The sequence below is a fragment of the Phocoena phocoena genome, chromosome 4 (genome assembly GCF_963924675.1).
Source record: "Phocoena phocoena chromosome 4, mPhoPho1.1, whole genome shotgun sequence".
Classification (NCBI taxonomy): Eukaryota; Metazoa; Chordata; class Mammalia; order Artiodactyla; family Phocoenidae; genus Phocoena; species Phocoena phocoena.
In genome coordinates this window covers 110,348,123-110,492,301 of record NC_089222.1, presented here as the reverse complement: position 1 = coordinate 110,492,301, position 144,179 = coordinate 110,348,123, and positions in this window count along the sequence as shown.

Below are 144,179 nucleotides of genomic sequence, written 5' to 3'. Positions count from 1 at the left end.
TAATTTTGCAGAAATGCTCTGAAGTAATTATAACAATATTGAATTTTATATATGATCTTTTATAAATATGCTATATTAACTAGTTTAAATTCTGTTTAATAAAGAATGTAACAGGGGTGGTTTACATGCTGAAAGTTTTGCTTGCTAATGAAAGGTCAGCTCCAAACTGCAGTAATTTAATTTGATTCTACTCCTTTCTGTACTTAAAATTCAGATTATCAATTATAACACTGATGCATTATATGTAACAGGATACATTTTTGATGGATGGATGGATAGATGATGGATGGATAGATAGATAGATAACATGTTTCCAAAAACACTCCCAAGCTATGACATTTGTAGTGGATGGCCACAAGTTTATTAGAGATATGAAATCAAAATTACAGTTGAACCTAGTAGTTGTGAAAGTTAAGATAAAATATATTTATATAATACAAATATTTTACAGAACAAAATCTGTATTTCTAGCCAAAAACTGAGTCAATGCTATGCTCAGAATATCATTTTAACAAAGAATACTGTTATCTTGAATACCACAAAGCAATTTGTTCATATTGTTGTGCATACCTGAGTATTTATTAATACATGCTTACAATAGCTTCTGCAACTATAATGATATCAGTTAACAATCACATGCCACGTTTACAATTTTATTAAAGTCAAACAATTATGAGGATCAAAGTGTATTATTAGATTCTAGTCACCTTATAATATGGTTATATCATAAAAATACAAAGCTTGTCATATGATATTGATTTTTACAAGGATGTGTTTAATCATTTTAGATGTATTTTTTCATCTATTTTTTTGTAAGACTCATAGAAGACTATACATAGGTTAATTTACATCAAGTTTCCTTTTGTTAGTATATTCCACAAGTTTTCAATTCTTCTAAAGGAATTGTTTAGTCTTAATTGAATAAGTGTTTATGCAACTTGTTTTGAAATGCATCATATTTATAAATAAAATGCTCACTTCCATGGTGTGGGGATCAAAGAAAACAAACAAAACATAAAATGACAGACACAGTGGAAATTATCAATAACCTTGCTTCCAGAAAAAGAATTTCGAAATGCTACAAAATAAGCTTTAGGACTGCAAGCAAAAGCATGCCAATATTTAGGGAAGCATAGATTTGAAATACGACACACTTTAAACTTTAAAAATAGTTTTAGGTTTGCCCCTGTCTCGGGATTAAATTATACTCATCTTCAGAAGTAGAGGCTTAACTTTACAGAAGACAGGATATAATGAAATGTCTTGGCAGGTGAAAGGTTGCACTACCACCTCAAAACAACCAATCTCCCTGCTGCCAAAAGCGGTATATCAAAGCTTGATAAAGAAGGGGTTGGATCATATAAGATGTTATAAAAATTTATTTTGTGGCTAGCTCTCAAGTGTTATCCCAGGGCATACATATATGGAGACTAATACATCATCTGTTAAAATTTATTTTAGATTTATCGTCTCCATATTTTTTTTTTGTTACTGCTCTATTCCTTTCTCATAAAATGCATTATTTTAATACATTGTCCCTAGCATCACCCATTCTTACATTATTGCCCAAAATTTTAAGCCTTTCAGTTTTTTATGATGACAATAATTCATTTAAAAACACTTCAAGATATTGTGATACTATGTATATGGGTAGTACTTAAAATTATGCCCAAGTGCAGTTACTATCTCATCACAAATTCATATCAGAGGATGCCATCTAGCATTTTATCAAAAAGGATAGAATTTAGACATGGTACAGCTTCCTTTAATTCCTTTAATTCTGATCAAATAAGGTGATTAGTTATTAGTTTAGTGAATGTCTGTAATGTGTGAGAATTGATGAAATTAAAATTAATGATTCATTGATTAATGAATATTAGAAATAGGTACTCATTGAAATTGAATATTGATAATATGTGAGTTGAACAGAATGTTTTAGCGAGTGTCTGAATTTTCATGAATATGAAATAAGAATCTGACAAAGACTGTACTCCATACATTTATTAATGGTGTCCAAGCCTTACTGCCTAAATGAGCTTGTGTCCAGTCTATCCTTTCATTTGAAAGACTTCTTGTGACAGTGTTATCTATAAGACTAATAGTCTCCTGCCTCTGATCTATCAGAGCATTTTCTTTGAGAGCATCTTTCATGGAAAGAGTGTTTGGAGCTCCTAAAGAAAAAACAGCTGAAACTTCATTGAACTTGCAGGAAATATTATACAACTTGCTTTGTACCTTCCTTGGAAAGGAGTATTTTCTTAAATAAATGTTGTCATAAGGTGGCAGTGGATTTGACTGAATAATGTTCTTTTGGATGGAAAGTAAAATTTATAAGCAATGAACTTACATATCTAGCTGAGAAGATTTCTGAAGAAAATGTTAGAAGGTGGAGCCCTATTTTCTCATGCTACTTATAGTAAAACACCAAAGGACAGAGATAAATTGAAGAAGAAACTGTTAAGCAAAAGGTATGTTTTGGGGGAGAATGCTAAAGGTGTGACTGGTTGAATTTGCTAAAGGGATTTGGTGTGTGACTTGAGGATCTAATCAACCATCTTAGCAGAAATACTTCTAGCTTGGACTGAAGGAAAACAAGGTGGAACAGAATGAAAGAAGGGCATAGAATTTCTGGTACTCTATAGACAGAAAATGGATTAATGGGATTATTCAGTTATGAACACATGTTATCCTTTAAGAAAAGGAAAGAATGACCACAAAGATAATTCAGAAACCAGAGTGGGGAGCAGTTGCCACTGCCACCAAAGGCCCAAAGAGTCTGGAGACAGCCTGGAAGACTGGGCCATCTCCCTCTAAGTTCAAGTGAGCTTAGGCCACTTGATTGCCATGCTTTTGGATCTGGAGAACAGAGCATCAAGCCAGAAAGGACTAGTTTCAAGCCTTATAATCAAATGGAATGTGCCTGCTAGATTTTAAACTTACTTAGGCCCATGACCCTATTCTTTCTTCTGATTTCTCCCTTTTGGAATTGGAATGTCTATCCTATGCCTGTCTTACCCTTGCATTTTCAAAGCAAATAATTTGTCTGTTTCATAGGTTCTCAGCTAAAGTGGAATTTAACCTCAAGATGATTCATATCTGGGGTCTCATCCATATCTGATTTACGTGCTATTTAGATGAGATTTTGGATTTGGAGCTGATCGGGTTAAGACTTTGGGGAATGTTGGGATGAGGTGAATGCAGTTTGCATGTTAGAAGGGCATGACTGTTTGGGGACAAGAAGGCATAGGGTTATGAGTTGAATAGTGTCTTTATCCCAAATTCATATGACAAAGTACTAATCCCCAATACCTTGGAATTTGACATTGTTTGGAAATGGGTCATTATAATTAACATGAGGTCAATAAGATGGACCCTTATACAATATTATATCCTTGTAAAAGAGGAAGTTTGGATACAGATACAGACATGCATAGAGGGAAGATGGTATGAAGATAAAGAATCCTATCTATAAGCCAAGGAGAGAGGCTTAAAACAGATCTTTTCCTCATAACTTTTAGAACAAACCAACCCTGCTAACAACTTGACTTTGGACTTCCAACTTCCAGATTTACAAGATAATTAATTTCTGTTCTTTTAAACCATCTATTTTTTGGCAACCACTACAGTAAGAAACATTTCTATTTTTATCATATACATTTTCTTTATTTTAAAGAATTTGGGATATTTAAAATAGTTCAAAATTCAATTCTTTAATTATTTTTTTAGAATATCTGGAAATAGGAAGAAACTATCACAAGAATTCTAACACACTAACATATATTATGCCCATGTCTTCCAATCTGAGTCCATATGTCAATTCATATTTATAGAATGTTCTACTTTCTCAGCTAACATATCATTATTTCTGCAGATTATTTATACTTAAAATTAAGTAAATATATTGTAACAGTGTTTTAAAGAATATATATATTCTATATATTCTCTTTCTCATATCTTTTACTCTCTCAAAATATATGCTTTAAAAATTATATTAGAGTAGAATACGTATATGCATATATAATAAAGATTTTATATATATATTATTAAAAGTCTGACAAACATATTTATGCATATTTTTTTCATTATTTTCCAATGACAAATTACTAGAAATAAGTACTAATATTATCATTTTTATGGATACATATTTTCATATTGCTTTCTAAAGATTTCTACTGCCTAGTCCTAATACTAGCAATATGACAGTTTTTTCATCAGTCTTGAAAATACATATCCTTTTAAAACTGTTTATTTAATGTTTAAAAATGTTTTTATTTTTCTAGTTAGCACATAGTTGATTACTAAAACTCAGGGACATTATGATTCGAAAAATATATAGGTCAATAGCACTTAATAATACTTCATGGTCAGGCTTATACCTGTACAATGACCACCATTAAGAAAGATTTAATTTTGTATAACACTATCCCACTGAAAAAATGTATGTTATCCTGACACTAATAAAGCTGAATATATTACACTTTAGGTCACGTGAATATGTGCTGACTATCTCTGATAAGGGTAAAGAAAAATCTCACTGAAAAAGGAAATATATATGAGAATTATTTGCCTAGTGGTTAGTATAAAATTAGGAATCTGAGGCTGTGTTTATCAGCTATATATTTAAAAGAAGGCTTGCAAATCAAAACTTAGATTGTGGACCACAGGAAAACATTGAAAGCAGACATTTTATTTTATTTTATTTTATTTTTATTTATTTATTTATTTTTGCAGTACGCGGGCCTCTCACTGCTGTGGCCTCTCCCATTGCGGAGCACAGGCTCCGGATATGCAGGCTCAGTGGCCATGGCTCACGGGCCCAGCCGCTCCACGGCATGTGGGATCTTCCCGGACCAGGGCACGAACCCGTGTCCCCTGCATCAGCAGGCGGAATCTCAACCACTGCGCCACCAGGGAAGCCCCATTTTATTTTATTTTTACATCTTTATTGGATTATAATTGCTTTACAATGTTATGTTAGTTTCTGCTGTACAACAAAGTGAATCAGCTCTATGTATACATATATCCTGTGTTTTTGGTATCTCTGAATTTTTAGAGGTATCTGAGTTTATTTTATAATATTGCAGTACAATTTTTAACATGGCAGTTTGGAACACATTCTAAACATACATTTAATTTCAGCCTTCTCTTCCCTCTAATTCTGCCTATAATGGCTATTTTTCTCTTCATTTTAACTTGACACAATCTATTCCTCTCAGTGTTCCATTCTAGTTTACAAAATTCAGAATATTTCCTGAAAGTCTTCTAAGAATGTTTTGTGGAGAAGGTAATTTCTGTAGAAGGCATGTGAAATACAACAATATTTTATATTATATCATATCATAAAATATCATATATATTGTTGCACATCAAAGAGAGGAGGATATTAATTTCAAAATTCTACCTCTAACAAATAATTTAGTATCACTTGGGTGAAAAGAGTCAAGAATAACTAAGTGAGTGCCTTATCTGAGATACAGTGCCACATAGTCCCTTGACATCTGGGCAATGAGGCAGTGACAGGCAGATCTCTAGGAGCTATCTTCCTCTTGGCTATCCTGAACAACAGGAACCACTTTTCCCTGTACTTCTCAGCACTAGCCTTTCATTTGCTTGTTCTGTTATTCCAGTTGCATCTAGATACAGCTTACTTTGGCATTAGTTCTACTACTAATCCAAAAATTGGGCAGTGAAACACACTTGGCAATGAAGAGTAATCCACCTGACATTTCTCTCAAATATATCATATATAAGTAACTCATACAAGTGGGTAAAAAGAACAATGGGACCTAAATACTTACCCCAAATATGCCTTATAGTTTATTTATCTAATATATTTTAATTAATAATATATAATCTTGAAGACCATGTATTATTAAAAATTATTGACGAAACTAATCTGTACATGAATTAAGCTGTCAAGGCATTTACTATATATTTTAGGGGCAATACTGATTTTCAAGCTTAGTACTCATCAGATTTAGTTTGGAGCTCATAAGTTGTATCATTGGAAATAATTCTGTTTCCTTTGCTTTTCTTTTACATTATAGCAAACTTTTTGAAAGCAATTACACAGTATTATTTATACTTAGTATTCCACTGCCCAATATATCCTAATTTATACTATTTTTATTAAACAATATCTTTTATACATTTAAGAATATATAAAATAATAAAAATATTGGTTTCTAAAAATTTATATTTCTAAAACATGTGGATCACTATAGAACAAAAAATTTAGGTAAAATTCTAAATTATGTATTTTGATAGTTTTAGAAACAAGTAGAACTTATAGAACTGTACAATAAAATGTATACATATGTAAAATACATATAAATATAATGTATTTTTAAAACAATGCTTTAGACATAGTTGAGAGGAAATTAATAAACTGACATAAAGTTGAGAAGAAATTATGCAGAACTCAACAAAGAGGAATAAAATGGTGGAATACATAAAAGAGAAGCTGAGAGATGTGGGAGAGAGAGCCATATGTTTTAATCAATAAGTTTTGTGAGTTCAGAATTTTGAGAGACAGATAAAAACAGAGATGAGAACATAACACAGGAAATAATAGAAGCTATAATGGCTAAGATTGTTTATTCCTCCAGACACAGTAAATGTATGGGTTAATGTCAACAGACATTGACATTTAAAAACAATTATAATGAGTTTTTGCATACTAAAAATTATAAACATATAGATGTATGTGTGTTTGTGTGTGTAGGAGATGGTAAATAGAATCAAATTGCTCTAGGATTTCTTTGAAATAAAAAATAAAATATCAATTTTAAACTTGCATTAAATGTATATCTAAAATGATTGTTAAAAATAAAGATAGCAAGAATCATTGCAGAATAATGAGACATTTCTCTATCAGTTACTATTTTTGTTTAATGTCACCCCAAATTAAGTGACATTTAAATGGCTTAAAACAATAGTAATTATTATCTCTCATGATATCTGCAGATCAAGAATTGGAGTGGCTCAGTTAGGCCATTCTAGCTTAGGGTCCATCAAACTGTTGCTGTATAATACTGTCTGGGGCTTGGGTTATCTCAAAGGGTTCTACATTTACAAATCTGGTAATTGGGATGGGAAGACTTGAACAGCTCAGAGCTGGAACAACTGAAATTCTTCAGGAATCTCTTTCTCTCCTTGTGATCTAGCCATCATGGTTAGGGTGGCCAGAATTCTCATATTTAGGAACAGGTCTTCCAAAGTATGTGTTCTAAGAGAGAGCCAAGTGGAATTTATATTACTTTCTATTGCTCATCTTCCACCACATTCTGCTGACCAAAACATAATTCATTTTATTGAAGTTTGAGAGGAAGGAACATCACCTCTCAATGGAGGGTGTTGCAGGTTTTTAATGTTTCTTTTGGTAGTTTAAAAATTTTCTATATGAGGGTACCCTCAAAAAATGGAGATAGTATGAAGTCTTTGCGTCTTTTTAAATTAGAGTTTATTTTTAAAGCAGTTTTAAGATTACAGCAATCATTATCAAGCATAAAGTACAGAGATTTCCCATATGCCCCCTACCTCCATACATGCATAGCCTCACCCATTTTCAATATCCCCACCAGAGTGGTACATTTATTATAATTGGTGAATCTACCTTGACACATGATTATCACTCAAAATGTATAGTTTACATTAGGGTTCACTCTAGGTTTTGTACATGCTATGGATTTGGACAAACATATAATGATATGTGCCACTGTTATAGTATCATAGAGTAGTTTCACTGTCCAAAAAATCCTCTCTGTTCTGCCTATTCATCTCTCCCTCCCCCATAACACCTGGAAACCACTGATATTTTTATTGTCTAGATAGTTTTGCCTTTTCTGAAATGTATAATTGGAATCATACAGTATGTAACCTTTTCAGATGGTCTTCTTTCACTTACTAATATTTAATCTTTCTTTGTGTTTTTTCATGATTTGATAGCTCATTTATTTTTAGTGCTGAGTGATATGCCACTTTTTGAATGTACCACAGTTTATTTACCCATTCATCTGCAGGAGAACATCTTTGTTGTTTCCACATTTTAGCAACAATGAATAGAGCTGCTGTAGACATCTGTATGCCTGCTTTTGTATGGAGGTATGTTTTCAACTCCTTTGGGAAAATACCAAGGAGCAAAATTTGTGAATCGTATGATAAGAGTATTTTAGTTTTGTAAGAAACGTCAAAATAGTCCTCCAAAGAAAGTATTCCAATTTGCATTCCCACTGTAAATGAATGAGAATTCCTGTTACACCACATCCTCACCAGCATTTAATGTCAGTGTTCTGGACTTTGGCCATTCTAATAGGTGTGTAGTAGTATTGCATTGTTGTTTTAATTTTCATTTCTCTGATGACATAATATGGAGCATCTTTTCATATACTTATTTCCCATCTGTGTATCTTATGTGATGTACTGACTGTTAAGGCCTTTGGCCCATTTTTTAAAAACCTTGTTGTTTTCTTATTTTGGGAGGTTTAAGAGTTCTTCGTATATTTTGGATAACAGTATTTGATCAGATAATTGAAAAGTTTGTAAATAGTTTCTCTTAGTCTGTGATTTGTTTTTTCATTCTCTTAACAGTGCCTTTTATAGAATAGAAAATTTTAATATTAATGAAGTATAGCTTATCAATTATTTCCTTCATGGATTGTGCCTTTGGCGTTATATCTAAAAGTCATCACCATACCCAAGGACGTCTAAATTTTCTCCTATGTTATTTCCTGGGAGTTTTACAGTTATTCATTTTACATTTAGGCTGTGATCCAATTTGTTAATTTTTGAGAATGGTGTAATTTTTGCCTTGAGATTCATGTTTTTGCATGTGGATGTATAGTTTTTCCAGTATCATTTGTTGAAAAGACTATCTTTCCTCCATTGTTCTTTTGTCAAAGGTCAGTTTATTATATTTATGAGAATCTATTTCTGAGCTCTCTATTTTGTTCCATTGATATACTTGTCTATTCTTTCTCCAATACCACACTGTCTTGATAGCTTTACAGTAAGTCTTAGAGTCAGGTAGTGTCCGTCCTCTAATTTTGTTCTTCTATTGAATATTGTGTCTTTGCAACTTCTGAAAGGCCCTGATTTGTGTGTGTGTGTGTGTGTGTGTGTCTGACAAAGAAAAATTGTCTCAATTATTCCCATACACATATAGTATATTTATCACAGCAAAATTTGCAATAGTCTCAAAATAGAAATAATCCAACTACATGAGAATAGAAAATAAAATGTGGCATATTCTGACAAAGGGATGTAACACAACAAAGATAATGAATGAGCCACACATACAACTACACAAATCAGTCTCTCTACAAAATGTTATGCAAGAAAAGCAAATGACCAAATAATACACAAGATTCTTGTAAGATAAAAACAAGTGAAACTGAACTAACTAGATTAAATAAATTTGTTAAGTATCACATATACAGTTGTAAAGCATAAGGAAAGCCAGGACATTATTATCACTACTGTCAGGACCATGGTTACCAATGAGATGTAGGAGAGAACGAAGTTATCCAGGAGGGATACACCATGAGGTGGTTTGACACGACACTGCCTGTTGTGTTGAGAGGTAACTGTCTGCACCTTAAGGCTCTCAGGAACCTTGGTAACAGAAAATGTATACTAAACATTTCTAAGTTGATTGGGCTTTCCTATATTGTCACTAGCTCTGAATTGCCTAAATTTGAGAAGGTAAGAGAGGTAGACTTCTGTGTTTAAGAATTTTGTCTTTACTGAATACTGCAGCTGGGTGCTCTGCCTCAGTTACTTTGGGCTCCATATTGCATAAAAGTAGAACCTTGGTGGGTAGTGTAACAGATGATCTCATATATATATATATATATTACATCTTTATTGGAGTATAATTTCTTTACAATGGTGTGTTACTTTCTGCTTTATAACAAAGTAAATCAGTTATACATATACATACATTCCCATATCTCTTCCCTCTTGCATCTCCCTCCCTCCCACCATCCCTATCCCACCCCTCTAGGTTGTCACAAAGCACGAAGCTGATCTCCCTGTGCTATGTGGCTCCTTCCCACTAGCTATCTATTTTATATTTGGTAGTGTATTTATGTCCATGCCACTCTCTCCCTTTGTCACAGCTTACCCTTCCACCTCCCCATATCCTCAAGTCCATGCTCTAGTAGGTCTGTGTCTTTATTCCTGTCTTACCCATAGGTTGTTCATGAAATATTTTTTTTCTTAAATTCCATATATATGTGTTGGCATACGGTATTTGTCTTTCTCTTTCTGACTTCCTTCACTCTGTACGACAGACTCTAGGTCCATCCACCTCATTACAAATAGTTCAATTTCGTTTCTTTTTATGGCTGAGTAATATTCCATTGTATATATGTGCCACATCTTCTTTATCCATTCATCCGATGATGGACACTTAGGTTGTTTCCATCTCCAGACTATTGTAAATAGAACTGCAATCAACATTTTGGTACATGACTCTTTTTGAATTCTGGTTTTCGCAGGGTGTATGCCCAGTAGTGGGACTGCTGGGTCATATGGTAGTTCTATTTGTAGTTTTTTAAGGAACCTCCATACTGTTCTCCATAGTGCCTGTATCAATTTACATTCCAACCAACAATGCAAGAGTGTTCCCTTTTCTCCACACTCTCTCCAGCATTTATTGTTTCTAGATTTTTTGATGATGGCCATTCTGACTGGTGTGAGATGATATCTCATTGTAGTTTTGATTTGCATTTCTCTAATGATTAATGATGTTGAGCATTTTTTCATGTGTTTGTTGGCAGTCTGTATATCTTCTTTGGAGAAGTGTCTATTGAGGTCTTCTGCCAAATTTTGGACTGGGTTGTTTGTTTTTTTGTTATTGAGCTGCATGAGCTGCTTGTAAATTTTGGAGATTAATACTTTGTCAGTTGCTTCATTTGCAAACATTTTCTCCCATTCTGAGGGTTGTCTTTTGGTCTTGTTTATGGGCTCCTTTACTGTGCAAAAGCTTTTAAATTTCATTAGGTTCCATATGTTTCTTTTTGTTTTTATTTCCATTTCTCTAGGAGGTGGGTCAAAAAGGATCTTGCTGTGATATGTCATAGAGTGTTCTGCCTATGTTTTCCACTAAGAGTTTGATAGTTTCTGGCCTTATATTTAGGTCTTTAATCCATTCTGAGTTTATTTTTTGTGTGTGGTATTAGGGAGTGTTCTAATATCATACTTTTACATGTACCTGTCCAGTTTTTCCAGCACCACTTATTGAAGAGGCTGTCCTTTCTCCACGGTACATTACTACCTCCTTTATCAAAGATAAGGTGACCATATGTGCATGGGTTTATCTCTGGGCTTTCCATCCCATTCCACTGATCTATCTTTCTGTTTTTATGTCAGTACCATACTGTCTTGATTACTGTAGCTTTGTAGTATAGTCTGAAGTCAGGGAGCCTGATTCCTCCAGCTCCGTTTTTCATTCTCAAGGTTGTTTTGGCTATTCAGGGTCTTTTGTGTTTCAATACAAATTGTGAAATTTTTTGTTCTAGTTCTGAGAAAAATGCCAGTGGTAGTTTCATAGGGATTACATTGAATTGTAGATTGTTTTAGGTAGTAGAGTCATTTTCACAATGTTGATTCTTCCAATCCAAGAACATGGTATATCTCTCCATCTATTTGTATCATCTTTAATTTCTTTCATCAGTGTCTTATAATTTTCTGCATACAGGTCTTTTGTCTCTTTAGGTAGGTTTATTCCTAGGTATTTTATTCTTTTTGTTGCAATAGTAAATGGGAGTGTTTTCTCAATTTCACTTTCAGATTTTTCATCATTAGTGTATAGGAATGCCAGAGATTTCTGTGCATTAATTTTGAATCCTGCTACTTTACCAACTTCATTGATTAGGTCTAGTAGTTTTCTGGTAGCATCTTTAGGATTCTCTATGTATAGTATCATGTCATCTGCAAACAGTGACAGCTTTACTTCTTCTTTTCCGATTTGGATTCCTTTTATTTCCTTTTCTTCTATGATTGCTGTGGCTAAAACTTCCAAAACTATGTTGAATAAGAGTGGTGAGAGTGGGCAACCTTGTCTTGTTCCTGATCTTAGTGGAAATGCTTTCAGTTTTTCACCATTGAGGACAATATTGGCTGTAGGTTTGTCATATGTGGCCTCTATTATGTTCAGGAAAGTTCCCTCTATGCCTCCTTTCTAGAGGGTTTTTATCATAAATGGGTATTGAATTTTGTCGAAAGCTTTCTCTGCATCTATTGAAATGACCATATGGTTTTTCTCCTTCAATTTGTTTATATGCTGTATCACATTGATTGATTTGCATATATTGAAGAATCTTTGCATTCCTGGAATAAACCCCACTTGATCATGGTGTATGATCCTCTTAATGTGCTGTTGGATTCTGTTTGCTAGTATTTTGTTGAGGATTTTTGCATCTGTGTTCAGCAGTGATATTGGCCTATAGTTTTCTTTCTTTGTGACATCCTTGTCTGTTTTTGGTATCAGGGTGATGGTGGCCTTGTAGAATGAGATTGTGAGTGTTCCTCCCACTGCTATATTTTGGAAGAGTTTGAGAAAGATAGGTGTTAGCTCTTCTCTAAATGTTTGATAGAATTCGCCTGTGAAGCCATCTGGTCCTGGGCTTTTGTTTGTTGGATGATTTTTAATCACAGTCTCAGTTTCAGTGCTTGTGATTGGTCTGTTCATATTTTCTATTTCTTCCTGATTCAGTTTTGGCAGGTTGTGCATTTCTAAGAATTTGTCCATTTCTTCCAGGTTGTCCATTTTATTGGCATAGAGTTGCTTGTAGTAATCTCTCGTGATCTTTTATATTTCTGCAGTGTCAGTTGTTACTTCTCCTTTCTCATTTCTAATTCTATAGATTTGAGCCTTCTCCATTTTTTTCTTGATGAGTCTGGTTAATGGTTTATCAATTTTGTTTATCTTCTCAAAGACCCAGCTTTTAGTTTTATTGATCTTTGGTATCATTTTCTTCATTTCTTTTTCATTTATTTCTGATCTGATCTTTATGATTTCTTTCCTTCTGCTAACTTTGGGGTTTTTTGTTCTTCTTTCTCTAATTGCTTTAGGTGTAAGGTTAGGTTGTTTATTCGAGATGTTTCTTGTTTTTTAAGGTTGGATTGTATTGCTATAAACTTCCCTCTTAGAACTGCTTTTGCTGCATCCCATAGGTTTTGGGTCATCGTGCCTCCATTTTCATTTGTTTCTAGGTATTTTTTGATTTCCTCTTTGATTTCTTCAGTGATCACCTCGTTATTAACTAGTGTATTGTTTACCCTCCATGTGTTTGTATTTTTTACAGATCTCTTCCTGTAATTGATATGTAGTCTCATAGCGTTGTGGTCGGAAAAGATACTTGATACAGTTTCAATTTTCTTAAGTTGACCAAGACTTGATTTGTGACTCAAGATATGATCTAACCTGGAGAATGTTCCATGAGCACTGGAGAAAAATGTGTATTCTGTTGTTTTTGGATGGAATGTCCTATAAATATCAATTAAGTCCATCTTGTTTAATGTATCATTTAAAGCTTGTGTTTCCTTATTTATTTTCATTTTGGATGATCTGTCCATTCATGAAAGTGGGGTGTTAAAGTCCCCTACTATGAATGTGTTACTGTCGATCTCCCCTTTTATGGCTGTTAGTATTTGCCTTATGTATTGAGGTGCTCCTATGTTGAGTGCATAAATATTTACAATTGTTATATCTTCTTCTTGGATGGATCCCTTGATCATTATGTAGTGTCCTTCTTTGTCCCTTTTAATAGTCCTTATTTTAAAGTCTATTTTGTCTGATATGAGAATTGCTACTCCAGCTTTGTTTTGGTTTCCATTTGCATGGAATATCTTTTTTCATCCCCTCACTTTCAGTCTGTATGTGCCTCAAGGTCTGAAGTGGGTCTCTTTTAGACAGCATATATATGGGTCTTGTTTTTGTATCCAGTCAGCCAATCTGTGTCTTTTGGTGGGAGCATTTAGTCCATTTACTTATAAGGTAATTATCGATATATATGTTCCTATTCCCGTTTTCTTAATTGTTTTGGGTTTGTTAGTCTAGGTCTTTTCCTTCTCTTGTGTTTCTTGCCTAGAGAAGATCCTTTAGCATTTGTTGTAAAGCTGGTTTGGTGGTGCTGAACTCTCTCAGCTTTTGCTTGTCTGTAAAGGTTTTAATTTCTCCATCAAATCTTAATGAGATCCTTGCTGGGTAGAGTAATCTTGGTTGTAGGTTTTTCTCCTTCATCACTTTAAATATGTCCTGCCACTCCCTTCTGGCTTGCAGAGTGTCTGCTGAAAGATCAGCTGTTAACCTTATGGGGATTCCCTTGTGTGTTATTTGTTGTTTTTCCCTTGTTGCTTTTAATATGTTTTCTTTGTTTTTAATTTTTGACAGTTTGATTAGTATGTGTCTTGGCGTGTTTCTCCTTGGCGTTATCTTGTACGAGACTCTCTGTGCTTCCTGGACTTGATTAACTATTTCCTTTCTCATATTAGGGAAGTTTTCAACTATAATTTCTTCAAATATTTTCTCAGTCCCTTTCTTTTTTTCTTCTTCTTCTGGAACCCCTATAATTCGAATGTTGGTGCATTTAATGTTGTCCCAGAGGCCTCTGAGACTGTCCTCATTTCTTTTCATTCTTTTTTTCTTTATTCTGCTCTGCAATAGTTATTTCCACTATTTTATCCTCCAGGTCACTTATCTGTTCTTCTGCCTCAGTTATTCTGCTATTCATCCTTTCTAGAGTACTTTTAATTTCATTTATTGTGTTGTTCATTGTTGCTTGTTTCATCTTTATTTTTTCTAGGTCCTTGTTAAATGTTTCTTGCATTTTGTCTATTCTATTTCCAAGATTTTGGATCATCTTTACTATCATTATTCTGAATTCTTTTTCAGGTAGACTGCCTATTTCCTCTTCATTTGTTAGGTCTGGTGGGTTTTTATCTTGCTCCTTCATCTGCTGTGTGTTTTTCTGTCTTCTCATTTTGCTTATGTTACTGTGTTTGTGGTCTCCTTTTTGCAGGCTGCAGGTTTGTAGTTCCCATTGTTTTTGGTGTCTGTCCTCAGTGGCTAAAGTTGTTTCAGTGGATTGTGAAGGCTTCCTGGTGGAGGGGACTAGGTCCTGTGTTCTATCGGATGAGTCTAGATCTTGTCCTTCTGGTGGGCAGGTCCACGTCTGGTGGTGTGTTTTGTAGTGTCTGTGGCCTTATGATTTTAGGCAGCCTCTCTGCTAATGGGTGGGGTTGTGTTCCTGTCTTGCTAGTCATTTGGCATAGGATAAACAGCACTGTAGCTTGCTGGTCGTTGAGTGAAGCTGGGTGTTGGTGTTGAGATGGAGATCTCTGGGAGATTTTTGCCTTTTGATATTACGTGGAGCTGGGAGGTATTTTGTTGACCAGTGTCCTGAAGTTGGCTCTCCCACCTCAGGCACAGCACTGACTCCTGGCTGCAGCACCAAGAGCGTTTCATCCACACAACTCAGAATAAAAGGGAGAAAAAGAAGAAAGAAAGAAAGAAAGAAAGAAAGAAAGAAAGAAAGAAAGAAAGAAAGAAAGGAAGGAAGGAAGGAAGGAAGGAAGGAGGGAAGGAAGGAGGGAAGGAAGGAAGGGAGGGAGGAAGGAAGAGGATAAAAGAAAATAAAATAAAGTAAGGTAAAATAAAATAAATTTATTAACATAAAAATATAATTATTAAGAAAAAATAATTTTAAGTAAAAATAAAAAACAAAAATGGACGGATAGAACCCTAGGACAAATGGTGAAAGCAAAGCTATAGAGACAAAATCTCACACAGTACCATACACATACACACTCACAAAAAGAGGCAAAGGGGAAAAAATAATAAATCTTGCTCTCAAAGTCCACCTCCTCAATTTGGGTTGATTCGTTTTGTATTCAGGTATTACACTGATGCAGGGTACATCAAGTTGATTGTGGAGATTTAACCCACTGCTCCTGATGTTGCTGGGAGCGATTTTCCTTTCTCTTTGTTTGCACAGCTCCTGGGGCTCCACTTTGGATTTGGCCCCCACCTCTGCATGTAGGTCACTGGAGGGCTCTGTTCTTTGCTCAGACAGGGCGGAGTTAATGGAGCCGCTGATTCGGGCACTCTGGCTCATTCAGACCGGGGGCAGGGAGGGTTACGGAGTGCAGGGCGAGCCTGCCATGCCAGAGGCTGGCATGACATTGCACCAGCCTGAGGTGCACCATACGTTCTCCCGGGGAAGTTGTCCCTGGATCCCGGGACCCTGGAAGTGGCGGGCTGCACAGGCTCCCAGGAGGGGAGGTGTGGAGAGTGACCTGTGCTCGCACAGAGGCTTCTTGGTGATGGCAGCAGCAGCCTTAGCGTCTCATGCCCGTTTCTGGGGTCCGCGCTGTTAGCCGTGGCTCGCGCCCGTCTCTGGAGCTTCTTTAAGCAGCGCTTTTAATCCCCTCTCCTCACGCACCAGGAAACAAAGAGGGAAGAAAAAGTCTCTTGCTTCTTTGGCAGGTCCAGATTTTTTCCCAGACTCCCTCCCAGCTAGCCGTGGTGCACTAGCCCCTTCAAGCTGTGTTCATGCCGCCAGTCCTCTCCCTGTGCTCCAACTGAAGCCCGAGCCTCAGCTCCCAGTCTACGCCTGCCCCAGCGTGTGAGCAGACAAGCCTCACGGGCTGGTGAGTGCCTGTCGGCACCTATCCTCTGTGCGGGAATCTCCCCGCTTTGCCCTCTGAACCCCTGTGGCTGCCCTCTCCTCCGTGGCTCCGAAGCTCCCCACTTCTGCCACCCGCAGTCTCCGCCCACGAAGGAAAGGGCTTCTAGTGTGTGGAAACCTTTACTCTTTCATGGCTCCCTCCCACTGGTGAGGGTCCTGTCCCTATTCTTTTGTTTCTGTTTATTCTTTTTTCTTTTGCCCTACCCAGGTACAGGGGGAGTTTCTTGCATTTTGGGAGGTCTGAGGTGTTCTGCCAGCATTCAGTAGGTGTTCTGTAGGAGTTGATACACGTGTAGATGTGTTTCTGATGTATCTATGGGGAAGAAGGTGATCTCCGGTTCTTACTCTTCTGCCATCTTCCCCCCTTCCCCTCATATTTTATGTATGTATATATGTATAGTGTAGATGGAATTACCATCTTAAAAAATGTTGTCACCAGTATATGTTGAGGTATGTTTATTCTAAATTTTCCTTAATTAAGAAAATTCCTTTCCCTTTAGCTCTCCTCTATCTTCCCCCCTCAAAATTATATTTTTTAATCCTCCATGTATTAAATTTTTTCTGGTCTCCAATATGGGCCTTCCTTAATTTGTGCCAAATCACAAACTAATTGACACATTATTTCTTAATTCCAATCCCATGTGTTTCAATTCTTAGAATATTTTTCAAAAATAAATTTGAGTTTCCCTTCCTTGTGCATGCATGTAACACATTTCCTACTATTTTTGTATTTACTACATAATTTTTTTTTTTTTTTTTGGTGGTACGTGGGCTTCTCACTGTTGTGGCCTCTCCTGTTGTGGAGCACAGGCTCCAGACACACAGGCTCAGTGGCCGTGGCTCATGGGCCCAGCCACTCAGTGGCATGTGGGGTCTTCCCAGACTAGGGCACAAGCCCGCAACCCCTGCATCGTCAGGTGGGCTCTCAACCACTGCGCCACCAGGGAAGCCCTTATTTCATAATTTTGAAGGAGTATATGAAAGGGGAATTTAATTGAAGGCTTTTGAAAATAAAAACATTTTAAAAACTGTATCCAGGAACAATATAAATTTGTAACATCTACCTTATTTAAAAGCTTAAAGCATTTTATATCCTTTTATAGTTTCAGAGCTAGGGAAATGTCCTTATAAAAAATTAATATTTTTAATCTGTAAGTAGAACTGGTTCAATATAACTCCATATTTTTAAATAAATTTGTATTGCTTGATGACCCATAGTAAATGAGAATCATTATGAGGATATCTTTAAGTTATTTTATTGTAATGAAGTCTGTTTTGTAATCTTGTTAAAGAAGTTGAAAACTTATTATAAGGCATTTATAGAAGGGAAGAAAAGATTAGAAGTATCTAGTTTTTATTGAAAGAGTCTCTGAGTGTCAACAAATATTATTTCCAATAGTCTTCTCACATATTTTCATGTCCTTGACTTGTAGCTTTCTGTTCCCTAAACCAATTTTTTTCATACTTTTGCATACTTTCCCCCTGGATATATAACTAAGTCTGGGTGTCTTAAAACATTAGATTTTGATTGCTGTCATTTTCCCCTCTTCCAGAGTTTATTCCATCCTCTGATCCCGAGAGTATATCTCAGGTTCATAATTGGCCTAGGTAAATGTGATTTCAGAAGCAATCATAACAGGACAGATAGAAGAAACAGAGAAAGCATGTGTATTGAAGATGCTCTAAATATTTTCAAAGGGGAAATCATTCAAAACTAGGCCAGAAGGAAAATAGGAAGATAACTTACAAGCTAAATTAACATGAGACCAATTAGATTTTGCAATATTATTGGAACTTCCACAGAGAGTTTGAGATTTGAGGTTAAATTATCCATGGAACAAATGAATTTAGAAATAAGCCAATTATATTATTCACCGAATGTGTTGATGATCTTAGAATTTTTATGCTCTTACACTAATGAAATTGCCACACTATGTTATAGTCTGTAAGGCCACTAGCTTCATTAAAAAATGCAGAATTGAATACAGAGGTGGAAGATGTCAGGTAAAATAATAAGACAATACAAATATATCTTATTTAATATTTAACAATATTTTTAACTTTATAGATTATTTATTAAATGTACAGAAGTTTCACCATTAATATAATTAATTGCAGAAACATTACCACAATCTTTTCAATCATTAGGAAACTAAATTAACCTAAACCAGGAACATTTACTTAAAGAAAAAAAAAAAAAAAGTATCTTAGTTAAGAGTAGAGTAAATTGACTCACTAAACAATATTTGGCTGTTTAAGTAGAATTAATGAAATGAATCAATACAATAGGGATTATAAGTTTTTTTTAGGTGATCAGTAAATATCAGTAAATATTCCTTGAATATTGAATGGCTCTAGCACCTACCTTTTTTCAACTGCAACTATTTTTATGACAACAGATCTAACTAATTTCTTTCCCTTGAATTAAAATATTGCAATCATATTCCTCAGTGGCCTATACACTCATAGAAAATAAATATTTCAAGCTTATTTCCTTTTGTTGTTATTTATCTTTTCATACTTCATGCCCTTACTCTTTTAAAGTTATTAATTCATTTTGTGTAATGATACTATCTTATATATCCTCACAAACCTCAAATTTCTCTCTGCTTTCTCTCTAGATATTAGATATTTAATAAACATATCTGGGGCTAATATACAAATAAATGAATTAAAATAATTAAGGGTTGGGAAGAAAATACTATTAATATTTTTGCTATGGGAAATGAAAAATGTTTTAACATCCACGATTCAATTCAATTCCACGTATATTTATCAAAGGCCTAGTATATTTTTGGTAGTAGCTGTAACTGTTATAGGCATTCATCATGAAATTAATTTTTCATAAGTAGCGTTTTACAGAATGGAACATCTGAAAGTAGGAAAGTTAAGTACAGCATGCATTCCACATAGTAACAATAACAATAATTTTTGGAAGCTTTTGGCTATTTCTATGTCTCTAAAATAAGTATATTGAAAATATTGAATAAAGTTTTAAAAGAATTAGGAATATTATAACAGAGTTTGTTATTTTTTTCTAAATTGGTATTTAATAAATTACCTAAAGTGATATTTCTATACAAGAATTTAACCTAGCAAGGCATAACATTTCTATTAACTAAACTTTTTCTATAATTGTCATGAAATTAACTATTGGTATACTTTCCCCAGGCCTACTCTGTCTGCATTGAAAGTGAAAATTTAACAAATTGTAGTCAATGAGGGATTTGACAAAGTGCAATAACTGGAAATTGCCAATAATCTGTTTCTAATTTGTATTAGAAAAGAAAAATGAGCTGAGTCATTGAATATATTTAAAAATGAATTGCAGTTGGTGTATATTGTGGCTAACCAGCTTTCAGGCACTGAATAATTCAAAGGTTAATAATATATGTTTAAGAAGATGAAGAAAATCTTTACAAATTTTATAGGAAGATTTTTAAATACTACTAATAATGTAGCATATTGTTTCAGGCAATTTATCACATTTTGAATCTGAAATAAATTCTTATTATGTAAATATTTTAAGGAAGAAAAGGATAATGCCATTTACCAGAGTTTTTATATAACTCTGCATCAAATGCTACCAAAGCAGTCTTGCAATTATTACAAAAAAATAGAAAAGCCTTGTTTTCTCATATTTTTATAGGAAAACACTGTATAAATTAGAAACATTATGGCTATGGCAAAACATAGTAGAAATATTTAGCAATTGTTCCTTTCAACTATTCATTATTTAGAAGTCATTGATTTGTTCAAATTACAGGTTCAAGAAACAAGTTTTTCAGAATAATGTCATTTGTGACAAATAATAATTTGTATGACATTTCTTTTTACTAAATAAATGATCTTGGAATCCCACTTTACATTTCGATAAAGCCATTACCAAATCCCTAAACACAAACTAAAACCAAACAAATTTACCTGCATTATTTTCTGCCCTCACTCTATTACACTGATAGTTTCTCAGGATGTAATTTTTTTCTCTAAGTAATATTTAATGCTTTCCATTGAATTAGAAATGTCAGAAGTGACAAAACTAAAAGAAATGGGAGACTGCTCATATACATATACATTTTATATCCTTTGCATCTACAATTCTTAAATATCATATATTTATATTTTAAATTGGAATCAAGGACTCAGTACAGTGAATACATTTAAATGAGATTACTAAACATATTCAAGAAGATCCCTTTTATACACCAGTAACACAATTTCTGCTGGAGCAGAGAGAGAGAGAGAGAGAGTTTAATTCTAAGCACAAATCCTAATCATATTCTCAATGCTTAGTACAGTGCCTTGAGCAGAGGAGGTGCTCAACAGTTTTTTGATGAATGAATGTATTTGCAGTGAAGGCTTTGAAACCAGCTCCCCTGCTTACTAGCTGAAATACTTGGAACAAGTTATTTAAATGTTTCTCGTTGTACTAATTCATAAAGGGAGAACAATAGGAGTACGAACTTACAGGGTTTTAAGAAGGTTAAATAAGACCAAACAATTGCATCAATCTAAAATTACCATTCTCATGTATCTGTGTAAATGATGTCCCCTGGAGTTTTAAAATATGGCAAATTGAGACAAATTGATTTATATATAAAGTACTTAAAATGGTGACTGGCACATAACAAACTTTCAATTATTCAGTTATTATGGTACTCCATACTTAGTTTAAAGACTGGTTTGATTGTGCATATAATTAACTATCACTTTGTTGATTCCATTGTTTAGTTTCTATTTGTATAATTTAAGAATAACTCAACCACCTTAATAAAAATTTTATTAAGATTTTCAGAATTAGAACGGATCTGAATGGTATCCTATCATACCTCCATACAAAACAAGGATCTACTTGAACAATAGTATTCCTATAAAGTCTTGGTCATCTTGAATTATAGTAATTAAGGGAGCTTACTAGAAAGAATGCTGATGTGAACTTTAAAGGTGGAGGAAGAGGAAATAGAAAGCAGAAAAAATAAGTGTCTCATTTGTGAGTTAATTTGAATTAAGATTTATTGTTAGCCAACTTCAGTTTGTACCTAAGTGTGTTTCTTTAGTAAAACAGTAATATTATTAATGTTGGTGGAAAAATATATCATTGCCACTGTTAGAGTTGATTGTAAGTTTGATTACAATCAAACTTAAAGTGGTGTAAGGTAAAGTGGACAGACTTTCAAGTTTCCCCTGAACAGCTTAGGTTTATATCTATTTCCAAGTGTAAGTTATCAATAGCATTCCCTTTCATTCTCATAAGAGTCCCAGCCTAGATGATAAATTATATGGTTACCTTAAATATAAAGGGATTTTCACATGTTGTATAGCCACTTGACTAAGAAAAGCTTTGCTTGCAAATAACAAACTCAAATTAGCTTAGGAAAAAGAAATTTTCTTGGCTCTTGTTAGAACCACAGGAAACTAAAGAGTACAATTGGTTTCAAGGACAAATCCATATTGTAGTATTTTAAAATTTGTGTTCTAAGTATAAATTGAAATTTCATTGTCAGTGTTTTTTCAACTGTTATCAGAGACCTTACAAATCATAATTATGGCATTGTTTTACTCAATTTATAAGTGTACTCACATATTATAAAAAGCAGTTTGGCAGTTTAATTCATTAAATGGTATGACATCTAGACTTAGTTATCTAGAAAGTAAAAGCCATGCAAGTAACATAGTAATCATTCACATATAAAAATTTACCTGATTTTTGGATTATGATGGCAATCCTAATCTTCCTCTTCTTTGTGTATGTAATTGAACATGTGTATATGTGTATATACACATATATAGAGAATGACTCTCTAAACACAACTAAACAGTTACAAAATTTAGCCATTGTTACAAAAAGCTAATCTCAACAAATATTGTTACAAAAAGCTGATTTCAACAAATATAAAAGCACTGAAATGCATGGTGGAATTAAGCCAGAAAAAAACAACAGAAACCCAAATATAATTTTAAAATCCTCATATATTTTGGAATTAAATAACAATTACCTAAATAGCTTGACCATGGGTAATAACAAATCCCAATGAAAATTATAATATTTTGCATAAAATTTTGATGAAAAATGATATAACATAAACCTGTAAAATTCTTCAAATACAGAAAAAAAACAACATTGTATCTATTCTAATAATGAGAAAAAATCCAAATAATCTACAAAATCATAACTTATTCTAACCCATCAGAGAGTTAAGGCCACAATGTAACTAAGAGGATTGAATTCCAAGGAATGTCCAACACCTCTGAGGAGAGACAGAACATACAAACTGTTTCTAGTTTGGCAGAGCATTAGAGGAAGAGGTGGCTAAATAGAAAGAGACAGAGAGAGATAGAAAATTTGTGTATGTATTTTTGTTGATTACTGTGTGTTTTTATGTATAAACAGTAGTAGATGTATATAAAAAGCAGTACTAAGCTAAGGGGAAAAGAATGACAGCATCATGGAATATAACCTGTAACATCTTTTGATGCAGTCTACTAAAGCTTCTCTACTGATATTTTTAGTAGAATAAAATATTACATCCTTAAACTTAGTATGTTTTGAAATAAATCATTTTAGTCTTCTCAAATCAGGAGGGAGGCAAACATAGCCACCATTATTGGTATTATTATTTATTTATTATTATAGTATTATTTTTATTTAACAGAATAATTAGGGACTTTTTAGCATTAATAATCAGGAATACAAAGAAAAAATAAACAATTATTTTTGTGGTACAATGGCATTTCACAAAAATATGAATATTTACCTTGTTAACCAAATATATTCAACTGAAATATAAAACACTCAGTGAAGTCATTAGACATGAAGTAACCAAGCAAAAGATTTTGTAGTTTTCCTAGATATACTGGTAGGAAAAAAAAATCATAATTTCTCTATGTTTATTAGTTAAAAAATAATAAGACATTCTTATTCATTATGCAAAGAATAATAAGTGGAATAAAATTAATAGCATCTGTATAACACCTATTACCACTTCCTGAGAAACAAAATACTATCAATATTTGTATACTAAATCTTGTAGGAAATTCAGTTCTCCATGAATTAGTTAACAGATTTAAAGACATTTCAATAAAATTCTCTGTTATGCATTATTAAAAATATATTACAATACATATTATTATTCTAAGGTTTATTTGAAAGTATGAAATGTGAGAACTGAAAAGAAATGTTGGGAAAAAGAAAAAAAACAATGTGATAATTTTAATACTAGATATTAAAATAAAATGGAAAATTTAACAATCAATATGGCAGTGCTGGCAAGAGATTTGATACTAATCAAATGTTCAAAAAAAATGAGGCAGAAATGAAAACCTTAAACTTATATGCTTAAATACAGGCAACTGTGCCAGTAGTTTCCTGTCCTTCATCAAAGAGAGGTTTGGATAACCCATCCCGGCACTCTCTGCCACTAAGTCTTAACATGAACTCCGGTTACTCTTACCATATTGCATATTCACAGTCATTTCATCAAAATTGGCCCTCAGGATAAAGACCATTAGCATTGCCTGTCCTAATTTTAAAAAGATAGTGATTTAATTAAATGAATACTCTAAATGAAAATTAAATTAAGACTCCTGGGAAATGAATTAATTATTTTGGGAAAATATAACTCTTTCACATCACACTTTACACAAGTAAATATCAATACTGTTAAAATATTGTTAAAACCGCTAAGATTTGCAATTTTTAACATGAGAAAATCTGTTGGTAACTACCTGAAATTTGTATAAGAACTTCAAATTGTAACTTTACAGGAATAATTAACAAAATTTTTAAAATGCTTTTTCTATCTAAGTATTTTTAGTGAATATCTGTATTCAAAAATATTATTTTAAAATTGTAACACCTATTAAGTAATATAACTGTAAAATAATAAGAATGAGAAATGGCTATTGACCTAAAATAGGGCAAATTATATGAGCAAATTAGGTACAAAAGACAAAATGTAAATTATCAGCGTATAAAAATATTCCTATTTTAATAAAATCCTAGAGATATATATGGAAATATATCAATCACGTTTAAAATAATCAAAAGAAAATAAATGGTGATAAGAACTTTCTGAAAAACAGTTTATTACTGGTTTTCATGAACTATAAAATTATCTGCACTTTTGTGCTCATTTTATGAGAATGTAAAAGATATATTTATTAGCATATTAAAACATGTTTAACACATATTTGTATATCTATATATGAAATATGTTTAAAACATGAACACACACACGTAGTGACTGACAAATATGGGAAAGCACAATTTAGAAGAAGAAAACAACACTTCTAGTTTCTCAAAAAATGTACACAATTACTTATTTAGAACCCCTGAGTCCAGTTATACTCCAGAATTAAACATTTTTCAATTTTTAAAGGCAATGCAATGTATAGACTGGATATTGTGTAGCACTCTCAGTGGAGCCTATAGCAGCACACTCTAATAAAAAATATTAATATGCTGTTATTTACCACAAGGACTATAGACTAAAGACTATAACATCCTCCCATCCTTCACATCAGGTCTGTCTGCCAAGTAAGACTGCAACAGACTTAAGAAAAACACTATTGGGGGTTAGGGATTTTGGATAAGTACTTCAGCAAGCTCAGAAAAAGATCTATTCTCTTTCAACTGACCCTCTACATGCCATAGGCCTGTCTCTCCAGTGTTGGGAAATTTATTAGCTGTCTTGGCATCCCATTTGAACAAGAGACAGATTACAACTTTACAACATCAGGAGTATCACCATCAATTATTTCATGCACTAGAAGCTTTGTATTCAAAAGGCTTTATAGTATTATAGAAGCTAAAATGTGTGATGTCCTTTGGCTTAGAAGTAAATATTGGGTTAGGAATTTATGCTGTTCTTGTTCAATTACTATCTATTCAAAACTTGTTTGAGAATTGAAAACCAAATAGCCCTAGTTGATATTAATAACTACTCCTCTTAAAAATCACACAGCAAACAATTGTTAGATATTTTCACCTATGATCTATACTCCCTCTATGAAATTTCAGTAGTTTTTAGCAATGTTTATCACACAGGAGATACTTAATAAATACTTGAAAGAATAACACATTTTAATTAGATTGTCTTTTCAATGAATATGATTTTTTAGGATAATAAAAAATATGCTGATTCATCTGTTTACAGGCTACATAAATACAATTAATTTATAGCAAACACTTATTGAGTACATACTAATGCCAGGCAGTGTGCTGATAATTTTACACATATTATTCAGTTGATCATAACAGTAATACTGGGATATAGTAGGTGCCTTTAATATTCTTGCCTTATATATGAGAAATGGAAGCTTCAATAGGTGAAACAGATTGCATAAAATCATAAAGATAATATAAGACAGAGGTAAGGTTCTGACTCTAGAAACTGGTGCTATTAACCACTGTAATATTACAACTGTCCTTGAAAAAATATACTTTAAGAATTTTCCTCCTACTGGAGACAAAATGAGGGCATATGCCTGACGTTCACCATAAGGGATTTGACTTAAAGTAAAAGTTTCAAACAAAGAATATTGCCGAGAGAATCCCTGCAGTCACATTTTCTGAGCTGTCATCAGAACTAGGTAGTATATAGGCAGAAAATGTGTCCTTTTAGAATTTTATACACCCTGGCAAAATAACCACTAGGAAAAAAAATAGAATAATTCATTGAAATAGATGATAATTATACAGGATTTTACTAGGAATGCATCTTTATAAATCTTGTTCAGATATTTTTTTCCCCTAGCAGTTTCTAGAGCTGCTGCTCTGGTTTCTACAGCTAGAGATTAGATTTTTTGTTTTCTGTTTTTTTTTTGGCTTTCTGATTTCTGGACTACTTTTTATTTTTAAATTTATTTTTGGCTGCATTGGGTCTTCTTTGCTGCGTGCAGGCTTTCTCTAGTGGCAAGCGAGGCTACTCTTCATTGTGGTGTGTGTGCTTCTCATTGTGGTGGCTTCTCTTGTTGTGGAGCACGGGCTCTAGGTGCACGGGCTTCAGTAGTTGCGGCATGTGGGCTCAGTAGTTGTGGTGCAAAGGCTTAGTTGCTCTGCAGCATGTGGGATCCTCCTGGACCAGGGGTCAAACCCATGTCCACTGCATTGGCAGGTGGACTCTCAACCACTGCATCACCAGGGAAGTCACTGGAATACTTTAAAATAATATAATTTCTTAACTCTTTTCAATTAGAAAATTGTAAATCTCTTTTTGTAAAAAAGATCTATTTTGCATTAAAATTTAAATAACTTAAACTATCTTGGTCAGTTTTTCAAAGGCAGTGATAAATTCTTAAGCAAATGGAATAGCAAGTGTTATGTATGGCAGATAAACTGAGTGACCATGATTATGTTAGAACATAATAAAAAATGAGATGTTGCTTTTGTTATACAACCTACCCCTATGCCATAGCATAGAATGTCTCATTCTATATACAGAAATTCAAATTACAGAAAGAATTCTTGACAAAAGATTTACAACCCTCATGCCTTAAAGGTGGACATATATATGTATTCATTTTACATGGTATTAAAAATATATGTAACCAACCAGTCAGAGACCTTAGTGTCACTCAGATTATTTGGTTGTTAGGAAGAGCATGGCTCCAATTAACTTATGCAATAGGGAAATCTATTAAAGATGGTAGTAGTGGTGGTGGTCGTGGTAGTGGTGGTGGTGCTGGTAGGAGAGGGTCTCAGAAACAAATGGAAAGGTAAAATCTAGATTTGGACATGAGAGGAACCAGGTCATAACATAGTCTGTATAAATTGAATTGGATGCCACCTCCAGAGTCTGTGGGTTCTAACTATTTTTCTTCTATCCCTGCTTCACTGTATTTAAGACTGAAGCAAAAGAGCAAAACACACACACACACACACACACACCACACACACACACACACACACACACACACACACACACACACAAAAGGAGGGATGGAAGGAGAGAAAGAGAACGTGTACAGAAATCAGCCTGAAAACTGTTGTTGTGAGACATCATTTGGAGCAAAGTATACACATTTTAATTTCAATATACCATTTCTTCAATAACTCACAACTGCAAAGTATTAAATGTTTAGAAAAATACATTTACTGGGATTTAACTCAAATATTTTTCAAATTTCATTTTCAAGCTAGATTAATTTAATTATTGCTTGCCAAACTTCTTTTCCCACCAATCCCACAAGAACTGCCATTCCATCATATCAATTACCCTAGGTCTTAGCTCCAATGAATAATGATACAGTGCATCATAATCACCCTTCTACTGACTCCTTAAGATCAAACTGCTTAGAAAAGTTTGGTCCATCTTTGTGTAAGTTCAGGGTATCAGTTCTATCTAATGGCTGAATCATTCATTAGAATACCTTGGGCAGTTTTCCTGTGGGGCTATTAATGATGACCTGCATACCATTTTCCTTTTGCAAGCTTGAAAATAATGTTTTGTATAGAGAGCAGTTTTTTATGACTAAAATATCCAAACTGAAGAGGTAGCTATCTACAATAGGGAAATTTTCTAAGAGAACTGGCTCATTGGTATTCTTATTACAGGCCAGTTAAATGACCCAACTCTAATAATTACTACTGGAACTTGGACTAATGTAAAGCAGATCTAGGGAAGCTGGTTTTGATGAAGCCTACATTTCAGTGTGCTAATTTTTCAGGTGTATTCAAGGTAAAATATAACATGTTAGAAAATATGACATTTTGAAGAGTTTGTGAATGCCTTTGTGAACTTTTCTCTCTCTCTTTAAGGTTACTGTTATTCTAAATGTGCTAAGTGAAACAACTGAATTCAACTAGGTTCATAACGAATTTGTAGTTCATATATGAGTGACATTATAATATTGAATATACTTGATGATATCCATAAAGCCTTCTTTTAAATTGAAATATAGTTGATGTATAATATATGTTACAGGTGTACAATATATTGATTCATCATTTTAAAGATTATGCTCCATGTATACTTATTACAAAATATTGGGTATATTCCATGTGTTGTACAATATATCTTTGTAGCTTATTTTATACATAATAGTTTGTACCTTTTAATCCCCTATACTTATATTGCCCCTCCCTCTTCCCTCCCTCCACTGGCAACCACTAGTTTGTTCTTTATATATGTGAGTCTGCTTCTTTTTTGTTATATTCACTAGTTTGTTGTATTTTTTTAGACTCCACATATAAGTGATATCGTATGTTTTTCTTTGACGTACTTTGCTTGACATAATACCCTCAAAGTCCATCCATGTTTCTGCAAATGGCAAAATTTCATTCTTTTTTATGGCTGAATAGTATTCCATTATATATATATATATATATATATATATATATATATATATATATATATATATATATATATATATATAAAACCTTTATCCATTCATCTGTAGATGGACACTTAGGTTGCTTGGCAATTGTAAATAATGCTTCTATGAACACTGGGGTCCATGTAACTTTTCAAATTAGTCTTTTTGGTTTTTTCAGATATATTCCCAGGAGTGGAATTATTGAGTCATATGGTATTTCTATTTTTAGTTTTTTTGAGAAAACTCCCTACTGTTTTCCAGTGACTGCACCAATTTACATTCCCACCAGCAGTATATGTGGGTTTCCTTTTCTTCTCATCCCCGCCAGTATTTGTTATTTGTGTGCTTTTTTTTTTTTTTTTTTTTTTTTGTGCGGTATGTGGGCCTCTCACAGCTGTGGCCTCTCCTGTTGCGGAGCGCAGGATCCGGACGCACAGGCTCAGCTGCCATGGCTCACGGGCCCAGCCGCTCCATGGCATGTGGGATCTTCCCGGACTGGGGCACGAACCTGTGTCCCCTGCATCGGCAGGCGGACTCCCAACCACTGCACCACCAGGGAAGCCCTATTTGTGTGCTTTTAGATGATAGTCATTCTGATAGGTTTGAGGTGAGATCTCATTATAGTTTTGATTTGCATTTCCCTGATGGTTAGTGATGTTGAGGATCTTTTCATGTGTCAGTTACATAAAGTATTTATTAAGTGAGGTATGTGGATGAATCATGCTTTCTCTAATTCTGAACTTGAACTTATATTAGATGTATATATTTGAGATAGTTTAGGGTCAAATAATGAACTATGTGGTTTTGTTTCTATAGAGTTCCAGTATTACCAGACAGAAAAATTGTGATTTGCATCATTGTATAAAATATGGTCTCCATTTAAAGAATGGTAGTTCACAAACCCAGGTTGCTAAGCAAGCAGCAAATTGACTGAAACTGGTTCAGAGTGTAATGTCCATGTCTTAGAGGTTTGACAGAGCTTAGGTAAATGTAATAGAGTGAAAGGTGGAGACAAAATTAATTTAGATCATCGCAATACTACACTCTCTTGACCTTTAATATTCTGAATTGTTCATTTTTTGTTGTTATTTCTGTCAAACTACCAATGTTTGATTTTATTTTCCTTCCAGTTAAGATTGAATTTCATGGGTCAAACAGCAGAGTATGCTTTTTACCAATACTATACAGAGCTTACATTTTGTAATTTTGGTCATATTTTTTCCAGTCCAAAAACTAAAGGTAGTCACAATTTGTTTGATTTTTTTTCTATTCCCAGGCCAGCAAACATTATGGATAATTAGTACATAGCAATGTCAATTAGCTCCACTATATATATTTACTCTTTAATTCCAGTGTAATCCTAAACATTAGTAATTTACCTCCAAATCACATTTCTCATAAATTGTATGAAATACTTTTCTTTCCTCAGTCCCTGAATTTGTGCCCATCTACTCTCTCCCCTCCTGTTAGTCTATATGAACTGTTTCTTTGTAAGAACATCACTTCTAGTTATTTATGCCCTCAATTTCATCAACTTTCACCCACTCAGAACATTGTTTGTGAATTTGTCTTTTTTTCTGCATTTTTACTTTCCACACTAATAGTGGGATAGATTGCAGACCATGATTGTGCTTGTGCCAGACAAGTGTGATATAGTTGGTGAGGTCATAAATTTTGAAAGCGCATTCATCATGTGACATCAATCTAACCTGACTAAGAAGAAAGCAAGACCATTAAAGGAATGGAAAAAAAAATGGAAGAGTGCTATGGTCAATAAATTAGAAGTCAAAACTTGTTGGGGTTGACAACATTAAAGAAAAAGAGAAAGTAAAGTGGATATCATAATGTGGAATTATAACTGACATTAGAAATGATGTGTAACACTTAATGGCAAAGTCAGGATGGTGAAAAAGGATGAGGTATATGGTTGAAGAGGGATGAAGACTAGAGCATTGTAGATAAATAGATCAAAGAAATGAAAAGCCATGGCACTTAAGGGACTGAACAGGGGTATATTAAAATTACCAAGACTTAGATAAGGATAATGTTAGAGATAAGGGTGACTCTTCAAGGAATGGCAAAGAGTTCTATAGCTGACAACAACTGGAAAGTGTAAGATATACTGTAGTATTACAAACTTCATGGGAAGAGTGGTATTTTGCTATGAAGAATGAATATCAATCTGGAAGCATCAATAAGAAATAAGAGCATCTTCTTTACCTTCACACCAAAGTTAGACAAATATGATAAAGAAAATAGTCACAATTGAATAGATACAGAAGAAAGTCCTCAGGGAAAGTCAGGTTTCAGATAAAGCTTATAGGGAATTTTGTGGATAACAGGTCATGAATTCCTGATTAGACCATATAAGGACTTTAAAAATAATAATGACATAAGAATGACAAAAAGTTTAAAGGACCTCTCCAAAGATAGAGAAAAATGTGAGGTTGGGTTATGGTTATACTCTGGCATAAGAAGCCAATGAAGCTGTGAGTATAACCTGTTAGTGTCACTACTGGTTATAATTAGACAGACAGGTCATATGTGATTTGATTATCATTTTACCTTAGATAATGCAATCCATTTTATGACTGTTGATGGTAACACTAATTTCTTTAAAGCAAATACCTGTGACTTCTGATTTTCATTCCAACATGTAGAGATTAGAACTCATCACTAGGTCTTTAAATAAGACCATTCTGAGCAAACTGAAAATCAATGACTTTTCTTGGACTCTTTAGATAAATTATATTTTAAGGCAAGCCAACATCCTGAGTGAAAAGTAAAGTCAACCAAACTAGAATTCTATATCCAACAATATTATTCTTCAAAAGTGAAGAGAAATAAGGTTGTTCTCAAACAGTGAAGGAATTCATTGCCAGTGGTTCTTTTCTACAAGAAATGTTAAAGTTTTTTCAGGTAGAAGGTAAATGATACAGAGATATAGGTCAGAAGTTTATGCTTACATAAAGAAAGAAAGAAAAAAAAACATTAGTAGTAAAATATCTTTTAAATATTTTTATTTACAATTGAAGTAAAAGAAACAAGTATTTTCCAGGTAGTAATATTAACATTATATTGGGTAAGTGAAAGGAGTGGTATCAAGATCAAAAGGGATGGAAAAAGAAATTTGGAAAACTGTTATAAGGTCCTGCACTACATATAAAGTAAAATAGTGTTAGAGAAAGTAGACTTTTATTAGTTAAAAATGCATATTGAAAATACTAGGGAAAACAGTACCAAAGTATAAAAAATGAGTATAATTCATATGCTAAGAGAGAAGATAAAATTAAATCACATAAAATGTTCATTTGAGACCATTTAAGGCAGAAAAGGAGAGCAAAGAAGAAAATCATTTTACAAATAGAAAATAGTTAGAAACATGATAGACATTAATCCAACTTTATTAACAATCACTTTAAATGTGACCTGCCTACATACATCAAATAAAAACCAGTGATTGTCGGCATGGGTGACAGAGCAAGCCAATGATACCCATTTATTTATTTTGTTTTTAATTGGTTATTATAGTATAGTTGATTTATATTATTCGTTTCAGGTGTATAACATAGTAATTGGATATTTTTATAGATTATACTCCATTTAAAGGTTTATAAAATATTGGCTGTATTCCCTGTGCTGTATAATATATGATGGTATCTTATTTAATTTATACATAGTAGCTTTACCTTACGCTTATCTTGCCCCTTCCCATATCCTGCTCCCCACTGGTAACCACTAGATTATTCTATGAGTCTGTTCTGTAATATTCATTCCTTTGTTTTATTTTTTAGAGTCCAAATTTAAGGGATATGTACAGTATTTGTCTTTCTTTGTGTGACTTATTTCACTAGGCATAATCCCCTCCAGGACCACCCATGATGATGCAAATAGAAAAATTTCATTCGTTTTTATGACTAATATTCCATTGTGTGTGTGTGTGTATACCAATTCTTTATCCATTCATCTGTTGATGGACACTTAGGTTGCTTCCATATCTTGGCAATCATAAATAATGCTGCTATGAACATTGGGGTACATCTATATTTTCAAATTAGTGTTTTCATTTTCTTCAGATGTATTTCCAGGAGTGGAATTGCTTGATCATATGGTCATTCTATTTTTAGTTTGTTTTTAGGAAGCTTCATACTGTTTTCCATGATGGATGCAAATTTACATTTACATTCCCACCAAAAGTGTACTAGGATACCCTATTCTCCACATCCTCCTAAAAATGTATTATTTGTGGTCTTTTTGACAATAGCCTCTTTGACAGATGTGAGGTGATATCTTGTGTTTCTTACTTGCATTTGTCTGATGAGTAGCAATGTTGAGCATCTTTTCGTGTGCCTGTTAGCCATCTGTACATCTTCTTTGGAAAAATATCTAATCCAGTCTTTTGCCCATTTTTAATTGGGTTGTTTTTTGTATGTGAGTTGTATGAGCTCTTCATATACTTTGGATAGTAACCCCTTATTGGATATATCAATTGCAAATATTTTCTCTCCTTCAACTGGTTTTCTTTTCACTTTGTAAGTGGTTTATTTTGCCGTGCAAGAGCTTTTGAGTTTAATTAGGTCCCATTTGTTTATTTTTGCGTTTGTTACCATAGCGTGAGCAGATAGGTAATTCCCCCTCCCAAATTGCCATGACTTACATCAAAGAGTATTCTGCCTATGTTTTCTTCTAGGAGTTTTATGGTTTTAGGTCTTACATATAGGTCTTTTTTTTTTTTTTTTGGAGGATCAATTTGACTTTATTCACATAGCAGAATGCATTGTAATTTTGGCTTTAATTAGGCAGTAGAATGTTATACAGAGAGAAATGTCCACTTACACTGTGCCATTAGCATGCCAGCTTCATGTAAAGCAGAAGTTATTTATCTTCAGATGGGGGAAGGACGGATGGTAAACAGACTTACTAATTCAGAAGATGCTGGTAACAGTCCAGAGAAAAGCAGAATTAGAGCTTCATTCTCCTCCTACTTTTGTCTTTCCTCCTTCTCTCCTTATCTACCCCCTCCCTTCTTCTGTGCCAGTACATACAAATCTATAAAACCCTTGAGGATCGGGTTTCATTTTTTTAAATTGGGGTATAGTTGTTTTACAATATTTAATTCATTTTGAGCTCATTTCTGTATATGGTGTGAGCAAATCTTCTAATTTCATTCTTTTTTATGTAGCTTTTCAGTTTACCCAGTACCACTTATTGACAACACTGTCTTTTTCCTATTGTATTTTTGCCTCCTTCATCATAGATTAATTGACCATATGCGCATATATTTATTTCTGGGCTCTCTATTCTGTTCCATTGATCACTTTATCTGTTTTTGTGCAAGTACCATATTGTTTAGATGACTATAGCTTTGCAGTATAGTCTGAGGTAAGGGAGAATGATACCACCAGCTTTGCTCTTTTTTCTCAAGAATTCTTTGGCTATTTGGGGTCTTTTGTGGTTCCATATAAATGTTAGGATTATTTGTTCTAGTTCTGTGAAAAACATAATGAGACTTTTGATGGGGATTGCATTAAAACTGTATATTCCTTTGGGTTATAGGTGCATTTTAAAATATTAATTCTTCCAATCCAAGAAAACAGAATATCTTTCCATTTCTTTTTATCATCTTCAGTGTCCTTCATCAGTGTTTCATATTTTTCAAAATTAACTTCTTTCATCTCCTTGGTTAGGTTTATTCCTGGTATCTTATTCTTTTTGATGTGATTTTAAATGGGACTGCTTTCTTGCTTTTTCTTTCTGATAGTTCATTATTTGTCTATAGAAAAGCTACATATTTCTATATAGTAATCTTGTATCCTGAAGCTTTGTTGAATTCATTTATTAGTTCTCATAGATTTGTGTGGACACTTTAAATTTTTCTATATATACTGTCATGTCACCTGCAAACAGTGACAGTTTCACTTCTTCTCTTCCAATTTGGATGCTTTTTTAGTATTTTTTTTCTTCTCTGATTGCTGTGGCTTGGACTTCCAATTATGTTAAATAGAAGTAGTGAGAGTGGGCATCCTTGTCTTTTTCCTGATTTTAGAAGAAAAGCTTTTAGTTTTTTACCATTGAGTATGAGATTAGCTGTGGGTTTATCTTAAATGGCTTATTATTTTGAGACATGTTCCCTCTATACATACATTGTCACTTTTTTCCTGCATCTGTTGAGATGATCATTTGATTTCTATCCTTCATTTTGTTAATGTGGTGTATTTCATTGATTGATCTGCAGGTATTGAGCCATCCTTGCATCCCAGGAATAAATCCCACTTGATCATGTTGTATGATCCTTTTTATATACAGTTGTATTCTGTTTGCTAATATTGTGTTAAAGAGTTTTGCTTCTATATTCATCAGAGATATTGGCCTGTAATTTTCCTTTATTTTTTGTTTTTTTAAGTGTCTAGGTCTAGTTTTATCAAGGCAATTGTGGCTTCATAAAATGAATTTGGAGTGTTCCATTGTCTTCCATTTTTTGGAATAGTTTTAAAAAATAGGTATTAGCTCTTCTTTATATGTTTGGTAGAATTTTCCTGTGAAGTCATCTAGCCCGGGACTTTGGTTTGCTGGGAGTTTTTTGATTACTGATTCAGTTTTTCTACAAGGATTGGTCTGTTAAGATTATCTATTTTTCCTGATTCAGTTTTAGAAGATTGTATGTTGTCTCAGAGTTCCTTTAAAATATCCTCATTTTTAACCTTTTTCCTGTTCTGATTGGGTGATTTTCATTGTTCTATTTTGCAGGTCACATGCATTCTTCTGAGTCACCTAGTCTGCTGTTAATACCTTCTAGTGTATTTTTCATTTCAGTTAGTGTATTCTTCAACTCTCTGCCTCTACTTCCTCCTTTTTCTTGTTAAAATTCTCACTGTGTTCATCTATTCTTTTCCCACATTCAGTTAGTATTATTATTACTATTGCTTTGAACTCATTATGTGATAAATCATTTATCTCTGTTTTATTAGGATTTTTTCCAAAGTTTTTTCTTTCATTTGAAACATATTCCCCTGTATCCCTTATTATTTAACTTTATCTGTCTCTATGAAAGCAGGTGAAACAGTTACCTATCCTAGTCTTGAAGGAGTGTCATTGGGTGGGATTATCCCTATGCAGTCAGTGTATGTTCAGTGGTTTTGGTGGGAAAGCTGGAACTGAAGTGAGCATGAGTCACATCTTCCCCTGGGGTATGCTGACAGATACTGTCCTTAGTCAGAGGTGGAATGGAGATGGAGGACCTAGAGCCAGAGCCAGGTGTGAGCCAAGGCTTCTACTGTGCTCAGGGTCAGTCATCACCCTATTGGGTGTGAGTTCAGAGCCCAAGGTGCTGAAGCAGAAGCTCTTAGGTTTTGGTCTAAGCTGGTTTTGTTCCCTCTAAGTGTACGTACTCTTCTTGGCAACAGCAGCCTCCACCCTAGCGGAGAGCAGAGCTTGATCAAGAGGGGCATCCTTTGCAGGCTAGAATGTGTGCTGGGATGGTTCATCAAGCCACTCAGAGCCACAGGCAATTTTCAAACTGCTGCCTCTGTGCATGCTGATGTTTTCCTTCACCTTGTTCAGAGACAGGGTTGGGTCCAAGCTAGCTCAGTTCGCTCTAAGAGTGCACACTCTCCTTGGCAACAGCACTTCTGCCCTAGTGGAGAGCAGTGCCAGAACAAAGGGGCTAGTCAGGCAAGCGGTGCGAGGTGGATGCTTTCTGAGATTGTCACGGGAAACTGCTCAGTACCCGCTGCAGTTTTCAGTATGTTTCCTCTATGCTGTTCCTGGGAGGAAGTAAGCATGTGCATGTACTCTTCACAAATGGAGTCTTGGTTTCTTATAGCTCTTTGGTAAGTCCCACTGGTTTTCACACCACCTCAGGGGACTCATCTTCCTGGTGTCAGACCCCAGGCCTGGCATACTCAATATGTGACTCACCCCTCATTCTTCATAGAAGATCCTCAAGCCCATGATATCCCTCTCCTCATCTGTGTCCCCTGCTATGGCCACAGGTCCTGACCCTATTGCTTTTCCTCCCTTCCTACCTGACTCCATGTAGATCTTTCTTTATAGTCTCGGTTGTAAAAAAGACTTTATGGCAGTCTCCAAGTTGTTTTTAGCAAGAGTTGTTTTAGTGTAGATGTATTTTGATGTATTTATGGGGGGGGGGGGTGAACTCAGTGTCCTCATACTCCACCATCTTCATGTCCCCTCTACCAAATACTCACTTTAAATATTAAGTCTCAGATACATTAAACATTAAGGAATGGTAAAAGATGTACATGCTAATATTAATTAAAAGAAAGCTGGAGGTGCAATATTAATTTCAGACAAAGCAGACTTCAGAAGAAGGAAAATTATTAGGGATGAAAGAGACATTCAGTAATGATAAAAGTGTCAGTTCTCTAAGAATACATAATAATTTTAACTAGGTATGCACTAACAAGAGAGTACAATAATACATGAGACAAAATTAATAGAACTGAAGTAAGAAATAGACAAATTGGCAGTTATAGTTGAAGACTTCAGCACCCTGCTCTTAATGCAAAATAAATAAAAGGTACAGAGAGTAAAAAGGAAGACATAAAAATGAATTTATTCATAGATGACATCATTGTCTATCTGAAAAGTGGAAAGAATCTACAAAAATATTCCTGAAATTAATAAATGACAAAACAATGTAGCAGAATGCCTATATTTTTTTAAAATTTATTTTCAACTTATCAGTAATGAACAATTGAATTTAGAAATTAATAAAATAATTCCATTTATAATGCAAAAATTATGTACGTGTAAATCTAAGAAAATATGTATAGGATCTTATGCAGAAATCAGCAAAACACTGGTGATAGAAACAAAAGATCAATATAAATGAAGAGCTAGTCCATGTTTATTGATAGGAAGATTTAAAATTGTTATGCTGTCAAGTTTTGCCAACTTGTTTTATAAATTCAATACAATGTCAAACAAAATCTCAGGAAACTACATTATGGCTACTGACAAACTTATTCTAAAGTTTATATGGAAAAAAATCCCAGAATAGCCAGCACTGTATTGGAGAAGAAAGTTGGTGACCCAAAACTTGTGGGATGGAGTAAAAACATTGCTAAGAGGGAAGTTTATAGCAATACCGTCCTACCATAAGAAAGAAGAAACATCTCAAATAAACAACTTAAATTTATACCTAAAGCAATTAGAGAAAGAAGAACAACAACAAAACCTAAGTTAGCAGAAGGAAAGAAATCATAAAGATCAGATTAGAAATAAATGAAAAAGAAATGAAGGAAATGATAGCAAAGATCAATAAAACTAAACCTGGTTCTTGGAGAAGATAAACAACATTGATAAACCATTATCAATGTTGGACTCATCAAGAAAAGCAGGGAGAAGACTCAAATCAACAGAATTAGAATTGAAAAGGGAGAAGTAACAACTGACCCTGCAGAAATACAAAGAATCATAAGGGCTTACTACAAGTAAACTGTATGCCAATTAAATGCACAACCTGGAAGAAATGAACAAATTCTCAGAAAAGCACAATCTTCTGAGACTTAACCAGTAAGAAAGAGAAAATATAAACAGACGAATCACAAGCACTGAAATTGAAACTGTGATTAAAAATCTTCCAACAAACAAAAGCCCAGGACCAGATGGCTTCACAGGTGAATTCTATCAAACATTTAGAGAAGAGCTAACACCTATCCTTCTCAAACTCTTCCAACATATAGCAGAGGGAAGAACACTCCCAAACGCTTTCTATGAGGCCACCATCACTCTGATACAAAAAACAGAAAAAGATGTCACAAAAAAGAAAACTACAGACCAATATCGCTGATGAATATAGACACAAAAATCCTCAACAAAACACTAGCAAACAGAATCCAACAGCACATTATAAGGATCATACACCATGATCAAGTGGGGTTTATCCCAGGAAAGGATTCTTCAATATATGCAAATCAATTAATTTGATACACCATATTAACAAACTAAAGGATAGAAACAATATAATAATCTCAATTGATGCATAAAAAGCTTTTGACAAAATTCAGGACCCATTTATGACAAAAATTCTCCAGAAAGAAGGCACAGATGGAACTGACCTCAACATAATAAAGGTCATATATGACAAACCCACAGCCAACATCATTCTCAATGGCAAAAAAAAACTGAAACCATTTCCACTAAGATCAGGAAGAAGAAAAGATTGCCCACTCTCACCACTGTTATTCAGCATAGTTTTGGAAATTTTAGCCACAACAATCAGAGAAGAAAAAGAAATAAAAGGAATCCAAATCGGAAAAGAAGTTATAAAACTGTCACTGTTTGCAGATGACATGATACTATACATAGGGACTCCTAAAGATACTACCAGAAAACTACTAGAGATAATCAATGAATTTGGTAAAGTAGCAGGATCCAAAATTAATGCACAGAAATCTCTTGCATTCCTATACACTAATGATGAAAAATCTGAAAGAGAAATTAAAGAATCACTCCCATTTACCATTGCAACAAAAAGAATAAAATGCCTAGGAATAAACCTACCTAAGAAGACAAAAGACCTGTATTCAGAAAACTATAAGACATGGATGAAAGAAAGTAAAAATCATACAAACAGATGGAGAGATATACCATGTTCTTGGATTGAAAGAATCAACATAGTGAACATGACTATACTCCCCAAAGTAATCTACAGATTCAGTGCAATCCCTATCAAACTACCAATGGCATTTTTCACAGAACTAAAAAAAAAAAAAAAAAAAAATCACAATTTGTACGGAAACATGAAAGACCCCGAATAGCCAAAGCAGTCTTGAGAAAGAAAAACGGAGCTGGAGAAATCAGGCTCCCTGACTTCAGACTATACTACCAAGCTACAGTAATCAAGACAGTATGGTAGTGGCACAAAAGCAGAAATATAGATCAATGGAAAAGGAAAGAAAGACTGGAGATAAACCCACACACATATGGTCACCTTATCTTTGATAATGGAGGCAAGAATATGCAGTGGAGAAAAAACAGCCTCTTCAATAAGTGGTGCTGGGAAAACTGGACAACTACATGTTAAAGAATGAAATTAAAACACTCCTTAACACCATACACAAAAGTGAACTCAAGAAAAGACCTAAATGTAAGGCTAAACACTATAAAACTCTTAGAGGAAAACATTGGCAGAAAACTCTATGACATAAATCACAGCAAGGTCCTTTTTGACCCACCTCCTAGAGAAATGGAAATAAAAACAAAAATAAAGAAATGGGACCTAATGAAACTCAAATCTTTTGTACAGCAAAGGAAAACATAAACAAGACAAAAAGACAACCCTCAGATTGGGAGAAAATATCTGCAAATGAAGCAAGAGACAAAAGATTATTCTCCAAAATATACAAGCAGCTCATGCAGCTCAATGTCAAAAAAACAAACAACTCAATCTAAAAATGGGCAAAATATCTAAACAGACATTTCTCCAAACAAGATATACAGATCGCCAACAAATACATGAAAGGATGCTCAACATCACTAATCATTAGAGGAATGCAAATCAAAACTACAATGAGGTATCACCTCACACCAGTCAGAATGGCCATCATCAAAAAATCTGCAAACAGTAAATGCTGGAGAGGGTTTGGAGAAAAGGGAACCCTCTTGCACTGTTGGTGGGAATGTAAATTGATACAGCCACTAAGGAGAACAGTATGGAGTTTCCTAAATCTCTAAAAATATAACTACCCTATGACCCAGCAATCCTACTACTGGGCATATACCCTGAGAAAACCATAAATCAAAAAGAGTCATTTACCACACTGCTCATTGCAGCACTATTTACAGTAGTCAGGACATGGCAGCAAACTAGGTGTCCAATGACAGATGAATAGATAAAGAAAGTGTGACACATATATACAATGGAATATTACTCAGCCATAAAAAGAAACAAAATTGAGTTATCTGTAGTGAGGTGGATGGACCTAGACTCTTTCATACAGAGTGAAGGAAGTCAGAAAGAGAAAAACAAATCCACATGCTAACACATATATATGGAATAAAAAAAAAAATGTTTCTGATTAACCTAGGGGCAGGACAGGAATAAAGACACAGACATAGAGAGTGGACTTGAGGACACAGTGAGGGTGAAGGGTGAGCTCTAGGTGAGAGAGTAGCATTGACACATATACACTACCAAATGTAAAATAGATAGCTGGTGGGAAGCAGCTACATAGCATAGGGAGATCAGCTTTGTGCTTTGTGACCACCTAGAGGGGTGGGATAGGGAGGGTGGGAGTGAGATGCAAGATGGTGGGGACACAGGGTTATATGTATACATATAGCTGATTCACTTTGTTATACAGCAGAAAGTAACACAACATTTTAAAACAATTATACTCCAATAAAGATGTTAAAAAAAAAAAAAACCCTCACCAAAATATCCCAGAATTGTCAAGAACATCAAAAAAAGGAATGTCTGAGAAATTGTCACAGCCAAAAGGAAACTAAGGAGGCAATATGACTAAATGTAATGGGGGATCCTGCATGAGATTCCGGAACAGATAAAAGATAATAGATAAAAACTAAGAAAATGTGAATAAACCATGGACTTTATAAGTAATAACATACCAGTACTGGCTCATCAATTGTGAGATATATATTATAGTGAGATGTTAACAGTAAGAAAAACTGCATATGAAGTATATGGAAATTATCTATATTATCCTCACAATTCTCAAATTTTAAAGCAACTCTAAAATAAAAAAAAGTTTATATAAATGTATACATTTAACACAATAACGTTTAAATAAAATACATAAATAAGAAAAGCAAAGAAAAAAATATAGTAAGATGAAGCTTGGGAGAATGTAGGTAGAAAATACATGCTACAAAGGGTTCTGGAGAATTATTTCATATAATTGTCTTTGAATCTACTAAAGGCCAATCCAAAATACACAAACTAATTTGTGATAATAAGAATTATAACTAATATTGATCTTAAAAAAGTAAACAGTTTTCTCTAGAGAAGCAAAATTTTCTTTATGATTCCAAACTTGTGTTATATGTTTTCTAGGTTGGAAGGGATTTTTAGAACTTATTTTTAAAAAGTCTGTCCATTTAAAAATCAGAAAACAAGCCAATGAATGAAACATATAACCACATAAGTGTAAAGCATGGCATCTATTTCTGTCACATGTTTTTGCCATTCTCCAAACACTTAGGCATTTCATTAAGAAGTGGTAACCATGCACATATATACTTCATCCCATGTCTTCAGTGCCTAGCAAAGTTTTTGGCATGCAATTAGCTCTTCATAAATATTTGCTGCATTAATATATAAATGAATGGCTGAGGTTTGACCCAAGGCGCTCCTCATTTCACTTTTTATTCCTTATTCTCTAATGTTTTCGACTATTACCTTTATTTTACTATACTAAGCTCCTATTTTGGACACACTTCTATTTGTAAACATTTTTTTTTTTTTTTTTGCTCTACGCTGGCCTCTCAGGCCTCCCACTGTTGCGGCCTCTCCCGTTGCAGAGCACAGGCTCCGGATGCACAGGCTCAGTGACCATGGCTCACGGGCCCAGCCTCTCCGTGGCATGTGGGATTTTCTCAGGCCAGGGCACAAACCCATGTCCCTTGCATCGGCAGGCGGACTCTCAACCACTGTGTCACCAGGGAAGCCCTGTAAACAGTTTTACTCTAGCTTGAAATATAGGCCATTGGTCAGTTCTATTGACTTAAATAGTCTCCCTAGGACTTTCAGACATTAACTCTTTATGATGAATTTAATAGATTTTTAAGCAGATATAATTTTGGCATTTCCACAATATTATGATTAGAATGTAATTTGTAGTTAAAGTAAAAGAACTTGAACTTAGAAAAAATCTTGACTCACACATTAAAATAATGAATTTTCAAATTTTAGAATTTTCAAAAATTTAGAGAGCACTCACGTCAACATTATGAAACTCCCCAAGTGTTATATATGGGACGATCCACAGGATAGAATCAGAATCTTTCTGCTATTCCCAATGCTGACAACAATGCATTATATATAGAAGTTATCTGAAACAATAATTGGATAATTTTAATAAATTTCTAAAATTTAGATTCCAATAATTTCTCATTTATAGAAAAGCAGGTTAATAATTTTAAAATGATAATTTTCTTTGAAAAATATAAACATAAACCTACAAATTATAGATCTTCCAATACCAAATATAATAATTTTAAAAGCCTATTTTGAGTTTATATTCATGTTTTTAAAACATTCAACATAGGGCTTCCCTGGTGGTGCAGTGGTTGAGACTCCGCCTGCCAATGCAGGGGACATGGGTTCGTGCCCCGGTCGGGGAAGATCCCACATGCCGCGGAGTGGCTGGGCCCGTGAGCCATGACTGCTGAGCCTGTGTGTCCACAGCCTGTGTTACACAACGGGAGAGGCCACAACAGTGAGAGGCCCGCATACCGCAAAAACAAACAAACAAACAAAACATTCAACATAGAAATTCAACCAGACTTTCAAATGGCTCAAAAAATTCAAAGTAGCAGAATTATTTCTTTAAATAGACCTTCCATTAAAGCAGGAGTTCTTTGTTGTGACTGAGGGACAAGTATCTTCAATGTCCAAACTGATGTTTATACTGAATCTTCAATCTCCATTTTATGAATAATATTTAATAGTGAGTCTCTTAAAGCAAGATATAAAATGGTATATTCCCCAGGTTTTGCTCAGTATAATACTTTCCAAGTAACTGTTTTAAGTCAATTTTTGAAATTTTTGGCTTTTCAGGTCCTCAAAAATGCTGAATAACTGTTTTTGACTACCTAAATAAGAAGTAAAAAAAAAAACAACAAAAACTAGGCACAAACTACTGTCTTGAATTTAGTACTTTAATCCATATAGTCTCTTACATATTCTTTCACTTAATTTCCTGTGCCTTGATATTTTGTCATTGCCAAACAATTTCTTTTGTTGATTTGTTTTTTTTTTTTTTTTTTTTTGGTGACTTCAGTTTATTGCAAACTAGAAATAGCCTTGAAGCTCTAAATCCAAGTGTTCCCAGACATTGTTATCCAGGCATGAAGCCACTGTGATGCCAGAGTTCTTGAATGAATACAGTATTGATTAGCTTTCCACACCCACAAACACATCCACAGAGTTCTAATAGTGTTGAAAGGTAGTCCCTTTTTTTTCTCACATTTCTTTGGTACAATATTTTCAATTTTCTGACTTCTGTTATTCAGAATCTACTGAATTAAGCTATTTCATTTGTCAAATTTAAGGGTGCTATTTATTTTAAATAAAGCACACTAAGGAACAGAGACTTTTGGATATAAAAGCAGAATAGAATCATCAGATATTTAGCCAGTGTTGTGTGCTTTAAACAAATAATTTATTAATATAAATGGTAATTTGCTCATTGGGGATTTTGTAAAATCTCTGGGCATATGCAAGTGTAATAAGAGCAAACAAGACAGCTAATGCTATTTTCATATTTGTCATACAGTGTTTACTTAATAGGAATAGCACCAGTTACAATTCTATGTGTTTTCTAAATATTAATTTGACAAAAACCGACATAATTTTTTGAAGTGTATATATATTACTGTTATTTTAAAAATAGGGAAATTGAGTACAGAGTAAGTTGCCTGGTGTCAAACTGATACTAATTCACAGATCCAAGTTTTAAATCCAGATAGTTCTGCTCCAGAGACCATGCTCTAACCACCACATTATATTGTTCCTCCACAATGAACAAGCCATTAGCTGACTTTGCAAAAACAAAAATATGCAGCTACTGTTTGTTTACATTGAACTTGTGGCCAACTGTTATAAATTCTGTCATGAAAATATTCAATTTAAAACATGCTACTATGACATGGCATTCATATGAAGAAATAAGCCAAAATTTATATGAATTTTGAAGAAGATGTAATATTACTGGGAACAGTTACAAGTAAAGTTTTTTAAGGGTCTGGAGATATGGGAAAGAAGTTGGGATTGAACTTATTTCTTGACACCAAAACCATATGCAAATCAATTTGTGACCTTGACAAAATTAAAACTTCTTTGATCATCACTTTGTTCTTAGGGATAAACCCATTAAAATCAAATAAAAAGGCATTAAACCCAGCTGTCAACATTATTTGCATGCTTCTAATTATGAGCAGAGGAATTGTAATAAATGTAACCCATTTTATGATGATCCAGAATGTAACTGAAAAATGTCATCCGATTCTTATGTAAAAAAATATATGTATATACAGTCCTATACAAGTGAGATAGTAAGCCTAGTTTTGCAAATATTAAAAATTGTTGATTCAAATTTGACTAGAGAGGGAGCAAAGATATAGGTAATGTTTCTAGGAAACTGGACAATTCTCTCATTGTTAAAATGGTACAAACTTTTCATTAATGGCTGGTGGTTTCAGTTTGGATACTGACTTTAGATATCACTTTAGCATTTATTTTGGCACAGTTAAGTTTCCTGGATCAGATATAAAATATTTACCAGCTTCAGTTTAAAAATACAGGTATCACTTGTTTGTTTAAACACAACTTCTGATTTTCTCATTAGTTTATTTTCCATTCACACTATGAATACTTAAACACTAAGGGTCTTCTCTAACTTTGTACATATGTAAATCTCAGAAACTTCAGAATGTTTCAAATAAGCATATTTCCTTTGGAGACCAATAATATTCCCACAGAATTGTTTAAAATAGAGTATTTTCTGAAGGCATAGGCACCATGTGTAGTTACAATAGACTTCCCATTTAATTATAATGTGACTCACTGTAAAATATGATATTAACATGTCAAGTCAATTTCATGCTTCCCTCTTCTCAGGTTATTTAGCACAACAAATTTCACACTAATCAGTTTGAGCATTTAATGTCAAAGATAGGAATTTGGCATTCGCACATATCTTATGAAACATATGTAAGCATATATGTATTTATGATAGAGTAATGCATTGCAGTTGAAATTAATGTTGATATTTAAGCCTAATTTGCTATAATTCAGTTAAAAGGAAAATAGGATATTCATACTATTAAAATAATATTACAATAAATAGAAAATATGACATAACTCATAAGAAAAACTAGAATGGAACACCAACATCTCAAAATTGTTACCTTCATGTGTTAGGATTAATGACCATTATCTCTTCAGTTTACATATGGTATTTTATTTTTGTCTACAATATGAATGTATTATCATTTAATTTTATGCACATTACAACCTTGTGATCTATATTTTAGCTATGTAAAGCTAACTAATAGCCTACAGTATGGACTTTAAAAATGCACAGAATATTTTATGAGGCTCGTTCTGTTTCTCCATCTGAAAGACTAAGACTACTAAAAGACCCCTCCACCTGCAGGGCAAAAGTGACTGTTAAAAGGTACTGGAGAGTGAACAAAAGCATACAGACTTTAGTGGGAATGCATACTTGTTTGAAGGAGGGGAGATATGGAGCTGTACATGAAAGTTCCCATATCCTTGGCTTTTAGCCTGTGACCATGGACAGTACACACATATCCCCCAGCTTCAAATGAGGGCACATGTCAAAAGCTCACAATTTTTTCTGGCTTGGAGAATGAAGGAGGTAAAAACAGCATGACACTAAAGCGAGTAGGGAAAATATTTTAAGAGAAAAAAATAAAGAAAAAATCCACAAGCTCTGTTCACCCACATATCTGTCTAACCCAGCAGTCATGTATTTTTCCAACAGACCCAAGCAGCCCAACTAAAGGCAAAAGGTATGCATGACAGAGGAGATGGCATATAAGAAAAAGAGTACATAGTTCAAACTCAGTCCACAAAATTACATGTTAAAATAAAGAATATTCATTGAATAAAATATAATAATAACAGTAGTAATACAATCTCTACAACTAAAAATAAATAATGGTCATTCAAAATGTCTAATATTAAATCCAGAATTGCTCAAGATATGAAGAGACAAGACTACAGAATACATACTAAGATGAAATGAAGAGCAGTCAAGACTGGCCATGAGAATAAACAGCCATTAGAACTAAGAGATTCAAGTGGCTATTATAACTGTATTCAGTTAATTAAAGCAATATATATTTTTAATGCATGAGATCTCAGTTAAAAAAAAAAAAAGAAAATTTCAACAAAGATAGAAACAATAAAAAGAGTTGAACAGATTCTAGAGCTGGAAATTGAAATTTTTGAAAAATATATTCCCTGGATCTACTTAGTGAAATGGACATGACAAAGGAAAATATAAACTGAACATATATCAATAGACATAATCCAATGTCTATGTCAGGATTAATAATTAGACCTGGTAGTTGACTCTCTCTCAATTACACTTACTTCTGATCCCAATAGCTGAATTGTATGTTTGCCAAGAGTTATTTGTTTTTATTACCAAATCTATTTATTCCTGATGCAGTTGTTATTATTATATAGTTCTATTAAATATTATACAAATAAATAAAATATGTGACCATATTTATAGAAATCACACAGAATGCTTTGGAATGATAGAAATCATATAGACTTTCTAGAAATCACAGAGTGCATTGAAATGTGAAAAATAGTTTTTAAGAAGCTATTGTTAGGAATAAGATATGAAAAAAACTTTAAGTGATTTTTGAATATTAAAAATATAAAATATAATTGCATTAGAAAGGCTCACAAATTTCTGTTTTTCTCTACATGAAGTAGACATGTCTCTATGCTGATAATGGTCTAGGCAAAAACAACAAAGTCAATATATAAATAGGACATCCACATTTTTTAAAAAGTATCTTTTCACTAACATTGGAAAAGTCACTAATAAATGCAAATTTTAAGGTAAAATTAGGTATTTAAAGTATGAATATGCCATTTGTCACAATTATTTACTCTGATTCATTGCAAATCATGTCAGATTAGGACTTCTAAAATATTTAGTTTGGACAATTGATTAAAACATGAAGTATCATTAGGTACAATCACTACTAACTACAACAAAGAGCTTTAATAATATAATGTCAACAAACCACAAGGTACTTAAAATTTAGAGTTTTGGAGGCTTACCATTTATTAATTGTGTTCCTTGAGAAGAGTATGGTAAAAGTTACTTTGCAGAGGCAGTGGGTTTAGAAAAGATTATTTGGAAATAGGGTGTTTACAAAATGTATTTTCATAATCTATTTAACTATGTGTCTTGTGAAGGTAGTCAATGGTTTTCTGGACCTAAATTAATACAATTTTATGAGTTATTTTTATGTATAATTTTTTTCATAGTAAATATTTAAGTATTATGTTTCAAGGAATAAAATGTTCATAAAGATGTTTAAGACTGCTTTTAAATCCCTCAAAAATACATGTTTCTCAGGAATTAGATGCTATTTTTGTCAAAAGTCAGTAAACATATTGAGAATGTGTAGGTTTTCTGCAACATTTGTATTACACACAGTTTTCTAAATTACTGCAGCCACAGAATTACAGAGCTTCAAAAGGAGAAAAAAAAAATACCAAACAAAACAAAATAAAGTTCTATTAATAAAAAGTATATATTTTTTATTTCCCCCATCTATTTAAATGCAAAAAGAATCATTTTTCAAAGATATCTGAGTTATGTCAGTGGATATTGAAATAATAGTAGGATCATCTTTACTAGTTCAAATAATTTTCAGTGAACTCTATACAAGCATGTCTCATGGCTCTGTATTTTTTAATGTGTTGTAAAAGAATTTTCTTTTTACTTATTCAGATGGAATTATGAGAGTGAATCTATATTTGGGTAACAGTCCTCATTTCTGAAATTATAGGGAATAAATCTTGGTTTAGTTTTGTAATTTCTAGCATAGGCTAGCATATTTGGTAAAAATAAGTGACAGATAAATCAATCTTAGAACTTATTTTTCATTAACACAGAGATATATAGACCTAGACCTTTAAAATGAATTAATATATCTAATCACCATAACATATATCTAAAAGGTAAATTTACCTCTAGTTTAAAGATGGGGAAACTGAATCACAAAAAAAGGCTCAGTTAGGTGTCTAAAGCCACACAAGGAAGATAAGATGAGATCAGATTCCAAATTTGGTCAGTTTGATTACAATGCCTACATTTTTTTTTTTTTTATGGTACCACAGGCCTCTCACTGCTGTGGCCTCTCCCATTGTGGAACACAGGCTCTGGACGTGCGGGCTCAGTGGCCATGGCTCACGGGCCCAGCCGTTCCATGCCATGTGGAATCTTCTCGGACAGGGCACAAAACCGTGTCTCCTACATCAGCAGGCAGACTCAACCACTGTGCCACCAGGGAAGCCCCGATGCTTACATTTTTTAAACGACATTAAAGTGGTTGTCATTAAATCTGAGTAGAAAATTAATGGCAAGCTCACTTCATTTATAAGTTTAAAAATATATATTGTTGCTAAGCATGAGTAATGTGCTGAGAAGTAAAGTATCTAGTCATGCTGTCTAGTCACCATCAGTAATCTGTTTAAGATGTTATTTCACTGGGCATAGATTTTCCTCCTGACAGGATAGATGAGGCTTCTTTCAACAATATCCTTAAACACCACAGAAATAAATAGGAAATCCAAACTCATTGTCTAAAGTAATATTGCCAGGCAAAGTATGTGTTGAAAATAATTAGTTCAGCATTGCAAATTGCTGAAGTTAGATAAAAATAAGAGCACTACAGGCCATTTGGGGAAGACTGTAAACATCCTTAACTAAAAATCATTTGTAAAGACTATATAAGGTTTTCATCAAGCTTCCCTGAATAAGCTCCACAGCCCGTGGCAAATTATACTAAAGAGATGGCCATGTGGTGTAGTCCTTCACCATATTTGAAGTATTATAAATATCCCTAGAAATAAATTAGAGCTGCAGTCTAAATTTTCACATAAGCAACCTTCCTCTAAGTTAAACTTGCTTGGTCAAATGGTATAATCACAAGCAGTGGCAGTGCTAGCTTCTCATAAACAGCATACTTTAGACATTTTACCAAGGTCAACAGGGTTAAGATAGATTTAATTCCTTAGGGATAAAAAGTCTTACTAACCAAATTCAAGTTACACATCAATAAATAGCAAGCATGAGGCATATTTATCAGTAATAGCATCTTTAATTTTTATCTTCAGTGTAGAATTAAAACTACTCAGAATATAAAGGTATTTATTTCAGGCAGCTGAATAAGTTCATTTGTTTGTAATTCCAGAGCAGGTAAAAATAAAGTACTATCTAAGCCAAGATGCTGAACAGCATGGGATGCTAAGCACATGAAGAGTGATTGCAGAAATATTCAGAAACACAGCCTCATCACAGCTATTTCTTCTAACTGCTTACTGGGTTTGCTTAATGCATTTTTTTTTTTCCTCTGAGCAACATTTACTAAAAACACATTTTGCATTTGCAAGGAATTACTATGTGCATAACAGGAATATTGACACATGCTGTTCCATATACTAAGCAGAAAGTAACTCTTCTCTGAGAGGCATGCACCAATGGCAATAAAAATTGTATTTGAGAATGAATGTATTTAATGTTTTCCTTTTTATGATTTAGCGTGTAATCATTTTAATAATACCATAATTTTAATGCATAACATACTTAAGTAAATGCAATAAAAAAGATGAAAGCTATTTTGTGAAAAGATTTAATCTCCAAAATATCACCATGCAGATGTAAACATTTTAAAATCATAGAAATATCATTGCGTTGAGCTTATTTTCCAGTGCTATGCAGCAGTTTCTCACTAGCCATCCATTTTACATTTGCTATATGGCTGACAGGGTCTTGGTGCTCTGGCTGGGTGTCAGGACCGAGCCTCTGAGGTGAGAGAGCCAAGTTCAGGACACTGGACCACCAGAAACCTCCCAGCTCAACGTAATATCAATTGGCAAAAGCTCTCCCAGAGATCTCTGTTTCAATGCTAAGACCCAGCTCCACTCAATGACCAGCAAGCTCCAGTGCTGGCCACCCCATGCCAAACAACTAGCAAGACAGGAACACAACCCCAACCAGTAGCAGAGAGGCTGCCTAAAGTAAGTTCAGAGACACACCAAAACACACCCCTGGATGAGGTCCTTCCCAACAGAAAGACAAGATCCAGCCTCATTCACCAGAACACCAGTCCTCTCCAGCAGGAAGCCTACATGAGCCACTGAAGCAACCTTATCTACTGGGGGCAGACACCAAAAACAATGGGAACTACGAACATGTGGCCTGTAAAAAGGAGACCCCAAACACAGTAAATTAAGGAAAATGAGAAGACAGAGAAATACAAAGCAGATGAAGGAACAAGGTAAAAACCCACCAGCCCAAACAAATGAAGAAGAAATAGGAGTCTACTTGAAAAATAATTCAGAATAATGATAGCAAAGATGATCGAAAATCTTGGAAATAGAATGGAGAAAACACAAGAGAGGTTTAATAAGGACCTAGAAGAACTAAAGGGCAAAAGAACAGTGATGAACAACAAATAAATGAAATTAAAAATTCTCTAGCAGGAATCAATAGCAGAAAAACTGAGGCAGAAGAACGGATAAGTGACCTGGAAGATAAAATAGTAGAAATAACTACCACAGAACAGAATAAAGAAAAAAGAATGAAAAGAATTTAGGATAATTTCAGAGACTTCTGGGACAACATTAAACACACCACCATACAAATTCTAGGGCTCCCAGAAGAAGAAGAGAAACAGAAAGGGACTGAGAAAATATTTGAAGAGATAATAGTTGAAAACTTCCCTAACATGGGAAAGCAAATGGTCAATCAAATCCAGGAAGAACAGAGAGTCCCATACAGAATAAATCCTAGGAGAAACACACCAAAGCACATATTAATCAAACTATCAAAAATTAAATACAAAGAAAAAATATTAAAAGCAGCAAGGAAAAAGCAACAAATAACATACAAGGGAATCCCCATAAGGTAAACAGCTGAACTTTCAGTAGAAACTCTGAAAGCCGGAATGGAGTGGCAGGATATATTTAAAATGATGAAAGGGGAAAACCTACAACCAAGATTATTCTACGTAGCAAGGAATTCATTCAGTTTCAATGGAGAAATTAAGACCTTTACAGACAAGCAAAAGCTAAGAGAATTCAACATCACCAAAACAGCTTTACAACAAATGCTAAAGGAACTTCTCTAGGCAGGAAACACAAGAGAAGGAAAAGACCTACAATAACAAACCCAAAACAAGTAAGAAAATGGTAACAGGAACATACATATCAATAATTACCTTAAATGTAAATGGATTAAATGCTCCAACCAAAAGGTATAGACTGGCTGAATGGATACAAAAACAAGACCCATATACAGGCTGTGTACTAGAGACCCACTTCTGACTTAGGGACACATACAGACTGAAAGTGAGGGAATGGAAAAAATATTCCATGAAAATGGAAATCAAAAGAAAGCTGGAGTAGCATTTCTCATATCAGACAAAATAGACTTTAAAATAAGACTATTATAAGAAACAAAGAAGGAGACAACATAATGATCAAGGGATCAATCCAGGAAGAAGATATAAAAATTCTACATATTTATGCACCCAACATAGGAGCACCTGAATACATAAGGCAACTACTAACAGCCATAAAAGGGGAAATTGACAGTAACACAGTCATAATAGGGGACTTTAACACCCCACTTTCACCAATGGACAGATCAACCAAAATGGAAATAAACAAGGAAACACAAGCTTTAAATGATACATTAAACAAGATGGACTTAATTGATATTTATAGGGCATTCCATCCAAAAACAACAGAATACATTTTCTTCTGAAGTACACATGGAACATTCTTCAAGATAGATCATATCTTGGCTCATAAATCAAGCCTTTGTAAATTTAAGAAAATTGAAATCCTATCAAGTACCTTTTCTGACCACAATGCCATTAGAATAGATATCAATTACAGGAAAGAAAAAACTGTAAAAAGTACAAACACATGGAAGCTACACAATATGCTACTAAATAACCAAGAGATCACTGAAGAAATCAAAGAGGGAATAAAAAAATACCTAGAAACAAATGACAATGAAATCACGATGACCCAAAACCTATGGGACACAGCAAAATCAGTTCTAAGAGGGAAGTTTATTGCAATACAATCCTAATTCAAATAACAAGAAACATCACAAATAACCTAACCTTACACCTAAAGCAATTAGAGAAAGAAGGACAAAAAACTGTAAAGTTAGCAGAAGGAAAGAAATCATAAAATCAGATCAGAAATAAATGAAAAAGAAATGAAGGCAATGATAACAAAGATCAGTAAAACTAAAAGCTGTTTTTTTGAGAAAATAAACAAAGTTGATAACCCATTAGCCAGACTCATGAAGAAAAAAAGGGAGAAGATTCAAATCAACAGAATTGGAAATGAAAAAGAAGTAACAACTTACACTGCAGAAGTACAAAGGATAATGAGAGATTACTACCAGCAATTATATGCCGTAAAATGGACAACCTGGAAGAAATGGACAAATTCTTAGAAAAACACAACCTTCGGAGACTGAATCAGGAAGAAATAGAAAATATAAACAGACCAATCGCAAGCTCTGAAATTGAAACTGTGATTAAAAATCTTCCAACAAACAAAAGCCCAGGACCAGATGGCCACACTGTCAAATTCTACCAAACATTTAGAGAAGAACTAACACCTATCCTTCTAAAACTCCTCCAAAATATAGCAGAGGGAGGAATACTCCCAAACTCATTCTATGAGGCAACCATCACCCTGATACTAAAACCAGACAAAGATGTCCCAAAAAAGAAAACTACAAGCCAATATCACTGATGAACATAGATTCGAAAATCCTCAACAAAATACAGCAAACAGAATCCAACATATTAAATGGATCATATGCCATGATAAAGTGGGGTTTATCCCAGAAATGCAAGGATTCTTCAATATATGCAAATCAAAGAATGTGATAAACCACATTAATAAATTGAAGGATAAAAATGATATGATCATCTCAATAGGTGCAGAAAAAGCTTTTGACAAAATTCAACACCGATTTATGATAAAAACTCTACAGAAAGTAGGCATAGAGGGAACTGACCTCAACATAATAAAGGTTATATATGACAAACCCACAGCCAACATTGTTCTCATGGTGAAAAACTGAAACCTTTTCCACTAAGATCAGGAACAAGACAAGGTTGCCCACTCTCACCACTGTTATTCACATAGTTTTGGACGTTTTAGCCACAGCAGACAGAGAAGAAAAGGAAAGAAAAGGAATTCAAATCAGAAAAGAAGAAATAAAACTTTCACTCTTTGCAGATGACATGATACTATGCATAGAGAATCTTAAAGATGCTACCAGAAAACTACTAGATCTAATCAATGAATTTGGTAAAGTAGCAGGATAAAAATTAATGCACAGAAATCCCTTGCATTGCTATACACTAATGATGAAAATCGGAAAGAGAAATTAAGGAATCACTCCCATTTACCATTGCAACAAAAAGAATAAAGTGTCTAGGAATAAACCTACCTAAGAAGACAAAAGAACTGTATTCAGAAAACTATAAGACACTGTTGAAAGTAAAGATGATACAAACAGATGGAGAGATATACCATGTCTTGGATTGGAAGAATCAACACTGTGAAAATGTGTTGAGTTGGAAGAATCAACACTGTGACTATATTACCCAAAGCAATCTACAGATGCAGTGCAATCCCTATCAAACTACCAATGGCATTTTTCACAGAATTAGAACAAAAATTTTCACCATTTGTATGTAAACACAAAAGACCCCAAATAGCCAAAGCAATCTTGAGAAAGAAAAATAGAGCTCGAGGAATCAGGCTCCCTGACTTCAGACTATACTACAAAGCTACAGGAATCAAGACAATATGGTACTGGCACAAAAACAGAAACATAGATCAATGGAACAAGATAGAAAGCCCAGAGATAATCCCATGCACCTATGGTCAACTAATCTATGACAAAGGAGGCAAGGATACACAACGGAGAAAAGACAGTCTCTTCAATAAGTGGTGCTTGGAAAACTGGACAGCTACATATAAAAAAAAAAGAAATTAGAACACTCCCTAACACCATACACAAAAATTAACTCAAAATGGATTAAAGACTTGAAGATAAGGCCAGACACTGTAAAACACTTAGAGGAAAATATAGGCAGCACACTCCATGACATAAATCACAGCAGGATCCTTTTTGACTCACCTCCTAGAGAAATGGAAATAAAAACAAAAATAAACAAATGTGACCTAATGAAACTTAAAAGCTTTTGCACAGCAAAGAAACCATAAACAAGACAAAAAGACAACTCTCAGAATGGGAGAAAATATTTGCAAATGAAGCAACTGACAAGGGTTTAATGTCGACAATATACAAGCAGTTCATGCAGCTCAGTATCAATAAAACAAACAACCCAATCCAAAAATGGGCAGAAGACCTAAATAGACATTTCTCTAAAGAAGATATACAGATTGCCAATAAACACATGAAAGGATGCTCAACATCACTAATCATTAGAGAAATGCAACTCAAAACTATAATGAGGTATCACCTCGCACCATTCAGAATGGCCATCATCAAAAAATCTACAAACAGTAAATGCTGGAGAGATTGTGGAGAAAAGGGAACCATCTTGTACTGTTTGTGGGAATGTAAATTGATACAGCCACTATGGAGAACAGTATGGAGGTCCCTCAAAAAACTAAAAATAGAACTACCATATGACCCAGCAATCCCACTCTTGGGTATATACCCTGAGAAAACCATAATTCAAAAAAGTCACATACCGCAATGTTCATTGCAGCAGTATTTGCAATAGCCAGGATATGGAAGCAACCTAAGTGTCCATCGACAGATTAGTGCATAAAGATGTGGCGCATATAACAATAGAATGTTACTCAGCCATAAAAAGAAACAAAATTGAGTTATTTGTAGTGAGGTAGATGGACTTAGAATTTGTCATACAGAATGAAGTAAGTCACAAAGAGAAAAACAAATACCATATGCTGACACATATATATGGAACCTAAAGAAAAAAAAAAAAAAGTTGTTCTGAAGAACCTAGAGGCAGGACAAGAATAATGATGCAGACATAGAGTATGGACTTGAGGACAAGGGGAAGGGGAAGGTTAAGCTTGAGATGAAGTGAGAGAGTGGCATGGGCATATATACACTACCAAATGTTAAATAGATAGCTAGTGGGAAGCAGCTGCATAGCACAGGGAGAGCAGCTCGGTGCTTTGTGACCACTTAGAGAGGTGGGATATGGAGGGTAGGAGGGAGGTGCAAGAGGGAGGGATATGGGGATACATGTATACGTATAGGTGATTCAGTTTGTTATACAGCAGAAACTAACACAAATATGTAAAGCAACTATACTCCAATAAAGATGTTAATAAATAAAAATAGAAAAATAATTTTAAAAAATCATTGCAGATTCATATATATATATGTGTGTGTGTGTGTGTGTGTGTGTGTGTGTGTGTATTTATAGTTGTATGGATATATAGCCAAAAGAATGAATACAAATGTGGATGAATGAGTGGAAGTGATAGAAAAATAAAGAGTTATACAAAGCTGGATGGATATATATATACAGAGAGAGAAAGGGGAATATACAGGCAGACAGATGAAATGGTTTTAGATGAATACTATTCATATATACTGGGATACATATGATATATATGATTTAACTTAAATTTAAAAAATATAATCACATGTATTAAAATATTCTATATTTAAATATTTAAAAATAATTATGAAAACTTTACCTGATATTTTTTGCACTGCCGTCTCCAAGTGAATATGTTTTCTCTCTGTATTAAAGAAAATATAGCACAAATTTTTATCACCCATGTCCTACATGTTATATTTCCAATATTGTTCATATGTATTTTTTGACTTTTTACTTTTTGTTCTTCTTTAGAGTATATCTTTTCTTATGAGAAATCTGCTCTGTTCTTAACTTTTTATTCCCTTACCTGTTGTAAGGAATCAAACAGCTCCCCACACTGTTGTTTTTTTCTTTAAGTTACTTATCTTCAGTAATTTTATCATTATAGGCCTTGCTGCCATGTTTCTTGTGGTTATCTCGCTTGGTCTTTATTGAAATTCCTGGATTTCTGGGCTTACAGTTTTTATGAAATTGGGAAGAAAAATTTATCATTATTTATTCACATATTTTTTTTACTCCCCCTCTGCAATTCCAATTACATGTACTTCTCTAGGATCACTGAGACTTTTTTTCTGGTTATTTTTTTCATATGTGCTTCCGTTTGTATATATAAGCATTCCTCCCTTTTGCATTGCCTAATCGGGTGTTAGGCTCATTTAATTATTTTTTTTAATCGTACATATTCAATTTTCACCTCTAGAATTTCTATTTTTATATCTTCCACTTATTTCCACATTTTGTTCATGTTTTCTCATAAATCTTTCAACTATGTACAATAGTGGCTTTAAAAAGCTTTGTCAGAGAAAATCTTTCCAGTCATTTCTAGGTCTATTTTTTCCTAATGATAGATATTTCTACTGTCTGTGGATGAGTTTTTTTCAGTTTCTTTGCATGTCGAGTAATCTTTGACTTGTTATTGAATATTAGGGAAGTTTCACTGTTGAGTATTTGATTTTATTATCTTCCTTTAACCAAATATTGGAATTTGTTTTGAAGCAGGTATATAAGAAACTTACACATCAGCTTTATTTTCAATTCCCATTTAAACGTTTTCTTAAGGTGGCACTTTATTGCCCTATAAAGCTAGTTTAGCCCAGTTATTGATGCATGAACATTTCGGAGTTTCTACTGAACAACCTGGATATTAAATCAGGACTTTTGACTCTGGCTTGTTGGAATTTGAATTTTGATTATAACGTGTGAAATCTGGAAATTGCTTAGTTTATAACTTCCTAGTACATCTCTACAAAGTCTTATGGAGTTTCACCAAGCCCATGATCAGCTTATATTCAGCAAAGGCACTAGGATATCTCATGCCTATTTCTGGAGCTCTGTTTCTGCATAATTTCCTGTTGTTTCTCTGCTCCACCAATTCCAGTTAACTAAGCCTTAACACATTCTATTCCCTTCCTTCTCAACTCAGCAAGACCACTATGCTTTACTTGGGTTCCTTTCTCCTGTGCTTAATTCTGGGAGTTGACTCCAGGAAAATACTGAAACAATCATTGGACGCAGCTCATTTGCTTCCCTTCTTCCATGCATCACATTCACATATTGCCTGCAGTCCAAGTAAGAAAATAACAGTCTCATGTGTCTCATCCAATTTTTTAGTGGAGAAAATAATTAGTAAAAGTAACAGCAATATTGCCAGAAATTGAACTAAGGGTTTTGTTTCTAAACTCTTCTTTTTCCTATAGGCATTTAAACCCATAAATTTACTTTTCCCTGGTTAACTCTGTCCCCCAAATTTTGATATACTATGTTGTAATACCATTCAATTTAAAATATATATCTACTGTGACTTATTTTTTGACCTTTGGTTATTTAGGAGTATGTTTTCTTAACTCCCCCAAATTTGAGAGCTTTAAAAAATACCTTAATGTTACTGGATTGAATTATCTGTGGTAGATAATATGCTTTGCATAATTTCAATCATCTAAAATTTGTATTGGTACATTTTTATCATTCCAAAAATGGTCTATCTTGGTGAAAATTCCATGTGCACTTGAAAAGAATGCACATTCTGAAGTTGTTGTATGTATTATTATTCTGTCAATTATATAAAAATCATGTGATGGCATTACTTGCATTTTATAGCATTAATTATTAATTTATTTATTTGTTTGGTCATTTACTATCAGTGTTATCAAAATCTACAATTATAATTTTGTTTATTTCTCTTTTCAGTTTGCTCAGTTTGGGTTTGTGTATTTTCAAGACTCTAGCACCTCTATTTCCTCTCAGATCCATGACATCTGCATCTGATTTGCCTCATGATGTCTTGCCATTTGCATTCATAACCAAACCCTTAGCCAGAGACCCATAAGGTGCTGCCACACAGACTTGTAAAGCCTACATTTATGAGTTTTCCTCTTCTCTGATGTCCTGCCCACAAATTCCAGTTGATTTAGAACTCCCACACTCTGATATCTGACTCTTCAGTTAAAAAAATAACAAACCAGCAATGCTTTACTTGTACCCAACTTCCCTCTATTGCAGTTGGAAAATTGTCCCAGACAGTGCTGAACTGTCTTAAGGCATTTACTTTAGAAATGTCAGTCTCGTATTAACAGCCAATATCTATGAAATGTTATCTCATATAATTATTTTAATTGTTTATACAAAAAAAGCTATCATTTACTCTTGTATTACTTATTCTGTCATGACCTGAATCAAAGTTCCCTTGTATTATGTTTGATGTTGAATAATTTTGCCTGGTATTAATAGATTTCATCAATTCTTTCAACTTGAAGATAATTTCTTCTTTTGGTTAAGAAAAGATTTCTCCATTTAAAAAAGAAAAATATGTTCTATTTCCAAGTTCTCTAACACAGTAAAAGTCTACTTTTCATTTATTGAATTATTTGTGTTACCAGGCAATTTGAACTATTTTCTCCATGTTATTAATTCGATTTTCAGCTATGTTTGGTTAATTTTTATTATTTATATTTTCTTTAATAATTCTATATTGTTGCCCTTTGGATGCCTTTTGTATTTTTGACCTTAAAATCTCCATTGAATCTCTATTCTGTTGTCTTAACATTTATGTTTTACTTTATTTATTTATTTTGTCATTTAAAAATTTCTATGGTGAAAAAGAGTTTTGGAAAATTTCTCTTTTATTGTGTGAGTGTGTGTGTGTGTGTGTGTGTGTATGTGTATTCACATCATTTGCTGATCTTTCTTACCCTCAGTAGTTCACGTTTACCATATTTGTTTTTACTTTTACTCATATTTAACAGGAAGCCCTCTCTCTTGACTTACACTGATCTAAAGTTGGAGAATTCCTTTAGAACACATGTCCATCATATCTAAAATTTGCTATTTTCCCCTTCAGCTCTTTACTTGAGAGCAGAGTACTGATTTTTGATTTGTTTTTCTATTGTCCAACAGCACAGAAAAAAAAGCTAATTCACTGGATTCTTGATAGATAAATATTTTTGATGTGATAGGAAATATCTGGATAGTCATTTTTGTTAGATAGGAATGTTATTCTCTTTTATGCAATTTTGCATAAAATATCCCTGAATACATGAAGGTTTTACTCCATGTATTCAGGGATATTTTATATCTATATGCAGTTAGATTATTTTCCTACTTCACTGGGAATTCCTCATATCTCTGATTTAGAAATACTGTCAATTTCAATGAATTATTTTTCCTTTATCACTAAGTCTCTCTCTAGGAACTATACCCCACTTAAAAGCACAGCAGGTAAATGATGACTAACACTTTGGTTTGGGGCCACTGTCTATTAAGCCATAATGGAGCAAGGAAATGACAGCTTTCTTTTTCCTCAGCTATCATCTTTCCTATTAGATCTGTCATATTTATTTTTCCTTTAGGTTTTAGTTCTTATAAATCTATTTATTATTGAAAGTAATAGAATTTTGATTCATAAGGATAAATTGGAACACTGACCTTTAAAATGTACCTTTTTTCTAGAAGAATAGAAAATTGTAGTAAATAGAATAATCCAATCATTGCATTATTATAATAGTATCCAATATATTGTAGTCATATGCAATAATAACAATTATCTTTTAGCTCTTATGTTCATGGTGGCAAGGTGAAAATTTTGGGGTACTATTTATCTGTTTCCATGTTTTTTCCTTTGTCCATATTAGTGATAATGGTGAGATAGGATTTTGTACAACTGTATTTTTCTATATAACCATATTTGGTGGGTATTAAGTGCTGCATTTTTTCCCTAGAATATTCTATATTTTCCTAGCAACCATGTTAAGAACATAAGGCATCAAAGTATTTTTCCACTTCCTTTCTTTCATTTGTTTATATGTGTGTGATTTTTTTGCTTTATTTATTTATTTTTTCTTTTATCAAGAGGTCTGCTATCTAACTTTGCTTTGATATTTTATAAACTCAAAGTGTCATCTTTATAAATATACTCCTAGAGCCAGTTTATAAATTTTAAAAACTCATAACTTAATTCAGAGCATTTATTTAATTACTTTTGAAATTTTCATTCAAGTAACAAACATATTTAAAATGATATGAATTCACCTATTTCTAATTTAGTTGATTGAGTTTCCTCTTTGAAAGCATAAGCCATATTTCATAGAATGTTTTCTAATTATCAGTTCAAGGTCTTTTTAAACCATATTTTTAATATATTGGAAATGTCAAAAACCAAAGACTTATATTTACTTATGTAATACTGATAATTCATTGAAAATTCTATTATGTCTTTGCAAATAAATGTATTCTAATACCATACTATAGATAGATCATCAAACAAAATTAAAACTATGTACTTGTGATTTTATAATTGTCCTATTATATAGGCCTCATATAAGATAGAGAAGACTTCTCTTATTTACTGAAATAATTTGATTACTTTGTTCATGATTTATTATCTTGTCTTTTCAGAGAAATCAGAAAAGAAAGGATGAAAGAATACTATATTTCTCCTGTGATAGACAGACTGCTAAGATGAATCCTGATCCCTGATTTCCTTGTGTATTCCTTTTCCCTTAGATGAATGTGGAACCCATGAATATGATGGGATATCACTCTCATGATTATGTTACATTATATGGTAAAACAGTATTTTTCAGAGGTAGTTAAATTCCCTAATCAGTGGGCCTTGTGTTAATCAAAAGGGAGATAATCCTAGATAGGCTTGACTTAATCAGATAAACCCTTAAAGTGGAAAGGAGCATCAGCAGATCTCTGCTGTTGTCCTTGAAGAAGGAAATTCCCATGTTGTAGAGAGGGTCTTATGGCAGGGCAACCTCTAGTTATGAGATTCCCAGTTCTATAGATTTAAGGAATGAAATTCAACAGACAACCACTAAGCATGGAATAGGACTCCAACCTCAGTTCAGACTGCAGCCCTGGCCAATAACTTTAGTTCAGCGTGGTGATATCCTGATCATAAGACTCAATTAAACTCATACTCAGAATCCTGATCCAGGAAACTTTGAGATAATAAATGAGCATTTTTTAATACCATAAAGTGTGTGGAAATTTATTCCACAGCAATAGAAAACAAATAAAGGTTTTGACAAATATATTCTAGTTATACACTGATACCTTCAAATCCATCTCCAGTCTTAACCTCTCCAAGAAGCTCCAGTCATATTTTTCAAGCATCTCAAATTAAAGTTCCTTTAAACTACATATGTGTGCCCCTATATTTTATTTTATTATTTATTTATTTTTATAAGTATAGTTGATTTACAATGCTGTGCTAGTTTCTGGTGTACAGCAAAGTGATTCAGTTATACGTATATATAAATATTATTTTTTGTATTCTTATCCATTATGGTTTATTACAGGATATTAAATACAGACCTTGTTGTTTATTTTATATATAGTACTCTGTATCTGCTAATCCCAAACTCCTAATTTATCCCTCCCCCACCCGTTTTCCCCTTTGGTAGCCATAAGTTTGTTTTCTATGCCTGTGACTCTGCTTCTGTTTCGTAAATAAGTTCATTTGTGTCATATTTTAGATTCTGCGAATAAGTGATATCTTATGGTGTTTGACTTTCTCTTTCTGACTTACCTCATCTATTAGGGTAATCTCCAGGTCCATCGATGTTGCTGTAAAGGGCATTTCATTCTTTTTTAAGGCTGAGTCATATTCCATTGTGTATATAGACCACATATTTATCCATTCATCTGTTGATAGACATTTAGGTTGCTTCCATGTCTTGGCTGTTGTAAATAGCTCCACTATGAAAAATAGGGTGCATGTGTCTTTTCTAATTAGAATTTTCTTCAGATATATACCCAGGAGTGGGTTTGCTGGATAATATGGCAACTCTAATTTCAGTTTTTTGAAGAACCTCCATACTGTTTTCCATAGTGGTTGCACCATATTGGCCTGTAATTTCCTTTTTTGGTATTGTCTTTATCTGCTTCTGGTATCTGGGTGATGGTGGCTCACAGTATGACTTTGGGAGTGTTCCCTCCTCTTCAGTCTTTTGGGAAAGTTTGAGAAGGATTGGTATAATTTCTTCTTTTGCCCTGTATTTTAAATTGTCCAATATAGTAGCTCTTCATGACTTTTTTCTCTTTTAGTTTTCTCTTTTTGTTAGTGGCACAAAATTTTTTCCTGTCTACTGCACTAAAACTGTATGTTTCCTCTGCTTCAACACAATGTTCATAATCAATTCATTATTTATTAAGATTATATATTTTAAACACTGTAGCAAAAGTAGGATGATACAAAGAAAACATGACTCTTTATTAAACTTTGCTTTTTATAAAACACTTTACACTTATATCATCACATTTTGATTCTCAAGAGACCAAGTCTTGTTCCTAGTGTACAGATTAAGAAAATTGAAGCAGAGAGATTAAGTGATCTGTTAAAGATCAAGAGACAGTAATTAGCAGAATTAAGAACAGAAATTAAGTGTTCTAACTCTAGGCTCAGTGATCTTTCTGTCACACCATGTTCTATATCAAGGAGAGGATATAGCCTAAGGGTTTTAAAAGATAGACTTGGGAGACAGGGGATCTAATTTTGAATTCAGACTGAACAATTTGCTACCTTTGTTTAGCTGATCAACCTATCGAACTTCCTTGTGCCTCAATGTCTTCTGCTGAAGGTGACTAATAATAAAAATTGATTTATAGATTTTTTGTGAAAGTTAACTTTATATGCAAAACTCTCATATGTAACTCATTACATAGTATCAAGTGGTTCAATATTGGCTCCTATTATAATTGCAGTGTCTCCAGGAGTCATTTTTGAACCCTCATGAACCTCTTTGGAGATCTGAAACTTGTTGAAATCACCCACACATACAGAATTGTACTTCATGCTAAGAAGCAACATTTGTTGCTACTTATTTTTATCCAAACAATACTCAGAAAAACACAAGTAAGAGATTTGGAGCAAACCTTGCTTTAAGATCAAATGTCAGATACATTTCTTGTATGTATGATAGAACAATTCACTTGTTCTGTTTATTAATCACTGTTCTCAGCTTCACTGGAAAATATATTCGCTGTCTATACTTTCAAATTATAATTCTATTGTATTCTCCTGGCTAATTGGATGGACTTAGGAATATTAAATTTATTATTCTACATTCTGTATTTAGGATAAATTCATTTTTATCCTCAAGTTAAGATAACAAAGACATATTTTTCTATACTAATTGAAAGTTTGAATAAAGACTCTTTTGGTTGCAAGTATGATAAGCCCACTGCAAACAGCCCCAAGCAGAGATGAACATTTACCAAATGGTACCTTTCTTAAGGATCCAAATTAAGAAAAAGGGGGAAATTTAGCTAGACCTTGAAAAGACTGAAACTCGGGACAGGGAGATTGTCAGGAATCAGGCAGCCTCTTTTCTTCAGTTTCTCTCCACACAGGAGAATTTCAGCTTCCAAATTCTGTGTTCATTGGCTGTTTGTTGTTATTCCTGTTATTATGTGTTTGTATGCACATGGTTACAATAGAGTTTATGACTTGGACTTCTGTCCAAGCATGCTGAGTACATGGGTTCATATCACTCTTTTAATCATAGGTTGGTGAAGGTAATGGCCTTTTGGAGGGTACACTTCAAAGATATCACTGTAGTTTTGTACCAGTCAAGTTTGCTAATTCTTCACATTTTTGTAACTGGTACATTTTGGTGTGTATGTGTGTGTGTGTTTGTGTGTGTGTATTAGTGCTAAATTTGTGGCTATAAAGAGCCAACTTCTCTTTAGCACTGCCAAAACTCTATTCCTTTATCTCCATCTACCGAAAGCCAATACCTTTAAAACTGTTGCTTGCTACTCTGGTTTTCAGATCCATCACACCTTACAGCAACTCCCAATCATTCCTGTTATACAAATATATACATTTTAATTGACACTTTCCTAAATAGTGTAATATGACTTTCTCTTTCTTTCATTGATATTGCTAATTTGGTATTACTTGCTAAACTTATTATCCCCTATTATTTCTTAGTATAGGAGTCCCTATTAAGAATATTTCCTTATGAAAAACTAATTGTCTTTTTACCAAATGGAAGTTCTTTTTAATAAATTTTTTTCCAATCCATTTTGTCTGCTTCAAATTCTAGTTCAAAGATGTTTTCTTTCATAAAATATGAACATTTATAATATTTTAATTTATCTTAAAAAAGTTCTAGATACTCATGAAAATTTGGTAATAAACTAAATGATTAACGATATATTTAAATACATGGTAAAATGCTCACTGCAGTTATTAAGTTTAAAAGGCCAGAAATAAACCTGCACTCAACTTATCATTTATTTTTTTCAAAGTCTTTCAGTCTTCCCTATCTAATTCTCTATATAAAAATAAGACACAAAACCACACTAAAAAATCTGCATATTAATATATTGGCAATGTGTACATGTACAAATGATATGTTTTCATAATTTTATAGTAAGAAACAAAGAAATGTTATTACATTGTCAATTCACTTTCCTGTGAAATCGAGTGTTGTACCAGTTACTTGATGAGAAACACAGGTATACATTATGTAAAATATTTGAAACTAACAAGCAGGAATCATTGATGAGTCATAAATCATGCATGAATGGTGTCTTATTAAAACAAAGTATTATAATCAAAGTTTGTATTCAAACTTTCTTTCAAAATATTGTTTTGTATTTGTTTCCAAAGTCAAAAGTTAGGCATTATTTTAGATTTACTAATGCCCCATATAAAATAACTTAAATTTATTTTATTATTAATTTTTATTTCCCTCATCCCCCATCCACCTCCCCTCTGGAAACAACTTTTAAATTCTCTATATCTATGGCTCTGTTTCTGGTTTGTTCAGTTTTTGTTTTTTTTTTAAATTGAGGTATAATTGGTTAACAGTATTATATTAGTTTCAAGTGTACAATATAGTCATTCAATATTTTTATAGATTATAATCCATTTAAAGTTATTATAAAGTACTGGCTGTATTCCCTGTGCTGTACAATATATACTTATATCTTATTTATTTTATACATAGTAGTTTGTACCTCTTACTCACCTACCGTTCTCCCTGCTGGTAACAAACCACTAGTTTGTTCTCTATATTTGTGAGTCTGTTTCTGACAAAGGATTAACCTCCAAAATACAAACAGCTCATGCATCTCAATATCAAAAACAACAACAAAAACAACAAACAACCTAATCATAAAATGGGTGGAAGATCTAAATAGACATTTCTCCAAAGAAGACATACATATGGCCAAAAAACACATGAAAAGATGTTCAGGGCTTCCCTGGTGGCGCAGTGGTTGAGAGTCCGCCTGCCGATGCAGGGCACACGGGTTCGTGCCCCGGTCCGGGAAGATCCCACATGCCGCGGAGCGGCTGTGCGTGAGCCATGGCCACTGAGCCTGCGCGTCCAGAGCCTGTTGGCTCTGCAACGGGAGAGGCCACAACAGTGAGAGGCCTACGTACCTCTTAAAAAAAAAACAAAAGTTCAACATCACTAATTATTAGAGAAATGCAAATCAAAACTTTGATGAGGTATCACCTCACATCAGTCAGAATGGCCACCATCAAAAAATCTATAAACAATAAATGCCAGAGAGGGTGTGGAGAAAAGGGAACCCTCCTACACTGTTGGTGGGAATGTAAATTGATAGAGCTGCTATGGAGAACAGTATAGAGGTACCTTAAAAAACTAAAAATAGAGATATCATATGATGCAGCAATCCCACTCCTGGGCATATATATGGAGAAAACCATAATTTTTTGTTACATTTGTTTGTTTTACTTTTTGGATTCCACATAAAAATGATAACATACTGTTATCTTTCTCTGTATGACTTATTTCACTAAGAATTATACCGTCCATGCCCATCCATGCTGTTGTAAATGACAGAATTTCATTCTTCTTTTAAAGATGAACTGCTATTCCATTGTGCGTGTGTGTGTGTATATATATATATATATATATATATTTATATATATATATATATATATATATACCACATCTTCTTTATCCATTCATCTGTTGATAAACAGTTGCTTTCCTACCTTGGCAGTTGTAAATAATGCTGCTATGAATACTGGGGTACATGTATTTGTTCAAATTAATATTTTTGTATTGTTTAGATCTATACCCAGGAATTGAACTGTTGGATTATATTTCTATTTTTAGTTTTTTAAGGAACCTCCATACTTTTCCTTAAGTGCAACAATTTACATTCACACCAACAATGTACAGGGATTCCCTTTTTTCCACCTCCTTGCCAATATTTTTTATTTGTAGTCTTTTTGATGATAGCCATTGTGACAGATGTGAGATGATATTTCATTGTGGTTTCAATATGCATTTCCCTACTAATTAGTGGTGTTGAGAATTTATCATGTGTTTGTTGGCCATCTGTATATCTTCTTAAGAAAAATGTCTCTTTATGTCTTCTGCCCAGTTTTTAACTGTTTGTTTTTTTGGTATTGAGTTTCATGAACTGTATATATATTTTGAATATTAATCTCTTATTGGTCATGTCATTTGCAAATATTTTCTACCATTCAGTATGTTATCTTTTCCTTTGTTGATAGATTTCTTAGCTGTGTCATTTAAGTTTAATTACATGCCACATTTGTTAATTTTTCTCTTTTTTTTCCTTTGCCTTAGGAGACAGATATAAAAAAATATTGCTACTATTTCTGTCAAAGTGTTCTGCCTATGTTTTCTTCTAGGAGCTTTATGATTTTTTAGTCTTATAATTAGGTCTTTAGTCCATTTTAGGTTTATTTTTGTATATGGTGTGAGAAAATGTTCTAATTTCATTGTTTTATATGTAGCTCTCCAGTTTTCCCACCACCATTTATTGAAGAGATTGTCTTTTTCCCATTGTATATTCTTGTCCCCTTTGTCATAATTAATTTACCAGCAGTGTATGGGTTTATTTCTGGGATCCCTATTCTATTCTATTGATATGTGCCTGCTTTGGTGCCAGTACCATACAGCTTTGATTACTTTAGCTTTGTAGCATAGTGTAAAGTCAGGGAGTGTGAAACCTCCAGCTCTGTGTTTCTTTCTCAAGATTGCTTTGGTTATTCATGGTATTTTGTGTTTCCAAACAAATTTTAGGACTATTTTTTCTAATTGTGAGAAAAATGCATTCAGTATTTTGAGAGGAATTTCATTTAATCCCTAGATAGCCTTAAGTAGTATGGTCATTTTAACAATATTAATTCTTCCAATCCAGGAACATGATATATCTTTCTATGTGTTTGTGTCATCTTCAGTTTCTTTCAGCATTGTCTTATATTTTTCCAAGTACACATCTTTTACCTCATTAGTTAGATTTATTCCCAGGTATTTTATTCTTTTTGATGAGATGATAAGTGTGATTGCTTTCTTAATTCCTTTTTCTCATAGTTTGTTATTAGCATATAGAAGTGAAACACACTTCTGTATATTAATTTTGTATCCTACAGCTTTACCAAATTCACTGATGAACTCTAGTAGTTTTTTGGGGCATCTTTAGGGTTTTCTAAGTATAATATCATGTCATCTGCAAATAGTGACAGTTTTACTTCTTCCTTTCTAATTTGGATTCCTTTTCTTTTTGTTGTCTGATTGCTGTGTGTAGGACTACCAATATTGTGTCAGTGAAAGTAATGAGAGTGTCTTCTTCCTGATCTTACAGTAAATGGTTTCAGATTTTCACCACTGAGTATGTTGTTAGTTTTGGGCTTGTCATATATGGCCTTTATTATGTTGAGGTATGCTCCTCTATGCCTACCTTCTGAAGAGTTTTTAATGATGAATGTTGAATTTTGTCAAAAGTTTTTTTTCATCTATTGAGTTGATCATATTTTTTTTCTCATTTTGTTAATGTAGGGTATCACATTGATTGATTTTCAAATATTGAACAATCCTTGCATCTCTAGGATAAATTCCACTTCTTCATGGTATATGATCCTTTATATGTATTGCTGAATTCAGTTGGCTCATATGTTGTTGAGGAATTTTGCCTCTATGTTCATCAGTGATAATGGCCTGTAATTTTCTCTTTTTGTGTAGTATCTTTGTCTGGTTTAGGTATTAGGGTGATGTTGGCTTTGTAGAATGAGTTCTGAAGTGTTTCTTCCTCTGCAATTTTTTGGAATTGTTAGAGAAGAATAGGTGTTACCTATTCTCTAAATGTTTGATAGAATTCATCTGTGAAGCCATCTATTCCAAACTTTTTGTTTGTTGGGAACTTTTAAAGTTATTATTTAAATTTTATTACTGGTAATTGGTCTATTTATATTTTCTATTTCTTCCTGGTTCAGTCCTAGAGGATTGTACATTTCTATATTGTTATGAATTTGTCCATTTCTCCTAGGTTGTCCATTTTATTGATATATAACTGTTCATAGTAGTCTCTTATGATACTTTGTATTTCTGTAGTGTCAATTGTAACTTCTCCTTCTTCATTACTGATATTATTGATTTAGGCCCTCTCTCTTTTTCCTTCTTGAATCTTCTTGAGTCTAAAGGATTATCAGTTTTGCTTATATTTTCAAAGAAACAACCCAGTTTCATTAATGTTTTATATTGTTTTTTAATTGCCGGGGACCAGCCCCAGCCGGACAGGTTTCACCCAAAGGGGAGACGGAGTCGGCGTGGACAGAACGCAAGACACCTCAGAGGATGCGAGGATCTGCCAATTTATTGTTACAATTCCGAAGCTTTTTATACTGTGAGGCAATCTCACTTTCAATCTTAACATTCTAGTTCTCATACCAAAGCCACAAAATAAAGGTACACAACAGTAAAACCAAAGGTCATTTACATCAAAAGATTATATCAGCAGGTTAGGCAGGTTTTATGATCAGGTAATCTTCTTATTTCCTGTGGTCTCTTTCGTCCCCTGTGGTTAGGTATATCTTGGTCACATCTAGGTCTGGAACTCTGTTTGCGGTTTCTTCACCTTTCTTAAAAGCAGATGTTCTTGTATTTGCACATTCTACTCAATCAGGCCATTAATCAAGGTACAAACTTAAGCACATTCTTCTCTTAACAATTACAAACCCAAAACTTAAGCACATTCTTCTCTTAACAATTACAAACCCATACAGTAATAAAAATTCTCTCCCACAGGCTTTACACGTTCACCGTTATCCTTCAGACATCGCACATTTTTCCTTATAATTATTTGGGAGGCTTTGGGGGTGGACATTCTACCTTAAACCTATTAGCAAATTCCTTTGCAAAATACTTACAATATATAATTTGTCCTTTATAAGCATTTCTGCACAAAGAGCAATGTAACTTGTATAAGCTTGCCATGTAGCCTACTTCATCCAGCTTTGAATACACCCAACGTAGCATAAGTCCTCCTCGCCACCTTACCCAAATATTTCCCAGCATATCTACTACTCCCCAGGGGGGCCATAGTTCATCTAGCTTTTCTTCTAACGTAAGCTCTTGCCACACAAATGCTCCTGTTGTGTTTCCCTGCACCCAATGTCCTGGCCTGGGAGTGGGGATTTCGGGTGTAGTCATTGGGGGAGCCGGAGTCTTTTTTGGTTTTACCCTAAGTTGGGGTTTTTCCTTAAACCCTCCGTCGGCACTGGGAATAATTCCTAACACTAATAGTAATCCTATAAAAATCACTTTAAGCAAAACCAGGGGAAAACAAGGGGAACCACACAGAGGAGAGCTTTGCTTCTCCATATTTGTACCTGATAGTACCAGCTTTGCTAGGCACTATGGGTCTCGTCCGTGTTGAGACTCAAAGGCACTTCTTATGCGGCTCCCGACATTTAATCTCTCATTTATTTCTGCTCTGATCTTTATGATTTCTTTCCTTCTACAAACTTTAGGTTTTGCTTGGTTTTTCTAATTCCTTTAGGTGTTAGCTTAGGTTGTTTGAGATTTATATGGCTATAAACTCTCTTAGAACTGCTTTTGCTGTTTACCCATATATTTTTGATCATTGTGTTTTCGTTTTCATTAATCTCCAGGTATTTTTAATTTTTTTCTTTGATTTCTTAAGTGATCCATTAGTTGTTTAGTAACATACTGTTTAGCTTCCACATGTTTGTGTTTTTTGCAGCTTTTTTTCCTGTAGCTGATTTCTGATCTCATAGCATTATGGTTGGAAAAAATAGTTGATATGATTTCACTTTTTAAAAAATTTCCTGAGACCTGTTTTATGGCCTAGCATTTGATCTATCCTAGAGAATGTTCCATGTGCATGTGAACAGAATGTATATTCTGCTGCTTTTGGATGGAATCTTCTATATATTTGTATTAAGTCTATTTGTTCTGATGTGTTACTTTGACCAATAATTCCTTATTGATTTACTATCTGGATGTTCTGTTTACTAATGTAAGTGATGTGTTAAAGTCCACTATTATTGTTGTGTTACTCAGTTTCTCCCTTTATGTCCTTTAATATTAGCTTTATGTTCTTAGGGGCTCCTATGTTATGTACATATATATTTACAGTTGTTACATCTTCTTTGATTGATCACTTGAACATTATGTAACATCATTTGTCTCTTGTTACAGTCTTTGGTTTAAAGTCTACTTTCTGATCTGAGTATTGGTATTGCTACCCCAGCTTTCTTTGATTTCCTTTTGCATGGAATACATTTTCCATCCCTCACTTTCAGTATGTGTGTGTCTTTAGATCTGATGTGAGTCTCTTATAAGCCACATAGATATGGGTCTTATTTTTTTATCTGTTCAGCCACTCAGTCTTTTGACTGATCATTTAGTCCATTTACATTTAAAGTAATTATTGATAGGTATGTACTTACTGCCATTTTGTTAAATTGTTTTAGTAATTCTTTTTTGTTCCTTTCTTCTTTTGTTCTCCTTTCATGTGATTTGATGACTCTCTTCAGTGTTATGTTTGGATTCCTTTCTCTTTTTGTGTGTATGTACCTAGAATAGATTTTCCTTTGTGGTTACCATGAGGTTTATATGTAGCAATATATATCTATGAGTATGTATGTATGAGTATATATATGTATGTGTGTGTGTATATATATATATATCACACACACGATTATTTTAAGTACATTTTAATAACCCTGATTTTTACTCCCCTCTCCCATGATAACTGTTTTTGATATCATATTTTACATCCTTTTGTTTTATGTGTCCCTTAACTACTTATTTCTGATATAGATAATTTTAGTACTTTTGTCTATTAGTCTTTCTTCAAGCTTTGTACATAGTTATCTACTACCTTTACTGTATGTTTGCCTTTACCAATTAGTGTGCTTTTTTTCACAATTTTTATGTTTCTAATTGTGGACTTTTCTTTTTTGCTTAGAGAATTCCCTTTAACATTTCTTGTAAAGCTAGTGTGGTGGTGCAAAACTTATTTATCATTTGCTTGTCTTAAATCTTTTGATCTTTCCACAAAATCTGAATGAAAGCTTTGCTAAGAAGAATATTCTTTGTTGTAGGTTTTTCCCTTTCATCACTTTAAGTTTATTGTGCTACCCCCTTCTCACCTCTAGAATTTCTACTGAAAAGTCAGCTTATGGCCTTATGGGAGTTCCCTTTTATATAACTTGTTTTTATCTTGCTGATTTTAATATTCTTTTTTTATCTTTAATTTGTTCCATTTTAATTACAGTGTGTCTTTGTATGCTTCTCTTTGGGTTGATCCTGTTTGGGACTCTCTGCACTTTTTGTACCTGTATATCTGTTTCCTTTCCCAGGTTAGGGAAGTTTTCAGCTATTATGTTTTCAAATATATTTTCTGTCACTTTATCTGTTTCTCTTCTCCTTTTGGGAGCTCCATAATGCAAATATAGTATGCTTGATGTTGTCATAGAGATCTCTTGAACTGTCTTAATTTCTTTTTTTTTTTTTTCTTTTATCTGTTCGGCTTCAGTGATTTCCATGACTCCTTTTTCCAGCTCATTGAACTATTCCTCTGTATCTTTTAACTACTGTTATTTCCTACTAGTATATTTGCATTTGTTATTTTATTCTTCAATTCTATTTGGTTTTTCTTCATATTTTCCAGCTCTTTGTTAAAAATGTTATCTTCTCACTGTCTTCATCCTTTCTTCTCCTGAATTCTCAGTCATCTTTGTGATCATTACCTTGAGTTCTTTATTGGGTAGATTGCCTATTTCCACTTCATTCGTTCTTCTGGGATTTTATCTTCTTCCTTCATTTAGAGTATATCCCTCTCTTGCCTCATTTTACCTAATTTGCTGTTTTTACTTTTATGTATCAGGTAGGTTGATTAAGTTTCCCAGTCTTGGAGAACTGACCTTTTGTAAGAGATGTCCTATGTGCCCAAATGCATGATGCCCTCTAGTCCCCAAAGCTAGGGGTGTACCATATATGGACTGCATGTGCCATTTTATTGTGGCTGGCTGATTACTGTAGGCAGTCTGGCAGGCCTGACTGGCCCCTGGTTTGTTTGGTTGCCAGGCTCTGAATTTTGTGGAGGTTGCTGGCTGCTGGTTGGTGGGGCCAGGTCATAATACAAATAGCTGTGGAACCCCAGTGGATACCAGGACCAGTGACAGCTCAGTGGTCTGCAGAGCCTCATCCTGGGGTCTCTGGCTACAGGGCCTTGGGGACCCTGAATCTCTTCTTAGCATTTTGGTGTGTGGGGCTGGATCCCACAGTCACTGGATTTGGGGCCCAAGGTGTCCCTGAGCTGTCATGGCTTGCTGATGGGCAGGGCCTGGGCCCAGGTAGTTCCAGGGCTGATGCCAGCTTGCTAGTGTGTTGGCTGGGGTCTGACAAGGCAGGCTTTATGACTGCAGTGTCTTGGTTATGGAGTCCACCTGCTGGAGGGTGGAGCCAAGGTCCAAGGTGTCCTGGGGCTAGTGCCAGCTCACCAGTGGGCAGAGCCATGTCCCAGGCTCTCTGGTTGCACTGCCCTGGGTAATCTGTAGTTGGTATGTCTGCTCACTGATAGAAGGGCTGGGGCCTCAGTTTTCTTGGGAATTGTGCCTATCCACTGCTGAGCAGAGCTGGGCCTCAGGGTCTCTTGCTACAGGGCCCTGGGGGTCCTAAGACTAGTGTTTGCTTATTGGTGTGTGGTGCTTCATTCTGGGACCACTTGTGGACAGTGCCATGTCCTAGGGCAGCTGTGGGCTCAGGGGCAGCATGCCTGCTGGTGGGTGGAGATGTGTCACCATCCAGATTGTTGCTTGGCCTGAAGTGTCCAAGTACTAGTGCAGACAAGCTGGAGGGCGGGGATGAGTTCAGGTGCTAATAAGCTAGAGGGAAGATTCCAAAATGGCACTTTCTATCTTCAGTGTTCTTGTGGTAGAATGAGTTCCCCAAAATGGATGCCACAAGTCTATGTGTCCTTGGGGTGAGCTCCAGTTGTTTCCTGCCCCTCCAGTGAGTCTCCAAGATCAGCAGGTGGGTCTGACTCAGGCTCCTTTTAAATTACTGCTTCTGCTCTGGGTCCTAGAGCATATGAATTTTGTGTGTGCCCTTTAAGAAAGGAATCTCTATCTCCCACAGACCCTGGGGCTCCTGAAAGTTAGCCCTGCTGGCCTTTAAATCCAAATGTTCTGGGGGCTCGACTTCCCAGTGAAGAACTTCCAGGCTAAGTAGCCTGATATGGGACTCAGAAACATTGTTCCTTGGGGAGAATATTTTGTTCTTTAGATCCCACATATAAGTGAAATCATTTTTTCTATTTACCTTTTTATGAGTAATTTCATTTAGCATAATACATAACATAGGTCCATCCATGTTATCGCAAATGACAAAATTTCACTCTTTTCTATGTCTGATTAATATTCCATTGTGTGTATGTGTGTGATATATGTATGTGACATCTTCTTTATTCATTCTTCCATCGATTGGCAGTTAGGTTGCTTCCATATCTTGGCTAGTGTGAATAATTTTGTAATGAACATATGGGTAGGTATATCTTTGAAAATTAGCATTTTGTTGTTTTTTTTTTAAGAATACTTAGAAGTAGAATTGCTCAATTATATGGTAGTGTTCTTTTTAATTTTTGAGGAAACTCCATAGAGACTATACCAATTTACATTCTCACCAACAGTGCATAAGGATTCCCTTTTCTTCACATCCTTGCCAACACTTGTTATTTCTTGTCTTTTTGATAATAACCATTCTGAGAAGTGTGAGTTGGTATCTCATTGAGGTTTTGATTTTATTTCCCTGATGATTAGTGATGTTGAGAAGCTTTTCATGTGTTTGTTGGCTATCTGTATCTCTTCTTTGGAAAAATGTCTATTCAGGTCCTCTGCTCATTTTTTAATCAAGTTGTTTATTTTTTTGATATTGAGTTACATAAATTCTTTGTATATTTTATATATTATCCCCTTATCAGATATATTGTTTGTAAAAAATTTTCCCATCTACTAGGCAGCCTTTTTGTTTTGTTGGTAGTTTTCTTTGATGTGCAAACACATTTTAGTTTGGTATCCTCTTTATTTACTTTTTCTTTTGCATCTGTTTTTCTTGTTTGCCTATGGAAACATATCCAAAAATATTGCTAAGACCTATATCAAAGAGCTTACTGCCTATGTTTTCTTCTAGGAGTTGTATGGTTTCACATCCTACATTTAATCCATTTTGAGTTTATTTCTGTATCTGGTATTAGAAATTAGTCCAGTTTGATTCTTTGCATGTGACTATCCAGTTTTCCCAACACCATTTATTGAAGAAGTTGTCTTTTACCCACTGAATATTCTTGCCTCCTTTGTTGTAGATTAATTGACCATTATACTCCCAAACTCATTCTATGAGGCCACCATCACCCTGATACCAAAACCAGAAAAAGATGTCACAAAGAAAGAAAGCTACAGGCCAATATCACTGATGAACATAGATGCCAAAATCCTCACGAAAATACTAGCAAACAGAATCTGACAGCACATTAAACACATCATACACCATGACCAACTGGAGTTTATCCCAGGGTTTATCCCAGGAATGCAAGGATTCTTCAATATATGCAAATCAATCAGTGTGATACAATGTATTAACAAACTGAAGGGTAAAAAACATATGATAATCTCAATAGATGCAGAAAAATGTTTTGACAAAATTCAACACTGATTTATGATAAAAACTCTCCAGAAAGTAGGCATAGAGGAAACTTACCTCAACATAATAAAGCCCATATATGACAAACCCACAGCAAACATCATTCTCAATGGTAAAAAACTGAAACCATTTCCGCTAAGATCAGGAACAAGACAAGGTTACCCACTCTCACTGTTATTCAACATAGTTTAGGAAGTTTGAGCCAAAGAAATCAGAGAGGAAAGAGAAATAAAAGGAATCCAAATAAGAAAGAAGTAGGGCTTCCCCAGTAGTGCAGTGGTTGAGAGTCCACCTGCCGATGCAGGGGACATGGGTTCATGCCCCGGTCTGGGAAGATCTCACATGCCATGGAGCGGCTGGACCTGTGAGCCATGGCTGCTGAGCCTGTGCATCCGGAGCCTGTGCTCCACAACAGGAGAGTCCACAACAGTGAGAGGCCTACGTACTGCAAAAAAAAAAAAAAAAAGAATGTGTTAAGAAAGAGGAAGTAAAGCTGTCACTGTTTGCAGATGACATGATACTATACATAGAGAATCCTAGAGATACTACCAGAAAACTACTAGAGCTAATCAATGAATTTGGTAAAGTAGCAGGATACAAAATTAATGCACAGAAATCTCTTGCATGCCTATGCACTAATGATGAAAAATCTGAAAGAGAAATTAAGGAAATAGTCCCATTTGACCTTGCAACAAACAGAGTAAAATACCTAGGAATAGACCTACCTAAGGAGACAAAAGACCTATATGCAGAAAACTCTAAGACACTGATGAAAGTAATTAAATATGATATAACCAGATGGAGAGATATACCATGTTATTGGATATAAAGAATCAACATTGTGAAAATGACCATACTACCCAAAGCAATCTACAGATTCAATGCAATCCTATCAAACAACCAATGGCATTTTTCACAGAAGTAGAAAACAAAATTTTACAATTTGTATGGAAACACAAAAGAATCCGAATAGCCAAAGCAGTCTTGAGAAAAAAAACAGAGGTGGAGGAATCAGGCTCCCGGACTTCAGTCTATACTATAAAGCTACAGTAATCAAGACAGTATGGTAGTGGCACAAAAACAGAAATATAGATCAATGGAACAGGATAGAAAGCCCAAAGATAAACCCATGCACATATGGTCACCTTGTCTTTGATAAAGGAGGCAAGAGTATTCAATAGAGAAAAGACAGCCTCTTCAATAAGTGGTGCTGGGAAACCTGGCCAGCTACGTTAAAGAATGAACTTAGAACACTCCCTAACACCATACACAAAAATAAGCTCAAAATGGATTAAAGACACATATATAACACATATAACACATATATATGGAATCTAAAAAAAAAAAAATGGTTTTGAAGAACCTAGGAGCAGGACAGGAATAAATATGCAGAAGTAGAGAATGGACTTGAGGACACGGGGAGGGGGAAGGGTAAGCTGGGACAACGTGAGAGCATTGCATTGACATATATACACTACCAAATGTAAAATAGCTAGCTAGTGGGAAGCAATCACATAGCACGGGAAGACCAGCTCAGTGCTTTGTGTCCACCTAGAGGTGTGGGATAAGGAGGGTAGGAGGGAGACGCAAGAGGGAGCAGATATGGGGATATTTGTATACTTATAGCTGATTCACTTTGTTATACAGCAGAAACTAACACAACAATGTAAAGCAATTATACTGCAATCAAGATGTTAAAAAGAACCAAAAACAAAAAACAAATATTTTATTCCAGATGCTATTGACATCATCTTAGAGTCTAAGTTATTTTCTTTTCACACTTTCTTGAAACAGCTTCTAAGGTCTTAATTTAGGAGTTGTCATTTTCTAGTTCTTTTTGTGCTTAAACTCTCTTCCATTTATGTATAAAGTTCAATGAAGTTGATTTTTTTCCTGCAGAAATTTTGAACTAGGTAATCCCAGAATTGTCTCATTGTCTAATTTAAGTAACTTATTCTCATTATTATCTATCCTTTAAAGAGTTGGAAATATGTCATTAACTGCCAGGAAGGGAAAATGACTATTCAAGGTTAAAATTAGGCAATGATATGTTGATTTCCTTCTTTGCATTTTATTTTGATAGCCAGTAAATTTAGTGTCTCTCAGAAGTATGGTTGAATTCCTCAAAACTGATTATACCTAAAAATCTTACCAACTCATTTTGAAATATAAGCTTTAAAAATCTGTGATTACAATTTAATATTATACCTATAAGATTATATAATGTTGCTTTACAGAAAGGGTAGTTATATATTTGTAATGTTTTCAACTTTATTTTGTTTGCATGATTTAACTTAAAGTCTTTTTTATCCAGCTATTCAAAAAAATTATCATAGCATTACTTGTATTTTGTGGGATTTCAGTTTTAGCAGTTAGACTGTATTTTTCTTCAAGGAACAGCTCAGTTATCCTCAAAAATAAAATTTTCTAATACAATTTCTATTGCTCTAAGGATGTGATGTATAATGTGTGTATATATAATTTTTAAAAGGCAACTTTCTAAAGACTATTGGTGTAGAAATAATAGCAGGTTCTATTACAGTAGTTGTAACAGTGAGCAGAGTTACTGCTTTGAGGTTCTGATGAGTCCTCAGAGGTATATCTGAAAAACAATGCCAGATGGCTCTAGAAGAGATCATTGCAGCGATACTTATATAGTCAACCCTTCATTGTTCATCAACATGGCAATGCGCATCTGCATTCTATAAACTCTGTGACCTGGACCGGCCCCATACCCTCATTTTTATTTGTAAGAATCAACTTTGTTTTGCCAAGGCAAGTCTAGGAAAGACCTATTCATGTGCAAATAAGCAAAACATTGGTACAAATAATTATCTAAAATACATTTTGATTGTCCTGGTAATTCCTCCATAACTATACATAATCTTGAGAATGACCATTTTTGTCAACCTTAGGTACTTTGTTTAAACCACACAATTCTTACTTGGCTAATTTTCTCCAATTGTCTTATTCAAGACATCTTACTCTTCCTCATAATCATTTACAATCATGAGATCAGTTAATAAATTTCAATCCACATTTCAATTCATCTCAAGTAACATTCATGTTAGCCAAAATTACAGTGTAGAAATTACACATAAATGAATATTCCCTTTCATTTATGCTGCCATTACAACTCTGCCCATTATAATGTATTAAACCAAAATATGAACATTTTCTAAATATTGAAATATTGCCCTGAAAATGCAGTATAAATTCATTTCATTATTGCACTAAAATTCTTTTCTTATTGCATATGCCACATAGAGAGTGGTCAATTAATGACATCACCAGTGACATTTGATTTGTTTGTATAACAATATATATTAAATAATTTTATGCAAGTATATTTTCTGAGTGATATTCTTACTTAATCTTGTTATTTGAAACACTACTTAAAATTATGCAAAGGATATCTCTTATATCCCTAAGAATATCTGGGGAACATAGGAGTTAAGGAAAAAGAAAATCCATTTCTTATTTTCCATACATTTGAGATGTTCTAATTTTTTTTTTTTTTTCATCCAACCTGTTCTTCCATGCCAACTGAAAATTCCATATTACCTATAACATTTTCTTGATTTTACCCATTAGGGAAATCTCTCACTATACTGAACTCCTAGAGTATTTAAAATAAATATTTGCCTTGTTTTTGCAGCATATTGATTTTTATTTTTAACTAGTTTTTTTTTTTTTTTTTTTTTTTTTGCGGTACGCGGGCCTCTCACTGTTGTGGCCTCTCCCGTTGCGGAGCACAGGCCCCGGACGCGCAGGCCCAGCGGCCATGGCCCACGGGTCCAGCCGCTCTGCGACATGTGGGATCTTCCCGGACCGGGGCACGAACCCGTGTCCCCTGCATCGGCAGGCGGACTCTCAACCACTGCGCCACCAGGGAAGCCCTAACTAGTTATTTTTGTATCTAGTTCTTTACTTTGAAAATCTAAGATACTTTAAGCTTAGAGTCTGGGACTTCTTTGTATCTTTCATAATAGTTCTCATGGATGTTTGGCATTTATTATATGTCCAATAAATGACCCCTGAATAATAAAGCAATAAATATATTTGTAAAACAGTGTTTAAGAGATGAAGATTTGTAGGATGTGAGGTATGAGGATGAAAGAGGCAAGATATAGAAGGTCTTTCAGTTATGGTAAGGGATTTAGATTTTAACTCCTTGGGAAACAGAAGCCATTGGAAAATGAAAGGAAAAGAGTGGCATGTGATTTATGTTTTAGAAGAGCATTGGATGTAGTTTTTGCATCGACTTATATTTTCAGTTCTCCTGGGTATGTACCTAGAAATAGAATTGCTGGGCCATATGGTATTTCATGTTTATCTTTTTGAGGAACTGCTCAACTGTTTTCCAAAACAATTGAATCATTTTACATTCCTCCCAGCAATATCTGAGGGTTCCAATTCCCACATGTTTTCTAACAGTTTCTATATTCTGTCTTTTTGAATAAAGCCATCCTAGTAGGTGTGAAGTGGTATCTCATTCTGGTTTTAACTTGCATTTGTCTAATGACACATATGTTAAGCAACTTTTTGTCCTATCTGGCCATGTACATACATATTAACATAATTATATTAACATGTATAATATATATTTATTAAAGATCATATACATATATTTACATATATATAAATATGTTTTCAATTTATTTGACCTTTTTTTTTTGTGGTACGTGGGCCTCTCACTGTTGTGGCCTCTCCCTTCGTGGAGCACAGGCTCTGGACGTGCAGGTTCAGTGACCATGGCTCATGGGCCCAGCCACTCCACGGCATGTGGGATCTTCCCAGACTGGGGCATGAACCCGTGTCCCCTACATCGGCAGGCAGACTCAACAACTGCGCCACAAGGGAAGCCCTATTTGACCACTTTTAATAAAATAAACAGTATGTGACATTATGTAAGTTTAAGATATACAACATGTTTGATACATTTATATATATATATAGTAATATTATTGCCAAAGTAGTGATTTATCACATTACATAATTATAGTACAGTATCATTATCTACATTCATTGCATTGTGTCTTAGATCTCTATGGCTTATTTACTGCTAGTTACAAGTTTGTATCCTAAACACCATCACCCTTATCCACTCCCTTCCGTCTCCTGGTGACCACAATTTTACTCTCTGTTTTTCCCAAATTTAACTTTTTTAGATTCCACATATGACTGATATAATACAGTATTTGTCTTTCTCTGTCTTACTTACCTTGCTTAACATAAGGTGCTCAAGGTCAATCCATGCTGTCACAAATGGAAGGACAGTCTCCTTTCTCATAACTGAATAATATATTTATTGTGAATATGTAACACATCTTTTTTATCCATTCATATGTTGATGAATATGTGGGTTGTTTCCATATCTTGGCAATTGTGAGTAATCATGCAATAAACATGAGAGTGCATATATCTCACCCAAATCCTGTTTTAATTTCCTTTGTGTATATACCCAGAAATGAAAACTTGAGATCATATGGTAGATTGATTTGTAATTTTTTGTGAAAGCTCCATATTGTTTACTAGAATGATTGACCAATTTACATTCTCACCTACAATGTATAAGTGTTCCCTTTATACTACATTTTTCCAGTGCCTGTTTTCTTCTTGAAATAGCCATTCTAACTGTTGTGAAATAACATCTTACTGTGGTTTTGATTTGCATTTCTCTGATGGTTAATGATGTTGAACATCTTTTCATGTGTCTATTGGCCATTTAGATATCCTTTTTGGAAAAATACCTATTTACTTCTTCTTCTTCTTCTTTTTTTTTTTTTTTTTTTTTTTTTGGTATGTGGGCCTCTCACTGTTGTGGCCTCTCCTGTTGCAGAGCACAGGCTCCAGTCACACAGGCTCAGCGACCATGGCTCACTGGCCCAGCCACTCCATGGTATGTGGGATCTTCCCAGACCAGGGCATGAACCTGTGTCCCCTGCATCGGCAGGCGGGCTCTCAACCACTGCACCACCAGGGAAGCCCCACTTCTTCTATTTTTTAACTGGATTATTTCTTTTCTTGTTGTTACTAAGTTGACTGAGTTCTTTATATATTTTGAATATTAACTTCTTATCCTATACATGTTTTGCAAAAATGTTCTCCCATTCTGTAGGTTGTCTTTTTATTTTGTTAATTATTTATTTTGCTGTACAGAAAATTTTAGTTTGACATAGTTTTATTTGTTGATTTTTGCTTTCATTGTTTGTGCTTTTGGCACCATGTTCAAAAATCATTACCACAACCAATGTCAAAGAACTTCTTCCTTAAGTTTTTCTCTAGAGATTTTATGGTATCAGGTTTTATATTTAAGTATTTGATTCATTTTGAGTTAATTTTTGTGAGTGATTTGGGATAGGGGTCCAATTTCATTCTTCTGCTTGTATTTCACCAATTTTCCCAGCACCATTTGTTGAGGAGACTGTCCTCTCACTGCATGGGTATTCTTGGCTCCCTTGTCAAGTATTGTTGACTGTATATGCTGGGATTTAATCCTGGGATATCTATTCTGTTCTATTAGTCAATATGTCTATTTTTTCCAGTACCATACTATTTTGATTACTATGGCTTTTTAATATAGTTTGAAATAGTGAAGCATAATACTTCTGAATTTATTCTTTCTTCTCAGGATTGCTTTGCCTATTCAGGGTCTTTTGTGGTTCCACACAAATTTTAAGATTATTTCTTCTATTTCTGTGAAGAATGCTTTTGGTATTTTGATGGGTATTACATTGAACCTGTAGATGGCTTTAGGTAGTATGACCATTTTAACAATAATAATTATTATAATCTAAGAACATAGGATGCCTTTCCATTTGTTTATGTCTTTAATTTCTTTCAGCAAAGGCTTGTAGTTTTCATTGCACAGATCTTCACTTCCTTGGTTAAATTTTTTCCTAGGTATTATATATTTTCTTGATGTTATTGTGAATGGGATAGTTCTCTTATTTCTTTTTCAATTGCTTCGTCATTAGTGTAAAGGAATACAATTGCTTTATGTATCTTGATTTTATATCCTGCCACTTTACTGAAAATGTTGATTATTTTTGACTGACTCTGGGATTTTCTATGTATAAGATCATATTATCAGGAAATAGTGATAATTTTACATCATCGTTTCTGATTTGGATGCCTTTTATTTCTTTATCTTACCTAATTGCCCTCACTACCACTAGTCAGTAGTCTATTGAATGAGTCATGAGAGTGGCCATGGTTTTCTTGTTTCTGATCTTACATGAAACCATTTCTATTTTTATCCATTTAGTATAATATTAGCTGTAGATTTGTTATATATGGCCATTATTACGTTGAGGTATGTTCCTTCTATACCCAGTATGTTAAAGTGTTTTTATTATGAAAGGATGTTGTATTTTGTCAAATGTTTTTTTCTGCACTTACTAAAATGATCATGTAATTTTTGTTTTTAATTTTATTGATGTGATATATTACACTTATTTTTTCCCAATGTTGTGCGGTTTTATTTTTATTTAGTTATTTACTTTAACATCATTATTGGAATATAATTGCTTTACAATGGTGTTAGTTTCTGCTTTATAACAAAGTGAATCAGCTATACATGTACATAAACCATCCTTGTATCTCAGGGATAAATCCAACTTTGCTGTGGTCTGTAATATTTTTAATGTGTTCTTGGATTTTGTGCACAAATATTTTGTTGAGAATTTTCACATCTATACTTATCAGGAATATTTGTCTATAGTTTCTTTAATTGTGGCATCTTTATCTGGTTTTTGTATCAAAGTAATCTTAGCTTTGAAAAATGAGTTTGAAAGTGTTCCCTTATCAATACTTTGGAAGAGTTTGGGGAGGATTGATCTTAATTCTTTAAATGTTTGGTAGAATTTTCCAGTGAAGCCATTCAGTTCTGGAGTTTTCTGTGTTAGAAGATTTTTGATTATGGGTTCAATCTTTTTGCTCATTATTGGTCAGTTCAAATTTTCTGTTTATTCCTGATTCAGTCTTGGTAGGTTGTGTGTTTCTAAAAATGTATACATTCATTCTAGGTTATGTAATTTATTGACATATAATTGTCCCTAGTCTATATGACCCTATGTCTTTCTGTGGTATCAGTTGTACTATCTCCTCTTTCATTTCCAATTTTATTTGAATCATCTCTCTCTTTTTCTTAATTAGTCTAGTTAAAGATTGGCAAATTTTGTTTATCTTTTCAAAGAAACTTTTAAATTTTGTTTATTTTTTCTATTGTTTTTCTGTTATCTATTTTACTGTTCCTCTGAACTTTATCATTTCCATCCTTTGTTAATTTGCACTTAATATTTTCTCCTTTTTCTAGATACTTGAGGTGCAAAGTTAGATTGTTTATTTGATATCCTTCTAATTTCTTAATATATCAGATTATTGCTATAAACTGTTCTCTCAGAACTGCATTTGCTGCATCCCATGATGTTTGATATGCTGTATCTCTATTTTCATTTCATTTCATTGTCTTGATATTTTAAAACTGTTTTTGGATTTTTTTGACTGAATGGTTGTATAGAAGTGTGTTGTTCATTTCCCAAATATTTGCAGATCTCACTTTATTCTTGTTGTTGATTTCTAGTTTCACACCACTGTGGTCAGAGAAGATAGTTGGTATGATTACAGTCTTCTTAAATTTGCTAAGCTTTGTTTTGTTGCCTGTCGTATGGTGTATCCTGTAGAATGTTCCATGTGCACTTGAGAAGAATGTGTATTATGCTGCTATTGGGTGGAATGCTCTGTGTATGTCTATTAAGTCTATTTCTTCTAAAGTGTGGTTCAGTCCAACTTTGCCTCGTTGATTTTCTGTCTGGTCAAACTATCCATTGCTGACAGTGGGATACTGAATTCTCCTATAATTATTGTACTGGTGTCTATTTCTCTTTTATGATCTTTTATTGTTTGAGTAATATATTTCAATGCTCAAGTTTTGGGAGCATATATATTTACAATTGCTATATCTTCTTGATGTAGTGACCCCTTTACCAGTAATATAATGTCCTTCTTTGTCTCTTGTTATATTTTTGGCTTGAAGGCTATTTGGTCTGATATAAGGCTACACTTGACTTCTTTTGGTTTCTGTTTGCTTGGAATTTTATCTTCTATGCTTTCACTTTGTGCCTGTGTGTGTCCTTAGAGCTTAAATGAGTCTCTTGTAGACAGTATATACTTGGGTCTTGTTTTTATCCATCTAGTCATTCTGTGCCTTTTGATTGGTGAGTTCAAACCATTTACTTTTAAGGTGATTATTGTTATGTAAGAATTTACTACTGCCATTTTATCTTTTACCTTATGATTATTTTGTCTCTCCATTGTTTCTTTTTCCTTCTGTTTCTGTCTACCTTTGTAAGTTGATAGTTTTCCATGATAATTTGGTCAGTCTTCCTTTTTGTTTTGTCTTTTGTTGTTTTGTTTTGTGGTTTTGTCTCCCCTCTAGAATTTTTCTTTGAGGTTATCATGAGGTTTATGTAAAGCAACTCATGGGTAAAATAGCTCTTTTCCTGCTGATAGCAATTTATCTTTACTTGTCTATAAAGATTCCAACCTTTTATTCTTCCCCTTTTATGTTTTTGATGTCACCAGTTTTCTCTTCATGCTGTGGTTTTATTGTCAATTTGTAGTAACTATACTTATTTTTAATGTTCTTTTCCTTTAAAATTTATGCTATAATTAAGAGTTTAATATGCTATTCTAAGAGAGAGTTACATTTTAAAAATTCTTACTATCACTTTAACCAGACTTTTGTGTAATTTCATCATTTTGTTTCAGCTTGAAAAATTCCTTTCAACATTTCTTGTAAGGCAGGTCCAGTGTTGGTGAACTCCCTCAGTTTTTGTTAGTCTGAGAAAGCCTTTATTTCTCCTTTATATCTGAAGGATAACTTTGACTGATAGAGTATTCTTGGCTGACAGTTTTTCTCCTGGCCTGTAGAGTTTCTGTTGAGAAATCTGCTATAGCCTAAGCGGGGTGGGGGTGGGGGTTCCTTTGTAAATTACTGCCCTTTCCTCCATGGTTGTCTTTAAAATATTTAATTTATTATTGATTTTTGAAAGTATTTTTAAAAATATAATATGTCTTGGAGAAGGTCTTTTACATTGAGATAATGTGTTCTATTGCTTTGTGCACTTATATGTCAAGTTCCTTCTTCATGTTTGGAGAGTTCTCACCTATTATTTCTTTAAATATGTTCTCTCTTTTCTTAGCCTCCTCTTCTTTTTCTACTAAATCCATTATTTTATGTTGGCTTTCCTAATGGAGTCAGATAGATCTTGTAGGGTTTCTTAGCTTTTTAAAATCTTAGCTGTCTCTCCTCTCAAAACTGAATCATTTTTATAATCCTATCCTCGAGCTTGGTTATTCTCTCTTCCATCTGATCTGCTCTACTTCTAATGCATTTGAATGCTGTCTTCTTCTCATTTATTTATATGAATTATTCGTCCCCACAATTTCTGCTTGGTTCTTTTTTTATAATTTTGGCATTGTAAGCATTCTATTTGCTGGTTTTATTCATGAAATAATTATTTTGCATTTCTGAGCTGCTTGCTGACTTTCTTTATAACAGCTATTTTTTTTTTTTTTTTTTTGCCATACGCGAGGCTCTCACTGTTGTGGCCTCTCCCGTTGCAGAGCACAGGCTCCAGACGTGCAGGCTTAGTGGTTATGGCTCACAGGCCTAGCCGCTCCACGGCATGTGGGATCTTCCCGGACTGGGACGTGAACCCATGTCCCCTGCATCGGGAGGCGGACTCTCAACCACTGCACCACCAGGGAAGCCCCATGTAACAGCTATTTTTAATTATTTGTCATATCACAGTATTCAGAGTCTTTGGGTTTGGTTGCTGGAAAATTGTTATTTTCTTTTTTTGATATTCTATTACCATGATTTTTTCATGGTGTTTGATAAAAAGTGTCTCTGCTGCCACATTTGAAATAACAAAATCCTTTCTTATTTAGGCAAGACTTTCTTTACTTTGGTTCCAACAGTTCAACAGTTTGGTAATTAAAGCCTTTACAGAAAGTGGTAATATGCCCAAGTTTTTGGTTTCTCTTGCTGGAGCTGACTTGATGTTAATGTTGAAGTATGTGCATAATAAAGAAAAAGCTGGGGTTTCCCTGGTGGTGCAGTGGTTGGGGCTCCGCCTGCCGATGCAGGGGGCGCAGGTTCGTGCCCCGGTCTGGGGGGATCCCGCATACCATGGAGCGGCTGGGCCCAGAGGCCGTGGCCGCTGAGCCTGTGCGTCCGGAGCCTGTGTTCAGCGGCAGTGGGAGGCCCTCATACTACAAAAAAAAAAAAAAATGCTGGTGGAGGGGAAAAAAAGGGGGTGTAGTGATATAGAGGGGCTAAGTGTGTACTTAACACTTGGAGCTTTGGGAGTGCCAATGACCTAGTAAGCGTATCCTCAAGTTGGGGGAATTCCAGAGTTCTATGGGTGGTCCTCTTGCCAGAATCTAAGGCCAAACAGCAGTACATACTTTCCTTTACTTTTCTTGGTCTGCCTAACTCTCTTTCCTTTTCTTCCTCCCAGTCACTGTGTTTTTTTTCCTCAGGGAGAGCAATGGGTCCCTCCAGCTGCAGCACATGTGGCCAGGCAGACCCCCACTTCCTCTTTCACTCACCACCTCCTCTGTCAGAAAGGTCATTTTGGACAGATGCCAGACCTGTCACCACCTTCTCTGCTGAGTCTGCTTCTGCTACCACTTCTCTGACTCAACTGCCTCCTCTAGGTTCTAATCTACCCACTTTCAGGTACACAGATGGATGGATATTTCTAGTGTCCTAGTATGCTATGCAGAGATGCTTTTCTTCAGTTAATGGATGTCCAATTAGTGTAAATTCAAGGGGAAATAAAAAGAAACTCATGCCTCCTGTTGCTGACATCTCACTATTTTTAATTGGCTTTTTTTTCTTTTTCTTGTTTTTCTTTTGAAGGTTTTTATATATTCTGGACATTAGTTCTTTATCAGATATATGATTTTCAAATATTTTCTCCTATTTTGTCAGCTACTTTTCCTTTAAGGTATGGTTTTAATTTTGATGAAGTTCAATTTGTCTATTTTTCTGATTTTTTAAAAAATTTCATTAAATCTTGCTTATTTTAATTTATTAAATTGGTTTCACAATCCACTCATTTAAGGAGATCTGCATTTTGACAAAAACAGTTTTATAGAACACGTTTAGAACTCCAGTATTCATTAAGATCATCACAGAAGTGAGTGTGCATAAAGGGTACACTGGAATAAGCCCTTACACTTATCCAAAATTCAGTGGTCGTGAGATGTGGAAGAACAATTAAAGTAGACCTAGGAGTGTCCTAAGCACTCAAGTTGGTGATAACCAAGAGAAAATATTGTTCTGAGAACCAAGAATTAAGAGTTTCAATAAATATGCATTATCAACTCTGCTAAAATTTTGTCAAATAGGATGAGAACTTAGAAATAATCATCTTCCCTCATGATCTCCAGAATTAGCATTATTCCTTCATTTGACTGGAAGCAAAAGGAAAACAAAATATTAGTCATAGAGTCACATTTGTTATTTTATAACTTCACATAATATACTGCTAACTCTTTCACCATGAATTCTCATTGTAATTTATTTCTATATTTAATTTGCTAAGCTAATATTTTTTTTCTTTTCCTTTTTTTGCTGTGTGGCAGAAGGAAATATTTTCAAGCTTGATAGGCATCTTTCTTTATTAGATATTTTTTAGGTAGTTAGATAACTGGTAACTTGCTTTATGGCTTCTTTATTGTGATTAGAAATGGTGACAAAAATATAAACCTAACAGTATTATTTGTCAAATTCCAAATCTCTTCAACTATCTTTCACAGGTTCCATTTTTATCATGCATAAAAGTTATGAATTTCACCTAGTAATAAGCAAGAATTTATTTGCCTTTTAAATAAATAAAATAATATTTTGTAGATAGAAGGGGGACTTTACCCAGGTAAAAATTATAAAAAACAAAACAGGACATTTCTGGTTGGTATTCTTGGGTCATATTCCTGTCTATGGCACTGATCTATGTTTCTCTGCAGTGCCTCTCACTATGGAAGTTAGGCACTTGACAGAAATATTGGACTGTAAAAATAATAAGTGGGTAGTGAAACTTCTTCCCTATCTTTAGTATAGCGTGCCTGTGTCATGTTGAACACCAAAGGAATCACATTCCACGAAGCTTGTGAATAAAATTAAAGGTTGGTTCAAACTGATGAAGTTTAATTCATGTATCATTTCTTAATTATTTCCATACCTCCTCTTCAACTATTTTTAAGAGTAGAACTAATGGACAAATCACAAATTAATTTTGTTATATCTTATTTTTAGGGTTATTTTAGAGAAGAAGATATAGCTTTTGCTGTTTATCTCAATGGAATAAAATAATTCTACTTACTTTGTGATAAATTTAAGCCTGTTACTATTTAGATTTAAAGACTACTGGCATTGAGAGTTTTCTGTGTTAATGCTACTTGCCAAAATTAATGAGGCTCTTTGCTTTAATGCTTAAGAAAACTACAAAATAGGTTAAAAGTGGTGAAGCCTATTGGAGAAGTGGGAGGTGCACATTTTGTTTTTTCATTGTGAACATGAGCTAAAGTGATATGGGAAGCAGCAGCTGGAGGCAAGGTCAGCAAGATTGGAGTATCATAGGCCAACTCTACCTAGCAATGAGATACAGCATAGTTGTAATTTTCATATAAAGTTTTGTGCCAAACACAAATAAAAGAGGTCAGCTAGATGTTAGAAATACACTAATAACTACTATAAGCTCTTCACTGACAGCATTTTTCTTCGTGAAGAGCATGGCATAGTGAGATGGGATGTTATAAGACATAAGATCAATAACAAATCTGGGCAAAAATACTCATGTTCTATCATTGGTCATTTTACACAGTGGTAATCTGGTCTATATCCTTCCAAACTAAAGACTTGTGTTAGTTTAATATTGGTGATAGATATATTTATGATTGATTGGATTAACTGCCTGATGTATTTTAATAATAAATTTTTGAGACTGTAATATCAAAAATGGAAATTCTGAAGAAGCTCTTAAAAAATCAAGTTGGACCATCATAGAACATACAATCATGCAAGCAATTTTGGTTTAAAAGAGCAGTAACTATACATATTACCATGTGTATATGTGTGATTCTCTATTTGCAACATTTGTTTTAACCAGAGTTATAACTTATCTATAGTTCATTATTTAAGTACCTTGTGGTTCTAATTTAATACCATATACCAGGCTAGCTGTTGAAGATATTTCAGTCTCTCATTTTTACCAAACCTTATAAAGTATTTGAAGAATTTGATGTGTGATTTTTATGGTCCAGACCCTGTATTAGGAGTAGTAATACAACAGGGAACAAAATCTGACTTGGTCTCTGCCCCATTAGAGTCATCATTATAATGAACTAGACAGAAATTAATGAAATAATGATTAAAAAAGTAGCTAAGCCTTACGGATTGTAAATAATCCTCCCCAAAGTACACATTTATGAAGTTGCTGAGTGAATAAAGGCAGTCTGTCTCATTCCAGACCCCATGCTCTTAAACACTGCATTAGGAGTTTCTACTTCCATTGAACAGTTACCCTGTTCATTGCAAGGATAAATACAAATATAATTGCTCAACTTTACAAATGTGATTTTTCATTTTACAAGAAAATATTTGAAATTTAGTTACTCCAATTCTAAAACCATATTTTTACTACTAGTAAGTAATTTTAATGATAACTTTAAATACAAATTCTTAGGTAAAGTTTGTCATACATAATCGAGTTAAAATTTGATATTTATAGCTAAGTTTTACTTTACCCTGCCTCACACAATTAAACAAATTTCAATTTAGGCATTGAACAATAAGGGCTAATCAACTGCAAATTTATATTAGAATAACTTAGGTGATTCTGTTATTGCGGTAATAAATAAATAATATATTATTTCCATAGATGAACATAAAGTTCATTTCTCCATCACATTAAAATCAGATATAGGGCTTCCCTGGTGGCGCAGTGGTTGAGAGTCCGCCTGCCGATGCAGGGGACGTGGGTTCGTACCCCGGTCTAGGAGGAACCCACATGCCACGGAGCGGCTGGGCCCGTGAGCCATGGCCGCTGAGCCTGCGTGTCCGGAGCCTGTGCTCCGCAACGGGAGAGACCACAACAGTGAGAGGCCTGTGTACCCCCCCCAAAAAAAGAAAATCAGATATGGGTCAAGATGCTGTTTAAGTGTTGACTCAGTTATCCAGGTTTTATCTTGTGACACTTGCATTAAAAACAATAAAGACAGTTTTGCATAGGGTTTTGTTATGAAGCCTGAGAATAATATGTTTCACTTCCTCCAGTCACATTGGCCAGAACCCAGACACATGACTTTAATCTTAGTGTAAGTGAGGCTGGAAATTATCTTCTTGTGTGTCCAGAAAGAAAAATATAACACAGATTTGAAACACAGTGTTTCCATTGCAACTTAATATTTTGGTAACATTCATAAGTACCTTCAATTAAAAAAAATCTTTTATACACACTGTTATCATAGTAACAAAAGAATAATTATTTAACATACCTCCCATTATTTGGTACTTTTATCCTCAACCAATTTGAAATACTGATCACTCTACAAATATTAGTAATTCAACTATGCAATGCAAATACAGCTGAAATATCGGGAGAAAAACTGGTCATAGCATAGATATAAGGAACCTTCTGAAAGTCCACTGAGTAGGCAATGCACTAATCTGGCCACATGTATCAAAAATTTTCCAAGGTATGTATTATGGTCTTATTTGGGAAGAATGAATGAACCAGAACAATACAATTCAAAAAGAAGTGCCAGCTACTCTTTGCAATGTGATCTTCATTGGATCTGGAGCATATATTTTGAGTACAGTCATTGTTTGCTTTTTGTTGTTATTGCTTTCAACATAATTGTATTGTCATTTTGATTCATTATATATGAACTTTAATGGAATTTTGCCAGATGTTGAAGTACTTCTTTCCTCTTTAATTTATGTATGTCTCAAGAAATACCTAGTAAACTGAGTGTAAAAATATTTTCAGATTTTTTTTTTTTTTTTTTTTTTTTTGCGGTACGTGGGTTTCTCACCACTGTGGCCTCTCCCGTTGTGGAGCACAGGCTCTGGACGTGCAGACCCAGCAGCCATGGCTCATGGGCCCAGCTGCTCCATGGCATGTGGGATCCTCCCGGACCGGGGCACGAACCCGTGTCCCCTGCATCAGCAGGCGGACCCTCAACCACTGCGCCACCAGGGAAGCCCATTTTCAGATATTTTATATATAAGTAGATCTCAGTAAAATATTCCAGATTCAAATACATGAGAGGACTTAGATATTGACTATTGATATTTATAGTACTTGCTTAACAGCCAAGAAACCCCAAATTTTACTAAGTTAAAAATTAAACAGAAATTACTGACCATTTGCATTAGTAATTTCCTTAAATACATTTTAGGAAATTAGTGGCCATCCCTCAGAGAATGGTTAACTGAAATGTTGTTTTCATATTTGTTTCATTCATATTTATATTTGTTCATATAATGCAATACCACATTGAGGATAAAATGTGGCTTAAAATTATATATGTCAACACGTAAATATCTTACACAGTTTACTGAAAAGCAGTTGCTGAATGATTCATGAAGAAACATACTATTTATGTACATTTTAAAAATAGTTAATTACAATATTTATATATGTAAAATAAATATTACCCTGGTTACCTGACTTATGTAGATGAATTTGGGAATGGTGCTGGGATGAGTGCCAAAGCAAACTTTATTTTTTTTTAATTAATTAATTAATTTATTTATTTTTTGTCTGTGCCACATGGCATGAGGGATCTTAGTTCCCCAACCAGGGATTGAACCCTTGCCCCCTGCAGTGGAAGCACAGAGTCCTAACCACTGCACCAACAGGAAATTTCCCCAAAGCAAACTTTAAATTTAAGTGAATAGTTTATTTTACAGGGATAACAAAAATAGTAGATAACAAGTATAAATAGTAGATAACAAGTAAAAATTATAAATAATGAATAAATATCTTTTTGGTTATTTTTTATATTTTTCTGTATTTAAAATAATTATCATTTTAAGGAAGAACATTGAAAAAATTCCCCCAAAATAGTTACTTGTGAATTTATGGAAATATTTTTATGTAATACATGTTGATACCAAGGGAACTTTCGTTAAAATTTTGTATGTAATTATAGGCCGAAAAAATGAGCTTTGTTAAAGTGAAAAGTATTAACATATTAGATAATCCATTTCTAAGATTCTGGCCAATAAGTAGAAGTTTCAAGGCATCTCTGTCTCATGCACAGGAGATGGCAATCAAGAGGAGAAGTGTGTATTGAGTTTTGTATATTTCAAGAGCTTAAGTCTATTGAAATTGTAGCAATAAAGCTGGGATGAGCAAATAAGCTGATTTATTCTTACCATTAGATGAAAGAATCTAATTTAGTGTGAATAGACTCAGTGGATTGAAGAGTAATAGAAGGGAAATATTTGGGAAGCTTTTTATCTTTTAAAGTAGGTTGGAATGAGAGTACATTAACTGAGGTCAAAGAAAAGAGAAATTGTCAGCCTTGCTAATTTTGTAGACAGGTCTTTGCTCCCTGAGAGAACAGCCATCTGGTGAGGAGATTCTTTTCATCAGATTACAATCCTTTAATTTAGTACCTTTCTCAGGAGTGTGAAGTTATTACTTACATTATGGTTAATAATATTTCTAAACACCTATGAAGATATGGGCATTGATATATTAAGCAAAGTACATTTAGGTAAGATTGAGCAAAGGAAACTGCTATCATTTACCTTGAAGACCTGAAGTATATGTATGTGTGTAAAACACTTATTTTAATTTCTATTTTTCAGATACATGAACTGAGGTTCTAAGATGTTAAGGAACTTGATCATGTCACATATAGAAACCTGAAGAGCTGAATAGAATTGTAGACTTTACTGACTGACCAAGAAACCCATCCTCAAATTCAAAGGTAATCATATTTTGCTTAAAGATATTTTAAGCATAACTGAGGTAAGAAATGATACTATAAGTAAATTGATTAGTATCAATGAAGAGGTGTTTTTCTTTTTTTTTAAGGGGCACTTTAGGTATAGCAGGATATAATGAAAAGAATATGGTCTCTGATATAAAAGAGGTTCACATTAGAATTCTTAAAAATTAACTTTCAGTCTAAATCTCAGATCTTAGTTTTCTATTCACTAAAATGGAGGATGTAAAAATTACCTCATAAAATTATAGTGAGGATAAAATGAATAAACAGACATCACTCAACCTACACACAAATTACATTTAGCAAAACAGCAGAAATAGAATATAGGCTCAGACACTTATATTGATACTTCAGTTAACTTTTCCTCAAGATATTCTTGACCCCTGACCTGCCTTAATATTCTTCTTTTTAAGGATATTAGCCCTGCTGTGGGGTCTGAGCATTTACACTTCTCTAAATTTATCTGAAAATGTAAGCTATTTTTAATCTAGCTATGGTCCCTAAATCAATGATATGACAAAGTCTGGGAACCAGAAAAGATATGATTAGAAGAATTATGTTGTTAAATTAATATGTACATTGATAGTCTCACCTATACTGTTAAATAAGAACTTTATAAACCTGTTCACAGATATTGTAGGAATCAGAAAACAGTGGTCTATTTCCTGATTGACCACTAATTCACTGTATGGGTGCAAGCTATTAAATTATCTTTTCTCTATTTTTGACTTTGCTACATATTAAAAAAAAAATTGACATACCTTAATTCTGTTGGGTTGATCTTCTTCCTTCTCCATGGAAATTACATTGATTTTCATACACATGAAATCAGCATTAATTTAAAGCATTTAAAAAATCATTTGCCAACTCTTAACGTTTATCATTTCCTTTTACTCATTAACCTATATGATTGATTAATTATTCAAACTTGTATATTGTTCCAATAACAGAAAGATGATCTGATAGTTTAATTTTTTCAAAGCTATTTCCATAATTTTTCTTCTTAATGGTCTCTTTTAAAATCTTTTTAGAGGAAATGGGTGTCTTCATCCTGAGACAGGATGAAAAATAATGTCACTAGAGTCCTAAAGGCAAGGGCATAGTAGTGCTAGGGACATTGACAGAGCAACATGATTTAGAATGAAACAGAACAGCTGGGCCACCCAGGCAGTATCTGAGCTGGTAGAGCAGACTTCTTACATATTCGGCATGTATCCAGGTGGATGGGACAGATTATAAAGAACTCGGATAGCAGATATTATTCCAGATGATTTGACCAAATAGGCATTTTTCAGGGGATGTCTTGCAGTCTGTAGAAGAAGAACTAATAAGAGATAGGAAGACTATCAATAATCAAACATATACAATGATATCAAAGTGGGGGAAAAACACTTTACATTGTTAAATTAGAATAAGTTGTATGTGTTACATCAAAACTTAAATATGATAGAAATTACTGAATGGGTGTTTGAGGTAAGCTTTTGAAGCTCTATAGCCAGGATTAAGTTGTCAACTAAAGTGAGAGGGTATTGGATAAGTCCAGGAATCCTGAGTGAGACTTTAAATCCTTGGTATGGGAGGACAACTTGCTTATAGGTATAACTGAATATGGGGCTAGAAGAAAAGACATTCTCTTATATTCTCAAACATCTTCAAAGCATACTCTTTTGTATTCTTATCTCTAACAAAGACATTGCTCTACTTGAAATACCCTGAAGTGGAGGTTTCTCATTCTTCCCCACTCTGCACAAGGCATAACATTTTATAAATAGTTTATTCCCTGTTACTGTTTCCAGATAGTTACTTGTACTATTTCATGCAGATTTTTCTTTAGTCAAAATTCATGAAATTTCACTATGCCATTCTCCTCTCTCTTTGTGGCAGTCATATGGCTCCCTCTTCATTTCTCAATCACATATTCATTGAGAATTTTGGCGACATAATCCTCTGTGTTACTAAAAGTCCCATCATCATTTTACATAACTTTAATGCTCATAACAATGGCCTAATAAAAATATTAGCTTCAAAGCCTCTTGGTGTCAACAGTTCTTCAGTTAATACATCCATTTCCAAAATCAGATCCAGAAAATTATCATCATTCTCAGAAATATTGTATAAAGATAGACTAATATCCATGAGAACCCTCTTATAATAACTAACATAACAATTTAACAACTTAGTACATGTATTGATATTGTATAACATACAATAAACTGTATATATTTAATGTACAATATGTGATCAATTTTGATGTATGTATACATCATAAAATGTATACATGTATACATCAATATGTATACATCATAAAAATATCAACACAATCAAAATGATAAACATATCCATCACCCTCAAAACTTTCCTCATGCTTCTTTGTAATCTCTCTCTGTTGACCTTCCCCATACCTTCATCTCCAGGCAATCATTTATCTGCTTTCTGTCCTTGCATATTGGATTGCATATTATATAGTTATATAAATATATAATATTTGTTCTTTATTTTTGTCTGGCTTCTTTCATTCAGAGTAATTATTTTGAATTCAACATGTTATTGTGTGTACAGATAATATATTCTTTTTATTGTTAAGCAATATTCCATTGTAAAATATACAGAAATTCCTTTATTCTTCACATTTTGATGGACATTGCTTTCTTTATAGTTCTGGCTGTTAGACATAAAGTTGTTCTGTCAGTTACATGAGATGATTAAGAATGTTGTTCAAGTCTTCTGTATCCTCACTGAATTTTTGTCTGTTTGTCATATCAATTATTCAGAGAATAGTATTGAAATCTTCAACTATATTTGTGGATTTTTCTATTTGAAGTACTACTAGTTTTTGCTATGTGTATTTTGAAGCTCTATTAATAGATGCATACATATTTTGGATTATTGTGTTCTCATCATGAAATTACCTTTTTATCATCATAAAGTGACCTACCATATCATTGTGATTATTCTTTGCTCTGAAATCTAATTTTTCTAATATAAGTATAACTATTCCAGCTTTCTTTTGATTAGTGTTAGTATATCTTTCTTCATTATTTTACTTTTAACCTATATTATTCTTTATATGTAAACAGATAGTTGGGTTTTGTTTTTTTATTCATCTGATAATCTCTGATGTTTAAAGTAGTGTTATATCATGTACATTTAATGTGATTATTGATATAATTATGTTTAAATATTAAATACTTCTATCTGGTTTCTACTAATTCCATTCTTTGTCCCTTTTTCCATATTTTTCTGACTTCTTTTCGGTTAATTTACTACATTTTAAAATTCAACTTAACTTTTTTGTTGGCTCATTAGCTAAAGCTAACACTGTTGATCACGAAGGTATGTTTTGTTATTTTAGTAGTTGCTTTTGGGTGATAGTATAGGCCTTTTGCTTATCACAGTCTATTTCAAGCATTGTGTAAGAATCTTGAAGTAGTATTCATTTAATTATCACCTCTAGGCTTTCTTGCTTTTGTTGTCATACATTTCACTTCTACCTATGGTATAAATACCAAGCTTCTTATTCTGCAGACATTTTATTTACATGAGAAAGCATTTTAAAATGTTACTTGCTCTTCTTGTAATTTGGAATATGAAAATCATAGTGTCTGAGTACACACAGAAAGAAAAAAGAAGAGATAGTACAACTGTGGCTCTGACTGGCTCTGGAATATTCAGAGTTGAGTGATGATATATGGTATATTATTCTTTTCTAAGAGCTAGAAACAGATAAGGACATGATTCAACGTTCCCCTTCTGAGGTTTGACATTCTTTTAGGACTTACAGGCAAAAACTTGATAATTTATCTGCAATGTTAATGTTATTGGCAGAAATTTTTATTCACTTTTCCCACGTTTTAAGTTTATCTTTATTTTCTGGTTTTAGTTCTGTTGCAGTCATCATCCCTATTTGGTATTCTGTTATATTTTACAAGGTAGTACAATTATTTATTACTGATGCTTAATGAATCTATGAGACTGCATTTTAAGAGTAAAGTCTTGTTTTTCATTTAGAATTTTTAGTTTTATTGTTATTAAGGATAACTTTTACACATTTTTTATATTGTTTTAATCATGTATGCGTGTATATATAGGAATATATACATAGGAATGATAGTACAAGTGAAATAAATAGGGTTGAACAAAGCTCAAACTTTCAAAAGTCTGAGGTCTCAGTTTGTCAAATCTCTTTTCTGCTCAGAGTTATCAATGTTTATCATTAAAAGAGCTCTATACCTTCAAGGATATTAATGATGATTGATTTCAAGTTATTAAAATATGAAAGAAAACACACAGTTCATAACTGAGTAAATGCAGTCTTAACTGTGTAATTCAAAATGTTTTATTGAATATCTCATTTGTACCAGGCCAATACTAAGAACAGGAGACATGGCAGTGATCAAGAGAAATTCAGTCACTCCTTTCATGGACTGTGGGCAGGTGATATTTGCTTATTTTATTCATCTTTTTATTTTTAAAACTTGGTATACTGTATTACACTGGCTCATCATAATGATTAAAATGCTAGAATTTACACAAAACTTTGAATAGCACTGAAATTTGAGATCATCCTTGAAATTATTTGTTTAGTTCTAGGGAAGTTATAAACAAAGGCTGATAATTAGCACAGTCTCAGTTAATATCATCTAATATTTTTCTAACAATTTATAATTTTATTATTTACATGAACACTGATATTATGTTGCTTGATAGAGAAGATAACACTGTTGATCAAGAAGATATTGTAAATCAAAGAAATATCATATCTGTAAACTCAAAATAATCACATACTTTCCCAATATCTATACAAATAAGGAAGTTATCAATGAAATATCAGTAATGTTCCTTCTCTTTTTTGTATTTGAAAATAAGTTAATATGTGGAATCTAAAAAAATAATACAATTGAATCTATATATAAAACAGAAACGGACTCACAGACATAGAAAACAAACTTATGGTTACCAAAGGGGAAAGGGAGAGGAGGAGGGAAAAATTAGGAGGTTGGGATTAACAGATACAAGCTACTAAACATAAAATAGATAAATAACAAGGATTTACTGTATAACAAAGGGAGCTATATTCATTATCTTATAATAAGCTATAATGGAAAATAATCTAATATATATATTTTATATATATAACTGAATCACTTTGCTGTACACCTGAAATTGACACAATATTGTAAACCAACTATACTTCAATTTAAAAAAGAAAAGAAAAGAGAAAGTCAATGAAGCAGTTTATCTGTTATTGTTGTTGAGACAGTTCAAAAAGTTCTATTTGTCACACAGTTAAAAAAGCAAAAACTTAAAGAGATATTCAAAACTATCTTTTCTTTCATTTTCAATATTAAATTACTGTGGAGGATCTTCAACTGATAAATTTTGCCATGTATATCCTGCTCCATTTGTAGTTCACGGAGATTGGATAATATAATATGATTATGTACTTGGAAGAAAAAAATTACTTTCTTCCATAGAATTTATAAACTATTTTATAAACACAACTCTATTTTTCCATTGATTTTCCTAAACTCTCCCTAGAATCACTTTTGTTTTTATTCTGAGAAGGCAGTTTAATCTCTGGTTTTCCAGAGTTGCCAAGAAGAGTAATATTTACTCTTCATATTATATAGTTTCCTTCTCAGTGAAGGCTTTGATTAAATAATTTAATGTGTGATAGGAGATAAACTTTGAAATGCATGGAGACCAATGCATACTTAACCAGGGAAAGAAGGATTTCCAGCCTTCTTTGAGGACTAGGTCATCCTCTTAACTGGCCCACTAGTATTGCTTCTTTATACTTCTGTGTAAATAAACCATTAACAAGAGATAAAAAATAGAAAACTTATTTAACATAAGCAAAATTATCAAAAATACAATGGGAATAAACTATAGTATACAATTTCAAATCACATATTCAGATGTGAAATAAATGTTTTCTATAATTTTTCTTGGTTTCTGAATCTATTCTGAATTCTCCTTTGCCTGTCAGCAGTAAATATTCTTATGAGCAACTCTCTTGTTTCCTCAGCCACTTCAGATTTAAACTGACAATTCAGAATTTACCCCTAGGCATGAATGTAAGACCTGTTTGTGTCTTTTATCTATCTCTGTCATGTCTCACAGGATATTCCAGGGCTGCTGGAAGCAAGGCTGCTCTGCCCCTGACATACCCCTCAGTTATGCCTATTCTCCTGCTCATATGCCATACCATTGATGGAAATTCTGAGTGCACAGACTTCTCAGAGTACCAGATGGGAAGTTCATTACAGGTTATATCACTGTTAAATTACTAGTTGTATCCAGATGTTCAATATCACCACACTTTTGGATATCACTTGGTATAGGTATATGGAAAAGGTAGAGAAATGCTTTTAGAGACTCTTCTCAATATCTAACTTTGTCTCTTCCTCCAACAAAAAATGTCAGTATCTAGGATGGAGAAAAATAGAAGTGTCTACTTAAGTAAAATGGACTGGGGGAGGGAGAAATGTTTTTTTTTTAATAAGACATTCTACCCAAATCTCTTTGTCTTATACCCGGATTATGGGTTTTATCTTAAAGCTAAGAATGCCATTACTGTTTTGTTTGGTGGAAAACTCATTTTAAGGGAAATTACAGCCTTACATATTACTGTTCAGAGAAGTGCCAGAGGTTTCAAAGGACACGTGGAAAGGTGGTATGGGAAACTACCCACTAATATTTCTCAATTTTATCCTGATGTTAACTTTTTTAGTTGAACTAATTCACAGTATTTGGGTTTATTGAAGTTTGAGGTTCAGCAGACTATAAAAACTCCTAATATTTGAGTTAAATTTCTAGATACTCAATATTTTGTGTAACATTTTAAGTAGGAAAAGATAGCACAGTTGGTATATATGTAGATCCCAAGATCTAAAAAGCAATGCTAATTATTCAATCTGTGGTTTGACATGGCAGATTGCGTACATGGTGCTTCCCATTGGATGCAATGGGATTGGAATCAATGTATTTCCCTGACTTTCAGCTGTTTTGAAACTTGACATATTCTTCTGCTCTTATTTCTTCTTTTACCAGGGGTCATTATGCTTTAATTTATTCTAGACTATGCCTGGGAATTTTCTGGAATTTTGGTATCTTTAAAGAATATGGTGATTTTTCATCTTGTTTGAATGCTCTCAGTGTCTGCATTTTCTAGTAGAGTTACAATAAATCATAACATTTTATCCAAATCTGTTTCACTCTAACTCCAATAGAATTACCTAATAAATGTTGGGACCAAGTAGAAATAATGGTTATGTTTTCAGTGTTTCAGGTTTAAGAACTATGAAGATCAATTTTATTTAATATGAGGAACACATGGAGTCTTTAAATTTCTCTAAATCTTCTTTTATCAAACCCCTCTGTCTCTAGAAACAAAAGTAATTGAAGACTTCCCAAACTCCTTTATGTTTCACTCATTAGCATGAATTTCAATTTGTCCAATTTTGCTGGATTTGAGGAATGCCCTTTAAGACTTCCTTATTCATGAAACTTGAGGACTACAGCAGGAGAGGATGGCAGGAATGAGTAACAGTAGAGAAATGCAGAACTTTAAGTGATTGCTTATCTAAAACTGAACATCTCCATGCTCAGCTACAATCCTTTAAATCTGAGATTACTACCCTAATAATGTATAGCTGGAGATTAAGTCAATCATGAACTTGACAGCAGGCTTCCTTAAAGTGCCAGGATTGACATGTTGACATGTAGTTAACGTTTTTGTCTACTTCTGCATCTCCTTTATTCCATTGTGTGTGTGTGTGTGTGTGTGTGTGTGTGTGTGTGTGAGTGAGTGGATTTTTCTTTATGATTCTAAGCCATCTGTTCCTCTATCAGAAGCCAAGAGGCTAAAGAAGATTTTCTTGCTGAATGAAAGACCCCAAATTGTGTGACATTGCAGAATTGCACATATGAGTACTGTGTATATCAGAAAGTTGTGGTCTAGGAAAATAATAAAATAATTAGAAAACATAAAGAAACTTGAGAAATATTATCCAAAGAAAAAATCTTAAATTACTAAGAAACAAGGTATAGATCAGTGCTGTCATAACATAAATTCCCTGGTTATTCAATAAGAGTGACAGTGGGATGCTTCCTATACAGTGAAGTATGACCTTTGCTTCCTAGTCAATAAGTATGACCTTTGCTTCCTAGTCTGACTGTGTGTGTGTGTGTTTATTGATTGATTAATAGACTGATTGGGCAAAGCCATCATGTAACCATCGGTTTGACTCTGAGAGGGTCTACTTGTACACCAATGACAGCAAACTCTTACATAGAATTAGCTCTGGTCATCCCAGATTTATTTTTTCCTAATATCAGATAAATCACATTATATGACTTGAACTTCTTGTCCAAAGCTCATTAGTTATTGTGTTTCATATACCTAACCTAGGTACACTTCCTTACTAACAAACATTTATTTACTGGAGCACATGAAAATATTCATTTTAATTTAAAAGTTTTAGCTGTCAAAAGCCACTAAATCTTTTGAAGGATCACCATGGTTTCTACATCAACTCAGTAAATGTGCCATTTTCTGGTGGATTTATCAAACTCGTTAAACTTTATAAAACTAATACAATAAAAACAAAATCGTTTTTCAACTCATATGGTTTGATAAAGATGGATTGTAAGTGTAGGCATGTAGTAATTGATGGGTTTTTCCCGAAAGAAAGATGTCTCTCTGGTCATTAACCTGCAAAAATAAATCAAGTATACAAATATTTTACTTCTAAAACCCCTTTATTGCATCTTTCTATGGTAACCATCAGATTTTAAAAGATGAATGTCATATTGTATTTAATAATTTTTAGTTTCTAAATAGATATTATATTTTAGTTTTTTTTGATAGTACCCTTAGTTAATATCAATATAATGAATAGTATTAAGATAATTTAATCTTTAGTCAATTAACTCTAATTTATTAATGAAATTTGAATTTTAATTGGTTTATATTAGTCAACTATTTTGGATTTATTATTATATTTAATTATATAAATATATAATTAAATATAATATTTAATTATATTGATATATAATTAAATATAATAATATTTGATAATATAGGAAGATAAATGCACATTGTGAAACTTGGCTAAAACATTTTTTTCTGTTATAACTAATTTTTTTTAAGTATAGTAATCCTCAAGAGCATAAAAAAGTTCATTTTTAGCTTGAGAGACTTCTGTATAGTTCATTTTTTAGTTTCTTACATATAATGTGGGTCACTTTGTTGTTGAAATAGCATTTTGACAGGTCTAGCACTCTGTCTAATAAATGATTTACTTGAACACAAAAAAATATAGTCTTTTTTACTCAAAGATACATCTAAATCAAATTTATTTTCTAAAACAACCAATTAACATTATACTATTATTGCTGTAGGTAATTTTTTCTTGTCACTGTCTTACAGCTACAGATTGATCACCTTTTTCTGCCTTCATTTTCTTGACTAATCTGCAGTTACCATATATACTCTATTTAAAGCTAGGAAAATAATTCTTAGTTATCATCATTATAAATTCAGATTTTAAAGGAATAGTGATTATCTACCATCTGCAAATATACTCAATCTGTCAAAAAATCTGTGGATGATTCCACTATACAGTGTTTCAATTACTATGTGAAAGAAGATTTGGTCAATGGAATCTATGTATTTAGACTTAGACATTTAAAAATTTATTTAGGATGTAAATAATCTCTCTAAATGATAGAAAAAACAAAATTCAATGTGAATGAAAGTTTTATTTTAAGACATTTTAGTAGGGTGAAGATTAACTGACTACAGTGTGTGAATTAATATAGGACAATAGAAATTATAGAATAGATTAGAAAACGCCCAGCAGAGCAGTAAAATGCATCATGTAACTTTGAAAATAAAGAGAAAACAAACAAAGGCTGCATAGATGGGAATAGATAAGCATGTAACATACATTCTTGAAACAATTAAAGATGTGGAGAGTTCCACTGAAAGCAACCGTGCCCATTCTGTGCCTGTTGTGCTACACTTGGCTCTGTGTTTCCTGGCAACAAAGTCTTTTGAGTCCCCTGTTGGGGACAAAGCTGGTATTAAGCAATATTCCATGTCTAACAACCTGGCTCTGTTTCTAGTGGTTGAACTAAAAAAAACACAATTAAACGCATTCACTTGCTGACAAAGCTAGATGTAGTTATTTTTCTTCCTGTTGCCTTTTGTTACATACAAGAACTACATACTTCTGAAGGATGAAAGACACATTTTTTGTGTATATGTGGGAGGAAAGTAAATATTAGATAGAAAGGTATGCATTACAAATGTGAATGTTTTTGATAAATGGTCAGTGTACTTAAGATGTATATAAAGTACACTTTAATAGTATAGTAAAATGGACATGCATATTCGTGACAGAGGGTCAATACATTCTAAGACGAGTATTTGTTTTAAAGACGTTAATACAATATTTAGCAAATACTTGTTGAATGAACAGATCAGCAGTATGTGTTTCCCTCACCTAAGGTTTGCACAAAGAACTTAACTTTTTTTTGTTAATAAATTTTCATTAAATTGCAAACATGAAAAATAATATCAATGATAGTTACCTGAAATCTGTGCATTCTATCCATTCTGAATTTTATTAATTTGATGTATCCAGAAATAAAGATATTTCTATATTTAAACCAAATTAATTTCTAACAGAATCAAATGTATTGACTGTTGCTTTGTATTGCATTATGGCTTATAATAGCATTAAGCCATAAGAAATCACTATTGCATTTGTAACAAGGATAATTTCGAGATCACTGCTCACATTAGTGTAGAATGACCTATTTAAAAGGGCTCACAGGAGACCCTTCTCATTCCTCATTACCAGAAAAGCTGTGTTTTTCCTAATAAAATTGATGGATATTATAAATCCTTCTGTCAATCATATAACATTCCATAATTTATCTTCATTCTGGCTACTAAGAAGTTCAAAACAAATCCATGGCTATCTCAATGATATAGTACTTAACATATGCATTTTTAATAAATATACCATATGGCTTAAATTAATTTTTCTCTATTTACTGGCCTTCTACCTCCTTTACCTCATTTTATTTTAAATATATTTTTGCATGTGCACAGCTGGAAGCTGCCTGAAATCCTTTACCAGAATAATACATGATATATATAGTAAATAAATGCATACATAAATATAAATTATACATAATATATTAAACATGGTAAGATCTTAATAAAGATTGAATTGAATAACTTAGCAGGTATCTAAAATTATCTATATTATCTTATGGGGTAAACTTTACTCATTAGACTTTAACAATGGATACGGACTTTGGAATAAGACATACTGAAACAAAGTTCACTTAAGAAAATTTTTTTCTCACCCAGCCACACAATATTATATATATAAAATTGTGTTTTTCTAAATCCTGTTATATTAAAAAAATTATCAGCCATTAAAGTATACAACCATGGATAAAATACACAAGCAACATATTTTGGGAAAAAAAATAAATGTAGTTTACAAAGCAACTAGCAATGTAAAGTTTGCTCAATCAATGTATTGATTTTTTGAGAATATTTTTTCATTTATACCATATTGTTATAATTAGGTAACTTTGCTTAATCAATCAATATAATAAAATGAAAGAAGAATTTATAGGTCTCCTACCATGTTCCAAATTATTCTACATATTTTTGTATCAGTTAATTATCATACCAATAATGCTGCTTAACTAACCATCTGAAAAGTTAGTGACCAAAATAAAAGGGCAAAGATTATTCTCATTCATGAATGTGCAGTCTGTGTGGGTTGGTAAATTTTTGGTAGGATTGGCTAGGATGTCTCCAAGCTACAGGTTCAATCTAGGTCTTCACATGTTTCATGCTCTTTGGACCAGCAGGCAGGGCAGAGCAATATTCTTGTTTTTTTTTAAATGTGATGATAAAAGTACAAGATGATGAGCCCCATCATGCATGCATATTTCAAGCCTCTGCTTAAAATACATGTTTACATATTTTATATCTATGTAGATATATAAAAATATATTTTAAATCTATAATATTTAATAAATATATTATATCTTTTATATTGTGTAGCTGTCTGGGTGAGAAAAAAATTTTCTTGAGTACATTTTGTCCCGTTTTGTAATCAGTGCTCTCAAGTTCATCTTATTCCAAAGTATCTATTCATTAGCAAAGTCCACTTATCACCCATCTGCTAAAGAAAATCATATGGCCAACACGAAATTCAGTCATGGGGAAATACCCTCTGCCTTTAATGAGAGAAATTGTAAACTCACATGGCAAAGAATGTAGATTAATGATAAATGAATATTTGAGAAAAATAATTTTATTTTCCACAATCTGCCCTCTTTGTTACACTTAGTCACATCTCTCATATTACAAAATGCATCACCCCCTTCTCAATAACTGTCAGAGTTGTCATCCAATCAAAATATTGGTTTTTTGTTCATTGAGATATAATTGACATGACATTAGTTTCAGATGTACAACATAGTGATTTGATATTTGTATATATTGTGAAATGTAAGTCTAGTTAGTCTAGTTAACAACCATCACCATGTACAGTTACAAAGTTTTTTTCTTGTGATTAAAACTTTTAAGACCTACTCGCTTAGCAACTTTCAAATATACACATATAGTATTATTAACTATAGTCACCATGCTGTCTATTACATCCTTATGACATCTATTTTATAGATGAAAGTTTTTATTTTTTAACTGTCTTTACAATTTTGCCCATTTCCCCAATCCCCTGCCTCTTTTCTTTCTCTCTTCCTTTCTGGTTTTATGATTTTCCATAGTCATGTGCTTTGATTTCTTTCTCTCCATATTTTGTGTATCTACTATAGGTTTTTGCTTTGTGGTTACCGTGAGGCTTACATAAAGCAACTTGTATTTAAAACAATCTGTTTTAGTTGATAATTGCTTAAGTTTGATCACATTCTAAAGCTCTACAATTTTACCCTCCCCTCCAATATATTGTGTTTCTGATGTCACAACTTAGATCTTTTCATCTTATATATGAAAAAAAGTGGTATAGTTGAGTTATATATTTGCTACTTTTGTCTTTCAATCTTCACACTAGCTTTAAGTGAGTAACCCACCTCCTTTATCACATTAGATTATTCTGAATTTTACTATACATTTACCTGTACCAGTAAGATTTATATTTTCATGTTTTTCTGTTACTAAGTAGTGTCCTATTATTTCAGCTTAAATGAGCCCATTTAACATTTCTTGTAAGGCCAGTCTAGTGGTGACAAACTCCTTTGGCTTTTACTTGTTTGGAAAATTCTGAATGACAACTTTGCAGGGTAGAATATTCTTTGTTGGAAGTTTTTTTTTTTTTTTTTTTTTTTTTTTCAGCACTTTGTATCATGACACTTCCTTCTGGTCTGCTGTGTTTCTGCTGAAAAGTCTGCTGATAATCTTATGGGGGTTCCCTTGTACATAACAAGTTGCTTTTGTTCTCGCTGCTTTTAAGATTCTGTCTTTGTTTTTATATTTTTACATTTTAATTATAATATGTCTTGATGTGAGTCTCTTCAGGTTCCTCTTATTTAGAGCATTCTGGGTTTCTTAGATCTGGATATCTGTTTCCTTTCTTGGGTTAGGGAATTTTTAGCCATTAATATATTCAAATAATTTGCTGTCCCTTTCTTTTTTCTTCTTCTGAGGCCTCTATAATGCTAATGTTGGTCCACTTGATGTTGTCCCATAAGTCCCTTAAGCTATATTCATTTTTTTCATTCTTTTTCTTTCTTTTCTTTTCTATTCTTTTTTTTTTTTTTTTTGGCCCTGATTAGGTGAATTCCACTGTTGTGTCTTCAAGTTCATTGATCCTTTCTTCTGATTCATCTCATTTATTTTTGAACCCTCCAGTGTATTTTTCAGGTCAGATATTGTATCCTTCAGCTCTGCAACTTCTATTCAGTACTTTTGTATATTTTATCTCTATTAATGTTCTTACTGTGTTCATCCATTCATCTTCCAAGCTAGGTGAGCTCTTCATGACTTTTTTTTTGTCTCTTTATCAATTAAATTACTTATCTCCATTTCATTAAGGACTGTTTCTGAGGTTTTATTTTGTTATTTGTTTGGGGTATGTTTCAGCTTGCTGTCTGTGCTATGTCCTGGGTTGGTAACCAGCTAAGAACTGTCTCTCCATTTGTTACAGTCCCATGGGACCCAGGACCACAAGCCCAGCTGGACACCAGAGCCAGGTGGTCATGGGGTCTCCCCTGCGAAGTAGCCATGAAAAAAACGGAGTGCCAGATATAAAATCCAGGGCACCAGACACATGTAAATGCTTCCTTCTGAAAGATATTGGCACTCTTGAGTGCAGCATAGGGAGACTGAAAAGGTAGCAACTGTCTTCTGAGGTGTCTGAAACAGATTACAGTCAATCCTTAGATATGTGTTTTATTAGAAGATTACCCTTAAGACTGCAGCTATGTAGATACGCTAATAGGTCTCTTACACAGAAAGACTGGCTTCCTTGTACTGTGGCCTCTTGGTCCCCTGGGGGGTGATAGTCATTTAAGGACAATTTATTTGTTGGTTATAGTCCTCTGGGACCCATGAGCATATGCCCCACTGGCAACTATAACCAGGCAATCTAGAGGTGTCCCCTGGCAGCAACTATGATAATCAAGGTGACTGACAAGGGTATAAACTTTATTCTGGTAGATAATAGCAAGCTGCTGCAAGGCAAATACAAAGCACACAGTTGATGTCCACTGGCCTCTGTTCCCTGAGAGCCCTGATGTAGGCTCCTTGGTCTGTGTCAAACCCAAAGACTGTGCCTTAAGCAGAAGGTCCAGGACAAGCCGATAGACCTTTTTTCACAGAGGGACTGGAGGTGTGTTTCAGTCTGTTGTCTGCGCCCTGGTTTTGGTAGCCAGACAAGAATTGTCTCTCCAATTGTTATAATCCCATGGGACCCAGGATTGCAGGCCAGGCTGGCCACTAGAACCAGGTGATCAAGGAGTCTCCCCTAGGTGGCAACCACAAAAAATGGGGAACCAGACATATGTAAAAGAACCCCTAGGGAGATACTGGTGCTCTGGAGCATGTCAGAGGGAGAGTGTAAAGATGGGACTCCTGAAGGTGTGAAAGACTATGATTTAAAAAAAAAAGGGACCCACTTCTGAAGTGACGTAGACAGTGCAAAAATGGCTCCTGCCAGCCCCTGTCCCTGGATGTTATCCCAGCAGTCCTCTAGATATGTGTTAAGTTAGATGTCTGCCCCTTGGGCCAACACTTTATGGTAAGCAAATAAATCTCTTTCACAGAGTATCTGAGTGCTTTTCAAATAACTGCTCTGTACTGGGATCTGGGGTGGGTTGAGAACCACATCTCAGTTCACTATAGCCTTGTGAGTCTCATGTATGTGAGCCTCACTGGTTTTCAATGGTAGATGTTGTGAGTGTTCTTCTCTCAGGGACAGGTCTTAAAAGTTGGAGTGCCTGGTCTTAGAAGTTGGAGTACAGGTCTTAAAAGTTTGCTGCTTGGGGAGGAGCTCCAGGTTTTGAGTCCCTTCCATATTGTGGGTCTCCAAGCTGGGGGCAGTGTTTATCATTATATTATGTGTCAGCCTCTCCTAATCATTTCAGTATAGGTTTTTCTTGTTCTCTTAATGTGTAGCAGTTGCTCAGCTAGTTTCTGGTTTTTTTTCAGAGGAAATTGCTCCATATGTAGCAGTAGATTCAGTGGGTCTCTGGGAAGAAGGTAGTTTGAGATATTTTTATGCTGCCATCTTGAACTTGCGCCAAAATATGACTTTCTCACAATTCTTGTCTTGAAGTCTAGGATCCCATGATCAACACTGTTTGTTTGTCATTTCTTTTAACATAGAAAAACAGACATTACCTTGGATTTTGATGATCTATACATTTTTCTTTCAATCCCAGAATCAGGCAGACAGAAAATTTTATTTGACTTCCAATATTCAGAGACAGGTAGAATGATGTCTCTCAGTGGAGCATTTCTGTATAATACATGCTTTAGAGTATGTGCCCACCAAAGTACCCTGAATATTTGTTAATTACATGTTAATTCACATGTGTTAGTTTCCAGATAATTTATTGAATGGATTGAAACATAATCTGAGGATAAAGAAAATTAATTCTGCTAGGCTGAATGTAACTCTAACATTAAAATGTAGGGGACAGGAAAAATGTATATGTCACTCAGCAAGCTGGAAATTTTTGTATAGCATATTTTCATATTTTTTTTCTTTAGAAGAGGAAAAGGAATGGAGAGCTATAGGAATTGAATACATTTAAATTTAAGATATACATTAAATCTGAGATAGTGCTGTTTTGAGTAACAGGACTTGACTCAGGAGAATGAGTTTGATTTAACAAACTTGTCTTGCTATATAAAATAAAGAAATTGGGCCACTAATAGTTAGACTCTTGAAGTGGGCATAAAGATAAAATAATTCAAGAAAAATACAGCATTTTAAAGAATATGTATAAGAACTTTGTCCTGCATTGACAGAATTAGAAGTGCATTCCAATGCACTGAGGAATGGGGGTAACAGTTGCCATAAAGGGTCTGAGAAACTAGTTCGAGACTAATGCAGCTTTAGTGTTCACATCCATCCTCTTTGCAAAATTATCTGAGAACATACCCAAGTTCTCTGACTTTCCTCCAACAAGACTTAGTGTATACTCAGTGGAGGCTAATCTTTGCCAAGAAAGTTCATTTCTGTTGCAACATACCTTCATGTATATACCTCTGTAAAAATCATCTTCGTGTACTCATCATGTATTATCACAAATACTCCTAGTTTTATTTATACCCTGGAAATACTTTTCCAGAAAGCAAAACATAAAGATGGAAAATTAACTTTATTACCCGTCCATAAACTTAAAAAAAGTTTTTCTTCTTCCTGGAAAGCTCTTGGCCTACATACCTGTGCATCTCACTCCTTTCTGACCTCTGCTTACATCTCACTTTCTAAAACAGACCTTCTCTTTTTCATAGGAAAGGACATCCTACTGTTACTGTCACTTTCAATTTCTTTACCTTCTTTTGTTCTTCCTCACGGCACTTATCCCAACTTGACATAGGCGTATTTCTTGTTTATGGTGTCTGCCCCACTTGGACATAAGCTCCATGAAAACAAAGCATTTGTCTGTTTTGATTCATGGTTGTTCTGCTGTACTAGGACAGTGTCTGGCCTTTGTTGAACAAATGAATGGAATTCCTCCTTTCCTCTGTGTTCAGAGGACACGTTTGCCTAAGGGTTCCCTGTATTAAGTTTGAGGTATTACTTATTCCATTAAATTGGTCCAGTACCATGTGTATTTTATTAGAATTACTAAATGAATATCAATACCAACAAAATTTTTAATACCTAAGGCAGAGGCTTAAATGATAGAATTTCAAAAAGTAGAGAAAAATATATTTTGAATATTTTTCGTACTAACCAAAATTCAACACTTTTTTTTTCTTTTTTGGTTAATCACAAAACAACAGCCTGAGTATTATACACTAAAATTTGGAAAATTTGACATTTGATTAGTAGCATATCATCTTATTCTCTTTAATACAAAAGCAAAATTACAGGAAAATGAAATTAAAAGATACATAAAAAGTGAAGTGTTTCAAATATATGAATTATTAGTGCATTATTAATAAACAAGATTTTCTGAATTGCTTGTGTACATGTAACAATCTTCCTAAAAGAAAGGCCAGATTATGTTTACTGGAAAAGATATAACTTACTACTCCTCCCCTGTAAGATTAAGTAACTACTAATACAAAGAAAGAAGTGTAATCTCTACAACAATGATACTGATGCTTTATACTATGCCTTTTAAATTACTGTGTGGTTAATAATTTTTAACATTACCACAAAAGTTAAGATTTATTGGTTAGCCTAGGTAAAAACCATTTTAACATAAATCGTTTAAAATTAGAAGTAAATTAATCCTCTGAATAGGCTGAAGCTATCTGAAAAGACATTAAATCATCAGTTGACCTCTTTTTTATTGTTTATAAAATGGAAATATAGAATCAATGATAAATATTTAGAAGCAATATGAGATGATAGCTGAAAAGAATTGTGTGTGTATCTATATTTCATATATATATATGTATACACACATACACATACCTAGGAAATATATGTAAAATATAATATTCTCATCAAATCACTGACTGTATATATGTGTAAAACTAATTTTATATAGTAGCAAAACATGCCAGGAAATGTGCTAGGCCCTGATCACACAAGTTCCAGTTATAATAAACTAATAATTATAATCTTTTAGGTGAAAAATAAGCAATAGTTTTATTTATATATGTATAGATTTTAATAGCATAATAGCTACCTAGAGATGTATATGTCCTAAGCCTTAGCTTAACATATTAAAATAATTTATTTTAAGCTACTATGTTTGTGGTAATTTGTTACACATCAATAAAAAAAAAACTGGTATACGTGTATATATATTCTTAGAAATTCATTTATGCTTATTTACATATATATGAACACACACATGTATATAATGTTAATAAATATATCTTTAAATGAGAAAAATAAAGTTAGATAAGGGAAATAAGGATTGTAGAGGGGAAAGGAATTGCTATATTTAAAAGGTAATGATAAAAGAAAAGGTGATTTTTAAAAGCTCTTTGATGAGGTGACATTTGAGTAGAGACCTAAGTGAGGTGAAAGATTAAGCCTTAAGGATATCTGAGACAAGACTATTTCAGGCAGAGGTACCTGAGATGAGAATGCCCTTGAGGAGTTTGAAGACCATCCAGTGGCCAGTGAGACTCAAGCAGAGCAAGCAAGGAATAGGGTGGTAGGAAATCTGAGAGCTTCTCAAACTGTCTGTGGTTAAAAAATTGTTCAACTGGAGTTTTTTGTCACAAGCTGATACTTTTTTTGTAAAATAAAATTAAAATGATTTGCTAGAAACATAAATTTAAAGTAAGTGTGCATCTATAAAATGCAACCCAAATTTTGGAGTCAACATAAAAAATAAATTTTGATAAATAAAACATAACATAGGAGAAAAGAAAAAAGTTACAAAATCCATATTCTGTTAATGAAAATGGCATGAACAGGAAACAATAATTTGTGGACTACAGACCCCACTTTGAATTGCTCTGATGTCTATGGACCATTTAAAGAAACTTCTTTTTTTCTGAGTGATACTGGAAACCACTGTAAGGTTTTGAACAAAGACACTTTTCAATTTGTGTTTTATAAGTATTATTCTATCTGTGGACAATAGATTTTTGTAGGCACATATGATAGCAGCCAAAGCAATTTGGAAATTACTGAAAGAATCCAAAGAAAGAATGAAGGTGGCAATAATCCAAGTGGTGGTCTAAGGGGTAAGATATGCTGGAATTATGGACAAATTTAGAAGATAGAGCCAACAGGTTTACAGATGAGCTTCGTAAAATATGAAATATTGAGTAAAATTAAAGTTGAATAAAGATTTTGGGACCTTGGTGTGTTGAAATATGGAGTTACCTGAGGAAAAGTGGGGGAGGAGCAGATTTGGCATTTAAGGGTGGAGAGTCAGGAGTTTATTTTCAACATTTTACATATTATTAGATTTTTAGCTCTGTATAACAAATTGCTACAGACTTAGCATCTAAGAACACCAACCGTTCATTGTCCTACAGTTACTGTAGGTCAGAACTTTGGGCTTGACTTGACAGGATTCTCTGCTCAGGGTCTCATAAGGCTGAAATCAAAGTGTCCGCCACTCTGGGATTCTCATCTAGAGCACAGCATACTCAAATTTATTCAGGCAGAATTCAGTTCCTTGAACTCTAGGCCTCATGTGCTGCTCTTGTTGTCTGTGAACCCAAGGCCATTCTCAGCTCCTAGAATCCACGTGCCATTCCATGCCAGGTGGTTCTCTGAATGACAAGGCAATTGCTTGTTCAAGACCAGCAGGAGAATCCCCCTAAGTCAGCTACCAGGCAATCCTCTGTGAAGTAACATAATCATGGAGTGACTACCCCATCATCTTGATAATATATCATAACCTAATCAATGGAGCAACTATCACATCACATTCCTAGGACCCTCCACAGCCAAGAGGAAGGGATTATTCAGGTCAAATACACCAGAGAGCAGGAAACTTGGGGACCATCTTAGAATTCTGTGTACCACAGAGACCTATTTGGTATCTGAGTGGAAGCATCAAGTAAATAGTTAAATATAGATGTCTGAAATGCAGAGGGGAGATCTGAGTTGGAGATACACATTTGAACATTACATTGACTCTTTTACACTTACTACCCTCTCCTCTTATTTGTATTCTCATCTTTGCTGTCCTGTTCTGTACCACAGGAGACTAACTTTTATAGACAATGTTTCCTGGGCTCTTGCCTCTGACTCCAACCTTCCTTCAGACAATGGAAAGCAGAGGCTTTCAGAATGGCAGAGATCTTGGACATTTCTCAGACATTGGCTTCCAGCCTCTACTGCCAAACTCCTTTTGGGGTGCTCCTCTTCTATTGTTCCAGTTATCCAAGGATGTAATGACACTATTTTTTTCCCCATTTTCCCCTTCAGCCTGGGTTAATAATAGCTCTCTACTCTTGCTAGTCATTTGCATGCTTCCCCATTCCCTCATAGTTTGTGTTTAAGTGTTTCATAAATAGTCCTTTTGCTAAACTACCTTTTGCTATCCCTTTGAATTTTTGGTCTTCCCCACCAATACCAGAATAGCATGGGTATCAACAGATAAAGAAAATAACTGTCTGAAATAATTTAATTCACTAGTGGAAGAAATAACATAGTTCTTAAGTGAGCATCTTTTCAGATATCTGAGGCTGCTGTGGTCAAGCTGAAATTAGAGAGCTCATTACCAAGTTGAAGGCTTTTCCAAAAGGCCTTATCATAGTTTAGTTAAAAGGTTGTATTATATCTGTGATATGAAATATACTCAAAAAGCAATTGAAAAACAGATAAACTACTCTATTAAAGACTTAAAAAAAGAAAAACAGATCAGTAAACCTTTTACATCTTTAGCACAGACATTGGGTTAAAGGGTGTTGAATGGGGGAAATACTTAGAGATGATCTTAAAAGGCCATGTGAAGACTCAGCCAAGGAGGAATGACGAAAGAGGAAGTGACAGTAGGAGTATGCTAAGTACATATTTCCCTGACCAGTTCTGAGAATAATATCAAGTAAAAATTCATTTGGATTTAGAGGCTGCTCTCAACAGTATCTAAACAACTTGAGGTTTCTGTCTTAAGTATCAACATGACAATATCTAGGTCAAAGGCATAGTTTGTGATTAATAAACTGAATTTTTACTTCAAAAAGACAAATATTCCCCAGCTGCTGCAAGAACATCCCCATTCCCTCAATAAGGAAGAAAGATTTCATGACATCAATTGAGCAATGACAGTGTGTGAATGGTAAAGTTTGACGTGGTAGTTACAACCGACTGGTTGTTTGAATTCCATGGCTCCCATGTAATCTCTGTATATATATATATATATATATGGTTTAATATCTGTGAGCTTCTGTTTACTAATATGCAAAATAAAAAATGATATTACCCACCTCAATATTGTGTTATGAAGTATATAAGATAATGCATGTCAAATGTCAGACACAAGGTAGATGTTCAAAAAATCTCCTCTTCAGTTTTTTGAATTAAACCATAATTATAATAATTCAAACTCTTATATAAAAAATATTCTTAGATATTTTGGATGGGTGCCACTGCCAAAAAATTCTGTGAAAATATAAAATATAAACAATTATATATACAATCTTTCATGCAAATATATTGAATTCAAGAGGGATATTAGAAGCATTTTCCTTAGTGCAGCACAGGGATATTAAAAAATAATAAGCACTTGATATAAATCCATATATAAAATTATTTTTTTCATCCATTAACATTTCAGACTTTAGGAACAACTTAAATGGATTCACCATTGTGACCAGCATTTATAGAAACACAGATTAGAATAGACCATAAACCTATGGGAGAATTTAGTGAGTTACAATTTACAATGCAGAATTAGAATCTTCTGCAAATTCTCTAAACATACTAAGTACTGGCATAAGAAAAACTGCTAATCTAGAAAGTGCTAGTGTACATGGTGTACTAGTGTAGAAAATTATCATCACTGATGACAAGTCTGACCATAGACAGTCCCGTAAATGAGGATATTTCTTTTATTAGCCCATATATCCCCTACCATAGAACAAACCAACACAATGGGAAGAAATAAAAACATATTCATGCCTTCTAAGAGCCAGAAGTTAAAATGCTTTTCCAAATTCAAATTGTAACCTCATTTTTTCTATATTTTGAAATATGAGCAAAGTAAACTTCCACTAGTCTTTTGAAAGTCCCTCTGGCCTTTTCCCAGTGGTTTTGTCCCCTGTGTTGTGAACTGTTTTTTCCCAGCAATGATAGAAATGCCTTTCCCCCTCAGAGATGGAGGAAACAGGTAGAATTCTTCAGTAAGTGGAAGAGAACTGACTGATTCTGAGCCAAATTTAGAAAATAGTACTGAGAAATAGGGAGCTTAATGAAGGATAGAAAAAGCTGGCTAGCTCTTGCCTGGGGCTGGGTCCTCAGAGGCCTGAATTAATATACAGGAAGATACAGAAAAAAAGATATAGGAACCAATAAGAATTGAGTAAAGATAATATATTTATAAACAAATTCTCTTGGGTGTGAAACCATTATCTTTTTGACTCATATAGCTAAATATTACTGGATAAGTACTTTAGAGTAATTTGTCATTCAGATGTTATCTGACTTTAAATATAATCTGTAAAATTGTGAGAAATACCCATGTACACATACACATAATAAAAACTTGGTTTTATTGTGTAATTATTGAACACTACATGAGGGTAGGCTAAATAATATCCAAGGAAGTAATTTACTTTTTTCAACGTATGGTAGTTGACTCACGCAGGGATTCAAGTATATTTGGAAGGAAGCATTATTTTGGTAATTCTGTAAGAACCAGTGGGAATTTCTCTGTAGTCATGTTACACTTTTAAAATATGTAAACTAAATTAAACCTACACTGCAACTGCAGCTATAACATATCTGACTAAGACAAAGGTCATAAGGAAATTTGTTTATTTTATTTTATTCATAAGCAGGTGGAATTAAATAATATTTCTGTAACTGCTCTTTTATCATTTCTACTTTAAGTTATTTCCTGATTATCTCCTGAAGAAAAATGCTTGATTATCCTTTGGGACAGCTTTATATTATTTTCAGATTTTACTATAAATGGTTAAGTATTAATTTAATTTAATCATATTAACATTGCCTTTATCATCAGGTTATTGTTAAGGCAAATTTTGAATGTCTGGGTTTTTTTGCAACATTATAAAAGTACTAAATGCTTAGGATACCTTCACTAACATACTTAAGAATTTCTTAATTCTCTAATCTCTCTTTGCTTATAATGTCATCCTTAACTGAGGGAACTATTTTGCCTTAGAAATAAAAATGTTATAAATGGGATGTATGGTAAGAATTTATTTTTTTAAACTCACTGTTGTGATTTAAAACTTTTGGATCATATAAATGTTGATGGTATTGTCATCTCTTTTCTACTACATGAGCTCCTAGACAGAAAACTGATCTATTCAAGGGATTCATTATATTGTCTCAGAATACTTTTCATTTAAGGCAAAAGATTTGGAATCATAGGTATATATCTGCCCTCTTCTCTCTTCCTGCACACACAACTATGTATCTGCCGTTCCTGCTTTCACACACTGCTTATATATAAAATATATGGAAAATATTCATTAGCAAATATATTACCCCTTGTTGTCTTTTGTAATCCTAACCTAAGGGAAGGGGTACCCAGTTAATTTTTTTAATGCTTGACAATCTTTGTATTACATTCTCTAAAATTATTAAAACCTTAGACCACTATCTACATTGACATCTGGGAGATTATCAATTATGTACATACTTTACTGTCCTTAAAGTTTCCTTAGAAGCTCTTTGTTTTATTAAGCTAGGCACTGCATGGAATAACTTTATCTCACATTTTACAGTCTCCAAGAATATTTAAGTATCCAGATATTAGCTAGAATTTTCATATTTTGTGTTTGAGAATTTCTGCTTCAAGTAAGGCAAATACTGTTTCTTTTTTGTGATTACATTCAATTTTTATATCCTAACAAAGACCTGCTCTTACCTGTCAGGTTTTCACTTGAAATGCCCTAAGTGAGGAATGAGAGTGTCCTAAGTGTAACATAAGTTCAATTTCTGTCATTTTATACAGGTCTTTCCTGGTTATACTCTATTTGTACTTCTTCCCATAAAAGCCTTCGAGAAAGGGGTGGCTTAGAGTCATTACTGTTTCCTAAGGGAAACTGACAGAATATCCACGGTGAACATGTTGCTTTATCTTTCTTCTGGGCTTGAGAACTTGCTTTTCTCTTGTTCCCCAGGGCTGTAACAAAACCATATCTTGATCTTTTTTTTTGATGAATTTGTCATTTGGAATTGTTTTGGGGGCTGCTGGATTCTAAACTTGATTTATTGCTAAAGTTGGCTTCTGGCTATAAAATTACAGATCCAAAAGCTTAATGTTGACAGGACCTGAGAACAGACACAGAGCAATATAATCCTTAACAATCCACATGCCAGATTTGGAAATTTTTACTTTCCTGTTTTATAAATATTGAAAGTGAGAGGAGCCTGATATCTTTTATATAATACACTTTATATTTAAATCATTTTAATGAGAAATGTGTCCAAAGAGAGTAGTTTAGAGATTATTTGGATAAATAAAATATACTTTATATGATCCTTTGTAAAATATACATATAGCTTTGGGTTTCAGATGATGTCTGTTTTATGAAATGAAAGAAAGATGATCAAGATAATAAAGTTTTATTTTTTCTTTTCATTACAAGTGGCATCTTTAGCTCTGGAATTGATGAGTAATTGAAATAATGTTTCATTTGATATAAGGTATCTTAAAGTATAAGAGCTGAGTCATGATTTTAGTAAGAAATGGATCCAAAACTAGAGTTTTTAAAATCACCAGTTGTAGGAAGTGTTTTAGTGATAAGTATTTAGTGATAATATGTATTCATTAATTTAATCCAAAGTAAATGTGCTTTCTGTCCTCCACACTCAGGGTTAAAATTTCTTTGGTACTTCTTGTTTGTAATTTGCTTCCAAATAACTGAAAACTATAATTTCTACTATCAACAATGGTGTGGGTACAAAAGGTGAGGAAATATATTTTATTAAATTTTAGAAGAATAAAGTACCTCTGTTTTCATAGAAAAACATTTTATTTTTGAAGCAGGGAAATGATATTTAAATATCTGCATCTGAATTTGGGGGAAATTTTTCAGCAAATAATAAAAAAACTGAAAAAAATTACAGAAAGTCAAATTGTATATTAAATGTCCCAAGAATTATTAACATGGAGAAATTTTCTTTAATAACTGCATTATTAATACAACAATATTTCCATAAATAGTTCTTGATGATCCATATATTGGACTTCTCTGGTGGTATAATAAGTCACTAGAAAGTATGAAACTATTCTATTTCCTCAAATAAAAATCTTACTGAACCATTGGCCAACCATTGACCAGGCTCTTAGTAAATATGACAGATTAAGCAAATATCATTCTCATCTCCCCATCCACACTAAATAAATCACACATTAATTAAGTTCCTATAAATACATATGAACAAAAAAGGGTATGGTTAAATGACAACAAAATGTATTTTGAGGAAGGAAAGCCAAGAGGCTATAACTGATTGGAAGGGCAGAGGGACTAAAACATAAAGTACTTGCTTAAATAAGAAGTGTGTGGACTCACCTCATGGAGTCATGAGAGTCTGAAATCACTAATCATCATGGAAAATTGGGATGACTCATGGGGCTAAAACGATTAGTCTGAGTAACTGTCTACATGTAAAATCACTATAACACCAAGTTTTCTCCTTCAGTATGTGAAGCCACAAAATTGAGGCTTCCCATTCTCTTCAAGAAAACTGGATGCAGGTCTTCATTAACACAGACCCAGAGAGACTCTCGAATGAGACAGCCAGGCAGAGCAGAGGTCAGGATGAGAGCTGGAAGACCAAATAAAAAATGCATACCAATGAGCCAAACTTTCTTTTTATTTTTTATCCTTTTCAGGGTCCCACTCGGGGCCCCCACCCCTCTGGGGCCCAGGCATCTCTCTCTCTCCTCCTCAGTCCCAGCATAGAAACCCGACATGCACTTTCTGGAGCCTCTGAAGTCCAACCGCCCCACAAACTTGACCTGCTGCTTGTCACTAGTCTCTGATGAGGGACAACCTCTCATGTTCTCCTGGGTGGGGATGCCCTTGACACCATGGACCCAGAGACCCTCCACTCCTTGGTGCTCACCCTCACCCTGAGGCCCTAGGACCAGGGCACCAACCTCACATGTCAGGTGCTCAGGTGACCATGGAGAGAACCGTCCAGCTCAATGTCTCCCATGAGTATGGAGGGGCTGCTGGGTCCCTGAGGGCAGTGGTGAGCCAAACTTTCAATTTCTTCGGCTCAGCTGCTAATGTATCGACATCCAGATATATGCTGTTCGGACAAATGGAGGATTGTTGGCCTAAAAACTGAAAGGCCCCAATGAAATGCTCTGACATACTAGTATCCTCTTATAAAAAGAGGAAAGATCATTGCTGATCAGATCACCACAAGATACACCAGTCACCAGCTCCTGGGCATTCCTCAACCTTCAATGAAAGCAATGATCACCATCATGAAATCCTGCAGTGCAAAATAGAAAGTCAGAAGATAGAACAAATCCAGACAAGGATGACAGGAATAAGAATGGAAAAAGAGAAATGGAACCATACTCTAATGTCCTCAATGAGATGTCAGTCATTGACAGAATAAAAGAGGAAGAAGGGGATAATAGAAATAGAAGAATCATTCCTGAAGAAGGGTATTTGAAAAAGGAACAGCAGATATGATCTGGAAATATCATTGGAGAGCAATGAGGTCATTGTGCTAATAGCCTAAATCTAACATATAAAAAGTATTTAATAAAACACATACACATAGCCTGAAAAAACACCTTGTGAAGCAATTTTGCTCCAAAGAAAAAGAAAAGTATTCTCTAAAGAGACTGTTCATGCAAATTATTGGATTGGTCTGAATTTATCAAACTGGACTGCATCCAACACCCCCCCCATCCTGTCCCTCTAGCTTGATTGAAGTTTCCTTAGGCAGATCACATCACCTATTTACACATCCGAAAATAGTGTGTAAATTCTGCTGCAATATGAAAATTCCTACAGAAGAGGGACAAGTCAGTTTAATTTGCCTAATAAAAACAAGAACTACGTGTTGATTTAATACATATTATTTGCTGCTACATAAATCTTGCTGTTTTGTATATAAGATTTCTGATTGTCCTTATTACAAAGTAATGTGACCTATAATTTCTAATTACCTACTTATATCCTTGATTTGCATATAAAAATTGTACTTTAAAAAAGTAGAAATGTTTCAAAGTTAAAACAATTTGGATACAGTGCATGTGGGGGACAGGAATGCTATACATTTTGCAAGATTTCAAGTTTATAATCCTGAAACTGAGTTTGAAATACAATAGCATATCCATTTGACAGATGAATGCATAAGCCAAATGTAGTATATAAATATAATAGAATATCATTCAGCTTTAAAAAAGAAAGAAATTCTAATAAACACTACAAGATGAATGAAACTTGAGGACATTATGCTAAATGTAATAAGACAGTCACAAAAGGACAAATACTGTATGTCTCTACTTATGTGAATCACCTAGAGTAGCCAAATTCATAGAGACAGAACGAGAATGGTGATTGCCAGGGTCTAGGGGGAGAGAGTCATAGGGGATTTATTTTTTAGTGGATACAAAGTTTCAGTTCAGGGAGATGATAAAAGTTCTGAAGATGGATCATGGTTATGGTTGCACAACAATATGAACGTACTTAATGCCACTGAACTGCACACTTAAAAAGTGTTAGATAGTAAGTTATATGTTATATATATTTTACCACAATGCAAATTGATTTAAAAAAACAGATTTTTAAAAGCATCTTGAGAATAGTTAAATCTCCACTCCACATTTGATACATTATAGGAGACCATGACCTGGCATCAGAGACAAGGAAAGGTATTTACCACCACAAGGTTTTTTGATGGCAAAGTTAAGCTGTCTAAGAAAATTCTTTCCTGAATTAGTTCCCTATGAAAAATGAGTTAAGCTATTTCAGTAATTTGAGAAAACTGAATAATTTCAACCTGAGCAAAAGTTACAGAATTAGTTAAAAATCCCTTAAACTACTTTAGCCTTTGTTTTTATTTTGCCCTTGGCAATACAGCATAATCAGACAACCTGCTTTTGGAGAAAGGATTATTTGCATATTTTAGAAAGGATCATGTACAGGTAAAACCCAAGAAATGGGTATTAGGTCTAAATTATTTGCTAAAAGAAGGGAAAGGGAGATAATATGATTCTATTAAGCTATTGGGAAATGCTCCAGTGACCCCATTATTATTTTTAAAAGTGCTAAGTCTACTATAACAAATGACCATAGGTGAATATGAGAACTAAGACCCAATTTATGCAGGAGAATCTGAAAATTTCATAAACAGTCATATTTTTAAAGACATCTCTCTTGTAGCCATTAAAACAAGACAAGATTTTATCAGCCTGTCCAATGGCTCTGTGTGTGTTTGTATGTTTGTGTGTGTGTATGTGTGAGTTGAGACAGAGAGACAGAGAGAGAGAAACTCTATAAAAGGAGAAAAAAAGCACATGAATTTATTCACCTAAAAGATAATTTTGACAGAGACTAGATAGAGAAGTGTATCTCTCAGACAACTATATTGGAGTACAAACAGAGACTAGATGGAGAAATGTATCTCTTAGACAACTAGATTGGAGTACAAACAATATGAAAATATGTCACTCATATTAATTGAATAAATAGATATTATTAATTATGCATTTTTCTTTTCCTTTAATGTCAAGATTTTTCCTCTAGTGGTCTAAGTAAATTCCTTTTGCGCCTTGCCACTTAGGACCTGTGCTTTCTGTTTAGTTTACAGAGCACATGGCTAAAATGAGGAAACTCAAATGCACTCTGCACATGCTTCCTCCAGATTATCCTAAAGTTTATTATACTTAAAGCAGAAATAATTGCCATAGATATCCACCTATCCCCTTTTGTACTGCACAGTGGGTCCTGTACAGTGATAGACATTGCAATGCCCTTATTATAAGTAGCTATCACTTTTTACAAAATGGAACAGTTATTTGATGATCTGCCAAAAGCATCTTTGTGAGTCTTAAAGATATTCACACTGTGAAAAATATTCATATAACAAAAGATATATGGAAAAGCAGATAAGTAATTGGTTGCATGCCTGGGACTGCCTGCAGGGTTTTGTTTTGTTTAAAAAGCAAAACCTCTCACTCTGTTCTCCTGAATAATGTTTCTCATAGTGTGAGTTTTAAAATGTAGTTTGCTTTTTTAATACATGGAAAAATATCATAAAGATAGCAAGTTATTAAAAGAAAGAAAGAGAGAGAATTAAAAATAAAACAAACCAAAATCAAAAACAATCAAAAGCTCAACTTAAAAATGTAAAAATATATTTTTTAAAATATATAACATTTCTTACTCCATTGCAGTCTGCTTTCTATTTTCTTAAGCATGATAACAGTGGTACAGTGACACTGGTGTTATGTGTTCAGATTACCTGAACATATGCATTTAGTCTGCATAAATGTTTTATATGCTTCCCAATTAGTCTGCTTGAAATTTTCTAGACCAGGAGCAGACTAGAAAATGCACTTTGAGTGAATCCCACTAAATCTTGTCACTTAGTCATGAAAATCCAGACATTCAGCTTTTCCACTGTGAGTATACCATTTTGATTTTTAAAGATGTTTTATAATTCTTCTGGTTCACTTTAATTTGTGCCTTTTATAAAGCGTGTTCTGCTGAGTGTGGTATCTTAACTTTCATAATTTCCATAAACACCTCTGCAAAGTGCAGTAATTAGAAAGTTTAAAACCAATTTTAACAACAAAGGACTGTTATTCTTAGAGGCTCTCTATCCTAAAATTACTTGTTGTTGTTAATATATTTGGGCTCCAGAAGTACTTTCACTGACCACATTTTTTGCAATATTATATTTATGCTTATGAAATTACTTATTGAATCTTATAGTACCTCCCAATTAAGCTATGAGGTAGGAGGTTTTTGAAGTAGGAAAAGTAATGTTCAGAAGCATAGTTACTTGTTCAATATAATAAAATTAGTAATGTGAAGACAAATTCAAAGAAAAATTTATCTGATTCTAAAGTCTATCAGCTTCTCACTAGGCTGGAATAGGAAACCATTCCTCATCTATGCTTTATAATATATTCCATGCACCAAATTTTTACACTGAGACCAGCAGACTCAGCTACATGAGCAGTAAAGTGTGTAAAAGAGTATAAATGGTCTTTACCATTTCAAATGATAAATGTCATAGGAGTTTGCTTCTTGTAGAAAATACACACAGACAATTCTAACACTCTTGCCTCTTACATGGATGCTGTCTGACTCTTTGAAAAGCTTTTTTTTTCTCTTATCTAACAACAATAAGACCATTTTTTAAAGAGGAATGATTTCAAGTCAATCAGACTTTGGATAATGAGAAGCAGGTCCAATGCAATAATTCATTCAGTCTACAGATTTTTCCTGAGTATCTGTCTACTGTGTACCCAGCAGTCAGCTAACACCTTCTTTACTGAGATGGGAAGCACAGGGAGGAAGAGTATTCAGGGGAAACAGTTTATCAATGCATTTAATTTTGAATGTAGGTGAAGATGAAGTGCCTGTAAAACTTCTAAGTAGAGATGTTAGGAAGGTAATAGGATATACAGTAATGGAGCTAAAAGAAGCCTGAGCCAGAGATTAAAATTTGGGAGTGATAATCATATGCATGGTAATTGAGGTCAATGGAATGAATGAAAGTCATTACAGAGGGCATGTAGGAGAAAGAAGAATGGAGGCCTAAGACTGAGTCCTGAGTCTCCTATGTTTATAATGAGAGTAGATAAAAAGTCAGCAAAGGAGGTTAATACAAGGTGAGAGAAGGGAGAAGATAATAGTATATAAAGAAATATAATAGATGGCATCTTTGTCCATATTCTTATTAAGTCTAAATATAAACATTGATCTTGTATGTTTTATGATTAATTTTGACATTATAATTCATAATTTCAAAATAAAATATTTTCAATATTTTAGCCATATTCTCATAAGTTCATTATATAGAGATATTCAGCACAAAGTTCTGAAAAACATAAAATTTTAGAGAAATTAGATGGTAACTTTGATGTAAACATTTTCAGTAATCACTATTATCTCATGAGGGTAAACATGACTACACAGGTAAATGTGTGACGACTATTATCTAAATATACTATGGTAAATCTGCCTTATATAGTGAAGTAATAGTGAAGGTTCCTGTACTTCATAATTACCACAATTTCAAAAGGACTTACTGCATAATAGCTGGGCAATTTCTTTCAAATTATAAGTAGCATTACATATTACATAACATCACTGTATCTAGGATACAAGGTGGAATTTTTTCGTCTTAGACATTCAATGCAGTTAGTGGGATAAATAAAAACACCTGCCTACAACATTTTATACATTTGCATTTCAGCAGCTTCTTTTGTGGTTTGAAGTTTTGTTTAACAAAAGGAAGGAGAGAGACAGGTGTGTAGAGAAGCAAAAATTAGAAAGTAAAAAGCAGCTTAACAGTGAGAAAAAGTAAATATCTTAATGAGCAGTCAAAACAGGAAAAATAGGAAAAGGTAAGGAATTTACTCTAAAACTGTTCCTAAGATATTTTATCTTAAAAATGGTATATCAGATACTCAATTTATTTTAAAATTGTGTCTTATATAGAGGATGGACTTGAGGACACGGGGAGGGGGAAGGGTAAACTGGAACGAAGTGAAAGAGTGGCATGGACATATATACACTACCAAATATAAAATAGATAGCTAGTGGTAAGCAACCACATAGCACAGGGAGATCAACTCGGTGCTTTGTGACCACCTAGAGGGGTGGGTTAGGGAGGGTGGGAGGGAGATACAAGAGGGAGGAGATATGGGGATGTACATATATGTATAGCTGATGCACTTTGTTATACAACAGAAACTAACACACCATTGTAAAGCAATTATATTCCAATAAAGATGTTAATAAAAAAAGAATAAAATAAAATAGAGACTTAAAAGTTTAAAAATCAAGTTTATCCCCAAATTTTGCATTTATTTCTTTTATTACAGTGAATTAAGGGAAATCTTTTAAGACTAAAACTTATTGCAAGTGATAATCATGTAATCTTACTTGAGTCAGGAAAAAGCTACATGAAAATTCTGTAGGGGTCATTTCAGAGAAACACGCAAATGTTCTACCAGGTTAAGTCACTGCATTTGTCTGCTCTATTTAATTAATTCTTTCTTCTTTCTCTTAAATTATTACTGTTATTTCTATACCATGTCTTCACAGACTAATCAGAGAGAGTAACTGATGGACCTCATTTCTTCTATCTGGATCAGAGAAGGATGTCTTCTTTTTTAAATTTGATTCCTAAATAACTTTACTATCTCCTTATAAAGCTGAACATTTCTATGGCATTTAACCTGTGTGGGTTAAAAGAGAAAAAAATAACATGAACAAAGCTAAATTTGTTGAAGTCAAAGAGAAATTGCACCACACTTGTTAAAAATGGCAAGACAGATTTTGTTTGAGATACTGCAGTGGGAGAGAGAAACTTCAGTATAGAACATAGCTCAACTCTGATTATGGCCAGGACAGGTGGGGATTTGCAGCAAAAGGGCAGAATGAAGGGGTCAGTGGATGGAAAATTACTAAGAGGAACTTGATTATATACAAAGGTAGGGTGGGTGGTGAGGAGATTGATTTTATATTAAAGGTGAGATTGATTTTATATTAAGGGTGATTTATATTGATTTTATATTTTTATATTCAGTAAGTGGACAATAAATATAAAATATTAAAATCAAAATAGGTCTGTTTTAAAATTACAGAATAATAGTTTCTGTGATTACAATCAAGAGAAAATATTCTGATGGTATAATTTTTAACTTCAGTCAATCAAGGTCAGAAAAAGAGAACAGAAAATGTCAAAAAGCCCTTACAATGCATAAAATTTTAAATCAGGGATAGCCCATATAAGTCATTCAAGTGTTTAATTTGAATGCTTCATGCAGTTTCTCCAAACTAAACAAATTGCTTCGGCAGATTAATTCAACTACATGACTTTACGTTAGATATTCAGAACTGTCCTATTATTTCAAGGGTCTTAGTTTTCTCTCTGCAGTCATTGAGTCATTAGTTGATCCCTTCAAGGCATGGAAGAGAAGAATGTTAGCCCTAACACTCTCCATTCTAAACTCTCTCTCACTACCACTATCACTGTTAATGATATTTCAACTGTTGTCTTAGAAAAAGTAAGGAGGAATGAATTTACAAAGTGAATATTTGGTAATCTCTCTCCTTGACCATACTGCCTCTAGTATGACTTTTTCTCCTGTCTCTATGCCATATCACCTCAGTCAGAACCAAGCATATGACCTTGAAACTTGGTGATAAAATAACAACTTAAATTTTGATATACTTATGATTGCTGCTTTCTTAAATAACTTCCTTAGTCTTCATAGGTCATAGGTCATGCTGTGTTTCGTTGAAGTTCAATAACTCAATCAGTGAATCAAGAACTGAAATCTTTTATCCATCTACACTTTCTTGATAGGCTGAGGAAATAAATAGTTAAAAATAAATAAATGCAAAATAAATTCATTTTTACTTAGTATCTGTCTAATCAAAAGCCCTCAAGTTACCTAGAAATGATCAGAGAGTGGGAGGAATCAATATAAAAATTATCATGCAAGTCAACATACACTTAATTGATAAATTATATGGCTTCCCTTCTTTCATCAAGCATTTATTTAATACAGTTATGCCTTAGGTGCTCTGCTATGCATTGCAATAGTATTGATGAACAAGACATATTGCAACCCTGAAAAAGTTCATAGTTTTATGGGATTACTATGAATTATAATAGTTGATCCCAGATGCTGCTTTGGTAAAAGGAACAGCAACCTACCACAGGCTTCATAAAGAATATGTGTGTGGGGCTTCCCTGGTGGCGCAGTGGTTGACAATCTGCCTGCCTATGCAGGGGACGTGGGTTCGTGCCCCAGTCCGGGAGGATCCCACATGCCGCGGAGCGGCTGGGCCCGTGACCCATGGCCGCTGAGCCTGCGCGTCCGGAGCCTGTGCTCTGCAACGGGAGAGGCCACAACAGTGAGAGGCCCCCCAGCGCGTACCGCAAAAAAAAAAAAAAGAATATGTGTGTGGCTGTGTCTCTGTATATCTGTGTGTGTGTGTGTGTATGGTGGGATAAGGTGGTTGACAGTGGGAGTAAAGATAATGTAGGCAGATGTAATACACACTACATTGCAAGGGATGTGATGTGGACTACAAATTCTTTAGGACTTCAGAGAAATAAAATATTAAATTAGACTGGTCTGAATGGGATTGATTTAATCAGTGTGATTTCTGATTCAGCATCTGGATTCTGGCCTATTCTTGCAGACATGTATGCTTTCTTGTGCTTCCTACTTATATAATTTTTATCCTTCTGTAAGTTTTAATTAAAATTCCACTACTTTAAGAAATTTCTTAAAGTTTGGTATCCATGAGTATCACTTGTCAGGCTTGTAAGAGCAGATTGTTCTTACTGTGTAGAGTGGGATCATAAATGTTCATTTCTAAAAGTTTTCATTTGATACTGCTGTTGTTGGTCCAGGGAACCTACTTTGAAAATCACCATCTTGGAAAAAAGCCTCTTAAATTTCTTTGGAGATAAGAAGTACCTGCAGTTTTTTGACGCACACAGCTTTTTCAGTTTTAGACTAAACCTAGTAAATCAGAAGGTTCTCATAATTTGGCTGATAATTAAATCTATATACTTAACAAATATCCTAGTAGGATACTCTTCAAAAATCCTAAAATTATTTTCCTTTTACTGTTTTCTTGCCTCTTATCCTCACAGTAGTATTTGATATTTTCTTCTTTTCATCCGAGTGCCATCACATTCCTCACTGCATCTCCTTTAGTCTTTTAATTTTTTTTTTTTTTTTGGTGTGTGTGAATCCTCATCCTCTCCTTGAATCTTAAATGTCAGGAAAGTAAAAACAACACAGGGTTTGGTCCTGATCATTCTTCCTTAAGTGACCTCTTCCATCTTGTGGTATGTTAATTTTAGGGATTCTGGATATTATTTTTTCCAAAATTCATCTTGTTCAAAAATATAGGTAATTGAAATTTAAAAATAGTAAACACTAATAGATTTAACAATTATTAATATTTGCTATTTTTGTTTTTCCTCTTATTGTTTTTCTACATTATTTGAAAATCAGTTATAGAAATCATCATAATCTACCACTAGATAATTTAGCACACACCCCATATGAACAGGCATACATACTTACCATGCCATTTTCACACATAGGAAAATTTAAAATAATTACATAATATCATGTAATATCCATCTTATATTGACATTTCAGCAACGGATTTTCCCCAAAAGTCTGTGAAGTGTTTATTTCCCCTAATTCATTATTTGATCAAGGTTCAAGAGTTGCATTTTTGGGGGTTAATGTCTTCATAGTTGCTTTTAATGTAGAATATTCCCATCCCTTACATAGTTTATTTCACTGACACTTTAAGAATCTAGGACAATTTTCTTGTAGAATATTCCACTGTCTGAAATTTTTCTCATTGTATCTCTTAATTTTGGCAAGGATACTTTATAGGTGATGTAAGTTTCATGTTAATCAGGATGCACATAATGCCTGTATGCTCTAATACTGATAATTCTAAGTTTGATCATTTGGTTAACTGATAACCACCAAGTCTCCAGTATGTTTCTTTTTTTCACTTTGTGAAGAGTATAATAATCTATATAGTAGTGATTTGAAACTTTCTGAATATCTTGTTATTCAAAAGGCTTTCACCCATTTTATTTGAAAATCTATTAATACTCCCTGCTTGAATTAATTCTTACAATGGGGATTTCAAAATTAATGACTTTCTGATTGTATCAGAAATACACAGTGAATAGTACCAGATACTATGGTCCTCTTCACCTTAATGTGGATGCAATCACTATGTTATCTCTTCAGCCCCCATTATTAATAATTTTCTAATATGATCTATTCACACTTTATCATACTGTAGGCTGGCCTTGAACACAATACTTCCTGAGATATTTGCCTGAAATAAGTCTTGCTACAAATGCAAAACTAAGACCAATTCAAAGAACTTGAATTTATGATAAACTTGACACTGTTTATCATATCCTACTATTAAAAAATTTACTTTTGGACTATATTACAGCAGATAGCATTTTGGATAGCATAATGCTCTCTGCTAAGCATTTGAAATACATGAATTCAATTTTTTCCTTAAAATGACCCAATAAATATTAATAAAATTCCCATTTTATAGATGAGAAAATGGAGGCTGTAAAAAAGCAGTAACTTATCTTAAGTCACATAGCCATTAAGTGAATGCAAGCAAAATTTAATTTCAAATAATTCTCACTCTAGTGACTGCATCCTTAGCCATCATGCTTTACTGTTTTACTTGACCTCTCTACTTTGACATCATACAAATATCTTTAGAAGATGATTTCAAAATTGAACAAGTATCTTCCCCAAATAAGTTACTCCTATATTTCTGGCAAAACATACAGAATCTCGTTTTCCCTTTCCTTCCACAAGCAGTACGTTATATAAACTCCAAAATATTTGCCTATCTACTAATCCCCTGTACTACTCTCCTACTGTCACTTTTTGCCTCTTTTTTTTTTAAACCTCCTATCCCAGTCACGTTTATGTGTGGGTACTATTTTTGCTGTTCCCTTTAAAAAAAAAAATATTTCATCCACATCTGAATCTGAAAAGATTGGTTTCAAAATATTTAACACATCTTATCTCCCTCAAACTTAATGGTGCTCTACTTCCTAACTAATGTTAGAAGTTCTGTTTTCTAGGAAGTTTGGGAGGTAAACAGTTGTTTCAGAATTTGGAGACTGTGAAACACCTCCTATTGCATGATAGGATGTTTTTGGAACATCTAAGCCTTTGTGAGTCTTCCTGTGACAAGTATAAAACAAACAGAAAAACACAATGTTAATCATAAGGGAGAAAAATGTAGAAATGTAAACCCTGATAATTAGCTTTCTTTTGTAAAAATCAAAGCTTATGGTCTACAATGGTTTTCACGGCAACATAGTGAAAACAGATGGCTAACGCAGATTTGTTATGTAAGCATATTTCTACAACCCTCCATTTTTATTTTATCTTGTAGAATTGTACATGAATTCTGACCTACATAACATTCTATTATTTTTTTGCTATTCTTCCTCCATTGTCTCTATTCTCTAGTTACAAACAGAAACACTTTATCTCGATCCAAATTACTTTCAGTTCATTGGAATTTCTCTAAATACAACTGAATTCTTACTCATAAACCAAGAGCCATATTAAATATTGCCTATATAAGCCCTGTATAAGAGAAATCCCTTCATTTATGTCATCCTTATAATGGGACCTCTGCTTCTCAAAACTTGGTTTGTAGATGGTGTAATAAGAACTTGCCTGGCCTTTGTCTCTGGTTTCTAGAAGGTAACCTCCAAACCTTTTGAATTTACAGAGTAGTGAGTCTCTTTATTAGTCATGGTGGGCCCCCTTAGACCAAACCACAGAAGGCGGTTTACACCAAAAAACTGTGTCATGGTGGCACCTAGATGGTTTATGCTAAAGAGATGACTCAGGATGGGTCAGGCAATGGCAGAGAGACCATTCGTGTTCATAGAGGGTTGGAGCTTTGAGCCATGTGAGGGCACTAGGCAGAGACTGAGTTAAACCACATAGTGATGATTCGATCAGTCATGCCTAGTGATGAAGCCCCAATAAAAATTATGAACACTGAAACTTGGATGAATTTCCTTGGTTGGCAATCCTTGTGTATTGTCACATATCATTGTACTGGGAGGATAACACATCTCTTAGGAGAATGGGAACTTCACATTTAAAACCTTCTCAGACCTCATCCTTTATCTCTCACTTTGATAGGATTTGATTTGTATCCTTTGCTATAACTATAGCCATAATTATAGCTATTTTCCTGAGTTCTATGAGTTGTTCTAGTGAATTACAAAACTTGATATAGTCCATGAGGACCCTCAAATTTTTAGCCAGCTGGTCAGAAGTGAGAGTGGCCCTAGGGACATTCAAACCTGTGGCTGGTATTTGAAGTGAGGGCAGTCTTTTAGAAGACTATGCCCTTAACTTTAAGTTTGGCAAATTCACTGTAGGAACAAATTGCATCAGATTAACATGGGATATCTGAAAAATATCCTGTCCCCACATGTATGCTAAATCAAGATTATCTGTGTATGACCCAGCAGTCTTTAAGTTAGCCGTGATCCCTCAAGCCTCTAAGGTATGAGAGCAATTGTCCCAGTGCATATCTCCAGTTAATTATCAAATACTTATAACAATATATCAAAATTATTTTATTAAATATCTATAATCCATAACATTAGTTTTTTTATGACAGGGAATATGTCTTATGCATATCCATATTCCAATTATCTAGTAGTGTGTCCAGCATATTGTCAAGGGCTTCAGGAATATTTGTTTACATTTTATACTTATATTTATATATGTTATATATATATATATATATATATATATCATTTCTCTATAATTAGATAATTAGCCAATTTGAATATATAAATTATGCAATACTTATTTTGCTCTCAAATACCTAGCATATTTATTAAACAAATAATAATTAATATGTCATAGCATTGCTGAACTTTGAATTTATTATGGTAGTGTTTTATTTAAATGATAGATATTGACAAACAAAATTCAGAATTTTAATTTCTATCTCAATACAAACATAAATGGTACTTGGGGAATAAAATTTCTCAGCTACACACAAATACTTTTAGAACCCTGACATTTCATCTTGTGTAAACATTTCACAAATCCTGTGGATTGCTCTGTACCAATTGTTCTTTAGTGACAGTTTTTTCAGTAGTCTTAGGTGTTCTCACAACTTTGATTGCATGTCAAGAATTCCAGTCTGGAGAAACGTTTCTTTCAAGATGATGTCTCTGAGTCCAAGACAATAAAATCTATCAGCAATCACTTCCATGATGACTGACAGAATTGATTGTCTATCAACATCATCATGGTACTCATCAGAAATAGAATGTACAGTCAGGTCAGCATCTGTCATAGTAGGAATTTCAATGGTTGTTTTCTTCAGTTTTTGTTGACCTATTTATATGAACTATTGTCAGTCTTCTCATTAATCTGCATTTTCAAAATGCGTATTTGAAAGGTAACTTGTATTTTGTCCTTATGAATTACACACCCTGCAAGATAGGTAAAATATTTTATATATGCTCACTAAAATCATTAGGATTATAATTCTATATATATTTCAATGTCTTCTGCATATGTCTATCACCTGTATAGCACTTTGGCTCTTTTTATTGGTAGGTGCCAAAAGATATTTTTCAAAATAAAATCTAAGTTTTTTTTTGTTTTTGTTTAGTTAATAATACTGGCATTAATGTGTTTATATTTATATGTAATAAAATGAAAGGTGAAACCAAATTTCTTAAATTCCTTTTTTCAAATATAATTTCTCAACACTTTCCATAGTTACCTAACTGACGTGAACATTGTACTCTTACATAATATCTTTCCTCTGGAGATTTAAATTCATTCTATGTTAAAAGAGTCATGACCTGAACTAGGTTTTCCTCTTGCATTTCATCTGTGGACAAAGTCATCTTTTTCTTACTGTAAGTATTCTCAGGAAACGTTTCTTGTCCAATCTTCTTGTTTTTGTGGGAAAGTGATCTTTTAGCTCCAATGTAGTAATCAAAAACATTCACTTGCAGTTATTTCCACCTTTTGAAGCAGGCTTTGATGTCAGTGACTTTTTACTCATGAGTCAGCATATTTCACTGTAAGAAACAAATCTGGGCAATGTTCGTGGGGATTATAAATAGAAAGATTAATTCTTACATAGAAGATGCTTAAAAATCAGTCTCAAGCATATTCCCTTTGTAGTGCTTTTATGGACTAAATTCATGTTGCTGTATGGGTTTTACGGTATATTAGAACAGAGTTTTAAAAGTGACATCACTGTGAGTCAATTTATTAAGCAATGTGACCCTGAAAGACATCATGGAAGTCCTATATTTTACAGTAATACTTCTTACATTAACATTAACTAATCACATGGTACCTAGATAAATTTAAAAAAAATTAAGACTATGCAGAGGCCATTTATCACACCCAGGAAGACCTAGAGTTAACATACATACAATACTAACGGTTAATGTCAAATTGAGATGTTTGTTTATGTATTGTATGTCTTGTGTCTCTTACTAAAGGAACAAAACTAATGTCAACTTGAGGATTTTTACTGCCCCAGGCAATCTGAAAAATGTCTCCTCCTTCTAGCACGTAATCACTCACATAATAAACAGTCACAAAACACTTTACTCTTCTAATATTTTGCTGCCCCAGGCAACCGGCTGTTCTACCTATATGGTACATCCAGTCATAGCTACTGTGCATGTGCAGTTACAGTGGCTTAATGTAATAGTAATAAAGACACATAATATATTCTGACTCACAGCCTTGAAGAACTGCCAAGTACAGGGCAAGATTCTCATTATTTGAATTTTGACTTTATAGCTATTAAAAATGCCTTCATAAGGGAAATGGATTATATTATTCACAGCAGTTGTTTGAGGTATAAAGTAATTTGCTTTCAGATTTCTCTGATAGTTTTGGGATTAATAAATAACAAATTTATACAAACTATGCTTTGTTAATGAAAATAATTATTTACTCATTCTGTATATAAGGCAATATTTATTTGCTGATTTGAAGAATTTATCAATATTTCTCTGTATCATGAATAACAGTATTTCTGAATTTTACTAAAAAAACAGATAAGTAAAGTTGCAATTTATGAATATAAGTTATTTGTGAAAGAACAAATTTATACAATTATAATATGATTATAAATGAATTTTTATAAAATAAAAACATATCCTTATATTTCTATTATGTTTTATAATATTTACTATGTGCTGTAATTGATCTTTTTTGTTTTTTTTAATTTTTCCTGGTTCTCTTACTAGATTGTAAGTGCTTTCAAGTCATGGTTCTGCTGTACATTACTTATACCTAAGTTCTACAAAGTATGCAGTCAGTAAGTGATGTTGATAAAGTTATTATTGATAATGGTTATTGTATTACTAATAGATTGCTAAATTTAGAATTTGAGCATAATACTGAAATTTTACCCAAACTACCAATGTGAAAACAGCACTTCTTGCACTTAAAAAAAATGGGTATTTCATTGGAGAAAAACATAGTAATAATTAAGGAAGGACAATAATAATGACTAGTCCAGATATAATCTACAGCCAGAGTCTTACAAAGTGACAAAAATACAGAGAATGTTCCATTGGTCTTTTGTTAGTCGCAATAGAAGGGATCAAAGAACAAATTCATTGCTGTAAATATAATTGTTATCTGAGGTATAAATAAATTTCAGAGATTTCATGGAGGTAAAATTATCTTGGAAGAGCACCATTTCTGAGTAAAGCTTGAGATTATGTCCCCATCTTCACCAATAAGTAAGCTGGCATTGTAGAATAGTTTTAGTATGTGGTAAATTGTGTTTAAATTAATTATGTCCATCTTACAAACTTGATTTTCCTGTTTCAAAAAGTGTGAAAGAGAAAAAAATGACTTATAGTGTTATGACACCTCGCCTCAAGAGATGTATCGGAGTTCAAATTTCTAAGAACATACGGAGATTTCTCTCATCTATTGTCAATCTTTGGGGTCTACAGTTTGAGATTTCCAGAACTCATTAAAATGTCAAATTTCAAAGAAATTGTAATTAATTCCAAAATCTCTGTACTTGCTGAAAATCAGTTACTCAGTTCCTTAACTTTTTCAAAAGCAAAGTTTTAAGAGCAAATTAATTAACTCTTTCATTCATAGAGATATTTCCAATAGCTACCTCTCCACTTCCTCCTCACCCCCTCTCTCTATCACTCTCCTCTTGAGATATGAGAACTACTTCTATGTTTGTCTTCATCTCCCATTCTTTACAAATCCCTAGGCAGATAAAGACACAAGTCTCTCATTTTTTCTCACTTCCTAGGAAGAATGAAAGGTACTCAGTAAGGAAGAAAGCTAGTTAGTATTCTTTAGTCTAGGGTGCTACATACCTTTACCAATTATAATTTCATTGTTTGCCTGGAAATTCTATTTTATTTTTTTTTTCTGTGACTTTTAAATTTTATTTTATTTTACACATTTTTTAAAGTTTGCACTCCATTTACAGTTATTACAAAATATTGGCTATATTCACCATGTTGTAAAATAATTCTTGTAGCCTGTCTTACACACAGTAGTTTGTAACTCCCACTACCCCATTCCTATATTGCTACTCACCTCTCTACTGGTAAACACCAGTTTGTTCTCCATATATGTGAATCTGCTTCTTCTTTGATATATTCACTATTTTGTTGTATTTTTTAGATTCCATACATAAGTGATATCATACAGTATTTGTATTTCTCTGATGTATTTTACTTAGCATAATGTCCTCCAAGTTCATCAATGTTGCCACAAATAGCAAAATTCATTCATTTTTATGGATGAGTAGTATTCCATTGTATATACATACCACATCTTCCTTATCTATTCTTCTGTTGATGGACATTTAGGTTGTGTTCATACCTTGGCAATTGTAAACAGTGCTACTATGAATATTAGGGAACATGTACCTTTTCAAATTAGTGGTTTTGCTTTTTTCTGGATATATACCCAAGAGTAGAATTGCTGGGTCATATGGCTGTTCTAATTTAGTTTTTTGTGACATTGCCATAACATTTTCCACAGTGGCTGCACTAATTTACATTCCCACCAACAGTGTAGGAAGTTTCCCTTTTCTCCACATCCCTGCCAATAGTTGTTATTTGTGTTCTTTTTGATGATAGCCATTCTGACAGGTGTGAGGTGGGATCCCATTGTGGTTTTGATTTTTATTTACCTGATGATTAGTGATGAGCATCTTTTCATGTGTCTGTTGTCCACCTGCATGCCTTCTTTAGAAGAATGTGTAATCATTTCTTATTTTTAATTTGATATGTTTGATTTTTTTGATGTTGAATTGTATGAGCTGTTTATATACATTGGATATTAATCCTTATTGGTTATATCATTTTCTAATATTTCCTCCCATTCAGTAAGTTGTCTTTTCATTTTGTCAATGGTTTCCTTTGTGGTGCAAACATTTTTAAGTTTAATTAGGTCCCATTTGTTTATTTTTGCTTTTATTTCCTTTACTTCAGGAGATGGATCCAAAAAATAATATTGTGATATATATCAAAGATTGTTCTGCTTATGTTTTCCTCTAGGAATGTTATGGTATCTGATCTTACATGCTCTTGAATCCATTTTGAGTTTATTTTTGTATATAGTGTTAGACAATGTTCTAATTGAATTCTTTTTCATGTAGCTGTCCAATTTTCCCAGCACAATTTATTGAAGAGGCTGCTTTTCTCCATTGTATATTCTTGCCTCCTTTGTTGTAGATTAATTTACCATAAGTGCTTGAATTTATTTCTGGGCTCTTGATCCTCATCCACTAATATACATGTCTGTTTTTGTGTTAGTACCATACTCTTTTGATTACTGTGGCTTTGTAGTATAGTCTGAAGACAGGGAGCATGATTCCTCCAGGTCTCTTCTTTATTTCAAGTTGTTTTGGCTTTGTGTTTCCAAAAATTTTTAAATTATTCTAAAATTTGTTCTAGTTCTGTGAAAAATGCCATCAGTAATTTGATAGGGATTGCATTGAATCTGTAGATTTCCTTGGCTACTGTGGCCATTTTAACAATATTGATTCTTCCAATTGAAGAACACAGTATATCTTTCCATCTGTTTGTATCACCTTCAATTACTTTCATCAGAGTATTATAATTTTGGGAGTACAGACCTTTGCCTCCTTAGGTAGGTTTATTCCTAGGTATTTTATTCTTCTTGATGTGATGGTAAACAGGATTGTTTCCTTAATTTCTCTTTCTGATACCTCATTTTTAGTGTATAGAAATGCAGCAAATTTCTGTGTAATAATTGATATATATATATATAGAGAGAGCAGTCCATCAGAAAGCAGCAAAATACACATTATTTTCAAGTGCATATAGAATACTCTCCAGGTTAGATCAGATCCTAGGCCACAAAACAAGCCTTGGAAAATGTAAGAATATTGAAATCACATCAAGCATCTTTTCTGACCACAAATCTATAAGACTAGAAATCAACTACAAGAAAAATAAAACTGCAAAAGACAAAAACATGTGGAGGCTAAAGAATATGCTACTAAATAACCAATGGATCACTGAAGAAATCAAAGAGGATATAAAAGAAATACCTAAAGGCAAATGAAAGTGAAAAGAAAAGAATCCAAAACCTATGGGATGTACCAAAAGCAGTTCTAAGAGGGCAGTTTATAGTGATACAAGCTTACCTCAGGAAAAAAGAAAAAGCTCAAATAAACAACCTAACCTTAGACCTAAAGCAACGAAAGAAATAAGAACAAACTAAACCCAAATTTAGTAGAAGGAAATAAAAGATAAATATCAGAACAGAAATAAATGATAAATATCAGAACAGAAATAAATGAAATAGAGGCTAAGAAAATAACAGAATAGATCAATGAAACTAAAGCCTGGCTTTTTGAAAAGATAAACAAAATTGATAAACCTTTAGCCACACTCTTCAAGAAAAAATGGGAGAGAGCCCAAGTCAATAAAATCAGAATGAAAAAGTGGAAGTTACAATTGACACCACAAAAATACAAAGGATCATAAGAGACTACTACAAAAAACTATATGCCAATAAAATGGATAATCTAGAAGAAATAGACAAATTTTTAAAAAGGTACAGTATCCAAAGAATGAACCAGGAAGAAATAGATAGTATGAACATACCAATTACCAATAATGAAATTGTATCAATGATTTTAAAACTCCCCAAAACAAAAGTCCAGGACCAGATGGCTTCACAGGTGAATTCTACCAAACATTTAGAAAAGAGTTAACACCTATCCTTCTGAAACTATTCCAAAAAATTGCAGAGGAAGGAACACTTCCAAACTCATTCTAATTGGCCAGCATCACCCTGATACCAAAACCAAACAAAGATATCACAAAAAAAGAAAATTAGAGGTCAATACCACTGATGAACATAGACACAAAAATTCTCAACAGAATACTAGCAAACCAAATCCAAAAATATATTAAAATGATCATTCATCATGATAAAGTAGGATTTATCCCAGGGATGCAAGGATTTTTCAATATCCACAAATCAATCAATGTAATACACATATTAAAAAACTGAAGAATAAAAAAACATATGAGCATTTCAATAGATGCAGAAAAAAACTTTTGACAAATTCAACATCCATTTATGATAAAATCTCTCCAGAAAGTGGGCATAGAGGGAACATAACAACATAATAAAGGCCATATATGACACACCCACAGCTAACATCATACTCAATGGTGAAAAGCTGAAATCATTTCCTCTAAGATCAGGAACAAGACAAGGAAGACTACTCTTGCTCCTTTAATTCAACATAATTTTTGAAGGCCTAGCCACCACAATCAGAAAAGAAAAAGAAATAAAAGGAATCCAAATTGGAAAGGAAGAGGTAAATCTGTCACTGTCTGCAGATGACATGACAGTATACATAGAAAATCCTAAAGATGCTACTGGAAAACTACTAGAGCTCATCAAGAATTCAGTAAAGTTGCAGGATCAGTTCCTTATTTTTTAATGTGTAAAAAAAACAAGAAAAAATATATTTATATATTTTAAAATGTAAATGTACTGTCAAATTTGCCACTGTATGTCAAGAAGGTTGAAAAATGGTTTTACTTCTGAGGGACATAAATAAAGCTAGGAGGGACACAGAGCCCTATGTCTATACATAAGAGCAACATAATTCTACCTCTTGCATAAGAGATCACTAGACATCAAATATATTTCTTGTACCTTCTTTATTGGATATATTTTAATTCATGAGAGAATGACTTAATGAAACATGTAATAATATATAGCTCTGAATTATATAAATTCACTTGAATTCAACTGGTGGTATTTGCAGTAGAAATCATAAAAGTATGCTTTTAAGAAATATTTCATGACATAGAAATTTTAAATAAAATGTTAAAGCAAGCAATGTCACAAAACTACACACACACACACACACCAGAACAAAGTATCCCAAGTAAATATTTATATTTTTACTGTTAGTACATTGAATATGAATGGGGGTGGGACACTTCGCTTCACACAGAAACTCATAAAGTATCTTTGTATTCATATACTCTGGAATACAAAGGCTTCATATATTACAACACAGGAATACAGTGGATAAAAACTCATGGGCTTTACAATTTCTCAGTCCAGTAGTTACAGATGGTACATTTTTATCCAGCTTTATTGAGGTATAATTGAGAAATTAAAATTGTATATAAGTATGATGTACAACTAGATGTTTTGATACATGTATACATTGTGAAATAATCTCTGTAGTCAAGCTAATTAACATATACATAACTTCCCATAGTTACCATTTTCTTGTTTGTGTGTGTGTGTGTGTGTGTGTGTTTGTGTGTGTGTGTGTCATTGATAATACTTAAGATCTATCTACTTAGCAGATTTCAAGTATACAATTTGGTATTTACTCTACATTAGATGTCCAGAATGTATTCATCTTACATAACTGAAACTTTGAATCCTTGACTAACATCTCCCCATCTTCCCTTCCCCCCCATTGTATATCATTGGTCAGGGATAGTTACATGACATCTCATAATTGTGAAGGGTCTGGGAAATACAGGATAGGAAGTGGAATATTTGGTGTGCATTACTACCTCTGATAAAACCTCAACATGCAGAGAAAAATCTGGAAACAAATAAAATATTAACAGTGATTAAATCTGTCTGGGTGAAATAAAGATGACTTTTATTTATTTTCTCATGCTTTTCAGTATTCTTAAAACTTCTAAACTAAGCATATGTATAATAACAAAAGTTCATAATATATTTTATTTTAATAATTAAACAAAGCATAATTGGGTTTCAAAATGAACAAATTTGTTCATCTAAATGTAGAAAGTAGTACAGACTTAAGAGTAGAAACGTCTTCTTAAAGTCTTGGATGTATGTGGTTTCAGTATGATTTTGGACAGGGAAAATTCATGTTCAAAGGCATAAAAATAGAAGTTGATTAAATATTTTATTAAACAGTGCCAGGTCCACTTTGGCTTTTATAAAGAACTTACAGTGTTTGGTAGAAAAAAAAGGTATAAAAATAGTTGAAATCAAGAGTCCTAAATAGTGTTCCTAGTTTGTGAACAAATAATGAAATTGGTTTGAATTGAGTTTGATATGACACATAAATTCTTAGGAGAAGAGAAAGAGTAGCTAAAAATTATTTACTTTCAAAAAAATATGTATGATTCTTTCTCTATTCAGGTGTGCTATGTTCTAATAATTATACAACTAAGTCATCTCATCCTCATAGCACCTCTATAAAATAGGTACAATCTCATAGTATTCTCATAGTAACTGTATATTAGATAGAGAACAGTAAAGTGCCCAAGATTATGTAAATAGTAAGGAGCAAAACTAGGATTTGAAGTTAGACTGTCAAGCTCCAAAATATCTTGATCATTATGCCTCTGAAATTTAGAGCTTGAAAAATGTGTCTGCAAAGATATTATGATACAGATTTTATCTGATGCCTTTGGAGTACATGAGCTTGGTAAAGGAAAAGCAGCAACAAAGATAAAATGAAAATAGGATTGAAAGTGTAGGATAATTATTTATAAAGGCGAGGATACTTATTTATAAAAATGAGGTGTATATATATATATATATATATATATATATATATATATATATATTTTTTTTTTTTTTTTTTTCCCCCTCAAGTATCGAATGAATGAGCAAATGAGAGAATAAGACCACAGAAAGATTTTTAGGTAGAGGATAAAGTTGTAATGCCATCTGTTGAGAGTGATTATGGTAGAGGAAGACTTTATGCATTCAAGGGTAAGGTCTTAAAAAAAGAGCCATCTCCAAAGATGATATACAAATGGCCAATGAGCCCATGAAATGATGCCCAGCATCACTAAGCATTAGGGAAATGCAACTCAAAACCAGAATGAGATATCATCTCATACCCATTAGGATGACTATTAGAAAAAAGAAAAAAGCAGATAACAACTGTTGGTGAGGATATGGGGAAATTGTTTGGAACCCTTTTTCACTGTTGGTGAGAATGTAAAATGGTACAGCTGCTATGAAAAACAGGATGATGGCTCCTCAAAAAATTAAAAATAGAATTACCATATGATCTAGCAATTCTACTTCTTGGTATATATCCAAAAGAATTGAAAGCAGAATCTTGAAGAGATATTTGCATACCCATGCTCATAGCAGCTCTATTCACAAGAGCCAAGAGGTAGAAGCATGAAAGCACTAAATATGTCCATTGATGGATGAACAAATAAATGAAATGTGTTATATCCATGCAGTGGAATATAATTCATCCTTTAACAGGAAGGAAACCCTGACATAAATTACAACATGGATGAATCTTGAGGACATTATGTTAAGTAACATAAACCAGTCAAAGAAGGACAAATACTGCATGATTCCATTTAGAGTAGTCATATGAGGTATTTAGAGTAGTCATAGAAATAGAAAGTAGAATGGTGGTTGTCAGGGGCTTCAGGGAGGGGGAAATGGGGAAATGTTGTTTAATGGATATAGAGTTTCAGTTTTTCAAGATGAAAACTTTCTGGAGATTGGTCACACAACAATGTGAATATACTTAATACTGAAATGTACACATAAAAATGGTAAGATGGAAAATTTTATGTTATGTGTTTTATTTTTTAACAATTTTTTTAAAGCAGCCACAATAAATGGAACAAAAAGTCAATGTGTATGAATACTAGGATTATGCTGCATCATTGAAAATACAGGCTAGGTAGGATAGTTCATTAATACCGGGTTCAATCATGCTTACTGGAACTGCACTCATAAACTGATTTCATCAGAATGGAAAAAGCAGATGGTATCTGAAAATATCTGACAATATTTGTGTTAGTTTTCTATTAGTATATAACAAATTATCACAGATTTAGCACCCTAAAACAACATCCATTTATTATCTCATGGTTCTATAGGTCAGAAGTCTGGGGGGATTTGACTGAGTCCACTACCCATGGTCTCAAAAAGCTAAACTCATGGTGTCAACTGAATTGACCTCGTATCTGGAGATTTTGGGGGAGAATTCACTTCCATGCTAATTCAGGTTGTTGGCAGAATATATTTCTGTTCTGCTGTAAGACGAAGGTTCTAGTTTCCTTGCTGACTGTTATCTGGAGGCCTTTCTCAGCTTCTATAGGCTGATTTCCAGTCCTTTCCTATGGCTGTTTCCACCTTCAAGTTAGTGGTATATTATACTCCTGCTTCAAATCTCTCTGAATTCTCCTTCTGTTATCAGCCAGAGAAAACTCTTTGCTTTTACAGTGTTCATGTTATTGGATTGGGCCCACCCTGATAATCTTCCCATTTTAAGGTGAACTGATTAGTGATCTTAATTTCTTGCCCCCAAATCCACTTTCACATGTAATATATTGTAGCATAATCAAGGGGTGACATTTCATTGTATTCAAGG